General features: G+C 41.3%; 2 protein-coding genes across 2 annotated transcripts in view; one reads left to right on the top strand and one right to left on the bottom strand.

Annotated features, from left to right (window-relative positions):
* Nucleotides 1-14,241, top strand: part of GAS6 (growth arrest specific 6) — a 42,331-nt gene extending 28,090 nt beyond the window's left edge. Inside the window, exons 11-15 of the mRNA XM_085320802.1 lie at nt 5,062-5,226; nt 6,740-6,908; nt 8,438-8,610; nt 9,435-9,663; nt 13,657-14,241. Coding sequence (XP_085176928.1) covers nt 5,062-5,226; nt 6,740-6,908; nt 8,438-8,610; nt 9,435-9,663; nt 13,657-13,808 — 888 coding nt within the window. The 3' untranslated portion in view covers nt 13,809-14,241. The remainder of the gene's footprint in view (nt 1-5,061; nt 5,227-6,739; nt 6,909-8,437; nt 8,611-9,434; nt 9,664-13,656) is intronic.
* Nucleotides 14,242-17,765: 3,524 nt separating this feature from the next.
* On the bottom strand, nt 17,766-98,708 carry TMEM255B (transmembrane protein 255B). The gene is made up of 9 exons (XM_085320801.1): nt 98,627-98,708; nt 87,677-87,819; nt 82,822-82,884; nt 62,053-62,142; nt 38,715-38,795; nt 34,673-34,758; nt 31,231-31,390; nt 23,589-23,732; nt 17,766-18,408 (listed from the first exon to the last, which is right to left on the bottom strand). The coding sequence occupies exons 1-9, from the start codon at nt 98,685-98,687 to the stop codon at nt 18,241-18,243; spliced, it is 996 nt and encodes a 331-aa protein (XP_085176927.1). The 5' UTR covers nt 98,688-98,708; the 3' UTR covers nt 17,766-18,240.
* Between the last annotated feature and the right edge of the window lie 6,138 nt (nt 98,709-104,846).

The raw sequence follows: 104,846 nt of genomic DNA, 5'->3' as shown, positions 1-104,846 counted from the left end.
TTTTGGGGGGGGGGTGGCTGTTGTTGGTTTTCTTGTTTTTTGTTTTGTTTTGTTTCATTTTTTCACAGGGCTCAGTTCTGGCCTGTGATCTCTTATGCTACAGTATCCTTTCTTAAACTGTGCAGGCTTATTTAAATACAAAATAGTCCCTGTAAAGTCCAGTGTAAAGACATGGTCTATTAGAAAATACATGGATCTCTACTTACTAAAAACATAATCCCAGCAATCTGACAGGAAGATGTGCTCCATTTTGGAGCTTGTATGGAATCATGTTCATGACACTCTCAGAATGTCTCCTGATGATTAGGGAGGTATCATATACTTGTTGTTACCATTACTAAAACCTCCCTGCAATATGATCTGTAATAGGTTAAGATTTTGTAGATGCATCTTCTCACGTGTGCCTTTCCCCTCCACACTTCCATTTTTCCATACTTAATTTTTRCTATCAGATCTTCTCACTATTAATTAAGTTGATGCATTTTGGGAATTAAATGGGAAGTTCTGAGTTAACTTCCATATGAGAACACAGATATTGATAACTGTGGAATTATTTTATTTTTAAAAGTTTTTTCTAGTATAAAAAAAACAGAATTGTATGTTTACAAAAAAAGCAAGGTGGAAAATTATTTTTCCTAGTGAACAGTTAGATTAAGTCCTTGAGTGCATGTGTTGTCAACTGCTGACATTTGGTAATATTTCCAGTACATGAAGTGATACTTAATTCAATTCCTTACTGTCACTGAAACAAATAATTTTAGATTCCAAATGGAGAGTGTTGGAGGTGCAGTGAAGCCACAGGTGAAATATATAAATTGCCATATCTTTACAGGTAGGAATAGCCTCAAGCCAGGTCTTACTAAATTAAAGGTTTGCTCTGGTAATCTGAAATACAGTGATCTATAATTGCCTGCAAGGGGGGGGATGGTATGACCTAGTCTTTAGAGTTGTGAAGGAAGAAGTAGGAAGTGGAATTGATGCCACTGAACTGATTTGCCAGTCACATAAAACAGTTATTGTCYAGTTAAACCATTTAACATAGGAGCGTAACATAATTTTTAAGTGCCAGACCTCTCTGTGAAGTAATTACAAACTTTCCCATATCAGTTTTGGRGGAGATGTCTGGAATTCATTTTCTTTCTTTAAGTAATACACAGAGGCTTAAATGCGTGGGAGTTACAGGGCAAACAGTGCAAAGGCTGTATTTGCTTTCTGCAGGCAGGGAAGGCAGTATGATAAAAGTAAATATCATCTTTAGGTGATAAGCACAAATGCCAGTCTCCTGCCATTCAGCTGTGACAGAGGTCTTATTCCCATGTACCACTGTCAAAGAAATTGCCTGCTTGAGATCAGACTGCTTGCTGCAGCAGGTACTCTCTGTGCTTTTTTTTTTTTTTTAGACATTGTATAAGTCCACTGGAAACTCTTCTCAAGACTCCACACAGCTTCTGGGGACAGTGCAGACTGAGCTGCAGATGCCRTGACAGCAGCCCCTGCCCTAGGTGGTGTTAGAAGAGAGCAGCCACACTGAAGTGAGGCATAGGTGCCATGTTGCTGCCACTGCCATCAGCAGTCCTGCCATCAGCGTTGTCTGGGCAGGGCCTTGCAGCTGCCAAAAGATGTAGTATGGCATGAGCAGAAGAGAGAGAATCATGCAGTGCTGGCACAGAAGTGCTTGCTTGGCACTGAAGTCATAGAATCATAGAATCAGTAGGGTTGGAAGGGACCTGTGGAGATCATCTAGTCCAACCCGCCTACTCAAGCACAGTCACCTAGAGATGTTAGACAGGGTTGCATCCACGCAGGCCTTGAAGATCTCCAGAGGAGGAGACTCTCTGGGCAGCCTGTTCCAGTGCTCCGTCACTCTCACAGGGAAGAAATTCCCCCTCACGGTCAGGCGGAACTTCCTGTGCTTCAATTTCTGCCCATTGCCTCTTGTCSTGTCACACGGGGCAACTGAAAAGAGTTTGTCCCTGTCCCCTTGACACCCTCCCTTCAGGTACTTATACACATTGATAAGATCCCCCCTCAGTCTTGGCTCAATGGCTGTAGTTCTGGTGGTGCAGCTGTCTCCCAAAGTTAAGTTATTAATGTTGTGCTTGATGATTTAACTACAGAGGAAAAGCAGTAATAAGAAGGAACCTTTAGTCTCTTGACTTTATGGTTCACTCACCTCTGAGATTTGGGGTGCTGCTTGTTGCACTGGGGTCCTGTTAGTTGTTGGTTTCTCCTTTCCCTGCTCCATTTTTTTTACCCCTTACCTCCACCTTGCATGTGTTTTCTCCTCTACTGCTTAGCAGTCAGTGTCGTCCCTATCTCTAAATACCCTTTAATCTGTATGGATGAGCCATGCAACTAAAAACTATAAACAGGATCCTCTCATTCTTCCCTCCCTTGATTTCTCCTCTTTCCTCTGTATGGCATGGTTTTTAACTTTGATAATCCTTTCAAGGAAGAGTTATGCATTTTTACCTGGCTCCTTTTTTGAATCATGTAGCCACACAGTTATTTCAAGCATGGACTTCTGTGTACTTTTCAACCTCATATTCTATGAAGCACAACACAAACAACCTTCAGAGGTCATAACACAGGCTCTTTAAATGCAGTTGCAGGGCTTTATTCTGGACTTCAGTGTGCATAGAATCAAGCTCTTACTTTTGGTAAGGCCTGGAACAGTGGATTTTACATCCTGGTGGGAACTTTATAGGGGTTGTGAGAAAATAATAATTTTACTATTTCATTTTCAGCAGATGAAAAGACAGTTGCTATTTAAAARTAAAACATATCAAAAAGTCACCAACATCATATGTCTTTTGGTCTCTTGAACAAAAGTTGCACAATTTTATGGAAATACTAAGATATCGTCAAAACTTAAGACCAACATTCCTACCTAGGTGTATTCTCTGATGTTGATGTCTTCTAATCTATTTTTAGCTGATTGTTCCCAACATTGAAAACACAAACAATCAAGCCTCAGAAAAAATTGTTTATGCAGTTATTTATGTGTAATGCAGCTGAGCGAAGTGGCATGTGTGAATTGATGACGGTACATTTGCCTTCTTTTTGTGTTGCATTTCCAGAAAAAACAATCAGCATTTTTTGTTATTTTCGACGTTTAGTTTAGTGCTGATATGAGGACGGTAGAGTTAGCAAAAACAACCAACTACCTACATTGTTAAATGTCAGAGCTGAAAGTTAAGCAATCATAATTAAGGTCTATATGTTAATACTTTWTATATCATTTAATAATTTTTAGGAGTACTTGTCACCCCAGAAGCTGAATGTTTTCTTCATAGAGGAAACACAGTGGAGGCATTGCTCCAGCCAGTTTTTCCACATCGTCCACTCCTGTTTGTTCCATGGCTGCCTGTGGTCTCTGCTAGGAGCAGGGAGACAGTCTGTGCCAGCAGCTTGTGGCACTCTGTACYCTTGTGCTCTGGGATAGCAGTTACCACAGCACAAGGTAGAGGCACCCAAATGAAGTTTTAGCAAGACGGCTACCGTACTTAAACCAGTTTGGCTGTGGCTGCCAGGACCTGATCATGTGCTAATGTTCCCGGCTTATCAAGTGGACTTCACAGCCTGCCAATACCCCAAAAAGACTATTTGAAACTGGCTCATATGTGTGCATTGAACACAGTGAGGAAGTGTAGATGCTATCTTAAATAGAAATACTTAAGACAAGTAAATTCATGTCCTCCAAGATACAGCATGGAGCAGCCTTCAGGTGTAAACAGTGTTTTAACCATATAAACCAGGCTGTACTGGAATGAGAAGGAAAGGGTTTGATATTCTGTTAATAATCTTTTCAACTATCAAATCCCCTTAATCTTCATTACTAAAGATAACAATCCAAGGGGAGTGTCCAAGTATAAACATGTTCAACCTTGTTGTTCTTTATGTTACATCCACATCCGCGCAGCTTGGCTAATGGTAACAGTCTTTAGACAGATATTCTCAAAATGCAGAGAGAAAGATACTCATGACCTGGGCTACTTAGCGGGGTGAGGGAAGAACAAGTCTAAACAGCTGCTAAACTTGTTGATGGGATATTCTTTCTATGCAGTGATTGACTGACAAAGGGTTTTAAATTAGATATGTGGGTGTCCCAGGGAATAGACCTTTACAGATGAAGAGTGAGCATCTGTCATGTAGTGGGACGGAGGAGCGCTGGGTGAAGATTGTGAAATAGCTACTACTTTCTTCTTTTCTGCAAGAARAAAGAGGTTGCCTTCCTCTGTGGCCCCAGAATGTCCTATGTGTGGCAGAATCCATGTCACTGTTAAGCAGGGTGTTACAGATCAGGTTTGTGCCTGACTTCCTCCTCTACCTCCCCAGAGGGGGCTGCTTTATAGTGTTTCTCTGTCCAACCTAGGCTTTTATTTTGAAATGAGGCACCTTGTGGYGGTTCTTTGTGCCAATGAAATACCMTAAGTATAGCAGTTCAATAAAAGTTATAACAAATCTTTGAAATTTTGATGGTGAGAGACTTTTCCTAAAAGTAGCTCTTTGGAGGAATGGAGGTAAAACTTACAGACTTTTGAAACAAAAATTATTACCTATTACAGATTTCTATTACCCTCTCAAATATGCTGTAAACTGTTCTTTCTTTCAGTGGTCATATTTAAAGATTAGACTTACTGTGGCTGGAAAGCTTATGTGCTATCCTTCACTGGTCCTACAACAGACATTCTCTTATCTGTCTTTCCAGCTTTTCCTTTCACATGCAGCTGCAATAGGAAGTTACTCATTAATAACATGTTATTGCATATAAACTTTGCATAGACTTATTTAGCGACTTAAAAAKGTCAAGTAATTAATCCACTTATATATTTTCATCTAGCTGTTCTGAAGTAGCTAGGCTCTCTGCCTAGGCAACTCCAGGAGTAAAGATTTACATACCAAGGTGGAATTTAACTTAACAGTAAATAAAGAGGCTCAGGAACAGAAAATATTTCTCCATTTTGGTGATTTCACTAGTGGTATCTGTCTTTAGTTGAGACTGCAGATATTAAATTCTTTTTATACTGAATTTTTCTATTTACATTTTCACTTCTTCAGATCTCAGTTGAAGAACTTGAGAGAAGTTTGGTTATAAAGATCAACAGGGATGCAGTTATGAAAATAGCTGTCTCAGGGGACCTGTTTACTCTAGACAAAGGACTGTATCAGCTGAATTTGACAGTAGGAGGCATTCCTTTCAAAACAAAGGACCTTATTCTACCTGTAAGTATAGCAAGATCATTTGGGTTGTATTGCATGCGTGAAGGGCTTCATTTCATCTTCTTTTGGGGTAAAGTAGGTCCTTCCTGAGAGCAGTTCAGCCTGCCCTGAAATGGTTGGAGTTATCATCTTCTGCATATGCATTTCCATTGACTAGAGAGGGAGCTAACCGGTAGTAAAGGTGAGACTTCTGATTTTTCATGAATAAGCTTGGGTGAATAAGCTATTCCACCCTTGGCCTACAGAATTAGGACACAGCAAAACTTGGGGCATGTGGTAAAGCCCTGAGAACTAATAGTGATCATACTGGCTCTGCAGTGGCCCAGGTGTGTCAGTGGGTGCGTTACAGCTGTGTGAGTTGATTGTGCCCACTGGGTCTTGGAGCTGTTGGGGGCACTTTTTGTGTTGGGATTGAAATTTGTGCTTCATGTATATCCTACCATGCTTTTGCCACTGCTTGCTTTTACTGTCTCTGTTTAGTAAGACCCAAGGAAAAACAGGACCCTCTTCTCTTTATTTCCCCTCAGTTCAAGTAGGTAGAGTGTAGAAACAGAAGACACTCTTTGGGTGAGATTGGATGATTGCTATATTTCTCAAATAGCTACTGCTCAATCTGTTTTGAATGTCTACCACACACATAGCTGGCATCTTGAAGCCAAGATTGGCATCTCTTTATTTTTAAATGAGGTGACAAGCTTGAGGCTCCATGACTGGGAATGCAGCAGCTGAGGGAGGCTTCTGTTCCTCACAAGAAGTCATTCAGGGCCACTGCTTGTTTGAAATATTAAACTAGAGGTGTGGTCTGAACATAGGACCAAGAGCCAGAAAATCCTGAGGTTTTTATCCTGGCTTAGACACTTACTCTCTCCCTGCCTCAGTTAATTGGGGATAGTATTGCTGATTTAGAGGCTTTGCAGGGAGCCTTCTCCTTACATACTGTCTCACTGTTAGTGCTAGCATTTGGATACAGAATAAKGTAACTAGAAGCTGGAGCAAACAAGTGGTGTACAAAGTACTGTGCACATCTTGTGGCTCAGGCACCCCTCCCTTAAGCCAGAATATGGCAATTTATACCATGGCCAGGCCCAACATGCTATGTGTCATGAAGACTGTTTGCAGTGGCACAAAGTATGATTTTTTTACCTCAAGTTAGCATTCAGTACTTGCAATGCAGAATTACGGGCATTAAAAAGCTTTGGCTTCAAAGCTTTAGAAGTAAATGCCATAATGTGTAGCATGTAGAAATGGCTAACAGAATCAATACAACCAAAACTGGGGCCTGTGTTAATGTCCTGTGGAGGCAAGTTGATCTTGGGAGGTCCCTACTGCTTATTTGCTTGGGGCTGCAGGATTGGGGTTGCAGCCAGTTTGGTTACATACTAGTAACACGTTGAAATGATTTTTTCTACATTTGATATCATAATATAACTCAGTCTTATATGATTCCTCTGCACCTGGAATCACTTCCTCACTGCATAGCAATTTTAAGGTGCAAGATACTGCTTTATCTTTGTAGATAAACCCTCGGTTGGATGGTTGTATGCGGGCATGGAACTGGCTGAATGGGGAGGATACCACTATCCAAGAGACCATAAAGATGAATGACAGGATGCAGTGCTTTTCTGTAGCAGGACGAGGGTCCTTCTATCCTGGCCGAGGTTTTGCTGTATTTAATCTTGGTTATAGTAAGTACCTTTTTTTTTTTAAAAAAAATTTCTAAGCTGTTGTCCTGTCATATGAGACATACTTGGTAGAGCAAAAATAAACAATTTAAAACTTGCATGTATGCCAGCCTCAGTGCTTGGTGCTGAAAAGACTGGCAGCTATGGATGGGAAAAAGAATAGTTGAACTTGTGGTTCACGATAAAAGGAAGGCATGAATATAGCCAGCATTGATTAGGTTATCTCTGTGTGGCTTCGGCAATTTGACATCTGGGCTGGCATATATTCCAGCTCATCTGCGTTGTTAGTGGCTTCACAGGCCCTTTGTCAACTCTGTAGCTGGTTCCAGCCCTTTCCATTGTTTTCTCCTAAATAAGGAGAGCTGYAAGCTGTAATGCTGCATCTTAGGTTTATGATGGACAGAAAATCAATATTGTCTATAGCAAAATACCCAAGATCAAATTTACTTTTAATCATTGGATGATACTTGTTATGCTTGGGACAAACACACTMAGCTTGACCATAGGTTACCTCAAACCAAGTTTGACCTTCTGAGATGACCTCATAAGGACACCTGTTCTTTGTTCTAGATTATTCTGTTTGTTTATGTGTGATAMACTGTCAGTACTTTTAAACCATTACAAGTGCCAACCATCTATTTTAGTTCTGTGTACAAGTCCTCCTCTCCAGAAGCCTTCTGTGCAGCATTATGTGGATTTCTCTGCTGTGCCACTGTAAATTAGGGAGTATCAGGTGTCTGTCATCTTGTTTACCACATAGATTCAAAAGCTGCAAAGTTAAAACTATACAAAGTCTGAAGTGCAGTTGAGAACGTTCAGCAGAAATGTGTCCTCAGCACCTGCATATTTATATGTATTTTTTTCTACAAACAATAAAGGTCTTTTGGGTGGGTTCAGTAACCGTAAGCTTTATAAGCTTTATTTGTCACAAAAACAATATTGAAATCTTTCTTTGTTGCTGGTATCACTTTTTAAATTGCAAGGATGCTGGCTCAGTAAGAAAGATTCCAACAAGTTTTTAATTCAGARTTGAGCRAGTGAGATAAAACATCCCAAGCATYTGATAATTGATGATTAGGTGGTGACAAGGTGATCAATATGGTTTGCTTACATCCTTTTTTAGTTTAGTACAGGCTTTTGTAGAAGTGTTTCTTCTGTGTCAGATTTGGACTGTGATCCCTCAATCATCTTTTGACAGTCAGGAAAGATGTAAAAATTGGGTGTCCTATCTTGCAGCACTTCTTTGAATATGATGGATTGGTAGTCATGGGAATATGAATCTCTTTGTGATTAAAAAGCTTAACCTTGTCATTTTTGACTTGAAAGGCAGCAGAATGTGGAAGGTAACAAGACAAAGCTGATGCCATTTTCTTTTCCAATTATATGTTCATATGCCGTGGCTTTTTTTGAATAAAATAAATGTAGCAATCTGTCCATATGCATCTATCCTCTTCTCCAAGCAGAAATTACATTGCCTACCATTTGACCTGTTAGTCCTATGTTTGTCTTGCCGTGCATTTCTTTTCCTGTAGTGCAACCTTCTTCTGGAAATGAAAACAAGACAAACTGGAAAATAGAAGTAAATGCTGTAATTCAACCAGCAACAGATACTGGTGTGCTCTTTGCTCTGGTTACAGAAGAAGCATCTGTTCCTTTATCACTGTCTTTGATTGACTATCACTCCACGAAGAAACTTAAGCAACAGGTACAGAATTAAGTGTTTTTTCCAAAGAAGACACATTGCTGTTTCCCAGGAACTCGGACTTACTTTCAAAAAAACAGTCATCAGGTTTGCTGCCTGCCACTCTGTGTGCTTATTTGCACGAACCAATTCAGAACATGAGTTGAGACTGAGATGCTTGCCTAACACTGAAGTTCTGCTTAGATACATACTCAGGGCTACTAGGGAGCTCTTTGCAGATGTGGTCTGGGTAAAAGATGTAACTGGTCTGTTGAATCCAAACATATTTTCTTATATTTTTTCTGGCATATAAGCTATTAATGCTATAAGTAAAGAATTTGCAGTCTCTGGAACCTATCAGTACTAGTTGCAAGGTAGTCAAGGAACAGTCTTAGATGTTACTTCACACACTGTAAAAGGCCGGTTGTAACAGAGTACAAGCTACTTATTTACTAACATTCATGAAACAGGGCTAGATTCTGCCATTACATGAGTGTAAATCAGGAGTAATTCTACTAAATTCAATGAGCCAACTTTCACTTACACGAAAACAGCTCAGACTCACTCTGTTTAGTTCCAGTGCAATATAACAAGCTCTTTTAAGACCCACTAAGAACTCTCTTTGAGAGGAAAGTGGTCTTGCTGTAAGAATCAGGCCCACTGATTCGGTGGTTTTGCCTCTGCGCAAATGAGCTCAGCGCATGATCAGCAATAATAATAAGGCCAGTTCTCTGGTGGCTCTGCAAAATCTTTGTAAACAAGGCCACAGTGGCTCATCATGGCCCTGGGTAGCTGTGACTAAGTATGTTTCAGTTCATTCCYTTTTTGTTCTTTCTCCTGTTGTTCAGTTTATCATCTTGGCTTTGGAGAACATGGTTGTGTCCAGAATGGCAATAAATCTCTGTGATGAAAGGGAACACTCCGTGGACATCCTCCTAAAGAAGAATCAGTTATCCTTGAGCGTAGATGGGAAAGCTGGAGAGAGTGAATTAAGTACCTCTGAGCTAGAGGACAGCCTGTCCATCTTGGAGAACTCTTTGCACTCAATGGTGAAGACATATGTGGGAGGATTGCCAGGTGAGCATCCAGGTTTGCAGCATAGAATACAGACTCCAACTCACCTTGGTGAGCTGGCAGTCAGGAAATATACTCTGTGTTTATTAAACCAAGGAGCCTCTTTCTCTGTTTTTGCTTAACCAGACTGACCCTTGACAATTTTTTTTGAATRGCTGTGTCCTTCTGAGAGCAGTTGGAGGCAAAAATAGAAAGAGGAGGTTTTGTTTGGTCAGCAATAGGGAATGATTTTTCTGAAGAGTAGCTATAAGTAGGGTCATTGTCTTAAACCTGGAAAATCCATAGAAGCTGTGCCATAAGCTTCTGCAGGGATACATAAATGTTCATTACATGAAAATGCATGGGTATTATGTTCTTAGCTTAAGTGTTCCTCCTGGGGTAATSTCAGTTCTTATCTATACTCGATTGAAGTCTTTGTATATGCCATCAGTTTTGATAGGAATTCTCAGAGTTGGCCCAGGAAGCTGTTTTGAGTGCTTGATGTTTCATGCCATAGTACACAGCACCTCCCCAGGCTCTTAAATACGCAGATAAGGTTTTCTGCCATTTTGTCTCTAAAATCTTACAGTCTGACTCCTAGATCTACATGATCTCCTAATGTATAGGTTCTTCAATAAAATGACCAGTTCCAGTGGCTTTATGCAGTTTTGGCTGAAGCTTGGGAAATCCTGTATGGTGATTCTCCCTGACTGAAGTTCTCTTTGAACTGAACACACCAGTCCACAATTAATAACATATTTCCTCCCAACAAGGGTACTTAGTGCACAGGGAAGGGACTACCACAATTTTTAGGTTTTCACAGAATCACAGAATGGTTGAGGTTGGAAGGGACCTTTAAAGATCATCTAGTCCATGACCGCTGCTCAAGCAGGGTCACCTAAAGCACATTGCCCAGGGTTGTGCCCATACAGCTTTTGAATATCTCCAGGGAAGGAGACTTCTCAACCTACATGAGCAGCCTGTGCCAATGCTCTGTCACCCTCACAGTAAAAYTGTTTTTTATGTTCAGATGGAAATTCCTGTGTTCCACTTGTGCTCGTTGCCCCTCATCCTTTCCCAGGGCACCACTGAGAAGARTCTGGCTCCATCCTCTTGACATTCTCCTGTCAGATACTTATACCCATCGATAAGATCCCCCTCAGCCTTCTCATGGCCATGCTGAACAGGCCCAGCTCTCTCCGCCTTTCCTCACAGGAGAGATGCGCTAGTCCCTTAATCATCTTCATAGCCCTATGCTGGGCTCGCTCTGGTAGTTCCATGTGTCTCTCGTATTCAGGAGCCCAGAACTGGACACAGTACTCCAGGTACTGAGGTGTGAYCTCACCAGGGCTTAGCAGAGGGGGAGCATCACCTCCTTCGACCTGTTGGCAATGTTCTTCCTAATGCAGCGGAGGATACCATTGGCCTTCTTGGCCACAGGGGCACATTCCTGGCTTATGGTTATCTTGTCCACCAGGACTCCCAGGTYCTTCTCTACAGAGCTGCTTTCTAGCAGGTCAGCCCCCAGCCTGTACTGGTGCAGGGGGTTATTCCCCCCCTCCCCAGATGCAGGACCCTGTGCTTGCCTTTGTTGAACTTCATGAGGTTCCTCTCTGCCCATCTCTCCAGCATGTTGAGGTCCCTTTGAATGGCAGCACAGCCCTCTAGTGTATCCATCACTTCTCCCAGTTTGGTATCATCAGCAATTTACATCGTCTGAACAGGCCATTGTACAAGCAACAGATGTAAACTGCTTTCTTTTAAATAGCTCTTAGATGCACAACAGAGACCTTCACAAAAACAGCCCCATTCTGTATCTCTGAGTTCTCCATGGCTGCCTTTGACAGTAGCTATAACTAAGTGTGAGCTATTGTAGTTATGGCCATTTAGACCAGGTTGGTTTCTCTAGATTTAGCTCCTTTCGCTCTTTGATCTGATCCACTCACCAACAGAAATTTCTACCTGTGGTCTGCATTTGCCATTGAGAGGAACCCACTGCTTGCCTTGAGAAATTTGCCAAGTGAATAAAGATTGTAGTTTTATCAAAAAGTCAGATTGAATTGAGCTGGGGGATGGATCCTTGTTGGCTCATTCAGATTTTGATACCATTAGGTTGTTTTCGTTTTTTTCCTTGCTTTCTTACCCTTTGGAAAGAGCAAAGTCACACTTAATCTGTTATTTCCATTTGCCATGAATAAAGAAAGAATCCAGGGTTGAAATATGCAGTATGTCCCATGTTAAGTACAGATAATATTGCAGACATGGAAGAAGTATTCAGTGTTCTAAGAGATAAAAGAGAACATATATGCATTTGCTACCTTTCCTATGATATTTTCAGTCCTGGCTAATCTTAAATTATTTAATTTTACATGGTGCATAAGTATTTCTCCAGGCAGTGTGTGTACCAACCAGGTGAATGAGACTTTAAACAAGACTTTTGAGTCTTTACAGAACCACATTTCTGAGACAAATTCATTCCTAGTCATAATAGAAGAAATAAATACTTGACCTGATTTGCAATTATAATACAAAGAAAAATCTTTTTTTTGATAGTATCTTACAAATCCATCTTAAAGCCCACACTAACAACAATTTGCATGATCCCTTAGATGAGTGTTCAAGCCATTAAGCCAACACTGCCAGTTTATGAGGTCAAAGTTTATTTTACATTCATGTACTATAATATTGATACCTTCTTCTTCAGTATGAGTCCAGTTCTCTTAAGCAGGTAAAATTTGGTAAACAGAGGAAGGAATATGAAAGAGATTAAATCATTTGTTTCAGCAAGTACCAAGCCATTCCTGTATGATGTTAAGGAAGCTGAAGAATTTGTAGTTTGTTATTGTGGCTTACAAATAAACCCCTCACAAACACTCTTTCTCTGTCTGCAGTCCCAGAGTTTGTCTGTCCTCAGTGTGAGCTGGTTTTGTCTACGTTAGCTTTGAATTTGGTCCAGCACATCTCCACACAGGACCCTTTAAATTACATACATATAATCTCAGACTAACAGGAGAACCTATTGTTCAGTTTGTCCTTGCTTCGGTGCAGAGATAAGGGCTTTATTTAGCTACCTGAATACTCTGAGATTAAATATTCTCTGAGACATTCATTGCTTCCCACTGCACAACCAGCTTGACTGGATTGACTTTGGGCTGTAAATAAACTAATAGCTTTTGGGGAAGGTTAAAGAACAAGCAGCTCGTTTAAATGTTCATGTTTTACTACATGCATTTTTGTTTCTTTATTTAAGGTCAGTGTGTATTTGATGTTACAGAAGTTAGTAATAAGACTGATTAACTATCTTATCTGATTAACTTCTACTTTTCTCATTGCTATTTGTTCTCTGCCCCTGAAATTGGTTAGAAGGATATTACCTCTGGATTTCTCTAGAAAAAATTATTTTCATTGGTCTTATCAACTCAATTGATGTCTTCCAGCACCTTTCTGATCAATGCCAGGAACCTCCTTGTGCTGATATATAGCATAACTGCAGAACAGTAAAGATGACTGTAGCAAATGGTAGAGTCTGTGTATGGAGAGGGTCTTCCTGTCATTAAGTTCTTCCTATAATCTTTCAGCAAATATTTTGAAACAATAGAATTTAGAGGAAGGTTTAGCAGCTCCATTAAAGACAAAATAGAGGATTCAGAGATGGAGTGGGAGAAAATAGTGGGATGGAAAAGCAGTGTGAACACAATGTTCATAGTGTGACAGGTGTGAAGCTGTGCTGTTCTGCAGTGGCGCAGTTTCATCAGTATTGGAGGCCCTGCACAGATGCAGAGCAGCCAAGGGTTCAGCCTGGGAGAATGGGTTGTTGCATGGGAAAGCAGGCAGCGTTCTTCCTATGTCTGGAAGTGCGCCCTTGCATTCCTATGAGACGGGTCGGAGGAAGGAAGAAATCCTAGAGTGGAAAAGAGGAGAATTTGAATTTGTCAAAGTGGTGATCCTCTGAGTATGATGGGGCAGGTGTTTATTCAAAATGGGCCCTCAAAAATGTTTGTCTCCCCTTTTGCTTAGATGTTCCTGTCACTTCAACTCCGGTCACTGCRTTCTACCACGGCTGCATGACTGTGAAGCTGAGTAACAAGGCACTGGACTTAGATGAGGCTCTTTACAAGCACAGTGACATCACATCACATTCTTGTCCTCCAGTTGAGGCAAGTCAGTAGGTACCACTGCAAAGCGAAAGTTTTATATTCGGAAACTTTCAATGCTTTTTTTTTTTTAAAAAAAATATAAATTATTCAGACCTACTGCACTGCGTGTATAGTTTCTCTTAAACACTGAAGTTATGTAGGAGCTACTGATCCTTATGTCAATTGATTATTGAGATACTCCTTTGCTTTGAGGTTTAAAGGTTGTAATATATTTGTAAATAGTTCAGAAGACTAATATTAAATAAGCCAAAATTACAGAATATGCCTAAAGTGAATGTTATGTTCAGAGTGTAAGAGACAGTTTTATCTGTAATGTGGAAAACCTGGTAATATATGAATGTGGACTGGAAGAAAAATAATAATGCTGTATTATTTTTTATTACCAAACACTGCTTTCTGATTTACAAAATATGAGAGAATAAAATATTTACATACAACTTTTTAATTTACTTGTGCTGAGATTATTCTTTATTCTGAAATTGGGGGATAATGAGTCAGGCTGTGCCTGAGGTGGAGATAATACTGATGGGAGTTATTTTCCCTGTTTTCTTTTTGTTTGGAGATTATTTTTGTATACATATGGCAGTATTGTATATCCTCAGGCTAAAGAGCAAATGGTTGCTGCTATTATTATTACTATTACAGTTTCGTTTTTTGGTACCACAGATAGATTCAGATATGACCTTTAGAAAAGCTCTTGGTCAACAGAAAATGGAAAACGAAGTTGGATCAGCAGGAAACAATTAGAAGAAAAGACTCAATAAGTTGAAAGCCATATGGGTCTTGTGTCAATAACCACTGAAGCAAATGATGAGGTGTCAAGAATTGGGGGATATTATGCGGTGATGACATTTTTTTGCTGCTTAATTTTTGTATTGGCTTGCTCACTGTGAGCCTAATGGGAGCACTGAAGTTTGAGATTGTGCAAGTTAGCCAGCCTGAATTGCAGTGTGGTGAGAATATGCACACGGATTTGCTCAGGAGAGGTTGTAGAGCCGGAAAGTGCATTTAACTTTTGAGCTAATAGCGTGAGTTTCCTTGTGATGCTGGGCTGCACTTTGCTTATCCTGCTTAGAGGYACTTAAAATCTTGCTTTATTTGGTCCTTATCTTGCATCAAAATAGAGCAATGAACTGAGAGGCATATATATTCTTGTGGTATATCCTTGTGGTGGAAATCCCGATACTGAGTGGCTAGGGATATCCTGTGMTTCAGATGATTAGTATGGAAAAGGTCTAATTCTACAGATTGTTTTATAGTTTTTTCCTAGTCATTCTATGTAATATTTTGCCTAGTCAAATACAGAAATGACAATTTAATAATGCACATATAAGCCAACACCGGTGACCAAGCTGTGGAGATGAAACTTTCCCAGAGGAAAGGACGRAAGATGGGGAAGAACACTGCAAATGTCTTTCCTGGTAAAAATCACTGCTTTTTTCAGCAAAGAAAAAAGGCAGCTACTGTCTCAGCCAGTAGACAGCATGACATCGTGGCTCCTTATCATGACCAAACCAGTCAGCAGTAACACTGCAGGACAGAAGRGCCAGAGCGCTCTGTCACTTTCAGCCACTCCACTCCTTACACTTGCAGAAGGACCCCTCAGAAGACTCTTCACGCTCAGGTATGACCACCTGTAACGTTTGAAGGGATATCTGCTAACTAGACAGTAATATAAAGGAATAGGCTTACTGGTGGTGTGTGCACCCAGGAGAAACCCAGGAGTAAGGGGTTTTGCTTTCTAGGTTTTTCTTTTACTTTTTTTTTAGCAAGGGAAATCAAGTTGTCGCTGAGAGTGTTTTCTGTTATAGTTAATGGCTTTGGATCAACTTGTGATATGATGGAGAATCTAGAAAATGTCAGTTTAGTATTTTCAGTGAGAGCAGAAATAGAAGGTATTGTGGTTAACAGTACTTCTCCACTGTGGTGCTTTGTTTTCAGTTTGTTTTTCCTTGTTATTGTAATTCTTTTCTAAAATACATCTCCCATCTTTTCATCTTGGAGTAGGTCTAATGAAAAGAGCACAAGCTTGGAAGACACCTCGTATTTTTAAAACCAAATAGATGAAACAGACCCTATGTTAGACTTTGTTCTTTGCAGAGGAGGCATGCTAGCAAAATAGTCTTATGCCTGGCATTTTTGTATAATTTCTGTGGTAGTTCCCCCAAAAATACTATGTGGCATAAATGAATCAGAAATATGTCTGACCTCTGTGTTAATGTACATGGTAATATTTATGAGGCCAGAATTATTTTGGATACTGGAAATACAAATCTTGTACAGTGTATTAAGTCTGAAACTCCGCAGTTTCAGACTTAATATTATGCAAATTAAATTGTTTTTAAAAATGGAATTTTAGTTCTTTCAGCACAAAAATTGCCCTAGGACTGTGCACATGTGTGCATGTATATATGAATACATTGTACAGACCACAAAGAACCCTAACCCAAAATGTAATTTAGAAGAGAAGTCCAGAATCTGTAAATCTGGAGAATTACAGAAAAGGGGACTTGTTTTGCATCAAGCTTGATTACTCTTAATACACTACAGCAGTGGCCCACTGGAGGCAGCTGCTTCTGTATATCATTTTGAGAAGGAAAAAGGTGATAAATGTAGCCCCTCCATTCCTCTTCAATCACAATGCTTCAGCCCAAGGGAAATGTTGATTTTATTTTTGTTTTGGAAGCAGCCTAGGTGCTCAACCCAAAGGGAGCAAGTCTGTTCCAGGATCTGAGTCACCAAAGTGAATGCAGGTGGTTCCCCTAGTAGGGAAATTACTTACTATGAATAATACTATGAATAATTACTTACTATGAATAATAGTAAGCAAAAAGAAATGTGTGTTTTTGCATTAAGTGCATGACTAGGGTGATGTAAACTGTTTACAGCATATGTTTGCACATTACTAAGCATTTTGAATTGGTTAAATTAATATTTAAATCAAAAATATGATGAGTCCTCTCTGACTTTTGTTTCTCTTATCAGGTCCATGTAAGTCTCCTTGTTGATAACAGTGGCCTAAAACTTAGCATCCCAGAAAAATGTTCTTAATTGAACAAAGAGAGATTTTTATAATCTATATAAACTAACCTCATTTTTATGTGTATTAGTGAATCTGCTTTTTATAAATAGAGGTACAGCAGATGAATTAACAGAAATTTCTTGAAARGTGGAAAGTATTACATAAATGGACAATCATTCCAATCGTTGCTCTATTTTCAGCTGGTTTGATGGTGTCACTTCCTTTCAAAGGAAACTGTTAAGTAGGTTGCTTTTGTTTATATGTATTTTTTTATTTCATAATATGAAGCAGCTGTTTAAAAAGTTAATGACAAATATGTTCCTTTCCCTGTTTTGCTCTTTGGCCTTTGAAGAAATTTCTATAGCTCTATTGCTGTCTAGACTGTGAGATATATAGGACAAGCAGCTCCTCCTTCCTCCTGCCACAAAATATGGCAGCCCCATGCTAAGAGGGAAGCCTGCTAGTGTGATGCACAATGAGGCAACATTCCTGTAGKTGGTAATTTTGAAGGTGTTTGTGCTTAGCCTTGTCAAAGTATTTTTAACCCTCAATAATAGCAAAAAAAAAAAAAATTTTAAGTGAAAAAGAATTCCAAACACTCATCAGTTCTGTTTCAGTGGTCATAAAATTACTGGACCAGGTCCTGATCAGCTTAAATAAATAACTGGGGTCAGCATGCAGTGCTTTTGACTGGACAGGAATAAATTCCAACGCTAAAAAGTATAGATTAAATATCTGTTTGGAAATTGCAACTTTAGAACACTGATGTGACTCAGTAAAATTAACCTTGGTGTTTGGAACTTGAAAGAGGGAACTACTCAGTAGGCTACTTTTTCTCTGTTCTTCATTTTTCCTGTCTTTACACAGCCTTAGGTACAATACAAATCCACACAATAAATTTTATTGTAAAAGAGTTGCCACACTTTTTTATTATTATTATTGGTACAACACTTCCACTGAAAAATAAATAAATGCTACAAGGAAACAAACATCTGGTCTCTTCCTGTTCAGAGTAATTGACTCAGAGCTCCAAACTACCTACRCAGACAACACAGACTAAAACCCCTCTATATTGGCTTATGGAAAGAGAACGCATATGCAGAGTGTTTTCTTCCCTCTTCTCGTGAAGACAAGTCGCTCTGCAGTATATGGAGAAGGAAAAAACTCACTCATGTTAGCCAGAAAGCAATACTGCAGTTCACTGCAGGCAAACTGCGTGGTGACTGGTAACCCCCGCGGTGATGTGCCTGCCCTTACGCTTCCAGGATTCTGCTCAGCTCACGGCGAGGTACAGGTCAGAGCAGAGCGGCCTAACACACTCTGCGGTGGGATCCGTGGTCAGTCTAGTGCCTGCAGTGCACAGAGCTTCCAAAACTTAAAACCRAAAGGATCCTACCAACTACTTAAAATAAATCCTTTGTTCTATGGTGCATACGGTGGAGGCTTTTCTCCAGGCAAGAAGTAAGTTGGTGCATAGAGGGGTGGAGCATTGGGGGGAAGACCATAGCTGGAGCTGGACTGAGATGGAGGCTGAGTTTCTTCCGATAAAGAAATGTCAGTAGATGATGTTCCTGGAAAATTGCTGGCAGGCTGGATATAGACAAAGAAAAATAACTTCTTCAATAAAGAATTACCACCCCATTTGCAGCTCTGAGTTAAGTGTCTACCATGTACCTATTATATAATAAGCTTGATGATAGTTAAATTTCTCATGCGTTGCAGCACAGCACTCACTGGACTATTAAAGCATGTGCTTAAGTATAGCAGTTACAGTGTGTAGTGAAACAAGACAGATTACATCTGTAACCAAGTAATTTTTTAATAGGCATTGTGCATACAGCTAGGCAACAGAACAAAAGAGGAGTTGCTGTAGCAAAGGATGCTTTGACTTCCTCACTGACTCACTGTACCTGCCTGGCTGATTAGGTTACGTAGCTAGTTTCCAGCATCACTGTGAAGCTTAAATTATCTCAGAGTCACAGTACTTGCATAAATGCAAGGTCTCATTGCTGTGCCAAATGCAGACTCCACTTCAGAGAACGTTATATGTAGGCATATGTCCCCCTGCAAGTAAGTCTTTCACTTTGGCTGTCTCAGTTACAATGGGTTTGGCTGAAAGAGGCTGTCTTGGGTACTTACCATACCAAAAAAAAAAAAAAGAGCCCTCACCTAGAGTACCAGTACCAAGGCAGATACTTAGCCCTCTGGTTTCAGTTGCCTTGCTGCAGTGCTGGCTTCTCCATGGGGCTCTGAGTGAGTGGGGAGCAGCCTCGCAAGCCCCCCCCCCCCACACACACACACAGAAGAGACCGCTGGAGTCTGCACCGCAGGCTGGCTGACTGCAGGGCTGCTGCGTGGGAGTGGGGACATTGTGCCAGGAAGGGTGTTCATGCCCTTTAGCTCTCCTGGAGGCGTGCAGGTATGCTTACGGACCTGCTACACGGATCAGCTCTAAGAGCAGGGGCTGGAGCTTGGGGATTTTTCTTCTTTCAGCTGTTACTCCTCTACCCGCCCCACCTCTAACTGCAGCCACTATTTCCCTGGCATTGCTTCTGTAACGTGTTCTTCTTTGGCAGGAAGGACTGGCACCACTTTGACTGCTGGCATCACCAGCAGCTCCTGCACAGCTATTCATTTACCTGACTAGGTAACACTTCTGGGGACCACACAGACCTACGTGACTCAGCACTGCCAAGGCACAGGTGGCTCTTGGCCTACCTAGAAGCAAAAACATTACGCTTTTGAGATGTCCAAGGGTGCCCTGCCGGACCTCCATGAACAGGGACATGTGGCAGTCTGGTATAGACCTTGGGCCTTGTGTGGATGGCTTGGAAACATGAGGCCATCTCAGATACTCTGTCTTTAGGCAACTGAATTGCATTCCAGGATAGGGTTCAGCTTCAGATTTTGATGTCACAGGATCACAGAATCAGTAAGGTTGGAAGGGACCTCCGGAGATCATCTAGTCCAACCTCCAATAATACACATATGTAGGACAAAAAAAATACCCCCAAAGTGGTGGTTGTCAGCTCACCTTAAGTTTGGGCCAAAGGATGCTAACAGAGCAAAAAACRTATTTCTTAGAATATCTTAACAACCTGATACTTGAGTATTATGCAACATCAGCCAAGGTCCCAAACATCCGTATGTACACTAGGAAATGCCACTYCAAATTTTGAAAGGAGAACAGAYCACAAAGTTYGCAGAAAGAGTTGARSGGGTCCTSTGCAAGGGCTCAGCAGCACASGCATTTAAACTCACAGCACAGTGACATGTAGGAACTGAATCCCACCTGAAGTCAGTGGAAAGGCCTTGTGGGGTGCATATGTGTTGCTCACTACATAGCTCTTCTTTAGGCTGAGACTATCCATGTGTGAGAACTGCCTAGCTCTCTCTGCGGGCTTGAAGCGTAGAGCAGCTCTGGTGGAGACACCTACACTGCTGACACCTACAGCTCCATYCAGGTGCCTGTGTTTAAGTCCATTTAGGATGCTATCAGGTATCCTAGGCATCCACACAGATGTGACAAGGGCTGCAGGACCAGGGCCCACCCAGGGCAGCAGCAGGGTCCAGGTGTGACCCGATGTCATGTCACACAGCCCTAGATACCTAAATGTCAGCAGCATTTACAGTTAGCCAGCCTTTACGTCTAGACAGGAGAATGCCCGGCTGTAAAGTCTGCAGTTGCCTTAAGGATCAGGAACAGCTCAGCAGGGGTTGGTGAAGGCCTAAACTCTGCAGCTGTGCACTGCTTGGGGCAACTAGGTGGGTTATGACAGCCTCCAGCCCTGTGGATTCAGTCCACAGCTCTCAAGTGACAGAAGTGGATGTCATTTAAGGATCTGGCTGGTCCAAATCAGGCATGTTTCTTAGCTAAAACTACAAAAGGGTAAATCATGAAGGTTTTTTTCTACTTACATAACTATTCCATTATACTGATACAGTAATTATTTCTCTCCAAAATACAACATAATTAGCTCATGCAGGAAGGCTGGGCTTTGTTTGTTTGTGTGTTTTGGGTTTTTTTTGTTTTGTTTTGTTTTGTTTCCAGGAAAGTATTAAGAGCTTTCCCTTTTGGAACCCAGTGGTTCTTGCTAACCTCTCCTGGCTTAGAGACATCTGGTGATGTCTTCCTGACTGCTCTGAAGGGGAGGGAAGACAAATGAACACACTTCTTAGAAAAAGTAAAAAAATCTAGAAAAAGAACAGAGTTTACTTTGGAATGAAAAAGAATTTTAAGAAGAAAAGAATGTTGAATGTTAAGAATTTGAGGTGAAAATAATGATGTATTTCTCAGTGGATGCAGGACTAAATGGTTGCAATTGATCCTTACAATTATGATTACTTACATGTATCTCTTCAGCTTCATTCTTTATTTCCTCTGGTTTTATCCCCTTTTCTCTAYACTCTTGGCTATATACTAACTGAACTCTGCAGAACAGCACAGCTTTTCAGCTAAAAGTAAAGAAAAAAAGATCCCTGAGCAAGCCTTTTTCTCCTCTCAACCAGTGRTCTTCAAAAGTGCCTAGCCTGATTTATATTAATAAATAAGATGCACCAARGGCTGTTCTCTGGCCGTGAGGCCAGCTGGCGCAGCACATACCAGTTCCCTATGGGTGAACTCTTGCCACCAAGCCAGTGTGACTGTAGGTAAATGATCTACTGGGAGTGGTCCATCATCCCTGCCATCTTCTGACCTGGCTGCTGCTAGAAGACTGTTAGATGGTCTAGGCCAAACACATATCAGGCATGTGCTAACAGTCTCACAGTGTGGATGATCATGTCCCACTGCTTGAGCTCATCAGTTATTTACCCAGAATGGATATAATCCAGATTCAGATGTGGGTAGGTGGTCCACAGCTATTCCATGTTAAATGTGCAGTGTTTTCAATTAAAAAGCGTTACAAAATATGCAGTACCTGTTGGTCTAGCACTACACAGTCAAAGAGAAACAAGCCATTAGCTTTAATTAAATACTCTGCTTTAAAAAAATAGGAGAACTCCAATGATTGCTCTAGGGTTCCAGTGTATTTAGTTATTACAGCTCATCCCTAYGTTCTTCACTTCAATCTGTCTGCTTTTTGCTGCACCAGCCAAACAGAGTCATGGAGGTGACAGATGTCAKATGTGCCAGGCACAGCGCCTTGGCACGGCACAGGGACACTGTTGGCCTTCTAGCTGGGTGAGGGCGGGAAGAGAGTTCACTCAGGCCTGCAGAACATATGCATGCCAGCCCCTGGTGCAGAATCTAGACTGATTAGGTGCAGACACCTAAATATTGTGCAGGGAGAGAGCTGGGTGAACAAGGTTTCAGGGGACAGAGCAGGGCTTACTCTATGGTATGAGTTGGGGGTGGCAGTGGTGCTGGCCCTGCAGGTTAGAGCACTTGTCTGTGTTTGTGCTCTCGCTCAGTCCAAAGGGTTACAAACCCACCTGCCAGGAGACTGCCCTGCTGTCTGGCCAGGCTGGATGCAGGCGTGGCAAACTCTCTTTCTCTTGCCTGTTGCAGTGCATCACGGTGCAGAAACAAATGCAAAATGGCCAGGAAGATAAACCATATGAATAACCCTGATCTTGTAGATGAAGAGGTAGAGAACTTGAACACCGTCTTCCTCCTACATAGGCAAGCTCCTGCTCCTGGGGCTGCCCCTGTATTTTCTGTAATTAAAACTGAAAACATTCCTGGTTCACTCCCCTCCCAGAAAAGTACCCTGGCATAGATTGCAAAGTCTTAATATTTGGTGTGACCACCGTAACATAACTCCAATGAGACCGGTGGTGGGAATAGTGCTTTCTCCACTAGAGCTATTCCAGACCCTGTTGCGATAGGAACAGGAGACGAAGGTTTGACCCTCTCTGGCAAAGGAGGGTCGAGAGCCTTCTTGTCACCTACGTTCCCTCACCACCATGCTACTGGGGCGAAGAAAGCAAACACCATTCTCAGCACAACTCATGGCCCCTTCCAGTCCAGCTGGAGTCAGTGCAAGCTCAGAGTACAGCTTGCACTTTATCCTTCTGAAGGAAGCAAAGCAGAGTTGACTCAACTCATGCTCCATCCCTTCCTGCAAGGGAAGCGAAATGTAAATCTGGCAACTTTCCATCCTGCCTTTAGACCAGCCTCAACTGTAAGACTAATCAGACTCCGTCAACCACAGCAGATCAGGCCAAGGTCTAGCCAGCTCTGTACCTGTGTCTCAGCAGTAGTCAGTAATAGATGCCTGGGGGAAAACTAAAAGAAGGACTCTAGCTTCTGTCAAGCCCCTGTTGGTACTTGCAGTAGGCAGCCATTTGCAGCCAGACTGCAGGTAACACCTGAAGCACTGTTTTAAACAGCAACTGATGGACTAAGTCCCCAACCCCTCAATTATATTCTTCCACAACATCTTGTGGCATTTGAGTCTTCTTTGGTGTGTAAAAGCCCAACCTATTTCTGGCTTATCTTGCCATCTTGTAGCTTTAGTGGGGCTACCAAAATTTTATGCAATGAGAAATCTTTGGTGATATTCAGCCACAATCCCTTCCATATCACTCATGACTTCACAGACCTCTTATTTCCTCCTCTTTCTTGTCTTTCTTCTACCTGAAGAGTTCTGATCTGTTTACATCTCTCCATATAAAGACTAAGATGTGTAAACTTTTCTGCCAAGTTGTGAATGACCCTGCCTCTTTCCAAACTGCACAGGAGCGAAGATTTACCACTACAGGCTTCGTACTGAAGAGCAGCTCATAGTTTTCTGATGGAGGAAGAAGGGTGCCATTTTGTACTATACCTGAAGAGGTAATGGGTAGGATGGGTATGTAGAAATAGTTGCTGCAGAAGGACAAAATCCAGCGTACGTCAGGATCTGCTGGGCAGGATTGTACAGGATCTGAGGAGGAGGTGCAGTACTGAAAGCAATTTGGGACAGTGGTACCTGTTGAGCACAAAAGACAACAATATATCAGCACAGTGTAGAGGGAGCTGGAACAGAAACTGGTTCTAATACAAGTGACTTGACAGTTCAGTAACTCTCTATTTTCCAGCRTAATACCAATACTACAAAAATCAAGTAGCAGAAGGAATGAGAGAAGAGCATACCTGGACTGAACTTTTTGACAGAATTATAGAGCTATTTTAATATTCCCTTGGAAAATGTCTGCTGGTGTTTGCCTAGCATCAGTTACAGCAGCACTGGCAGGACTCCAGAACAGTGAGAGCCTGAAGAGCAGGGCATACAACTTTGACCTCCTTCCACTTGAACATCAAACACTCCAGTCCTTCACATTTTGTTGCAGTCTCTTTCCATTAGCAACTAGCTGATGCCCTTGTGTCTTTTCCTTTGCTTTCCTAGGCAGATCTACAAAGACCTTCTCCACATCCAGAGCACTTTCACATGCTCCCTCTCACATRTGAAGTTGATTTTCCTGCTGGCCCTCCATACGCTTATTTTATTCCTAYTGCATGAAATCAAGGAGGGATTCTCCTTTCCACCAAAATTTAATTGACTCCTTGATCATATCCTGTGGCTCTACTGGTATTTCCCTTAGCTGCAACATGAGGTGAAGTYTGCAGGAAGAAGTAACGGCTCCTATTAAAGCAAATGATAGGACTGGGGAAAAAGATAAACAGAATAAAAACTTGGATGTAGCAGGGGACTTGTGTTCCTAAAAGCCTGTGCTGTGTAACCATTTGCGAAGGACAGTGAAGCTGTGTGAAAGATTTTTCAGGGCCCTCTGCTTTGCAAATTGAGTGAATCACAGTGGTTTCTTTTCTCTCTTTTATTTTTATTAGCARAGTCCTGTATATGAGAGCATGGGATTTGCTTTTTCCTGAAATAATAAAACATGGTGGTTGTAAGAGAAATACTGAGAAGTGGCCAGGGCTTTTTTGACATTTCCCTTCCAATTTTTCAGGGGGACACATGAAYCACTGCACCCTTCAGAGATAGGATAAAAGCTGTGGTTGAGTAAGGGTGTATTAATTGTGTCCATACACAGAAAACGTATTCTAGGACACTGRTATGCCACATGAGGGTATCTGACAATCTAGGCCTGAGCTCTGCAGAGAAAACTGGCACCCCAGGAACTGGCACAGAGAAAGACCCTGAAAATAGAAACCTATTTCATGGTAGAAGGCAAGTCTCTCATCTTCAAGGTACCCTCCTCAAAACACTTCCAGTCTCCCTGCCCTGCTGAGTGGATACAACGGGGAGGAACAGAGAAAAACTTCCCTGTAGAGAGCAGTAGCAAGAAGCAGCTAATGCGATTGCCTCAGGTCCAGCAGCTATGCAGGCCAAACCRTGGCTCACCCTGATGAGGGTTGGATCAGCGTCCAGCACATGCCCCTCCTCAGAGAAGGCTCTGTCGCTATCAGATCYATCTGAGTACAGACATAAGCAAAGCAAGGAGCACTTTTTGCACAACGTGAAAGAGATGTCTGTTCGGAACCTGTCGTCACTGTTCTGCTGTGGCTCATCATAGCTGTCTGTGTCCCAACCCCAAGAATTTCTCTAAATTCTGTTAAATCCTCTGCACCACCAGCAGCCACATTCTCCAGCTGTTAAGGACAAACAGTGCAACAGCCCTGGCAGACAGGTTTGGGGAGTCACCCATCCGAAATCCACTGATCAAAGCACTTCATTATCAGGCCATCTGGTCTCACCAGGAGCTAGTAATGATTCGCAAGTATGATTTTAGGGTATTTAAGCTAGTTAGATGCTAATACCAAGTATTCTGTTAATGACCGCTATATTAAATTAGTCACATAAAACACAAGGGTAGGTAGAGACATTTTAAACAGGAGCAGGCACCCAAGTCAGAGTAGCAAGGAGCTATTAACTGGCCAGTCGAACAGTGGCAGCGCTATTTGGGCATCTGAAAGGACAAGTGATGGTGCTCRTTTCCAGAGCAGCCGCACATGACAGCGAGCAGGAAAAGCAGGGCAGTGCGTGTGGCCTCCCTTGCACCCAGCCACACGCCGCTGCTCCCTATGGGCTGCAGCTGTGCAGTGGCAGAACGAGACAGCTCAGCTTGCTGATCTCTCAGAGAACTGCCAAAACATGTATTTTTGTGCTAGGGTTATTTATAACATCAAGCTGCACCTTTAGTTACAGAAATGCCAAGACATAAATATGTGGAAAGTAGCTAAGTAGCTCGAGGTCTGTTTTGCTGGGGGTTTTCTGAGCAGGGCGAGGGAAGAAGGGGAGAGAAAAGGGAATGATATTTAATCTGTCTAGATTCCTTTCAGAAGTCCAGGACGGTGTCTGGAAAAAAAGCTGGCATACGTCACCGGGATCAGAGGTCTTTGAGATTAATGCAACCCCAAACACAGGTCAGGCAGATTCCTTGGCAAGGTGTGTCAGAAAAATATCAACAACTCAACACATAAATACTGGGGGCATGGAAGAGGCCTTCTGCATTCACTCTTAGTACTAGCAAGTTCTTCATTCATTCCTTAACTTTGTCTTGCAAAAGAAATGACCACAGTGTGTCACCATTTTGGATGCTGTAAATACACACTTCTGTTTGCATTATATATTGACCTGCTGTTTGCTAAAGATGTTTTTAAGGTAACTATCTCACCAGGGTTCTGTAGCCCAGCACATGATAGATCTGAAAACAAGGTCCTGCCATACCCTAAGAACAGCTCTAGCTCCCCTTGCGCCCAGCAGATGGGTGCAAGCCCCACAGATGACACAGGGGACACTGACAYCTCAGGGCGAGGACAGGACAAGGTGATTCCCACTGAGCCAGCAAGCAGGGCTCCGTGGCACGCAGCAAAACCGGGGGGAGCAGGCCAGGGACCGGAGGGGATTTGTCACAAGAAAGAAAACCCACAGGCACCAAAACAACACTATTATTTTTTTTCTGGCCAGGAAATGTGATGGGTTTAGAGGCAACTGCACTGTATTTTGCAAATGTTTTCCTCTGTAACATGTTTTGGCAGCCAGAATTCCCCAGAGAGAAACATGATGTTTTTTCTTTGACTAGTCAGCCTAGCCCTGTCTTTTCTGGAAGGCAACCTTAGAGCAATGCCCTGAGACATTTCAGTGGGCTTTACAGCTCTCCRTGGAAAATACCAACAGGCATTTCTGTGGGTAGATAACATCCTGAAAGAGAGAAAATTGTTCTCTCACACATTTCTAATGCTTTTCTTATCTCAGTCCCATGCCACTTTCTCCCTCTCTTCTCTTCGATATTTTCTTGGCCTCCCGCTTCTCCCAAGAGTTACGCCTTTTGTAATGAAGGAAAACAGCAGATCAGTAAGCCAGTTATGACAGGTAATGCAAAAGGACCCTGAAAAAGCACAGGCCAGAGCAAGAAACAGTCTTTTCATTTTGGATTGCTTCTTTAGTAGCACTCTCACAAACAGAGCACAGTTCCTGCGCTGAGGTAATTGACACAAACTCATCTTTCCTCTTAAGCTARTGAGGGCTTTTTTTCCACTCCTGTCACAGAGGAGACCTTAAACAGCTTATTCAGATTGGGTTTTTAGTTGGAGCCTCCACAGACTTGCTCCAGAACAGCACCTGGGGAGAAGCCTTTTCCCTGCGTGGCTTTTTGCTGCCTGGTTGCAGGGCTCAGAGCTCAAACCAGGGACTGCCTTCTGGCGCGGGGAACGTGCCAGGTCATGGAAACGCCAGGTCTCCCAGGAACGTCTCTGCAGCTTGGCGCCTGCCACAGGCAGCGCAACGATATCCCCCAGCAGCGCCGAGATTTGCTCAAGTTGGAGCTCACCCTGCATCAGCCCAAATCCCAGTTAAGCCGCGGTTTATTTGAGACATTACGTGGATTTCAAGTTGGCTCTCTGCTTGGACCCCACCAGTCCACATCTCAGGGAGGCGCTGGCAACTCCTGTAGCAGCCCTTAGCAGAAGCAGCCGCAGCCCAGGTACCCCTGCAAGGCGTGGGGGGAGCACTGAGAAAGCTTCTTCGGACCTGCCTTAGAGGCTGAAGGTGATAGTGCCAAGGCAGGACACTGCTTTAAATTAAACCTTTGCTTTCCTTTTTTCTTATCTAATTAAAGCTTGGCCCCTATTCTAGGGGACCCACACCTCAGGGACACAGAATAAACAACATTTTGATCACCTTAAAGCTGGAGAAGAACAAATAAAGGCAGAAGGGAGGGAAAAAAACATATCAGCACCAGAAAGCTTCACAGTCTGGTTAAAGACTTGTGGATGACAGCTGTCCTCCCCTCCTCTTGTTGCTGCTCTTCCCTGCTTTTCCCATTGTAGCTGTTTCTGTTCCCCTTCTGCTATTAGTCATCTCAGAGGGAGGTTATGAATTAAGCTGGGAAAGCTGCTTCCAATCCCTCCTGTCAAACAGCMACAGCTGTTCATTACTAGCTGACTGCAGCTTGCTATCCACTCCTTGCATCAGGTCTCTTGCAGTTAGGCATAAAGGATCAGTTAGCTGCACATTTTTTTACAGGTGGGGACTAAGTGCGGTTGTTCGCCTTGTGCTGGAGAAAGGCAAGTTTCCAGCAGATGCTTTGCAACTCTTAACAAAGGTAAATTTCAGATAATTTACATGGCTGTGATCTAACATGTCATTTTTAAGAGCCCTGACACATGCTGTAGATAGCCTGGACTCATTTGCTACAGCAAACACACATGATTGATTGCATATAAGAAAGGGAATATGTATTACATAGGAAGGCATGAGGTTCAACAAGGGCAAGTGCAGAGTCCTGCACCTAGGGAAAAATAACCCTAGGCACCAGTACAAGCTGGGGGCTGACCTGCCGGAGAGCAGCTCCGCAGAGAAGGACCTGRGASTGYTGGTRGATGACAACTTGACTATGAGCCAGGAATGTGCCCCTTTGGCCAGGAAGGCCAATGGTCTCCTGGGGTGCATTAGGAGGAGTGTTGCCAGCAGGTCGAGGGAGGTGATCTTGCCCTTCTACCCCAGCCCTGGGGAGGCCTCATCTCGAGTGCTGTGTCCAGGTCTGGGCTCCCCAGAACAAGAGGGACGTGGAGCTACTGGAGAGAGTCCAGCGTAGGGCTACGAAGATGATCAGAGGGCTGGAGCACCTGCCCTGTGAGGAACGGCTGCGAGAGCTGGGCCTCTTCAGCCTGGGGAAGAGAAGACCGAGGGGGGATCTTATCAACGTGTACAAGTTCCTTTAAGGGAGGGTGTCAAGGGGACAGGGACAAACTCTTTTCAGTTGTCCCGTGTGACAGGACAAGAGGCAATGGGCACAAACTGAAGCACAGGAAGTTCCGCCAGAGCGTGAGGGGGAATTTCTTCCCCGTGAGAGTGACGGAGCACTGGCACAGGTTGCCCAGAGAGGTTGTGGAGTCTCCTTCTCTGGAGATCTTCAAGGCCCGCCTGGATGCAACCGTGTCTAACATGCTCTAGGTGACCCTGCTGAGCAGGGAGGTTGGACTAGATGATCTCCACAGGTCCCTTCCAACCTTACTGATTCTATGATTCTAAGGCCAATGTCCCTTCCCAGCACACTTCCAGGCCTTTTGCTGTCAGCTGCTGCACACTCCTTTCTTTTTCAGTAAGCCTCTGTAAGCTCCCAGGTAAGCTGTCATCCAAAGGACACTGGGTGAAGCGCTCCCAGATCCCACCACTGATCAGACCAATCATTTGTATCCACAGAACTGAGGAGGTTTTTTAAATATCTGGCACCATGCAAAATCATAACAAAAGCCACCAAGCCAAGGCGACCAGATGAGCACTGTGCTCTTGCCTTGTTAGCTGCAGGTTTGTGGGTTAGCTATTCCTGGCCCCAAGGCCAGGCAGCTGGGCTGCCACAGAGGCTTTGCTGCAGCCAGTGCCCAGGCAGGCTGTCCTCTGCCAGATCYTCTGCCAGAAGCACAACAGAACCCACAACCACCTGAGGAAGCTTCCTGAGGTTTGCCATCTGGGAGCAAGGCTGCAGGTAGCCTGCAACATTACCCTGTCCTATCCCTTTCCTCTTAATCTTCGYCAGCATCCATGTATCAAAGAAGGGAAGGAGTTGGCCTACAGATGGGGAAGCACAGCTATTAACTAGTGCAAAGCGATGAAAGGGGAGCAAACACAATGCSCAGCCCAAGGAGATTCAATTGCTACTGCTCCTGAGCTCCTAGTTGACTCATACTGTATATGATATAGCTGCAGAACATCCCAGATAGATGTTCTTCCTGTGCCTTGGTCAGCTCTTGGGGTGTAATTTTTCCAGGGCTGCCTCAATTTCTCCTGACACCTGAGGACTGATAGAGGGGCCAATACCAGGAATTAATGCAACAGCACAGATCAGTAACTTGCTGCTGCTACAGGAAGATATTTCCCCCTTGAGCATTAAGCCTTTCTGTCACTTTTGGCAGGTGATGCTCCAGAAATGTAGGAAAGGTGTGAAATGGACACTACTCTCTGCTTGGAGGAGAAGGAGCCAACAGTATAGTCAGAGAAGGACCTGGATGCCCTCCAGTTCTGACAGAGTCCTTGGCTTACTGACTCCAGCTCTGAGTAGCACCATGGTATGTTCTCCCCAGTGCAAATTACACCTGAGGCTCTTCCTTTMTATTCCTTACTTCATCCCGCTCCTTTTCCTGTCACTTTTCTTTGTACTTAGTTTTATCTCCTCTTGAATATTCACCAAAACAGTCTTGGCACTAATGAGGCATTTCTCCCTTCTGCTCAGGCATTTCACCCCTGTCCCCACACCTCTGCCCATTTAGGTTGGAAGTTCTTCAGGTCATCTGAAGAAGGCACATCTGCTGTGTGCCCAGTAAAATGAGAGCYGCTTGGTTGATCTGTAGGCATTGCTGTAGTAAGCATGACTAATGACAGCAATAATCCAGGAACAGGTACTTCACCCTTTTTACATGTCAGAAAATCTAGGCATATTTACAAAATCACACAAGTCCCTGCCTACAGTCTCCTCTGAATGCAGCAGTGCCTGTCAGCACAAAATAATGGCATGGCATAGGAAGCAGTGAAGACTGGTGTTTCTTAGTGAAACAACAGAGAAGATTAATGAGATCTGAATGCAGTTGTTTAAACAAAAACTTAACTGGTACATCAGAGTTAATCCCCATTCCTGGGGAAAGAACTATATAAGCTTCAATCATCACAGTTAGGACTTGAGTGTTACATGTTATCTCTATACTACTATCTATATACTCCACCTCTGTGCTAGCCCACATGTTCACTGCTGAATTAAAAAAAAAAAGATACTACGAAGTAAATCACTAGCATGAGTTCATATGGACATCTGTTTTTTCCCATCCATTCATGTGTTGACCAGACCTGACCTACTTAGCTGTGAGCAGCTGGCAGTGGATCAGCCTAAAGCTGTGACTCCAGACTCGCAGATCATGCAAGAAATACGTTTAAAGAGCTTCCTTTGCACACTTATGCTCCCTTTGCTTTTGACCCATTTGATAAAAACAGTAAGCACAGATGTCATCAGAAAAGGCAAAACTGTGAGCCTTACCATGTCTTTAAACGCCCCTAGAATGGCTGCTGTAATAATCCCCAGAAACAACCCAATAATGTTCAGGACTGTGGAGGACCACAGCAGCCTGTACAGGTGAACCACGTCTTGACAGCTGCTCACTCCGAGAAATTCATAGTAGCTGGAGGACTGTTCTGAACTGAAAGGGAATGAAAACATCATTACTGTGGGAATGATTTTGCATATAATATAGAGCACCAGAGGACCTGAATGCCTCCTGCTTACTGCAAAGAATATGACCCATACTCCCACTCACAGGTGCAAATAYTGCTCAAATGAAGCAGAGAAAGTCACTGTAGACAAAAACTGGCTCAGCCAACACCAGTGTTACTCCCAGCAATAGGGCCAACAGTTTGGCTGATCAGTGTTGGCGCCAGCGGGGATTCTYGTCTTTTGCTAAGGCTCTCCAAACACAGACATAGTCCTAATAAATGGACGCTGCCCTTGCTGTTGTATGCACTAGAGAGCAGCTACCAGCAGAAACATGCTTAACACAGCTTTGTTCATGGCTCACCTGGAAATCTCCTGCCATCTCTAATGATGGGGAAGGCAAGCAGCTTAAGCATTAATGCTACCAAAGGAAAGGAGATTTTGCCAGCTGGCTATGTTTGTTTACGGTGTCTGYCTGTGGTTTGAAATTAACAGATGCCACCGAGTACAGTATTAATAGACAGCATAATGATGTGCCTTTAAACTATGGATTGTSCTATCCAGAAATCTTTGTTTATCTTTCTGCACTGGTTATTGTAAATAATGCAATGGATATGGTAAATCAGGCATGCTGTGAAGTCTCACTGAAACTAAGAAACACCCTACTACAGAATTTGAAAACACTCCTTCCTGCACTTCTTCCCAGTATCTTCATTAATGCTGGTCCATTACTGAGCTCCTTTAAGCAGTTATTTAAGACAGAAAGATTTTTTTACACACCAACTCTGTTTCAGTAATTGTTAGGAAATTGCCATCAGATTACGTTGGAAGGCAGAGTGAATATTTTGTGAAATGTTCTTCTGTTCCCCTCTCCCTAGCACATGGGACAGTAGCGGAGATGGTGGGTAGGGAAAGCTSTTCAGGGAAAGGCAGCATGGAGAAACTCACAATGCTTCTGAGAAGAACCAAGCCAAAACCAATAATTTCTGGAAATGTCAATTCATTTGCTTTGGGACATGGTCCTGGCACTGTGGTTTAGCTACTGCTGGATTCACTTGGGCTGTATCATATGAGCTCAGATGTTGCTTGACTAAATAAACTCGTAGCTTCAGCTGCCATCAGGTTGATGAATTCTGACTTCTAAAGARGATCCTGACTGCACACGAGTCTGTTGTATGGCTGAGTCACTTCACATGACTGTGCCCCCTCCTCCTTCTCTTTGGCCACCCTAAGTACTGAAATTGCCAAGTCTGTAGGACAGAAAGACTGCTTCTTTACTTTGAATTTGTCCATGCCAATCCCAGGCTCTTCACTGTGGATTCCTGACACTGGTAGAATGCACATATTTAATTATATCACTAAATACTGTCACAGCAATGATCAATCCCAGACATTTCAGACGAAATGCCTGTCTTAGGAAGCTAGCACTGGGTCATGGARAGGGATTTTCTTCCTAATCTCGTTACTACCATATGCTTTAAGCAATGRAGTTTCATTCACTTTTTTTGATAACTCTGGATACTTTCTTACTTTTAAGAATCTTAYAATTTTCTCTATTGAGCTGAGCTGTTCAATTCACTGTTAACTTCCAGCTGTTAATTGTGTACTGTGGGAGAAAGCATTCTCAAAGTAAGTGTACTGCCTTGCAATTAAGACGCCCTCTCATTTGTCTGTCATAGAAAAGGTACCAATGTGTGGGTGTTTACCATTCCCATGCCATTTATTTTGTATACCTCCATCATGTCCAGATGTAACACATCTTACACAAGCAAAAGACTAACATTCATAAGGGATTTTAATCCATTTCATATATCTGCACTGACTTTGTGTCTGTGTGCATGAGAAATACATGTGCATGGATGTCTTCCCTCTAGTCCCGAAGTTCACTTTATTTCTCTAGTATAAAGAGGATCTAGGCAAGATCTACTCTTTTACRCAGAAGCCACATGTATTTACCTCACTGTGCCAGCCTCATTCTCCTAAACCTAAACCATTATGTCTGGCAGCACACTATCCAAAGCTTACAAAGGTCTAGATCATTCAAGGATGGTGACATGACAGAAGAAGGAGAAAACAAAACAAAAACACCCAGAAGAGGTAGGAAGGAAAAAAAGAAGGGAAAAGAGGGAAAGAAGAGGGAGTGTGAGTGAACTGTAGAGAGTTATGGAGGTTGCATGGCAAGACGAAAGTTAGGTGTGCAGAGAGCAAGCTGGGCAGAAGCTCTGCTCTGGGAAATTCTCCTCAGCTTCTTATATGTGCCAAGACATGATGCTGCTTGCAGTTGAATTCTGTATGTGCCAGCTGTGCAGTGTCAGATCTGTGAGTTTGTTTTATCTGTATTCCACATTATAAACCCTTGAGCTTGGCTGTGATGTGCTTTTCCTAATGACCCTTTTATTCCTGTTAAATTGCTGCATGGCAATCCTGTGTTAACCTTTCAGCTGACCTTCAAAAGCATATCCAGACAATTCCTCCCTTCTTATCCTCCCTCATCCCATGCTTTGTAATGATGAAGTCAAGTGGAAAGCTTCAGGAGACATTCACAAGGCCCTCTGTATCTATCATATGGCAATTTAGTAAAATTCTTTGCAGACAGAAGCTGACACTAACAGGAGTTCTGCATTTGTCTACAACGTAATCTCTACTCATGGTCACCTGTGTTCCTATTTATTTTGTTTCCCACTGTTTGGTAGAAAAAAAWTGGATTAATTAAATCTCACGGGAAAATTGCATTGCATAAACAACAGCAAATCTTGATCGGGCTAAGACTGAGTGATTGATTTTAGTCACATAGCAAAGAGCTTATGGGCATGTTTTTTTTAAAAAAAGAAACTGAAATAATGACAATGCTAACACGTAACCTCTGAGCTCTTCTCCATTATCTCAGGACTCCATCCACAGTGGAACTGGTTTGCTCAGCAACCTTAGAGGAGAAATGAGCAGGGTCTGGGGAAGGCATCCACATGCTATGCAGAACTGAGATATAACAACCTATTGTGTAGCTGAGTGCAGGAATAAATGGTGCCAGGACCTACTGCCTTCCCGGACCAGCACTGGTGGCAAGTCAGCAAGCAAATCAGCTGGCTTTGCAATGGTCATATAGTCAGTGGCTGAAAGGCTCCTTGCTCTCCCACGAAGCACCCACCAGTGCATGGGCAAGTAGCCTGTTGTGTGGTACTTCTGGCCTAAAGGCAAAAAGCTCCATCATTTAGAAGGAGGGACAAACAACCAAGAATTTCTCAGAGAACATTAACTGCACACAGGTACTTACTTCTCACAGTTATATAGGTCACAGCAGTAGCAAGTGTTACTCTTTACTTTCAGCTGGCACTTACTGTTTAAGGTATAACACGTCACCTGCCAAAAAAGAAGAGACTGACAATTATACTCAGTGTTTCAGTGCAATTTCCAAGTCACTCTACTCATCCAAACTAAGCAGCTGCTACAGTGGCAGGTTTTATTTACTGTCGTGCAGAAAGGATCCTGAGAGTCTAAAAACCACAACTGCTGGGCGTAAGGACCTTGCTGGCATTTCCAGGAATTTCATCTGGGGCAGCAGCCCTGGAGATTTGAGGCACCTGGCTATGAACCCTGCAGCCACAAGAGCTTAGCTGCAGCCAGAGCTGTCAGGGTTTTCAAACCCTTTGCTGCTTTGCTCGGTACTACTCTGCTAAGATTCAGAGCCTGTAGTTGTATGATGGGGATCCTGATGGCTGTGATGCAGGCAACTTGAGTCTTATGAGATACACCATGGCAAGCCACCAAAGTGGATAACCACACCACTCCATAACAGAGGGGAAATGGGCAAGAATGCCGGCTTCTCTGAACCGCTTCCCAGCACAAGGGAGCTCTTTCCTTTTGGAAACACTCTCCTGTAGAAGCAAATAATCAACAACAACAACAATCCCCAAGCCCACAAACAAAACTATTCAGAAAAGATCCAAGTACTCCAATAAATAAGTACCTTTTATAACAGGCTCTCAAATATAAAACTGAAAAGGTTATTTGTGTGAGCAGAATCCCAGGGCTTGGACAGATGTTAGAACAATAAATGTAGGCAYATGCAAGCCACTCTCTATCCAGACAAGAAATCATTTTAATGACYCTTAAAGTGTGGTGAGCATATATTTTTTCTATCTATTACAGCAGGCTAACTGAAATACTTTGTATGAAAGTCTTTCTTCTGAGATCTTTAGCTTACTGAGTTTGAAATCCTCCAGAACTGTCAGGTTTTCAAAGCTAGCAGGACAGGAAACACATTCTTTGTGTACTTTTTTATTCTGATAGGAAAAAAATGCTGTAACCACTGAGAAATATTCTGTTTGCAAAATGAAAATAAAATGCTTTGTTGAATAGAAAATTCCTCATAGTGAAAGAGTAGACACAGCATGCCTACTTTTGAAAACCTTCCATCAAATAGTCTTTCTCATTGCTGCTTAGCCACGAATGTTCTAGTCTGTGAGACAGACTCCACAGAAGATGCTAAAGTATGTTTCTCAGCTCATGATTTCTGGGTCTGTGCATCCTTCTGTCTGAAAACTGCCACTTGTCAATGATTCTGTACTCCTCATGTGTTTGTTCCGAATGGAAAGGAGAGCCTTATACACACACACTCAACACCAGACAATGTTCATCTCACTGCTGATCTCACACTTGCCATACTTGTTGCTTTAGTGGGATTTGCTTGAGCAGTGGAAGTTAAAAGGGTGTTAGAAGTTAAAATGTTGGCTCTGGATTGCTTTATTGCCCAGAAAGGCTGTAGACTAGTTTCTAATACAAATCAGCTATTCGACTCCAAAATGGAAATTAAGTTGTAAAAGGAGGGACTCATTCTAAGTTGCAATCCAGAAACGAAGTTCTCAGTTTGATACAGACGCGTCCCACCTGTCACAAGAATATCTYGTCCTGAGATACAATATCATTTTGTTAACCTTGTTCTGTTGTGTTTGAACTCACTGGGATTTCACACAGAAGGGCTTTCTGACCTGAAATCAGCTGTGATCTTCCTCAGCCTGAGCTGCAATTTACTGTAGAAGCACGTAACTGTCAGTGAAAGCATCAGCTTAATCAAGGTCTAGCTTGGAAGTGACTGAAACCTCACAGGTGGCTACTTCTCAAAGCAAATTGAAAACTGACCCTGGAGCCAATTCGTCTATTATCAAGAGCATTTTGTTGGAAAGCCCTAGGACTTTTGTACAGAGTAGATCTTAAGACTGTGGTTTTACTCCCCTGCATGTGATCAGCCTGGCCTGGGATTCACATATCTCAGAGACCCCTCTCTTCTTCTGCTACACGTGCATGGCTGGGATCAGGCTGCTTCGTAAGATGGAGCGGACTGCTAAAAGGGCAGTTCTTCATGATACACCGGCTTYGGGGCACGCTTCTGATTTGAAACAAAAATAGTTTTCTGCCTTCCAACTGGCAATAAGGCCAGTTTGTTTGACTCTTTTTACTATAGAAAGCAAAAAAGAAGAGGGAGATCAGCAAGATCTGAAATATATTTTTAACAGATTCTAGGCTACAAAGCWGTAAAATATTGGCCAAGAGAGTTAGTGTATTTGTTTATTTTTATCACTATATTATTAAAGCATGCAAACAGGAAGACATCAAGACACTCCTTTTTAGAAGATGAGTGAATAAATCAAAATAAACAAATATCTGTCTGGTGTGACTAAGGGTGATGGAAATAGGCCATCTGTGGGTATTCTGCATATCACATCCTATTTTTATATTTCAGTGACCAGATATTTAGCTTTTTCATGTTCTGGTTSTTTGTGCCTTTCTATCCCCTTAGCACCAATTGTTTTGATATTCTCACCTCATAGTAATTGCAAGAAAATCAAAATCCTTTTGCTTTGAGCAAGGGAAGAACTGAAGCCAGCAAACTCCAYGAGGTGGAGACCACTCACAAGCTAGCGATGGCAATCGAAAGGAAACGCACACTTAGTAAACAGCCTGCCTTCCTGGTTACGTGTTCACCTGGAGTGCAGAGCACGTCTGCTGGTCACTACCTGGCTAACTTCTAAAAGAGAGAGCCAAGCTCAAATGTCATGGATCATTAACTCTGAATTAGCSTATGCTGACTCTAGATCCAGAAAAATATGGACAAGCGGACAAGAATGTTATTACAAAGTAAATACTTTAAAAGGATACACTTTTCTTTTTTTTTTTTTTTTTTTTTTTTTTTTTTTTTTTCCTTTTTTTTTTTTTTTTTCCAGACTAGAGTGAAGAGTTAAGGCTGGCCCAACTTTAAACATTCCCAGAGCTAGGGAAAACCTGTGTGGCCAGAATCACGTGGCTGGGGCTTACCTGCAGGGAGGTGTAGTCAGTGTGACCTCAGCAAAGAGATAGTGCTACATACTAGAAATCAGAAGCATTTCTTAGACCATATCTGTGTCTGAGTGTGCATGCACACTTCAGAAAAGGATGGAATAAAGCTTACAGGAAAGGGTGTTTTTACAGGTCACAGGTTTGTTTGGATAGGTCTTTAAGCGAGGAGGTCAATGAAATATTTTTGTCATGCTTTTTTGTGGAATCAACAACAGGGTACCCTAACAGCAAGATTTAAGCAGTATTAGCTGTTTAAGCTGATGAAATACTTAGCTAAGCTGTCTAAAATTATTAACAGCAACATTCCCCATACACTTTTTCACAGCTATGGGAGGAATAGTGGTGAAGGACATCTGGCTTCTTTTAAGTTATACCACTGCTTGTCTGTTTTCAATCCTTCTCTGCTTGATTTCCTTCTCACTTCCACCAATTTACCATAATAAAGAAATGAAAAATAGGAAAAGAAACTAAATATGGACTTCTCAGGAGGCTAGCCATTTGGGCATGGATACTTTTCCGACCATGTTAATGTCATCGAGATAATAAAAAAGCTGAATACAGACCACTGACATTCTTGGCATATGCTCAGTAAATACAGAGGAGATTTGAATTCTTCTGGGGAATGCAGATGGATTCATTTAGATCTTTTCTATACCACTTGAAGTCAAGAAAAACCTTCTTAGATAAAGATGCTAACGTGACAAATACATTCCAGATAGCTACTATACAATCCAGGTAGGATAGGAATCATTCAGTCCCAGTGTAAATCCCCTGCATATAAACAGTGAAGCTGACTCAAAACTTCATTGGGTTTAATGTTTTGCAGTGATGGGAGGCTTGAGCACAGGAGGAATCACTTGTGGAAGAAAAAACATTTGGTTTCTATCAGTGCCCTACACACACAGATGTCCTCTCAAACACTTGTCCCTCTGCCCCTGCTCCCCAAATCACAGCAGAAATGMACATGTGATGATGTTACTTACTTCTGTCTGGTAGGCATCATACAGGAATCCTATTCCACTTGAATAAAACTGGCATCTTTTGTTATACAAAGGTCTGGGTTCCTACAAAGAGAAAAAATAGTCAAAAAACGCTCAGTCTGTAAGAAGTGTGAAGTCGTCATGTCCCATGTCCCCATGCTTACACCTCTGTGGAGCTGGAGCCRAAGTAGATGGTTGGATAAGCAGTTCACAAACTCGCATGCTGACTTTTTCAAGAATGGATCTCCTCAGAATTACATTTACCTCTCTCATTTTGCCAACAATCCATGTGAGTATATTAATTTTTCTTTGCCCTAGTTATCTCATTTGAGAGGACACTACCTGTACCCTTTTAATAACTTCCTTCCCCAGTGCTGAATAGTGCTGCTTTATGAGAAYGGTCCAGTCACTCTCTTTCCTGGTACAGTTCCTTATCTAACGCAAAGAATTGCTTTGCTATTCACCTTGAAGATATAGGAGTTCTTTTTTAAAGGATTTCAGCAGTGTCCACAGTGAAAACAGACAAGTTAAAATAGCTGATGTATTAAGCATTCTGCTTACTACATATACTTCAAAAGCCTAAAGCAAGACACAGAATAATTGATAAATGAACGCATTAAGGAGAAGCAATTCACAGTAAATTTGCTTTTGCCTTCTTTTCTGTTTATGCTTATTGCAAAAGAGGCATTCACTATCYTTAATTCATATTTTGCTTGTGACATCGCCCATCAGATAATATAAAAGAAGAACACAATAAAATATCCTTGACCAGAAGGAAGACATGTGTTTCTAAACTTGGCAAATGGCCATTTGAAGGCTATTGGATGCACACCTCAGCCAATCTCAGGACTAAACTATATTTGCCTAGGGCAGATTTGATGACTAAAGAGTTGTCTGTGACCAAGCATATATCCCAAAGCAAAAGGGGGAGAGAACAAGTTTTGTTGGCAACAGTGTCTTTTCTTAATATTTTGGCACTTTTAAATCTAATCCTAAACCACAATCTGTACCAGCAAAAAAACTCAAGTGCCCTCCAACACGTCAAACCTCTTCCTGGAAAGAAAGTGGAAACCCACTAGCTGTCAGTCCCTCTTTCCATGCTAATTTACAAGCAAAGGCATTCTGAATTGTTAGCAGAAATCTGTGTCAATTAATTTTCACTGTGACACCATGGGTTTCAAAACACTACAGGCCATCTAGGAAAAACCCCATAACTGCAGGAAGAGCTGCACTGCCTAAGWTCATTTCTCAGTATTCTGTATTTGTTGGCTAATGAAGTGTGAACTGTATAAATCTGCTGAGCCAAACTAGATAATCATTAAAAATGCAGAGCTAGGCAGGAATGCAGACAGGTCAATGAATAAAGCTCATGCATCAACTTGCTTGACTTTCTGATCACCCTGGCAAACGCAAGTGTTTGGACATCAGCTCCTAAGGGTTGGGGAAAGGTTAACTTTTTGCATCTAAAATATTTACTTGTAACACAGAAGCAGAAGAAAAAAGTGCTGAGTAATTCTTCTTCTCTAGAGGGAAAGCAAATACCACACAAACTGCATGCCATGTCTTGAACTAGGATAGAGTTCTTCTGTAGGTCTGGGGATGTGTTAGTCTTTAGTCATGACTTCCAGGGACAGAACTGGTGGGAGGACTAACAAGCTGTATTTTCTCTGCTAGCAGAGCAAGAGTAGGATTAGTCAAAGGCTTGGCTGCCCTTCTTTCAGACACTAGCATTCTCTAGCCCTGAATTCATCTGTTGCACGAGAGTTAAATGGGAAAGAAGGAGAGTGAGGACAGCAGAAAGGGCATGTCACAACAGCAGAAATGGCTTTTTATACCACGAGGAGCAAATCCATAAAAAACTGCTGTCCATCATATGCACAGCAGTAACAAACTTCACTCTGATCCTTAAAAATCCTGGAAGGGGGCAATGGTTAAGAGCATAGGGACTCAGGTGGTGTTCTCCTCAATCCTGCTGGTGAGGAGAAATGGCTTAAGGAGGAACAGATGGATCCTGTGACTCTACAAGTGGTTGCATAGCTAATGTCAGCAACAAGGATTTGGCTTTCACACTCATGGTACCCTATCTGAAGATCAAGAACTGCTTGGAAGAGACGTGATCCACTTAAGTGGAGTAAAAATATTTTTGCCAATAGGATGGCCCACCTGGTGAGGATAGTTTTAAACTAGGAAAAACAGGAGAGGGAGATGAGCATCTACAACCAAGTGAGGAAGTAGTGGACTGATCTAGCAAGTGACATGAGCAGGATGATTTGAATAGGACTGACCTCATGATCAGCGTAACAGAACTAACTGGAGCCTGCTTCAAGAGTATGCACATAAATAAGGAAGCATCTACAGGACAGTACAGAAACAGCTCTCATACCTTTTCTGGGAAATCAGCACGATCGAGTGCCCCTCTGATGTGCCTGTACACTAACACGTTCACCATGGAGAACAAAAAGGAAGTGTTAAAATTCTGCATGCAGTTGCAGGGCTGTGATTTCATTGGAATCATGGTGGCTCACACAATTGGAAGGCTCTCATGGACAGATACAGGATGTTTAGGAAGAACAAGGCTGGGCAGGAAGAAGGGCAACAAGAAGAATTTCTACAGGTATATCAGCAGCAAAAGGAAGACAAGGGAAAATGTAAACCTGCTGCTGAATGGGGCAGAGAAACTGGTGACAAAGGACATGGAAAAGGCTGAGGTACTCAATAATGCCTTCTTTGCCTCAGTTTTTAATGGAAGGACTGGCCTTCAGGAGTCCTAGGTCCCTGTGACCARTGGGAAAGTCAGGAACAAAGACAACATTCTTAGTGCAGAAGGACCAGGTTAGAAAACATTAAACAGACTGGTCTTACACAAGTCCAATGGATCTGATGGGAYGCACCCATGAATACTGAGGAAGCTGGCTGATGTCACTGCAAAGCCATACTCAGTTACCTTTGAAAGGTTATGGTGATCAGAAGAGGTTCCTGAGGACTAGAAGAAAGCAAATGTCATCCCATTCTTCAAGAACCACAAGAAAGACGATCTGAGGAACTACAGACTGGTCAGGCTTACCTCTATCCCTGAGAAGGAGATGGAGCAAATAATCCTGAAAGCCACTTCCAAACATATGAAGGACAAGAAGTTGATTGGGAGTAGTCAGCATGGATTTACAAAGGAGAAATCACGTCTGACCAACTTGAGAGCCTTCTACAATGAGAAGACCATCTTGTTGGATGAGAGAAGAGCAGTGCACGTTATTTTTCTTGACTTTAGTAAGGCTTTTGACACTGTATCCCATAATATACTCATAGACAAGTTGACAAAGTATGGGGTAGATAAATGGACAGTGATGTGGACTGAAGACTGACTGAACTGCTGGGCTTATAGGGCTAGAGTAGGTAACATGAAGTCCAGATGAAGGCCAGTCACCAATAGTGTACTTAGGGGTCTATACCAGGGCTAGTGTAATTTAACATCAAAACAGTGATGAGGTTTTGATTAGATTTTGTTTGTGACTGGAAGCAGCACTGTTCCCAGGGGAGGAGGTGAATGATTAAGCCATACCAGCTATTATTGCTTTATACTGCTTGCAGGAAAAGGGTGAGAGCTGTGACACTGAAGCAACCACTGTGAAGGCAGTAAATTCATTTGCATGCATGATCACGGTAAATGTGTATATTCCTTCATGCAACTAGTTTTGAAAATAGTATGTGTGGTCAATCCGGTGAACTCAAATCAAACAAATGCACGGTGATCTAGAGGATAAAGATAACAAAGATTAACTAATGAAGATAACAAAGATTAGCTAATGACTTCATTCGGGCACCCACAGAATTCAACACTTCAAGCATACAGGTTTTAAGTACATGTACCCTGGGGATGCTGAAAGGTCGAACGGGTAAAAGCTTCAGTTCAGATTTGATTTACATGCTACAGAGATGTTGTGGTTTGCCTGACTAAGGCATTTACATGAATAAGGCACCATGCAAACATTAAGAAGTGTTTAGTAATTCTCCAGTAACATGTCACACTGAATTAGCACCCATTGTACGTTATTTGCCTCCCTGATAGCAAGGAAAATGACACATATTTCAAAGCTATGAAAATACTCCTGCTGGACTGCTCATAAAATACTCCATATTTTTATACTGTTTGCTACAGACTGTGTCTGAATATAGGCTAYCCTGCAGTCCTTGAATCTACTGCTTATAGCAATACTGGTAGAGGCAGAACTACTTTTATATACTAGATATATGTGTTTTTCCAGCTATTAGCAGTGGCTTTAATATATATATCTACAATATTCTGTTACATCCTCTCTTACTACTGCATATAAATAAATAAGGTTATATTAAACAACATTTTCTGAAGTTAGACTTATGGCAGTTTGACTATATCTGCACATTATACACACACTCATACATAAAGTAAAATATCATAATATAATAAAAAGACCTGAATATGCACACACACAGCAGGAAAGAGGACTACTGCTCCTAAGCTCTGTGTAACATGGATACCAAATAACCACAACAAAGGCAAGCACAATTAGCTAAGAACTCATCTTTTCCAGATCTCAGAAGGACTGAACAAACCCCAACCACTTCTCCTTTACATCAGTAAACAAACCTAAGTACACAACCACGTTTCTATACAGGATTCTTCATCATTTTGTCAGCCTACTAGTGTTTGTCCTGCACATTTATCAGCACAGCTGTAGCTAGAAAATCTTTCCCACCTGCCCATCTCCAGTTAAAGGCAGTTACTCAAAGAAGCAGAAGAGGAATACATTATTTATTAGATATTACTATATTAATATTACATATTAATGGGAGGTATTACATAGTTCTGCTCCAACAACAGGGGTTGAGGAAGTTCCTGCTAATATCTGGTCCTGTAATGGGCTATGTTGGGAGATACTTTTGAACTTGTGGCACTCCAGGAAAGCTTGATGCACTGAAGCCAAAGGAAGGCTTGCTGCTGAATTCAGCCAAAACAGGACTTCGCCTCAGCACCTTCTAAGATCAGGCTACTGAAGAACATTTGTGAGCCTCTGGGATTTGACTAGCATTGCTCCCACAGGGCTTATTATTAGYCACAGCAAAATTTGGGTTAAAATTTTCAGAGGTGTCAGAAAAAGTCTGGACACCCAGATTCCTTTAACTTCACACAAATCACAATCRGTCAGCCTTGAAACCTGCAGAGCAAGCTGTAGTTTTCCATAATCTTATTCCATGTTTTTTATTTCAGTATTTTATTTGCATGTGTATTAGAACCTAGGAATGATAAACAGACAGGTAAGAGGGAAGGCTTTATGCCACGAAAGAGAAGAATTTGGTCCAAATATAGAGGATTTTGGTCTCACTGGTTGCTTTCTTTTAAGAGCACACAGCAAAAAAACCCAAAAAACAAAAAACAAAAACAAAAAAACAAAAGAAAGAAAGAAAGAAAAAAGCTCTAAGGGTGGCAGCACTTCAATGCATTATTTTTGTAAGAAAAGTATTCTTTGAACAGTATCTTCTGTGGATTTGGTATAACATCTTTGGGGGAGGGAGTTGTATGGCTTTTAACTGAGGTATGGAAAGCAGATTTTTCTATTCCAGCTCTTGTTCCCTTGGAGAATGCATATATTTTGGATAACATAGGGAAAATTCCATTTCYCTTATGTTTAAGTCCACTTTCTGAAAAGTGAGGTATAGCATAAACTGTATTAACTGAAATTTATCTCATACTTTACAGTCGCAGAATATTACTAATAATTTATTAAAATAATTATAGACTGAGAGGTTTTTTTCCAAGGATGATAGTATTTATTTAGTTTTAGCTTCCATGGCTGCATTGATAGAAGCAGATTCATTGGTGCCAGGGAATGTTCCCAGGCCTGAAACTCGATCATCTATTCCATTAAGTTGTTAAAACAGTGCGTGTGATAGCTTTGGCCTGAGTGAACTATCACTCTTCCAAAATAACTCCTGGGCATGATTTGGGAATTAGCCTGGGCCAAGGACCATTCTCAACGAGCAATGTGGACACTGCCATGCTGTTTGTGACTCTAAGAGACTCAAACAGTAAGGACGTGGGCCATCCCATGCCAGCTGGCCTGGGGACCACAGAACAGTCTTAAGCACATGTAAAAGACTAACAYAGATAAAACTGAAAAGTCCAAAACCAGACTTACGGTTATGGCGGCTCATTAACTTGAAATAGTTCATTTTCTGCTTGTTTCTTACTACTACATTTTTCTAGGTCTTTTTCATCTAWAGCATAGCTAGCAGTGAGTAGGAAAGGGAGGTGCCAAGATTTTTCAAGTTTAATTCTAAAAGCAAGCTGAAACATCATTCTTCAATGCCAGCTCAGCCACATGCCAGCAACAGGGTGCTCCTGGAGATTATTGCTCCCTTCAAGACCAGACTGACWGGTAACTTTTTGAACACAGACATGTAAATATGAACAAACAGACRTTATAGCAACTTGCTTTTAGGCTTTTCTTGAGAGCTAGATGAAGCACAGGTATCTGTCTACTTAACACTTACTGTCCTTGTAGCTGGAGGCATGAAAGTGCCTGTATCTGCACAACAGGCACAGGGGAGCACCCAGCCCGGAGAGACTTCAGACCAAAGAGAGAAGATTCTCATGAAAGAAGGTACCAGCATCGGAGGAGTTTGCGAAAGCAGACAGATTGGGTCACTGTGAGGGGCCCTGAGCTCAAGCCAATTGTATCCCACCCCATACAAATGAGCAGAAGTGTTCCAGATTTTTGGTTATTCTACATCTCCCTGTGCAAGAACCATCTCACAATCTTTTTCAACAACATTCCCAATGAGACAGATGAATGTCTCCTAAGGAACGCCACTGCTAAGAGCTCCTAGGGAATCTTAAAGAGTGATCAGTATAAGCACTTTTGTGCTTTCACACATAAACAAGAATAATTTTGTGTATTTTTTAAAATGTTACAAACAACTTCTATGTTGGCTGTGACAAGAAATGCACTAATTAATATTTGGGTAAAAAGTACATATGCTCAATACTGCAGCAAGGAGCTACCAGCTGTAAGAAACAAAACACCTCATATTTCTGTATGCCCCTGTACCTTGCAACTCCTACATAAAGCATAAGATTATACCTTCTGGAATCAGAAGCAAGGGGGTTTTTGTGATAACAGTTTTCAGCTTTTCTCCTTCACAGCTGAATATGCAATTTGGTTTTCATTGTCCAATTTCAAGACCAGAAGAGGCTTTCAGAACAAAATTATTTTGCATAAATTCACTATTTTACAAAAAGAGTGGAAACAATAACCTCCTGATTTCCAAATACTGACTCACATAAGCTGATGGAAAACAAATAAACTAATCACAATAATCATTTTTAACTGGCCAGATTCTTACAAACTCGTATCTTCTCTTGTGCTTGATAAAGAACCTTTGATCTCCTGGTAGACCAACAGAATGCCTTACTAATAGTTCATGCAAAGTTAAATTTTTGCATAYGTAGTTTGTACATACACAGATAACTGTTAAAATACTACTCCTCACATGCCTCATTTAATRTTATGTGTGTAAGTAATGGTATTATTTTAAAAACCTCTGCATTTCACAGAGCAGTTAAGAGAAAAGAGGTCACAGCCCAACCGTAGGAACTTCTGGGCCACGCATGTCTGCTCCCAGGGGAAGGTGCCTCCCTGTGCAGGCCAGCAGCCACCTCCATGGGTTTCTCTTCTTGCCCATCAACATCAGGGACCGCTCTTATAGGAGCGCCACACAGCAGCTCTGCGCCTTTGCTGTACTGTGTTGAGCAGATATGCTCCTTCAGTCAGGGCTACAGATGTTAAAAGCACAGAGACTTGAACCAGCTGCTGCACCTCCATCTCTCTTGCATTTACTTAAACATCCAAATGCTTAACAAATTGCTGATTATGTGACTGATAATCTGGAATACTGTGGTTGCTGCAAAACCCCATGTTTTAAAAAAAGCAACATTCTGATAAGTAGTCCAGACAGCTACTAGAAAATAAAGCCCTGAATTCTGTGATTCTGTGGAGAGAAATCTGCAARACAGCAATTCTAAAAAAAAGAAAAAAAAAGAAAAAATGTGTGTTATTTGAAATGAAATTGGGAAGTTGGGAAAGAACAATCAATTATGGAAAAAAAATAACTGTACTGATAATTCTTATTTGCTTTGTGTTTTGTCTATCTACCAAGAGAGTCTTTTCTAGATTATTAACAGCTGCTATTTCATTGTCCCTAATGCTCAGCTCATCAGCAGCTTTTGAACTCAAATGTCCGTCTTGTTTTCATTCATTAAGTGGGCCTCCAAGTCTACTCATTTTTGCATTTCACAATTTTCCTCCCAGTGATACCATTACTCTTTTGGTGCTTGTTCCCTAATTTTTGCTCTGTAGTTTGTCTCCTTATGCACATGATCTTAACTCATAACACAGAAAGTCATGGACACAGTCAGGGAGACTACAGTGCCTGGTGCATGSGGTCTGGAAGGGTCACTGCAGAAAAAAAGGAGCAAGCCATTTTTGGACTCCCACAGTCCTACTTTAGTGCATCAGGTTGGCCCTGAGGTTATGCTACTGCCAAGGGGCTGCAAGGTTTAGCTCAGTTGGTTAGAGCATRGTGCAAGGTTGTGGGTTTGATCCCCATATGGGCCACTGGCTTGAGAGTTGGACTAGATGATCTACAGAGGTCCTTTCCAACCTTACCAATTCTATGAACCAAAGTTTTCAAAATTTTTAGCATTTTTTCAAAATTCAGCATTCACCAGGGAAAGAGGCCTATAATTAACAAAGTATTGAGTCTCTAAGCCTTATAAATAGATTTTTACATGCTCTTTTGACGTAAGCTGTGCACTTGATTATTGTGTGTTGATTCAATGTCTACATGTATTGTCCCTGCCTTGCAAGTCAGGGTTCTCAAACTTATGGTGGGGCAAACCTTTCAACAGCCAAGCTATCCTACTCCTACTGCAACTAAGAGACATTAATGATCCCCTGGTACAAATAATTTGCTTCCAGCTTTGTTTAGATACTTAGGATGTAGTCAGGACAGTATTTATTTAAAATTCTTTGGGTGATGTCATGCCATGAGGGCAACGATGTGAGAATCACTGTAGAGTGCAGTCACTGCTTATCTTTTCTTGTGTTTCCCTGTACACCCTGCATAAATATAAGCTAGAAGGTAATCTTCTTCCAGTTTACGGACCTTGTCTGTCTTGTCTGCTATTAGGAAATAATCTAAATCCAGTGCTGAAAATAGGAAAAGCAGCTGGTATGGCTTAAACACTTCTTTTCTCTCACAGACCAGATCTATTTTATGCTATGCTTTCCATGAGCTCTTTTTAGAATTTCTATTTAATTTGAAAGACCAAGTCCTACAGTATTTTCTTCTCTGAACGCTTAGAAGCAGTAGACAATAGTTTCAGGTCTTCCTAGGCACCAAACACTCAAAAAGCAGCTGCACACTGTCACAGCTGAAAGGCCACATACCCGGATTTGTCCCACTTCATATTTCCTAACAGGTTTTTCTTCCATTTAAAATGTTTCATTTTGTAGTGGTAGCCTCAGACTCAGCCTTCTTTATTTGGGGAAGATTTCTGGGCTTGTAGTACCACTGCAGCCAAATGAAAAGCCTTCAGATGCTGGAGAGGATCCACTGCTAGCTGATGCRTACAGAGAGGTCTGTGTTTGGATGGATATAGTTCTATTAGGAAAAAGATTAAATCCTATTCAAATATTTTTTCAGTTGCTTTTGGCTACCTTTTGTCTGGCCTGAAGATAACAAAAGAGTCCCATCAGCCTTCACCAGCGTGTGTAGTGCAGCAGGATGAGTAAAGAAAGCAAAACCTACCTCCCTTGCACTTACTCATGCAGGTGCCAGCAGCCCGAGCACCTCTAATCAACACAGGTGTAGGTGGGGGCAGGAAGAAGAGCGGTGTGTGCACAGCTGTGGAGTGACATCCCCATCAGCTTGGGGGTCTGCATGTTCTGCTGTGCTGCAAACCAGTTTGGCATTAGAGGTAGTCGTTCTGGCTGCACTGGAGATTTGGGGGCCACAAAAACCTCCAGGGGGGACAACTACTCCCTTAACACACCAGACCTTCTGTAAATCCAAGCCTGGCACTGGGAAGAGGAGTACTTTTCTTTCGCCAAGTTTTGGTATCTAATGTCTCTCATGGTCAAGCAGYAGACCTCCCAATTATACCTGTAATAGCTTTTGTGTAGTTAAAATCTTAGGCTTCCCATTGGCTTTTAGGTTTCTCATGACACGGTTAGCTGATATTATTCAAAGCTGTAATTTTAGTTATTGTTTGATGCAATTACATATTTAATTGCTTATTACAGTTGATTACTTACACTTATTACATTACCTTGATTATAGGGTTTGTTATATGAACTGATTGCTCTGTCTTGATTATAATGATGATGTGTCATGTGAGTAATTATCTTTTTCACAAGAATGCAAGAACTGTTTATTCTGTTTCTGTTAATGTAACTATGTAATGTAATATAATATGAAGTACAGCCCTCCTCCTCCCCTTTTGCYTTAATACTATTAGAATAGATAAGAATATATGGGTCTCTAAGTGTACTACTGCAGGMACTGCCACTTTGTAAGAAACTAACCTTTACACAGCTGAAGTACTAAATATCTTGCTGACTCAAACATAGGGTTTTTTTACATTTATGATATTCTTGGGTTTTAATTTACATTAAGGAGAAGGAAAAGAGGCTACATCAAATGTGTCTAATGGAACAACATGTATTCAAWCAAAATACTTGAATCTTAATACTGCAGTGAGAAACACTGTTGCTTTTAATTTTCAGGGCATAGCAAAACACTGACAGGGGTTTTTAAATGTCCCCCATTWTAATCTAGGCAATATAATAACATCCTGGTGTACTGAAGTTTTATGCCAGACATTGCRCAGAAAACACATAAAGTAGGTGTTTATGCCCAGGAATTTGCCATCAAAGCTGTCTGTCATGCCTGTAGAGGGATGTCCCCCACTGACAGACATCACTGCACACTAGATGCCATGGTGAAAGGGTCTGCCCAAGTGAAAGGAAGTGCAGGACTAGACCCCTAAATATGAACAGTAGAGAGTAAAGGGTTCACTGTAGAAGCCCTGGGAGAAATGGGGGAGACATAAGTTATAAGATTAAGACAGTCTAAACAATTATTCATGTTCATGCATATGTTGGTTGTTCAGGTACCATGAGCTTTTCCCCATCTCCACTGGCTCATCATTTTGAAGCCTAAGTGCATTTCAGATCATATACATGGTGTTCTATGCTCCAAAGATGAAAAACACTGCATCTTCTGGTATGTGGGAGCATGGAGAGAACTGCACTGAGGCATATGCCCAGGGAAATTCTGGGCAGGATCTGTAGAAATTMTTTTATATGTATGAAATCTTATAGACACACTTTTTAAAACTTGGAATTTCTCACCACAGACTAACTAAATAAATTGCAAGCATAGATTTCCATAATTTAACTATTTTGGTACAATACATCTTTTCATATGMTCTAAAGAGTTGTAAATGATCCTCAGTAAAAATTTGTTGAATACCTGAGAACATACTGAACACTATTTGTAGCCATACAGTCAGCCAACCACAGACACCAATTTCTGCTACATTATATTATTACTCCTACCTATCATGGTTTCTTCTTAAAGATCAGACAAATAAAACCTCTAGTCTCTTTAAACCTTTTGCTCGGGCAAACTGCAGCACACACTTAAAAGTGTCCTAAATTTTTACTCTAATAGAATTTAAGGATTTTTTTTGTGCTTTGCTGGTTTAGATCAATGTGAATAAATGGCACCTTTTCCTCTGTTCACCTCACTAATTTCTGTCCAGGGCAATTSAAAGCACTGGTTTTCACTTAAATGATGGAAAAGAATGTGAAGTATTACTGCCATTAATTCTTAATTCTGCAACTACTACTACTTTCCCCCTCTATCTTTTTGAAGCTCTGATTTTTTTCTGACAGAGTATCTATTGTATCTACCTGTTTATAGTCCCTGGAAACGCTTCTGAGAACAGGAAACAATGAAGGAAATTCTTTTCTGCTGGCAGCCCATAAAAGGGAAGTAGATTATACTTTTCAGAGCAGACTGCAAGATCTTTGCCTCAGTCACCACCTTTTKCATGATTAAATTGTTATTAACCTACTTTGTATGTTTTGCATAGATTTCATGATGGCTAGTGCTTTGCAAAGTAAGGACAAACATGGAAATAATTCATTTTGATCCCAGCTCTTAATTCAATAAAGGTCTTAATTCAACAAAGCTAAACCAATTCCCACCATCCAAACTGATTTTTGGGTGTAGAGGAGTCATGTAGTGCAYTGAACAGATGCAGAAGATTACAACCTATGGAAACTAGAGTATCTGTGCCACTTTAAACATGAAGCAAATCCTGCTCACTTTCTCTCTGTGGAATTATGTGAGTAAAATGTGCAGAACTTCCCTCTGTTTCTCTATGGCTAATTTACAAAATAATCAATGGAGTCTGCATCTAACTAATTGCAATGAAAGCAAAGCTAAAAGAAAATGATTTAAGTTTAAAAGCCAAAGAAATAGGAAGTGCCAGATTTCCTATTACCCTCATTTACTAGAAGTTCTGCTCTGCTGTGCATTGACCTTGTGCTTTCTGTGAGACAAGGTCAAGTAATTTAATGGCAGTGATATTTAACCATTAACTTTCATATACTTACATACGCATGTCATTCCTGTAATATTTCCTTAGAGTGCAAATCATCAATTTATTTTAAAGTAAAATAAAAGAGAAGTCTTACTCCCTCTTTATTGCATGCAAATGTAGTAGGATGTCCTTTATTGCATCTTCAAGGAAGTTTTACCTCAAAGCTTCACTACTGCAGCTTGACCTACCAAACCAATGACATTAAAGGGGAATCTCAATATGAGGTGCTAAATTTCAGCAAGGGAAAGCCAATGAAGTTTGTTTATTTGTGCCATGGTGCTAGGGAAAGCTAGATGAGTCCTTGCTTCCCCAACAGTGAAGGCTTCTGTCATTTACAGTGGCCTATATGAAGAGCCAGGAGGGCCTGAGACAGTCTTCTCTCTATTGCCTTGTCCTGAGGGTTGCAGTATGGAATGAGGAGACCATGTGGCAGGTGATATAGAGAGATGCAGCTGGGAAAGAAACCAGATATCTTTTTTTTTTTCTTCCCATTGACAAGAGAATTGYTCTTTCCAAACACAATGTGTGTGCTGTTTAATGTTTTAGACATTTATATTTGGTTGTCAGAGTGCAAGCTCTTTTCCCTCAGCAAAACAAGTCACAGCAGGGAAGAAAAAGGGATTTTTAAGAATTTTCAACTCGACTAAACCTGAAAGGAATTTCACRGAAGAAAGAAAAAAGGGGCTGTACAACTAGAGGGCTTTCTCCCTGCCAATATGAGACATGCTGCAAATGGGAGGGGAAGATCTTAGGAGGTTCTCCAAAAAAGGGTTGCAGTTACTTTCATTGCTGGAAAATGTCTGGCAACTAAATTAAACTACCTTACCAGCTTCTCTGTAATATCAATATACTCAGGCTGTATGTGCAGTACTTGGCCAAAAGCAGAGGAACATCAGACCACAGACTCTTCAGAAAAATACTCTGAAGTTTTCTCCTGCCCCTCATACAGTGCTTGTGCTCTATGTTTTAGCCTAGAAAACACTAGCAAGCTGACAGTTTTTCTGACAATAGCAAGCTGACAGTTTTTCTGACAAGCCCTTCAATGCATCCAGAAGAGTCTTTATTGGGCTTTCTTGGGTATTATCTGATACCTAAGGAACACTGTTTTTTAGTAGAGATACTATTTCAATTATGCTCATGTTAAATATTATGTTTCCTTTGCAGATTTGAAGTCCAGAAAATGTGGATCAGAAATCTTTATCAATGGTTTTCAACCAAACYGTAAACTCCTAAATATTTTCTAGCAGCAAACAGGTCTTGGCATAGCACAGGGAAACCTGCTGACAAGAGACAACATGAGTTTTTACCTGACCATAGAAATAGTCCTTCTTTTGAGACGCTGCTCTAGAATGACCTGCTGAATAATACAGACTAAATAGTTTTACCTCACAATATCGGCATCTAGTTCATAACATCTGCCTAAGCTTCATGAAATCACATAGAAAGGCACCTTGGATTTAAAGATTTCAGTGATGGAGAACCCTCCATATCCTTGACAAAGCTGTTCCCGTATTTCAGGACTACTACCATCAAAACTGTGTCTATTCTATGGTTTGAATCTTTCTAGCATTGACTTCCATTTACTGCACATTATTTCCACTTAAAAGCTTTTGTGTAACAGACTAMAGAGCCCTCTCTGAGCCTTTGATTATGTAGATACATTACAATGGCCAAGATCAATTCACTTCTCAACAGTTTCTTTTATAAATAAAATAAATGAAACTTCTGAGCTCTGTTGCTAGAAGGTGCTGCTCTAAACTTCGAACATTTTTTGTCTAAATTCCTTCCAAGTTGACAACATCCTTTGTGAAGCACAGAGAAACACCAGAGCTGGAGTCAGTAATCTAGCAATAGTCTCACAGACTATTTCTGTATTGCCAAATAAAGAGAGGCAGGGACTGATCTCCAAGTCTGAGACCAAGTGGACTCATCCACATAGCTTCGTTAAACCATGTAGTGCAGGTTTCTTTTGAAGAGAGTTTACGGGGGTGGTCTAAAACAGAGCTGAAATGGGAGCTAACAATTCAGCAGGGGTCTGATACTTGAGTTTATTGCATAGCAGCATAGTAGATGTGGCTACTAATACTTATAAAATGCCTGTCATTATAGATAACCCAACTTCCTCATCCTAGTGGGCATTACAGCCCACTAATTCAGGGGTCATCTTAGCTCACTTAGYTACATCACCCTGGGACATCATGCTTTTATGTTCAGACTTTTTACCACATTGATGCTTAATCCCTCTTCAGATCTGCTGCCCTCCAGAACCCAGCAGCTCCATCCTACAGCTATGTTCTTTTTGTCCACTCTTGTCTGTGCCTGTCACCTATAAGTACTAGCATGGCAAAAAGGCATCCTGAGAGCCCTCCTTTGGCCAAGGAAGATTCTTCTGGGAAAAACATACTAACCTACAAGAGCACTGATGTAATCACAGTTACTGTGGAGGGGACCTTCACTTAAAAGGAGATGATTTTGCTTGTTGAGTGTGCACCAGAGCAGTCAGCATGGTGGAGTTTCCATCTGCAGATGTCTATAACTTGTTCCAGAGCTCTCCAAATTAGGATGCAGACCTATCCAGCATGAGGAGTTCTTTCTCTGTCTGGACTATGAGGATCAAGGAAGAGCAGTTATGTTTTGATTTAAAGTACATCCAGCTGCATCTGGATGCATGAGCATAATTGTTACGTGAACGTAGTCATCTTGTAGTTGAAAAGAGAAATCTTGGAAGAATGACTTAAGCTGGCTGCAAGTGTCCTCCTTCCTCCATCTCTTAAAACAAAAAAGAATAAATTCCCTTTTGTAATTGATTGGTACTGTAGGAAGGTGTTTTGTGCTTCCTATTTCACTGTTAGATGCAAGATCTAATACTAGTACTTAATACTCCGAGATGATAGACCATTGCCTTAAAAATGCACTGTATGCTAACTAAAGCACTTTGTATTTAAGAAGCTCATCAATAAAACATTCTTCACCTTGGTGGACCTTCAGTGATAATGAAGAAAAGTGTCTGAGAGCTCTGCACTAAAGGTAAAACAACGCATGCCTTTTGAAATTGAACATCTTCAGTATAAACAYCACTGTTGAGCTAGTGCTAGCTTTCAGTTAGACATGATTAGTGCTCACTCTTGCTAAAAAACCCAAACTCTTTATGGTATATGCTGTGCCATGCTATTATATTAATGAATCATGYAGGATAGAAATGAAATTAAAAGTAATTAGCTGTAATTTTGTCTCATGTAGCAGCATGGAGAAAGTAAAATGCATTTAGGATTTTCCTCCAGAGAAGAGTAAGAATAACTTAATTGAGATGAGAAATTACTTATTGTTGGAGTTGAGTCTTCTACTGCCAGTTGTCAAGGTAACAACTTCGTTAGAAATGAAATACAGCTATTTGTTTTTCTATTAAATAAGAGGCCAACAGACTCATTTAGAACATTTTCAAATGGCTTCTTAAAAGATCTGCAAGGCCTGGCCTGAAGTGTGCATGGCTTTGAGGCATAAAGGTAGGGCTTGAGACAAGCCATGGCTTTATGAAGTCCCATCGTAGTGCATAAATGCAGTCTTTATCAGCAAAGCTGCCAGGGAACCCCTGCTGCAATTTTTGGCTGCCTTTCTGTAATCTGCACAAGAAACTTCAAAGAAAAGGTTTGACATTCCTGGCCATTACAYGTACAACCACCAGATGGTGCCACAAAACACACCAACTCTTGAACACGTATGTCCAGCATTTGCCTACTTGGAAGCAACAAAGAGTGTGCAGCTTGCTAGTGCACAGGCATCCCTGCTTGGACACTTGTGCTTATAGCAATATCTTACCTCTCGCCTTGTGCTGGCAGACACCTCTGTGTCTGCCTGATAAACTAGATGAGCAACCAATTCAGCAGGGGGAAAAACACATATGACATGTTTTTTCCCTTCAGTCTGACCCCAGGCAGTCTCATGAGCCTTAGTACTGATATACAAGAGAGGAGGCAGAAACATGAAGCCAGGGGAAGGAGGGTGCCACTTTTTGATAGCCACCCTATCTCAGTTGGCTCACAGAGATTTTTTTTGTTCTCAGACAGCTGACCTGAGCCACAGTACTCTGTAACCCATAAAACACTAAAAAATCTGATGTTTGCTGAGGCTGATAAAACTCAGACTGCTCATGTAGCTTCGCTGCGCTCCTCAGGAGCCTTATGCAGCTCCTTGTGAAGGAAGCTAGAGCACCAAGCAGCTCAGTGTCCTATCAAATCCATCCACTTGGACTTTCGCCTTGGGAATTTCCAGTCTAACATTTGATACTTCTTCTGCACTCTCAAGCCCTATGTTTCTCCCAGCTCCACCAGTGCTCACTGTAACTCAGCAGGGATAGACTTCATCAGCAATGCACTATTTAATCAGCTCTGAAACATACTGATTGGGCTTTCTGATCAATGCCCTGAGAATCTGGTTCCTGATGCTTTCCTGAATGCTCTCCCTAGATGGTAACCTGGACAAGGCAGTTTTGTTGAGCCTGTTCTCCACTGCTGAGGCAACAGTGTCTCAACTCTCCCAACTCAGGGCATTCCCCTTTCTGACTTTATAGGAGGGTTGCGCTTGTGCCCACAACAGTCCCAGCCACTAAAAGACAGCAGAAAAGAGCAGAGGCTTGAGAATAAACAGTCTATCTTCTTAGCAACTGAATGGAGAGAGAACAACTCATTTAGTTTCACTGCTGCTCGTTGATCCTGTGTGCACAGCCACTGGCCGTATGATTTTGCAGCTTCTCAGACTAAAGGCATAAAATACCACATAACTAGTAACATATTTTTCCACATGTTTTCTGTGAGAAAAAGGCAACATTCACCTTCCTGAACAGGTCTGTAGCTGTAGCAGAGGCCAGAGAGAATATGATGTTCGCAGCAATGTGTACATGTTTAGGGCCCACAGTAGTTCAATCTGGAGCTCCACAGTTCCAGGCAGGTCATGTGCTGAACTGCACGAGTGTACAGACACATCAGCACTGTCACACTGTGACTGCAAATAAATTCAAAGCAGAAGGATCAAGATCCAAAACTATAGGCAGCTTCCCATGGGAGGAAGGGTTGTATTTGCAGTATTTCTGCCAGAACTGGGAGTCACAAGGCAAAATAGTCCYGGTCTAAATTCTTTAAGAAAAATTGAAAGAACTAAAACTCACATCCACTCAAATGTTAGTTTTTCCTGGGACTGACTGGAACTGCAGTTTTATAATGTAACTATTTGTTCACTGGATAGGGCTACCATATTTCCATCACATAGTATGGCAACTTTTGAGCTCTACTAACCAGAGGTGAATTCCCATCAGCAACCTCCAGAGTAAGACTCACCTTCCCATCAAGTCTCTGCTCTTCCCAGAAAGTGARTTTACATAATTCCACTCTTACTAAACAGTATACTGATTTAACATGCATGAAGAGAAGACAAATACTTCAAGTTTAGTTTCTAAACTTACAAAGCTATATGTAATTACCCAGCTGATAATGCTTCAGCCATTCACAGCCCCCACAATCAAGTGGAAGAAAACAGAACAGCTGAACAACTTGGAAGAACTTTTAAGATACTTTAGCCACACACCTCTTGGCCAAACTTTTTACTAGACCTTACAGTTCTCTGTAGCAGAGGAACAAGACTCCAATAACAAGGGGATAGCAGAGTACATACRCACAGCAATTCCTATATGTTGATTTATGCTGTCCCTTCACTGCAGCACATAAAACCAGACTCTCTTAAAAATCACTTTCTTTTAAAGCAAGTTCATGCCTGGCCATAAACTGCARTAAAATAGAATTTCAGCTAAGCGGATGTACCAGTCATTAACAACAAGGTACACAGGGGTCATTATCAAAGACTTAAGTGCTATAAACACAGAAAATTCAGCTCAAATCATGTTTAAAAGAAAGCCAAAATGTTAATGAAATGGCAATTAATACAGCATTCAAACCTCTTTACTCTTTTCTGTCAGTGATACAAGTTTAGGAGAGAAATTTCATGCCTCTTTAAAAATGGCTGAACCTGAATCTAAATCCCTTGACTGTATTCTTTTAGTTTTAGTACAATGTCAATGCAAAATCCTGCATCTAGGATGGAAAAACTTCACACAACAATTCAAGCTGGCTAGGTAGCAGCTCTGCAAAAAAAAGAACTGAGGTGCCTGTGGACAAGCTGAACATAAATTAGCAAGGGGGTCTTGCAGCAGTGATGACCAGTTGCCTAGTAGGCAGTTTGACTGGGATGCATTAGCAAGAACATACCCTGTAGACTAGCAGAAATGATTATTCCCCTCTGATGAACCCTCATAAGGCCACATCTGAGTATAGTGTCCTATTTTAGTCCCTCTCCAATACAAGAAAGATATGAACAAACTGCAGCAAGACCAGTAGAAGGCCACTAAGATGACCAGAAATCTAGAGAACATGATGTACCAGGACAAACTGAAGAAACAGGGCTTGTTGAATGTGCAGAAGGGAAGGTTTAGGATGAAATCTTTTTGCTGCCTTGAACTAGCTGAAGAATCATTATAGAGAAGACAGAACCAAAGAGGTGCCCAGAGAAAGGATAAGGGCAACAGTCACAAGTTGCAGCTTCACTTACACATCTTTTGGTGTTCTCATTCTCGATATCCCAAGCTCTTCAGCTCTGATCCACCTTTTAGTTGTCTATTCTTATAAATTTGCCCTGATGTTGTCTGTAAATTCCACTCTATGCACAAGACCAAAGAACCGTTCTCATAGTCAGAGGAAACTTCCCCTGAGCCCTGGGTTTCTCCCAGAGCTTTCAGGCATGTCAGAGTTTCTTTTTATCCCATACTACAGGAAAATGTGACTAGCCCACATGTCAGTATTAATGTTTTCTGATTCCCAGTTAAGTATGTAAAAAGATGATACACAGGAATCATCTCCACAGCTTAAAATGTTTGTCCATGCTCTAGCTACCTGTCATCTTCCTGACCTCCTCAAAATGCTCTTGTAGAGTAATTTCCTTACCTCCTGAGTGGATTTCTTGTTGCTGGCTATTTTAGGTTCTGCCTGATGGATAACCATGAAGCTAAAAATCATCACATCACTGAACATTAATTCTTGGTTTGATTTGTTGCATTTGATTCTGGCTTTTTTTTCCTTGAAGGTGAAGTGTGCAGCTGAAGGGGCCAATGGCAAAATTAACTTAACACAGTAAATTACATCTGTACTATTTTTCAGATAAGCTAGTGCTACTTTAAATCAAACTACTTTTCTTCCAGTGTTTTAATTTTATAAGTGCTGTGCTCCAGAGCTTTCCGTTAAACAAAAGGTTTTTAAACAAGTCTTAAATAATTTAAATATCTCTTTTTTGAAATACACCCCCTCCCAGGAGTAATTTTTGTCAATTTTATGCCTTCTTGAAAAGAAAACAGAATAGAGAAAGTATTTTATAATTCCATCTGCAGTTTTATAAGAGCAGGAGAAAATGTGCAACAGTAATAGTCTCCATTCAAAAGCAGGTACACACTCAGAAAAATCTATACTGTTGTGATTTGTCTTCTCAGCATCTCTCCCAACTCAAATGAAGTTAAAAATAAAATTAAAAACAGGAGACACTTCTTATTCTGAATTGATATTAAGGACGATGTTGTATTTGTTGGCTTCAGCTAGCAGTTCTCCTCCAGGAAGGAAGGGGCCTGTGGTCTTGGTATCATGACCCAGATACTGCAGAGGTGAAAAAGAATACAGCCCAGCTTCTCCTTATTAAAGCATTAAGGCTTTAATGCAGACCTAAGCACCTACTCTGACATTCCAGGAGTTTGGCTTTTCTTTGAGGATAATTTAGTYTCATTCTCCAGCAGTTATCCCCTAAAGGCAGTGGCCAAAGTACTAAGAGCACAACACAAATCTGAAAACAGTTGGTAAAAGCCTCTGGGGGAATGGACGTACTGCATTGTTACTGCTTCTTCTGAAGGAAATTAGCTAAGTAAAGCAGAGGAGAGGTAATAAATTACTAATGTAGCAGCAATGACAGCATAGTCTTAATGATCCACCTTCTTTAGAAAAAGTCCCAGCTTTATTATAAGACAAATTGAGAGTGTCCTTACACTACCCTCCTACAGATTTCCCCAAGTATGTCAGTCAGAAAATTAGGTGATGTACATCTTTATTTCACTTGATTTTATTAAGTTCCTTGTTAGACAGAGGAATAGAATGAGATGATGTCCATAAGCACACATTAAGGGCATGGCACAACAGCAAGAAAAGTCATGCAGCTATTTATGCTCTGATAAAGAGGAGGTAAATACAAACCTAAGTATCATAAATGAGACCCTGTTTCTTCAGAGGCAAAAGTATGATAATGTTCAAATACGATATTGCTGTTAGATTTAGGTAGGAAGCAATATAGTTTTCCAGACTAGCTAAACAAGGTATGTGAAAGGAACTTAAAGTCAAAAGAGTAAAAACTGATGAAGCAAACACCTAGAAATATGAAAGGGCTGAAGTTTATCTCTGTGTTTGAGATTCAGCATACACAGTGTCCTCTGACACAGTAGCTTGCATTACAGAAGTCAAAACTGTGTCTAACTTCAGTAGTGGGAGTTGTAGCTGCATAATTGTATCACAGTCATAAAGTCAATGCAGCTGTTGCTGCATCCATCCTCCAACCATTCSAAGTGTGGACTGTATGCTGTACACAAAGGATGACTACAGATCACACTATATTTATATWCAGAATGGCACTGATCTTCTGAAGACTCTGCAAAGCAATCAGGGAAGACTAAGAAGCTGTCATACCATAAAGCATAGTGGAAACACATGGAAAATCAAGCAAGTCACAATGAACAGCAAAGTGATGCTGAACTGGAGCTACTCCCATTGTGGTAAAGGCTTTGAACAGATAAACTATAATATTACAAGCCAATAGCATGTGGGAGAGTGATCTGTGCATTCAGTAAGCATGAAATGCAATTATTCTTTTTAAAAAGAACCCAAGTTGTTAACATTTTTCTTCTTATACAAGTGCAATTTGAACATTTCCTAATGATCAGATCAAAGCAGGCCAAAAATAAGTCTGATTCCCAYGAAATTACGAATCAGGCCCAAAGCCTGAGTAAATGGCAATAGTTTTCTGGGGCACAACCACTGTGAATTTTCAGGAGCARGTAAGGTGAGCAGGAATCTGCTTGTCCCCTCCTTTAAGTGCCTCTAATGGAAAAGCTCCCTARGCTTACACTCCCATCTTAATCAAAAATAAAGTCATACCAGTTTTCATGCAGCATAAAAGCAGTGCCAACCAGCATAAAAGYAAGCTGCTTCAGTTTCTGGTAGGCTCTGTTTAGCACAAAACATGATTTTAATGCAGAGTGTGTATTCATATTCACATTGCACAACTCTGTTGTTTATACCAATAGATGTCTCCTTCCTTGTGACATGCACACAAGGTTTTGAAACCCACACTTGGTATAAAGAGTGAAAAAAAAAACCCACTGTTTTACAGCTTTATGATTCACATGATCCAGAGCCTAATTCTTCTGATGCATTCAGTAACAAAAAAAACAGACACAAACACAAACACAAACAGAAAGATGCTCAGGCCCATGGTATTTTGTACCAGTGTGGGGCCATCATTACTTGCTGTATTATTCAGCACAGTACATCTGAGTCTCAGCAACTGTTATAACATTTAACTTATTATGTCCTGATACTTTTTCAAGATTAATTAAGAAGTTGTCTTTTGATTGATTTTTAGGTATTTAACCATAAAAGACAGAGCAGCCCACAATACGTATCTGATATATGAAACTGATCTGTGCAAATCACCCTATGCTCCAATTTGTCTGTCTTTTCCCTTGATGGATCCTTCTTGCCTAATACTTTAATTCAAACTTTGCGAGTCAAAAAAATCACTGTCTGTTTTAAGTCTGTGTAGTGCCTACCTTGAAAAGGTGTTAGGGCATGAGGAGGATGCCTAGACACTGATGGGTGGTCATGAACTACTGGTAATGCTACTGCTCCTGTAGTACTATAAATGTCTTTTTGAAGCAAAGATGGTAACAGGTTTTACTGGAGGAAAGGGGATTGGGTTTGGAAGACACACTGGAAATATTAGTCACTTTGGTTACTTGATCATGCCTTTGATCAGGTATATGGTCAGGCCTGGGTTGTTCTCTCTCAGTAGACGTCCTTTCACGCAACCTCTAACCAAAGCCTTCCACTCTCTCTGCTCTCTTTGCTCCACGAAAATGATCCCTTCTGTGCTGGCACAATCCACTTCCCTGCTAAAGAGAGCAATGGCATTTTTGGTGATCTTCACTGTTTGGTGCATTCCAATTCCTGACTATGCTCACAAAGCCTATCTGCAAAATGAAATAAAKGCTGGTGGCAGCTGAAGTGTCCTTCCTTTCCTAAGCAGGTATTAATTTATACATGCCTGTCATTACATCATTTTATATAACCTCAGTATTTGGAATTCTCTGAGAGTTGAGTAAGTGGCTGGCAAAATCTCTGGGTATTGGCATGATGGGCTTTCCTGACAATTTTTGCCAAAAGACATATCTCTAAGAAGAATTATCAAAAAGATTAATATGCTGCTAAACCAGAACAAAATGCTTTCCTGCTAGAAATTACATAAGTAACAAAAAATGAAAGATGACAAAATTACTGTACTTACTATATGTCGTGCTGCAAACACTCCATCAACTATTGCACAACAGAACGCTGCTACCACACCAAAGCTGATAAACACGATGGATGCTACTAACTGAGAAGAGAAAAACAGATTGAGTAATGTTTTCAATATAWTTCTTTAAGTAAAACAGTTATACTAATTACTATAGTATTCTTGAATGATGTTTTCCCCTGGTGTCTTCATATTGTATCAGCATGGCAGGAKACCAGTCATGCAGAGGAAAAAGAAAAGGCAGAAATTCTTGATGCTGAGTAGACATACAGTCCAATCTACTAGAAAAGCTTAAGTTTCCTAGTAAAAATTAAGTCAGATGTAAGAGTTACTAAATTCAGTGATGATTTCTCCTAAATTAACTTATTTAATAAAACAGCAATGATGTCTATAGGAAGCACAGCAAAAAACCATATTCCTGTTGGCTCACATCARTCTCTAGAACTTTGCTGTAGTGGCAGTAATTCACAAGTAAAGACATTGCAATGAATTAATAATTAGTTTGTCAATCCTCAGAAAACTTTTCTTACCCCAAATTGTTTTTGATGCTGTACGCCATTACAAAATCACAGAATCACAGAATAGTTGAGGTTGGAAGGGATCTCTCAAGATTACCTAGTACAACTCCTCTAYTTGAAGCASAGTCAACTAGAACAGGTTGCCCAGGATTGTGTCCAGATGGCTTTAGAGTATCTCCAAGGATGGAGACTCCACAACCTCACTGGGCAACATGTTCCAAGGTCCACAGGATCATAGAACAGTTGAGGTTGGAATGGACTTTTAGTACAACATCCCTGCTCAAACAAGGTCACTTAAAGCAGACTGCCCAGGACCATGTCCAGACAGGTTTTGAATAGCTCCAAGGATGGAGATTCCACAACCTCCATGGGAAACCTGTGCCTGTGCTCAGTCACAATAAAGAAGTTTTTCCTCRTGTTCAGATGGAACTTCCTGTGTTTGTATGTGCCTGCTGCCTCTCACCCTATTGCTGGGAACTACAGAGAAAAGTCTGTCCCCACCCTCTTGACACCTTCCCTTCAGATATTTAAATGCATTTGTAAGATCCCCCTCAGCTCTCTCTTCTCCATGCTGTATAGACTCAGCTCTCTCAGCATCTCCTCAGCTCCACTCCTTTAATCACCTTAGTGGACCTTTGCTGGACTCGAACTGGTAGCTCCATGTCTCGTACTGAGGAGCCCAGAACTGGGCACAGTATTCCAGGGGTGGTCTCACCTGGGCTGAGCAAAGGGGGAGCATCACCTCCTTCGACCTGCTGGCAATGCTCCTCATAATGCACCTCAGGATACCATTGGCCTTCTTGGCCACAAGGGCACACTTCAGGCTCATGGTCAGCTTGTTGTCCCCCAGGACTCCCAGGTCCTTCTCCACAGAGTTGCTTTCCAGCAGGTCAGCCCCAGGCCTGTACTGGYGCAGTGGGTTATTTCTTCCCTCCCCAGGTGCAGGACCCTGCACTTGCCTTTGTTGAACTTCATGAGGTTCCTCTCTGCCCACCTCTCCAGWGTGCTGAGGTCCCTTTGAAYGGCAGCACAGCCCTCTGGTGTATCAGCCACTCCTCCCAGTTTAGTATTGTTAGGAAACTTGCTGAGGGTGCACTCTGTCCCTTCATGCGGGCCATTGATGAATAAATTGAACAGGATCAATACTACTGACCCTGGGGGGACRCTGCTAGCTACAGGCCTCCAACTAGACTCTGCACYGCTGATCACAACTTTCTGAGCTCTGCCACTCAGCMYGTTCTCAATCCACCTCACTGTCTGCTCATCTAGCCTCCACTTCCTGAGCTTGTCTATGAGGATGTTATGAGAGACACTGTTAGCCACTCTCACAGTAAAAAAGCTTTTTTCCTATGTTTGAATGGAACTTCCTGTATTTCAATTTGTGTCATTGCTTCTTGTTCTTTCACTGGGTGCCACAGAAAACAGTCTGGCTCCATCTTCTTTACTCCATCCCAATGGGTATCARTCTCAAAACTGATACTATATTTCAGAATGACTTCTCTGGACTGCAGTCTAAGCAGCCTGCAGTCCAATCCAATCATGTCTCCTGTTTCATTTTGCTTTTAAACAGAACCTTTTTTTCAAGCAACACTGTTCTTCTGAATTCCTTCAAGGATCCCAAGCTTGAAGTGCACAAAAAATGATTTAGCACAACTTTTGCGTATGGACACTCTATTGTCATATTCCACAGCTGCAATAGCAGAAATGCCTTTGAGTGTAGCAGATAAGAAAGCAAGCATGCTTGGTAGAATCTGCTAGAATATCACAGCTTAAGAAAGAAGAGATTCATTCATGAACTGGATAAACCAAACAAAAAACAATTTCCTAAACCAACCTTACTTTCTGCAGAGGAGGCSTATGTTCTTTTATAAATCATACTGTACAATGTTTTTGTGGGAAACCATTGCTTAGGTTGTTCCCCATTCTCCRTGCTTTCACACTACTCACTAATGATTTCAGGATACCATTTCTGCTGTCTCAGGATCTCCCTTCTCTTTCCTCTCCCCTGCAATCTTTTGGAGATTTTGACAGTCACACTTAGCATTCACTGAGAAACATAAGCCACACTTTTTTGACCTCATGTTTGCATCYTAACTCCTGCAACTTCAAAAAGCAAAAACAAAGAGAAAAACTTATGCACACGTATCACCTCCAAACATCAGCTTTTTCAGTCATCTAATCTTTATATTGAGCATTTTATTCCTAAGAAGTAATGAAACAAATGAATAAAGCTCATTAAAATGCTGTCTTTGTGGACACCTGTAACTTAGTAATCAGCTTTTAGAACACTTTTACTGCAGATACCCTATAGAGAGGGCAGCAAGTTTCATCTCAGAGCCACTTATTATAGATATCCTATCAAACTGAGACCGTAATGCTGACAGTATAAAGTCCATATAGCATCAATAGGGGACACAGCATTAGTATTTTCCCTCAGAAAAATGCATACTGGGCAAGTAAGAAACTATGGCCTTAGAACCCTATAGCATTGGGAAGACAGCTCAAAGCTGTATCAAACAGTTGGAAATAAGAGCTCTCAGCRAATCAGCAAAAAGTATAGCTTAAAAGTAGATAAAAGAATCACAGCTTTCAAATGCTTTTTGATACAGTCTTTTAATCCTTTGTTAGCTTGTAGAGCAGAGAAAATGGGAAACCTATGTCTTTAGGTCATATCTCGTAATCACAAGCAAGCCAGCACTGCCACAGAAGTTGCTGTATAATCTGAATACTAGGCAGAAGTAGCTGAACCTCATGTTACTGGCTGATCTTGTGAACCTGTACACCCATCACAGCCAGCTCCATCCTGCAGTGAAGAAATGGAAACCCTAAGAAAACACTGCCAGCTGCATCACTCTTTGAAGCTTTCTATCTTTTGGCTCTCCAGCGTGGTGGGTCGTGTCTTGCGAATCCGGCTATCTAAAGATCTTGGCATGCAACTCATAGGATCAAGAAGCTGTGTGTTCCTTGCAGAGCACTACCATCACTGCAGAACAGTTTGGCTGTGCTGCCCTGTTGCAGGTACATTTGCTACACTGGTCTCCTTATTTGAAAAAGTAGCAGTGTTTGAAAGTTCAGATTAAATCATTATTGTTTGACAGCCCTATCTTGTTTCTGAAGTCATAGCAGTCAATCAAATAATTAGTGGGCTTAGCCAGGTGCTTCTAGATTGCCTGAGCTCAGGATGAATTTACTGGAAGCTGACCTCAGGATGGCTTTCCATTTCACACATGAGCAATTTACTGATGATTTACAATTCCCAAACCAAAATTTTCCACTCTTGGAGATTGTTTAAACACCTAATAAGAGTCTATTGGCCTTTCAGGTTCACCGTRTAACTACAAGAGACTACACACAAAGATGTACTGCAAACTGACTCCTTAGGCAAGTTGGTGACCATCTACCCATCGAGCGGTTGTGTGGAAGTCAAAGGTTATCAGCCAAATTGTGCTGTTCTTATTCATGCTTACTAGCAACTACTTCACTGAGTGAGCCCTTTGAAATTAAGAGGACAATTTCTTGACTAAAGTAATATTTATTACAACGCAGAAGTTGCAGAATGCGATGCTACATCATATGGGGTTCTTCTGACTTACTTAAATGGACTTATGTATGTTTCAGAAAGACAAAGGCATTAACATAATAATGAGAACACAAATAATTCMTTAAAATAAAATTACAGATTAATATTATCTCTCAAACCTTCCTTTGCTCAGTGAGAATGTGGAAATACATAAACAAACTATGAAATGAACTATTTTTAAAATAGCAGCCAAGACAGCCTAATGAAGAGATGTTGTAAATTCAAAAGCTAATTTTCCTGAGTGGTGCATTATTGCTCGACTTGTGAGGTTATTGAGCCTAGCAGTGTCAAAAAGGAAAAGTAGTACAGTCATAAATGAATACGGAGTTTTTTTTTTCTTTTAGTATCAGCTAGTGTAAAATAGAAGTTGATAAGTAAAAGAAATAGAACATTTTAAAAATAAAAACTGAACCATCACATCATCTCATCTCCATTTTTAATAGCAGTATGTTTTGTCAGCAAAATCCTTCATTATTCGTAACAATATATGTTAACAGTTACTCACGAAAGAGCTTTGCTCTCAGTGTTAGACTGCTTGCTATGCAACCAGGCTTCTCTAAAACTCTTATTATTGGAACGTATTTACTATCAGTCCTGGTAGAGAATATAGTAATTTTCTTATTTCCAAGGGAAGTACGAAGTTCATTAACTAAACAGTGAAAACTGTACAMTGTGGGCCTACCAGTTAAAACTAGAAGTTAGCTGTTTAACACAGATGTTTTAGTAAATGTGGGAGTAAAACAGTAGTTAGAATGAAGGACTTATGCACACACCATTAAGTGAAGAACTATTATATTCAGTCATGTGACAGAAATACAAAAGCATTCAAAAATGAAAAACTAAAGGTTGTACAGCTAAATACCTGTATGTTGCCTTCTTTAAGAAGACACACATTTACTGCTAAGAATTCAAGTCTATTAGATAAGCTTATGCAGATACACAGCGCTACCAGCTGCATATGGCTCAAGTCACTGGTATTTGCCYTCCTGTGCAAGTGAGCCTAGAAAAGAGAACCATGCCAGGGGACATCCCTCAGTCCTGGAGGTCAGCCACATACTCTGGTTGGTTGTCAGAACTGTATCAAGCACAGGTACATAGTCTCCCAATACAAATCCCAAGCCTGGTTTTGGAGTTAGAGTGGGCCACAGACCATGCCCAATAGGGAGCTGACAAGTGCCACATAGGCAAGCGTGGGACTCCAGATGATGCAGCCCATAGAAGAGGGGTTTGCTCAGGGATGCTCCCCAAGAATTAGTGAACCCCAGGTACCCCACAGCTGGAGTCACACTGTGGGGTTGCTGTCACTTAAAGACACACCCTCTAACGACCCCACAATTGACATGACCAAAAGAGAAGTGATACTGCAGACCCACACCATAAACATCTAGGTGCTGCAGAGCYTGTTAACAGGCACGTTGTTACCAGCTGAGCAGTGCTGTGGGCTGAGCACTAGGTCACCTGTTGACGTGCACACTGTTACTGACTTCAGACATACAGCTTTTGGCAGCTTTTGTATAGCTGTGGGCTGGCATTGTTTTCACTGGCTATAAAAGAGAATAAGATACATATGTTTGGTGTGTGCTCAGATCCACTGTCAGCTGGTCTGCACACCTGAGAATCCACCCATCAGCGAGGAAGACCCTGATGTCCACAATGTGGTGAGGAGAAACCAGGGAAAACTCTACTGGAAGGGTGGCCCATAAAGGGTGAAAGCAGTTGCTGTCCCATGAACCTGTGTTTAACTATAGAGTTCTGATATGTATATATATTTTCAGTTCTGTTGTATGTCTAGCTTTGCTATACTTTTAACTTTGTTATAACCTCTTAGTTCTAACAAATTCTCATGCCTGACAAATGAGTTTGGTGCAGCTAATCCTGGAATCCAAAAGGATCCTGGATGCCCCTCTACTAGCAYGTCACAGGAGTATGATGCAGCCTTTCTCATACTTTACAAGTCCCCATGTACTGAATCATAGGTTGCCAGCATGGGGTTCTACAACATCAGGAGACACCATGCTAGACATGCAAACCAGCTTTTGTCCAGCAGACCCAGCACACAGAAAATTATATCACTCCCAAGCATAAGCACCTGCTTATTAGAGGCTAGTACCTCCCGGCTGTTTTCAGTATCACTGTCAAACATCCCCATGAAACTTGCAAGGTTCCAAGTCACAACTGTGACACAGATCTCATTTCTTCACAGCTCTCATTTAGCCTTTACCTCCCTTCAGTCAGACATGACTGTTCAGATTATACTGGTAATCGCTTCTGAGTGCTGGATACTTTGTGAGATACCTCATTCTCTTCAGACTAAGCAGACCTAAAACTTTGGAATCATAGAATCATAGAATTTGTAAGGTTGGAAGGGACCTGTGGAGATCATCTAGTCCAACCCGCCTACTCAAGCACAGTCACCTAGAGATGTTAGACAGGGTTGCATCCACGCAGGCCTTGAAGATCTCCAGAGAAGGAGACTCCACAACCTCTCTGGGCAACCTCTTCCAGTGCTCTGTCACTCTCACAGGGAAGAAATTCCCCCTCACGTTCAGGCAGAACTTCCTGTGGTTGCCTCTTGTCCTGTCACACGGGACAACTGAAAAGAGCTTGTCCCTGTCCCCTTGACACCCTCCCTTCAGRTACTTATACACATTGATAAGATCCCCCCTCAGTCTTCTCTTCCCCAGGCTGAAGAGGCCCAGCTCTCGCAGCCGTTCCTCATAGGGCAGGTGCTCCAGCCCTCTGATCAYCCTCGTAGTCCTACGCTGGACTCTCTCCAGTAGCTCTGTATCTCTCTTGGACTGGGGAGCCCAGAACTAGACACAGGACTCGAGATGAGGCCTCACAAGGGCTGAGTAGAGGGGCAGGATCACCTCCCTCCATCTGCTGGTAACACTCTTCCTAATGCAACCCAGGAGACCAGTGGCCTTCTTGGCCACAAGGGCACATTGCTGGCTCATAGTCAACCTGTCATCTACCAGCACTCCCAGGTCCTTCTCTGCAGAGCTGCTGTCCAGCAGCTCAGCCCCCAGCTTGKACTGGTGCCTAGGGTTATTYYTYCCTAGGTGCAGGACCCTGCACTTGCCCTTGTTGAACCTCAGGAGGTTCCTCTCTGCCCAACTCTCCAGCCTGTCCAGGTCTCTCTGAATGGCAGCACAGCCTTCAGTGTATCAGCCCCTCCTCCTAGCTTGGTATCATGAGCAAACTTGCTGAGGAGGCACTCTGTTCCTTCATCCAGGTCATTGATGAAGAAGTTGAACAGGATGGGACCCAGTACTGAGCCTTGGGGGACTCCACTTTTTGTTTTCTCCATCACTACCGCCTCAGATATAAGTGACATTATATCTCATTTTTTAAGCTCATTTTCTCATGCTAAATGGCTACTTTGGCACTGCACAGGCTTCAGTGTCTCCAAGCATCGTGCTCTTCATCAAGTCTCTGGGACTTTTTCCAGGCAAAGGAACAATCACGATTACTCTCACTGATGTAAACTGAGAAACTCTGTCATCTAATTCCTTTTGCTTTGAAAAGTAAAGGCATTGCAAAAGGCTGAGTAAATGTTATGCCACAGGTTTGTAAAGCCCTTTTTATCCCCACAGAAGCTGAAGTAGACATACTTGTTAAAGAAATACATGGAGCAGTTCACTGTAAGTTGTTCCTAACGTTAGATTTCCAGAGATAGAATTTTTTTCTGTGGAATTTTTTACTAGTTTGATTTGCCTATGTCTCCAAGCTGAGCTTGATGCAGGCTTAAATAAATTCACTGTGCTTTTTCAGTATGCTAAGGTCAAAGATGTAAGAACAGAAGTTTACAAAAGCCGTATCTCCATCCAAAACACGACAATTTTCAATACCTGGCACAATCTTAACGAGGAACGGTATCTGTTACTATGGCAACTGAAGAAGACTATAAATTAATAGTCTGTAAAGCTATGAAAACAAAACTCATTGCCTTCCACTCAAGATACTGCTATCCACAAAATGCTGCCTGTGTTATTAGGTAGGAGGGTAGAAGAGAAAAGCACCTTTGTCTGTGAGCTAATTTTCTCTGATTTGGCATCTCCTCTGTATGTCCCCTTCTCCTCCCACAAAGACCAATTTTGCCCCCTGCCCTTGGGCTAGAACTTTTGCTTCTGTGGTGAAAATTAAGCTCAAGCAAGGCTCCTCCATTAGTTCTCACAACTGGGCTAATTAGGTGGTTTCCCATTACACTAGCTAATGTGCTTCACAATTTATGGCCTGCCAACCTACTCTTTCCAAAGGCTGGTTCTTCAGTAATAGCACTGCTGTAATTGRGGCTCTACTGGAAGGCTGTCACCCCAACAGATGGGATTATGTCATGTTCATTATTCACTAATGCCAATTCCAGTTGTAGTATTGGTTACAATGACATGAATTCCTAATAATGAAAGAYTCTTATGATGCGCACCCAGTGCCCRCAGAACTATTTCCCAGACTGGCTTCCAAATGAAAGAAGAGAGAAAAAGAAAACACTGAATGTCAYTGTTTTAACAGCACAGTCCTGGGAGCAACTGAAAGAACTACACATAGAGGAAACAGCCCAAGAAGACAAGGGCTGGGGCTGGGTCCCATCCATAAACACAGAACTTCCTTCTGAATTTAGTACATCTAATAATGTAGCCAAYACATATAGCAGATACCTCTATTTCCAAGAAGGTGGGGCAGACATCTTTGAAGGACTCCAGACAAAGACTCTGTACATAGTCAGATGTGTCTTGTGTTTTGATCAACTGACCAAGTTAGAAATCTACTTTTCCCCAATATCATCACTGTTGAATTTGGCAAGTCTAGTAATATGTTGTTGAATACATTCATTGTCAGCAACTGATTCAGATTTTCTTCTCTCATACTGTCGTGATTAGCATCTTGGGGTACACAGCTGAACCTATGTAACTGCTCACTGTCATCTGAAATGGAGTCTTCCTCTCCTGTCCTTAGCTTTCGTCCCAGCTTCCAGCCCTCTCTCCTGTTCCCTCTTTCAAAGAAGTGCATTCCCTCATACTATCTCCAGTGCTTGTCTGAGTACACAACAAGCCAGTTAAATTCATTCACCATGCAGAAARCTATTGGTTCACACAAGTGAGTTAAATCAGGTTACCACAAGGGGAGACAAGCATTAGATCCAGTGCAAATGAGAGGGTGGCACCACAGGGCCAAGGTAGAAAGGAAGGAGGTAAAAGTGGTGGCAGCAACTATTAGGTTGTCTCACCAGCTCATGCAATTTGCACTCCTAGGGATTRTCAAAATAAGAGGTATGTTTTAACTATAATGAAAAAAAATGATACAGAGTGGGTTGTTTTTGCTCTTTGTGGTCTAAGAGACTTTTGTCTTCCTGCCTGTGAAGCAGTTCACTGTTTTCCAGTATCATGTCAGGGATAATTAAGAAAAACAGCAACATGAAAGGCCAGTTGGTATAACACAGCCAGGAGAAAGTTCCCATGAGAAATTTAAGCAATCTTACAAGTATAAAAAGGCAGAATTAATTAGATAAACAAATGTTGTGAAAGAATACAGAAACCACATGAGAAGTATCAATTATTTTGCCAACGAGAAAAAAAAAATTAGAATCCCCTTCAAGTTAAAGTCAGCATTTTCCTTCAGAAAAWTTCTCCTTTCTCTTGTCCCACATCCTGATGGGCAAAATGGTAAAAGGCAGAATTCATAAGATATTTTATTACTSCTTAGATATACACAGGTAATTCATATCATATACAAGCATAGTTAATGGATATTTGATTCTCTTTTTCTGCTGCAGAGGTGTTGATGCTCAGCTTTTGCAGGTAATTGCCTAACTGGGCCAGTTGCATTAGCAAGGGACTGTAAAACTGCCTGTTGTTAGGAAATGGGTAACAAGCTGACATACAGTGCCAGCTTTCCTGGATGGTTGGGTAACACACAAGAGTAAAGAGATAGCACAGAGCATCTGAGTCATCTATGCCTAGTAGTCCAGGAAAACAACTGGATCTTTAGGACRCAGATTGTTTCCTTCTTGGTCAGGTAAACAGGCCTCTTAGGCTACTGAGAACTTTACTTGTGACATTCACTATGCCAGTTACAGAGATGAGGGAATAAGCATCTGATCTAATTAACAATATGCCCAGGGTTGTGTGACGGATGTGCTTGACCATATGACAGGAGGTGGCTCAAAGAGCMAGCCTGCTGTGAGAGAATGTATATAATGGATGACGTATTCTTCTGGTTGTCACACAGGGCCGCTGTCTCTCCAAACTCTGGGAAACTTATCAGGCACAGCTGAACAACTCAGCACCAGGCAACATCCAACACCTGGGCCTCCGGGGAGGGGCCAGGCAGCAGTACCACACTGCACAGAGGGAAGTGTGAGATGGTGCGGCATGTTCACCTCAGGATATGAAGCCTGAGGGAGCTCTGCAAATTCCCAGGCATCCAGCCAGCCAGTGTTCTCTGCAAGTGTTTAATGTCCCAGGACTGTCTATGCACATTTACACACAGAAACAGTAATCACTTACCTGAGTCAATTAGACAGTCTACTCTGCTCTTCTCTCACTTCCTAATATTAGCAGTGGATTCTCTGCTGCAAATACCTCTATACATAGTCAATGACTTCTTCACAGTAAGTTTCCCTGCACACTGACTATCTAAATGTTTAACTGGCTTTGGCTCAGTTTCTTTCGGCTACATGTTTTCAAAACTATTTTTTTTTTCCTCTTGAGAAGCACAGGAACACACATCTTCACTTCTTCCTCCATCACGTTTGGCTTCCTTAAGGGTTTTCACAATCCAGCATGCTGGCATACCTGTTCCAGAGGTCTCCATCACATTATTCCTTCTGCATTCATCAGCATGTTCACTATTACCTCCCTGTCTCTATTAGTTTAAATTCTCATTCCTAGATCTGAATTTGCTACTATTTCAATTTTGCAGCCCTCCTCTATGGCCTTTTCACTTCATATCTTGTCAAAGAGGGACATGATGGAGTCAGCCATTCCCAAGCAGCCATCTTTGTTTATCATTTCTCCTTATTGCACAGAAGCCCTTAGTACAAAACTCCCCTTTACAGGATCAGTAAGGTTGGAAGGGACCTCTGGAGGTCATCTCGTCCAACCTCTCAAAGACTTTCTGGTGCTGGTTCTCCTGGGGCTTGAACCCAGGACCTTCAGCATGTAAAGCAGATGTGATAACCACTACRCTATCCCTCTGCCTAAGCATCCATGTTGTTAAGCTTCCTCACAAGGTTCCCCAGCCATCCACACGCACAGCATCTCTTCCATTCTCCTTCCCCCTCTTCCTGTTAGCTAGCAGAGGCCAAGTCACTCTCACAGTTTTTGAACATAATTCAAGTCATCTCAAATCTCTTGAAACAATCCTTAATTTATACCAATCCACTCTGCACTACTCTTGCTGCAATTTAACTTTTTTTTCTAATCTGCTAAAGCACTTAAGGATACAGTTTCTGTGAAAGATGCTGTATGAAATAAAGATGGATTTTCACGTATTTTTATCTTCAAGCAATGAAACAGTGGCAGGAATTCAATCAATAGCCATTATGAAACATGAAATAAAGTTATTGAGCAGGGTTATTTGATTAATATATTTTTCCTTCTCTCATAATCCAATTTCAGCTGCAAAACCAGATCTAAAATAGCCAGGAAATTATTTCAAAGAATTGTTTTATTAGCAAATCTATACTAGAACAATCCACCTACTGAATGAAATCAACCTGTATCAAGCAGTTTATGTGTCCTTAGATTTCAACACTGGAGCCACAGTTACATTGCAGTCAGAGAGTGAATTTAATATCTGTTGTGAATAATGAGCACACACATTAAATTCATGATCATTCATTCATTGGTGAGTAAACAGCAAYCTTGACTCAGTTAAAATTGGCACCTCTACTGGGACACCGTCGGTTTTCTTGAGAATATGGGAGAGTCTAAAGAGTTCCAGTTACTATCATCCAGTAGCTCTTACTAAAACAGAGTATGTTGGAAAAAAGATCAAAGTGTACTTGGTTCACATTTTCCAAGACAAAAAACAGAAGACACTCTAAAAAAGCCTCTTTTTTAATCTCCTGGGGCAGGCTAATTTTATTATCAATGTTGAAATAAATAGTATGTCGTGTGTCATAAATGTTTGTGCTTCTTGGTAAAAGATAGTGAAACTGATACAGATCAAGACTACTACAGGCAGTACCATTTTAGCAGTGGGAAGCTTTTTTACACCAAAGTTTGTTAGTGTCTTCACAAATCATCTTCCATGTTAAAATGACTGCATTTAGTTCTCAAGCCACACACATTCTTTATCAGAACTTAATCACAATTAAATTACAAGCTTTTATGTAGTGAAGTTCTACTTGTACAGTCTGGAAGATTGTATCTGGCCAACTGGGAGACTCGTCTATTTAATTTGATCTCATTCTTGAAAAAGAGGATCAGAAATCACCTTTTTCTTTGAGCACATTCCACCTCACTTTCTCATCCACTCACAGAGATGCTTACCCAGGCCTCCTTCCCAAGACTATTTTTATCCTCTGCCTCCTTCTTGTTAGGGAGAGTAATCAATGTCTTTATTGTTCTACAAACACATTTCATGGGTCATAAAGTTTATTTCTGTTTTCAGTTGTGTGACAGTAAATCCTTTCATTACATAAACAACACAAGAAAACAGATTGGCAAAAAAGAAATATCCTATTATGTACTTGATACTGCATGTTGTGTTCAAACACAGATTTTAAAGGAACCACATCCTGAAGGACTTCCACTTTAACAAGATAGGGGATTTAAACTGAGTTGGTGGCTTAGGTCTCTCCCTCCAAAGAACAGTGCCAATCTTTAAAAGCTGGACAGAGGAAAATAAGCTGTGCTGCTGTGTGCAGCACAGTATACATGCATACTTCTGTTTCTATAGAATTTTAACTTCCAAAAGCAAATTGAAGCTTTTTGAGCGGGCAATAAAGTCCTCCAAATAGAATTCAGAGTTTCTATTTCCTACTTTTTCCCCTTTGCACTGAATTTCCAGTTTATCTCCCAACTTCTGAACCATAGTCCTAACATGGTCTAGCCACAACATGGTAGCTGTACTGGAGTACTAGGTACTGCATCAGTGGAGTACAAGGTCCACCTGGCAGCCAGTTACAAGTAGCATTCCTCATGGGCTGATACTGGTGCCTGCGTAGTAACTTAGTTGAGGGGAGAGTGTGCACCTTCAGCACATTCAGTGAGGATGTGATGTTGTCAGGCAGCAGATGATACACTGGAGGGCAGGCAGGACATCAGCCAGCCCCAGAGAGGGGCTCACCAGAGCTTCATGCAGCTCAGCAAAGGCGAATGCAAAGTCTCGCACCCAGGACAGGATAACCTCATGTCACAGCATCGGGGATTGACTGGATGGACAGCAACTCTGTGGGAAGGGATTTAGAGGTCCTGGTGAACAACAGGTTGAACAGAAGCCAGAAGTGCATCTTTGTAGCATTGAAAGCTAACCACATTCTGAGCTACATTAACAAGAATACAGTCAGGAGGCTGAGGCAAGTGATTATTCCCCTTTATTCAGCACTCATCAGGCCCCACTCTGGAGCAACATGTCCAGTTTTCAGCTATCAAATATGCAAAAGACAGAAATAAACTGAAAGGCATCCAACCAACTAAGCTAGTTAGGGGATTGGAGCACACGATGCATGAGGACAGCCTGAGGGAACTATGTTTCACTGGAAGAAGAGAAGGCTTTAGAGGGATAAAATCGCGGTTTTAGTTACCTAATGAGAGGATATAGAGAAGGGGGAGCAGACTCTCCCGGAGGTAAACAGAGGCACAGAGGTATAGGYGGCAGTGGACAGTTTGCTACAAGGGAAATTCCAATTGGATATAAGGAAAACAGCAGTTCAGCACTGAAACAGAAGCCATCAAGGCTGTCAAATCTACATCATTAGAGATATTCAAAATTTGTCTGAGCATAAGCCTGTGCAACTCATATAACCTTGAAACTGTCCCTGCTTTGATTAGCTGTCGGATCAGAGGCCCTTCCAACTTAAGTTATTCTATCGTTCTGGGGAAAAAATAAAAATGGGGGAAAAAAGCAGAAATTAMCACTCCATACCCAATATTCAGAATGAATATGATACATTTTTAGGAATACTGAGTCATTCAACCTTACAGAAGACAACAGACGCATAAAATTTTGAACTTGCCATTAACTCTTTTTTAAGTTCATTTCCTTATTACTTGTACTAAACTTAGAAGTTTTATTTATATTACTTGGAAAGACTCACTTTAAATATTAAAAATGAAAGAATTGCATTAAAATATTCCAAAATATTTTACTAAGCTCTTTATTCATAGTACCATGAATGCACAGTACCATGTTTATAGCACTGAAAAGAGACTGGCAGTTTAGACATAGGCTGTCCTATCTAAACTCAGAATTGTGTAGACTTGTAGTATATCTTTTTCCACCCCCCTGGTATTACAGAAGAGAAATAGAACTGTCACTTAACATAAGATTCTTCCTACCACACTTTTGCCATCTAAAACTCAGGAGTCTTGCCTAAAATACTCTTTAATACTCTTAGGAGACAAAAGAGGGAGAATCCTCCAAAGGGCAACTCATCACAAGTGTCTAAAAGCTAGGTTTAAGAGACAAGGAAGATACTCTCAAAGAATAAGCTGCTTACAAGTTGTATTTCTTATCAGCTAGTAAGATGCTGCTATACTTTGAAAAGAATACACACTTAAAGAACAACAGACTCACAGAAGAGMTGAGGTTAGAAGGGACCTTTACAGATCACCTAGTCCAACCCCCTGCTCAAACAATTTCACCTAAAGCAGGCTGCCCAGGACMATGTCCAGACAAGTTTTGAATGGCTCCAAGGATGGAGGTTCCACAACCTCCATGGGAAACCTGTGCCTGTGCTCAGTCACCCTCACAGTAAAGATGTTTTTCTTCATGTTCAGACTGAGCAGTGTTGTGGGCTGAGCACTAGGTCACCTGTTGACATGCACACTGTTACTGACTTCAGACATACAGTTTTGTATAGCTTTTGTATAGCTGTGGGCTGGCATTGTTTTGACTGGCTATAAAAGAGAGTAAGACACATATGTTTGGTGTGTGCTCAGATCCACTGTCAGCTGGTCTGCAGACCTGAGAATCCACCCATCAGCGAGGAAGACCCTGATGTCCACAATGTGGTGAGGAGAAACCAGGGAAAACTATACTAGAAGGGTGGCCCATAAAGGGTGAAAGCAGTTGCTGTCCCATGAACCTGTTGTTTAACTATAGAGTTCTGATATGTATATATATTTTCAGTTCTGTTGTATGTCTAGCTTTGCTATACTTTTAACTTTGTTATAACCTCTTAGTTCTAATAAATTCTCACRCTTGACAAATGAGTTTGGTGCAGCTAATCCAAAAGGATCCTGGATGCCCCTCTACTGGCACGTCACAGGAGTCTGAACACTTCCTGTGTTCCAGTTTGTTGCCTCTTGTCCTGTCACTGGGCACTACCGAAAAGAGTCTGTCCCCGTCCTCTTGACACCTTCCCTTCTGACATTTATACACATTGATAAGATCCCCTCAGCCTTCTCTTCTCCACACTGAACAGGCCCAGCTCTCTCAGTCTCTCCTCAGAGAGATGTTCCACTCCCTCCATCACCTTAGTAGCCCTTCACTCCAGTAGCTCCATGTCTCTCTTGTATTGGGGAGCCCAGAACTGGGCASAGTACTCSAGGKGTGGCCTCACCAGGGCTGAGCAGAGGAGGAGCATCACCTCCTTTGACCTGCTGGCAATGCTCTTTGTAATGCAGCTCAGGATACCATTGGCCTTCTTGGCCACAGGGGCACACCCTTGGCTCATGGTCATCTTGTCCACCAGGACTCCCAGGTCCTTCTTTACAGAGTTGCTTTCCAGCAGGTCAGCCTTCAGCCTGTACAGGTGCAGGGGATTATTCCTCTCTATGTTCAGGACCCTGCACTTGCCTTTACTGATGTTCACAACGTTCTTCTCTACCCATTTCAARTCTGTGAAAAAGGTCTTTTTAAGAAGAGAAATGCTTGAGCTCAAACAAGTGTCAGTATCCCTGAACAGGCTGTCTTTATGTAAATCCCTGTCTGTTTCTGACACATGGTGTTAAATCACACCACAAAATCAACTCACAATTTACACTGGGAAAAAATGATAATGGGTCTTTCCACTTTTGTCAATTTTAAAGGTGCTAAACAAGAGAAGGATGATTGCCAATTTGTTCAATTCTTATCCTTTTCACATCAACATTAAGTTCTTTCTGTGAATTGCATGWAATGTGAGCACACAAAAAATAATCATCGAAACAAAGAAGTGCCATTGACTTTGTCAGAAGTTTGACTTTTTAATGACAATTATTACCTTCACATGATCTGCCTTTTACCTGTACTAGTACAGACTTCTTGCATTTAAGCAGACTTCTTGCATTTCAGGCACCTATACTTAGCATTCCCTGAGAAGTCTGAAGAAATAGCTTTGTCTTTTCTGTTTACGTGCAGAGCTTCATGTCTTAACCTCCCTCATGTTTTCAAATTCCATTTTTGTCACAAGCAATGCCCCCTCAGCTAAAATCACTACAATCATCTCTGCAAACAAGCCAAGGACCAGGATTAGTCAGCTGAGCATTAGATTTATATCTAGGTACGTCCTAGACTTGTCCCTGAGAAAATCATCTGCGTGTTAGTATGAAAAAAAACAAAACAAAACAGTAAGATTCAGCAATGGATAAATACAGGACTCGGACCTGCTGCAGACAACTGTCTTCATCACAAGTAATACTGAAGTCTGTTGTAACTTACATCTCCTTAGGGGCCATCCCTGCTTCTCTGACCCTTCCCCTCTTTCTGTAGCCTTTACAGTTCTATTCCGTACTTTCTCCCCTTTCTCCCCGTGCTCCATTTCCTCCTTTGCTGCTGCTTTGCTGTAGTTCTGCTGTTGTCGGAGTAACTCCCACTACCTACTGAAAGCTCTTGTAGGCAGTACTGCAACATTACAGGTGTTAGAAAACCTGACATTTATGGTGCCCTTGTATCCCCCAACCACACTTGTAGGCACCACAGTTTCAACATGTTTATTTTCAGCCTTGTGAACAGTATGGCTTCACAAGATTGGCACTGGAAAGATCTGAGTGTGCAAAGTGTGAGCCAGTGCTTGGTATAGCCACTGGGTTAGCTAAAACAACGTAAATGTTTTCTTACCAATATTGCACTTTTAGAGAGTCCTCGGTTTCTGGGTGTGGGGTCAAACCACCCCCCCACATTTATCTGAGAAGAAACCTGGGAAACTTTTTACAGCACTTTCAAATGTCCTTTGTGAAATAAACACCAGTGATTCTGTTGAAAGAGGCATCTACCTCCCCCTTCAGCACTGCTTAGTGCTTTCAGCTCAGCTCTGCTCTCGCTTCTCCTAGTTCATTCCAGCTTTTCCTACCTCTGTATGTAATTTCAGCATCTCATTTTCTAACTGGAAATACTTTGTATTGTAATGTGAGGAGACAGCAAGCAAGCAAGAACACTCCATGTCTTACAATCAAATCCATCTGATTTGGGCAGAATTGTATTTTCCACGCATCAGGCTTGACTAAATACGCCTTTGGAATGCAACAAATTACAGCTATATTTGCTCTTCAGTCCATGACCTTAGCTGTGTAAGCCTGCTTTGTGGGGGGAAAGAGAAACAAAAGGGGATATTATTCTTTTATTCCTGCTGTTTGCAAGTTATAAACATTCCAAATCACTGCAAAAGCATTTTATCCCTAGTCAAACGGAAGTTTCGTTCTGCTGGTGCCAAGTTCAACAGAGCAGAGGCAAGTGTGAATGTTAAGAGCTCAAGTGCAAGTCAATGAAGCAGAGCCTGATTCTGCAAGCAGCAGTCCCTTTGAATTAAGGGTTATATCTTTGCCAGCACACTGAACTCCCACTCTGGATGCTGGGATGCTGAGAACTACGTCAAAGACAAGCAACATTTTTAATTTTGTGTTTTAAGAACAAACTATTATCCACTCTACCAGACAGTACTTTTGTTCCTTCATATTCACACTTACTGAGTGCTGGATTTCTGCTGGAATAGCTCTGCTAATCGTTACATACTTCATATGGCACTTGGCAATTCATCAGCCATGAGCAAATTTGAAATCAGAGGGTAGGCCAAAAGTACATACAACTTCAAGACAAAAAGAGAAATACCTTTATGAAGAAAAGTCAGTTTAAAATAGATTATTTTTTCACTATTGTAATTGAATCTACATTAACTTTCAACTAAAAAAAATAAAAATGAAGAATCAAATGATTACAAAGGTCAGATAGTTATCAGAACTACACCATGTTCAATGCAACTCAAATCAGAGAGAAGTTCTACCTGCTCAAATGAAGTCCAGTTAAAATAGAAGCAACTCAGTAAATAAGTTTCTTCCCACTACCTTTGTCTTGATGGAATTCAGAACATTTTCAGTTATACGAATATGACATTTCAGTTACATTTCCATGTTTATGTGAGTCTTTACAATCTTACTGATGGCTACAACCTCGTTTAAGCTACCTAAGCCTTTTCAGTCGAATATACTCAGTTACACTCCTGGGAATAATTACTGCCCTCAATTTTATTGTGATGTAAACCCTTTCAAACTCATTTCCGTAACATTTAAAAACAAGAATTAGTAACGGCAGTGTTAAAGGCTTAGCCCACTGTAGATGATACTCAAGGCAAGAAGCCTAATTAAACTTCCTAGTTATTTTATCTGTTCCCCAGAAACATAATCATTCAGTTGTCAGATCATAGCACTGACTGCTATTAGTGAAAAGTAGTTTTCCTTGTTTCATGCTGCGAAATGCAAACAGGCACTAATATCAAGTACATCGGATGCTTGTTTCTCTGCAATCTTTGTGTAAATGATATAACACACTGGGCATTACATGATTTAGCAGCATCTCACTCACTTTACTTCTTTTGGCCAGCCATTTTATTTTATGCTAAGGACAAAAGAGACAGAAAACAGAGGCATTTTAGAGGAAAACTGAAAGGTAAAACAATCCCAAAAGATAATGGCCATTAGTAAAGTAGCATGAATTCTGTGCAAAACAATCTATTTTCATGCACACATGACTGAGTCTGTAGCTTGGAATCACCTAGTCATTCTGTCTCTGATGTAGAAATCAGGGATAATAGTTCTTAAAAATGATTCAGCGGTTTTGTTAGTAGCAAAATTAACGAGACCTGGCCTGCTGTAGGTTTGTGTCTCACAGGTCATGTCCATTTGGATTCTCTAATATTAATAAGAGGTGAGCTGACCTTGCAGCCTTCACCATCGTGTGGGAACTAATTTACATGTCTCTCTTATATTGACCTGCAAATTTTTATGAAACTTGAAGCAGCTTCATGCCTTTGAAATCTCAATATTCCTGTTAAATTTGCCTGAAACTGGTCAACAGGTTCAAAAAATGGAATGGGAAACATGCAAACATCATGGCTGTATAGATCTCATTTCTTTGGGAAACCTACATAGCAACACAAGTTAAAAATAGGATAATACTTGAAAATATATCACTGAAACTTTCAGGCAATGCAAAAAAAAAGTTACAGAAGATATTTGCTTACAAATAATGGGATCAAGACTGCATTTACTCAGAAAAAAATAGCAAATAACAAATAGCCTATTTGTAAATCGTTAGTAAAAAGCAAGGTCAATAAATTGGTTTCTCCTCTGAGCTTAGTACCATCCTCCTGATTTATACCAGTGAATGCTCTGCACTATGAAATTTATTGTATTTCATGATGCTTAGCTATAATCAGTCTAGTGTAAAGTGCACACTGGACATGCTGCTACTCAACCAAGACACTATTATTTTTTGCTGAGAGCAAGGAAACTTTAAGACTTTCAACAAATCCAGCCCCATAAACCTTCTTTTATCCAGATGGTCCCAAGGACTTTATGTGATTTCCTCGCATAAATAAAAGCAAGGGTTTGCAAAGCCAAGCTAAATCTAAAAACAAACTGTACAGCATGGTTAGATCCTKCCTGACCTAGATGGAGAATCTGGTGGTAAGAGCTCTGTAGTTTTGTTTTGTTTTTTTTAACATGTATTTTCAGGAAAATACTGACTTGCTGACTTAAACATCTTATTCAGGTTGAGATCACATATTATAGCGGAGCTGACCATGTGGCCTCTTGCTGCCCAAACTTGGAAATCCCACGAATTTGCCTCTATCCCCATCCTGTTCCCAACTACATGGTCTTGCCCAAACTCCAGCACTCATCTGACACTGCACAAGCTCAATTCACTAACTAGCAGGAAATGAATCCAGCAAAAGAAGTCATGTTGTTTTCTGCTGGGTACTAAAGGAATTGATTTACTCAGGACTCAGCGGACTACAGAATCAACACAGATAGAGGAGGGGGTCTATACAACTGGAAGGGAGGTTTCTCCTTTCAGAAGTGATGAACCTCAAAGCCCCTCCGACCACAGCATGTAGCCTTGCCCTGTGCAGATGAAGTCACTGACCACTTCATACTTCTCAGAATCTTCCCAGGAAAGGTGAAACAAAYAACTAATATTTTGGTGAAGAAGTAGCAGGTTTAAGTCAATGGGAAATCCTTTATTTTCATGTTTTTAAAATATTCTGATACAAAAAAGGAAAACAGAGTTGTTGCTTACCATTTGTCTTCTGTTCTCTACCAGGTAGATGCCAACAATTCCTAGGAAAGATCCAAAGCCAAGCTAAGGCAGAGAACAAAAACAATATAAACACATGAGATCAGCTTATCTGGTCAACATACCAAAGCATCACAGTGACAGCCATGCTGATAGCTCATACAGATGGACTAACTGGGTTGGGTCAGAGGAAAGAGTGAAATAACCTGTCTAAAGTTATTGCTGATCATAAATCATATAATGCAACAGGGAATGCTCAGAACTGCAACTATTAAGTATTTCCAAGCAAATTTTGTATTGCAGTTAAGGGAAGCTACCCTTCTATGGCCTGGGTCAGAGACAYCCTTCTATAGCCTGGGTCTCGATACTATAGTCACATTTTTTTAACACACTGTAAAGCAAAAATTAAATGAAGCAGAACACTTACATTTAGCCTATGCATGATTATGCTGGAAAATGGCACGGCTTTAGGCAACTGTAAACAGTTTTCCTCAAAAAAAATGGATGAGATGCTGCCATGCAAGTGACCAAAGTTTAAATCCTTACAGTTGGGTTTTTTTTTAATTTGAATGACAAAACACTACCACTATCCAAGGAAAAGTCCCTGCTAAAATGGTAAAAAGACCAGAACAGTTGGTATCACCAAGGGACAGTTGCAAAACTTGGAGTTTCCTCAGGAAAGAGAGCAGGAAAGGAAGCTGGAAGAATCTGGCCTTACCTCAGCGTGAGGTTAGCAGGAAAAAAAACCCTCTTTATGGGGGACCAGTGAGGGTCTGAAGAGGCAAAAACTCCAGGGATTCTTGGCTTACATCAGGTACATTGGCAACAGACAGGACCTCCCTTTCATCAGACCTCCCTGGATTCAAGATCCCCACTGGGCTAATGTAGGCTTGCAGAAAAGGGGGTAGAAAAGAGGGACTCCTAAGCAGCACAGATCTAAAGCTTATCTGGCTACAAATTCACAAACAGCCACAGCAGAGGTGCCAGTGCCACCAGGATTTTCCGTAGAATTCATTCCTTACTCTGATGGTCCATTTGCTTCTACACAGTTACCTCAGTCTTAATGCTCCTTTCACTTTTGCCTCCCTTTCTCCCTTCTTCACTATTTGTCTGACATCCCCCTCTCTGCTTSGTGAATTCCCCAGTCACCACTCACAAGCTCCTATCCCCCCCATCCCACGGAGGGAGCATGGCTGACCTTTTCCTGCTAAGGGAACTAGGTCCCTTTCTGGAACTGGGTTTCTGAACCTGTTTCAGAGCACAACTGTGCTCTTCCAAGCATAAATGCATTTTTAAGGGCTAAGTTTCCCAGCCAAGGGCTTAACCAGGACCTATGAACTCCTTACTGTTATGCACAACTGCCCACAGCAGAAAGCAAATCTGTAAGCACTTTAATCGCTCAATATCACAACAGGAATCTCTTGTCCCTCCCTCCTCAAGAAAGCAAATGCAAGGAAGGGGGAATTTGCTGTTGAGTGCTTTGGGGAAGATTTATGTGAAAAGCAGACAAACACGAGAGAAACAGAGAGAGAATGCAGCATCCAAGTACTTAATACAGCCTGGAAGAGTACTAAAAGCAGGAACATAGAAAAAGAGTGGTCAAGAGCATCTGTGCTGACTGCTGAATAGAACAGGGACTTGGAACCATGAGCAAGGACACTGTGTTCAGGAGACTGCGACTCTGTAAATTAACATAACCACATCAAAATGACACCTGGTCCCAACCCCAATTTTTCATCTCAAATGGTACAAACCACTAAGCTCCATTTATGGCTGACTCAGAGGGCATAGAGGGGAGCAATATTACCCATGTAAAGAGAAAATGAGAAAATGCAGAAGAAAAAAAACTAAATCAGAAGGAGCAAAACCACAGACAGAGATGGTGTTTTAAGCTACCACATTGATTGCACATTATATGCACTGTTTTCTTGTCTGTTTAGACAAACTCTTTCTGCCAGGAGCTCCAGAAATGCAGGTCAGTATGGTGACCAGGACAATTGGACTCTGTAGCCTCTTTGTTGAAAGATACTACCATTATAAAAATAACAAACAAATATAAAACAAACAATATTTATAGGCAAGTGACAAAAAATAAATATAAGCAATATTTGTATGGAACTTGAGCTTAAAGAAGCTTAAACTTTGGCTTTGCAACCTGTCCCACAAAGACAGAGCCCTAAACCAAAATGGACAATCAAGCTGCAATGTACTAAAAGCATACCTTCCAAAGAGCAACATTATACTATTCTATCTAAACATAGAAATATTTTAAGTTAAGTTATTCTGGGTCTACATAAACGTACTTCTATCAAGATGCATACAGAAAACTAAATTAAAGTGCCTAACTCTTCTAGAAGCCAAYGGGAGCTAAGCAGATGTCCAAATGATTTTGTGGTTCTGACCCTTAAACTCTGTTCTGCAGATGTTTATTCATGCAAGTAAATCTATGTAAGTTAATAGTCTCATTTATGGTGGCAAGGTAAAGCCTAATTTTGCACGCTTTTTAAAACCAAAATCCTTTACCCAAGGTCAGTGGAGATTCAGAGCTTATCTACTTGCTCTGAAGTTAATGTTTTACTACTGATCCTATGAGACCTWACTTTTAACTGCAGTTTCAATTTTTTGTCCCCAGTATTTTATTTTTCCTTTGAGCTGGACAGTTAAACATGTAATGTGGAATTCATTCACCTAGTTTTAGCTATCTGAAAGTTCAGGATCAATGCTAAATCAGTTTTCTAAGCTCCCTCTACTGACAATGGAGAAGATAAGCACCTTCTGTAATTGCTCAGCTCATGTTAAAATAGGTGGCTGACTTTGCAGAGTCAGATGAAAGGCCCTCCCATAGTCTATTTGTTAATGCTGCACTTGACTCAATACATCCAGCAACAAGGTAGGATCACATCATTTGTCATATTCACCTAAACAGGCTTTTGGCAATACTTCTTGCAGGGTTTATGGAGCACCTTTAACTTTTGCTAAATATTTGGAATCTTTAATGTATTCACCAATAAAGGATACAYTGACTATTAACCATTACTCTTTTTCAGTTACTTCAATAATGTTATCTATTGTACACAAAAAAAMCTAGAAACTTATTAAAATTATTTAGCTCTAGCAATCTCTGAGAAGGAAAAGTATTAAYAAAAGGTTTTGTTTTCAAAGTCTGATAAATTCTAGCTATTCTGTCAGATTATTAATAACTCTAAGATTTCAAAAAATATTTTAGTAGATTGTACTTTTCTGCTCAGTAAACAGACATTGATTACTTCCTAAAAAAAACTAAATGCTGAAATTAACTGGTTTGTGCAAAAGGGTTTATTATTTATTACCCTTATTAAAGATAACTGTTTAAAAATGAAACTTCTTTCAAAGGAATTAATACAGATAATGTGGTCTTCTAAAATGTTTTAATTCAAAATACAGAAAATTATTTAAGGAGACTTTTATCAGTATAAATCTATCTATTTTAGTTTAATGAAAGGAAAACTCATTCTTTTAAGGTTTTATTCTTGGAACTACTTTCTGTTCTATTTTTAAAACACCATTCCTTCCAGATCATTATCCCCAAATTATCTTTCTGAAAGACCTGTTCTCAGCATGACACTAAAATGTAAGAGGACTTGCTTAGGARGAACAGTTCTAACTCACAACTTATTAATGGTAATGCAAAACGTATGCATGGTATTAAAAGATATATATTCTTCTTCTCTGGGTATTTGATTTCATTGAGAACAAGAATTAATGGTATCTTGCAAGACATTTTGGTATTGGTGGAGCCATGTACTTAAGCAGATTTCTAATCCTAAGTATGGGAGTTTCTTTCTTAGCCTTGCACCCATTGCCTCATCTCAGCTGGCTATGAAAGACTACATAAGGCAGAGAGTCCTTTCTCTATTTGCCTTCCTTACCCCTCTTTTTTAAAATTCAGCCCAGACATCTCAAAAAACTTTTTGATTCCAGTGGTTTCCACCCTACTTGATACAAGTAATCACTTTTTCAGGGATCAGAAAACAGTCATAGGAGCTGAACTGGCAATGGTCTTGCGGGGTTACACTTCCCTGGAGGTCACAGGGACACATCAGGACTAAACAGATAGGATTTGGGCATTCTCTACTGAGAACGATAAGACAGCTGTGCTTGTGCCCAGTGTAGGAACACGTTTAAGGAGTCTGTTCCCAAGACAAAATAAGACTAAGGGTTTTGGAAAAGGACCTTGTATGATTGGAACAGAAGAGGCCATACGGCTCCATGGATTCCATGCAGTTCATATGTTTATGCCTGATTCAACCTCTACACCAGGGCTGTACAGGAGGATGTAGAGGTTAGGCAAGCTTTAGGCCTCCATAGCTCTATCTGGAACATTTTCCACGTACTTGACCCAGCTGAATTCCTGACACATGGGCACAAGAGCAGAGTGACTCTTCCTACCATCAAGACAGTAAAACTCTAAAAAAAAGGTCATTTAACTCTATCCCATGTCTGTTGTTCAGTCACCTACACATCCACATCTAATAAAGATTAGTTGGAAGTCAAACACAGGCTCCAACATACGCCCACAAGTTCAGTATACTGCTATGCAGTGCAAACTTAGCCCCATGTGATCAGACCTTTGTGCCCCCTAGAAGCCTTCTCTTGGGGGCACACCAGACAAACAAGAAGTTCACTCCCCTAAATAAATTGCAGAATTGTAGTCTATGGCAGCATCRCAAACACACTAGAAATAGATCCAAACAACTGAGAATCTCCCTCTTGTGAAATGCAACAAAAACGAATTTTCTTTTTTTTTTAATCACTATATCCAGCTGATAATAATGCATCTAGTTGCACGCAATAATCTAAATTGTGTTTTTTTACTCACAATGATTCCTGGGTAGTAGCCTCCCACGGTAACATTTTCTGTTCTTGTGGTAGCTGCCAGACCTATGGTCAGTATGAAAACAGACACTACCAGCAGAGAGACTGTGAACCATAGTGAAGTCTTCTTTCTTTTTGCAAACTGTCCTGTAGAGAGTTGGGGGAGGGGGAGAGGGAGGAAAGAAGATAGCTTTTCATTGCAATCATGGCAGAACAAATACCAAATAATAGAACATTTTCTGTTGTTAACCCCTTCTCCCAGTTATTTATTAAAGTAAATAACTGGCAGGCAATAGAGGTATTTAAAAAACACAGAGTTAGCTAGAGTTTTACATAGTTTAATACACACAGATTGGGAACACATACAGGATGCGCTTTTATTATGCTGAACTGAATGCTAGTGGCAATGATAATTATGCCTTATCTGCAGTGGTGTTTATAATTAAGTCGTTGCTCGGATCCATAAGCCAAATCCTGCAGGCCTTAAACAACGCTTACCTAAGTGAAGTTTCAATTTGACTCTATCTGGACAAAATAAAAACTTGTGTTTGAAACAAGGTTAGAAGCAGCTCTGCATACTGTCATGAAAATGAATATGTTCTTCATATTAATTAAGGGAAGCCAACCAATTTATATCTTCTGAAGTAAAGCTGTAATGCAGCTGATTAGCTCATAATACATAAGACTACCTTTTTAAATAGCAGCAGCCCAATGAAATACATTAATTCTCCCTGGGATTTGGAATCAGATACCCAGATATGAAAAATGGCAGGCTCGTCTACTGCATTCAGCCTGCTTCAGGACATTGAACCTTGTTATTGCGGTAGTATRTCTAAGTTGCAACCACAGATTACCAAAATCAGAGACTCAGCCCATAGCACAAACGTATSTAAGACTTATTTAAGAACAGTAACTGATGTCACACTAACCAACAAAATGCAACGCAATGATTCAAACTGAGAGAGACCAYGGTCCCCCTTTCAGGTGCATTTTGCTTTCAAAGGCAAGGCAACATTGTGCAGACTCATCTCCGGAGCACCGAGCTGTGAAACACAGTGCTGTGCTAGGCAGCAACTTTGCCACAGACCTCTGGTGACGTCTGTCCACAGTACAGTACCTACTTCTTCCCCCTCTACAAAGCAGTGTGATGCACAGAGTCTCAGGATGGCTCAAGAGGCCGTAGTGTTGCATCAAATATTGGAGGTAACAACCCTGCGCAGGGAGGGGTGTGACAGAGGAGGCATTCTTACGATATTAGATTTCCTATGGGTAAGGCATGATGGTCCTGCTGTAAGCAAAAGCAGGAGAAATGAGGAAGTAAAGCCAGAAAGCAATTAGAAGCCATTTGTCAAGAGTAACTTGAGCTATGTGGTCACTTTAAGGTCATGTAACCCAGTTAAATGTTTACAATTCAAAAGTCAGAGAAGATTAGTTAAACTTGCAAAGTCCAATAATTTCAATGAATAAATATATTCATAATAAAAATCTACAATCTTTCTGCTGACATTTCTCCAGTAGAACAACTAGACAAAATGAATCCATTTTTTTCAGTTTGAAATGCAACCAGCTTTACTGAAGACAAATAATATCTACTGTGCTTATATGTGACTCTGCCATCTGCATATATAAAATATTCCTGCTAAAGATCAAGAATTAATTCAGATGACTCTCCAGCCATCTCCTCTCCAGTCTGTGCCCCAGCTGTCTGTCTCTGGCAATTCCCCTCTAAGCCACGGATAGTCACTGGGGATATGGAAGTGGAGAGGTGACAAATCATTCTTCACTAAGTGCATGGGRTTTAAGGCAGTTCTTTCAATTAAGCCAATTCACATAGCCAAAAGAAGAAAGCAGACCTTAGACTTTTAAATCCACAGGTCAGATACGCCTTCCAACAAAGTAAAACAATTGATTTGATAAATCTACTAGACTTTCAAAAATATTTGAAGTGGTTGTGCTTTTAYATGTCTTCTGGTCTTAGAGTTTGAATTTAAAAGTTCACATTTTTAAGTTTTTCTGAAACTGCTAAGATGACAAACTGCTCTCCCCCCCTCTCCCATCAAAGATGCCACTCAGAGATGAGGTTCCAGGAGTTAGGTGTTAAGAAATCATGGAAATGTGGCACACTGCTCAGCAAATGCAAGTACACCGACAACCCCTCAAGTCTCAGAAGTTCATTGCTTCAAGCAGCATACAATCAAGCCACTTAATTTCAGATTCCCAGGCAATAATCCAAAACAGTGCTCACACTTCTGTAGTRCTCGCCTGTCCAACCTGCTGCATAGCCTTGTAGCATAATGGCCCCATGGATTTAAAAAAGTTAGACGCTTGACTATGCTCACTACCTTTTAAAGAAACAAGGAAAGTCATTGGTGTCAAAAGGAGGAATAGTGGGATAGAAGAATCTTTATTCTGTAAAMAGGTGGAGGTTGCTGAGTCTGTGTGAAACTTTGTGCAAGCATGCACTGGTTTATATGATGGAATCGTATGTCCCCAGGAAGCTATCACTTTAGTGGCAGCAGTTATTTCATAAACCAGCCAAGCCTCCTATGCTGGGAGAATCTGAGTTGACCAGTCCATTTATGTTACAGAAATGGTTTTCAGTGGGAAATCAGAGGGGTTTCTAGATTTTTCTCTCTCAGCCTTTCCTAACTGAAAAGTTATGTCAGCCTTTGCCACGAACTTGTCTTATCTGCCTTCAGACATTCATTTTCCAAGCCACAGAAAGGTAAACATAGAAAAGAGGTTAGATTCTCAGCATCCATTCAATCCTCTTCAAATCTTCTCAGCAGTCAGTTGAGACACTCTCCAGCCGTGATGAATTCTCAGCTAGTGTGAGTGAGTCAGATCTTTCACTAATCTTCCTTCTCCCTAGAAAAAAGACTATGTTGTGAGACAGAGAGTGGTAGTGGTGGCTTTCTTCAGTGCAGCAGAGAAGAGCTCTATGCTCCTTTAGGAATTAATATCTGGAACACGATTTTTCCGACACCCTCACATATGGGCATATTCTTCCTTTGAACAATGCATTTTGGAACCAGATTGAACCTGGCCTCCCTACTTGACAAGCAGCAATTTTTATTCTCTTCCCCTTCAACCAAATACAGTAAACTCAAAGGAAAAAAAAATAAAAGAACAGAAAACTGAAAAGTCTGTACTTAAATACTTCCCTTTAAGACCATAAATAAACAGGCATCCTTTAAAAGGGAAGYTGGTAGGCAAAAAGGCAGTGGAATTAACCAGCTGTAATTGGTTACACATTTTTAGTAAAGAATGATTTCAATCACAGGGAAACTTGAAAAGGCAAGTCAATGTTATTACTGCATTGTCATGCATATAACCTTCCCCCTGTTACTCTACAGATAGTAGTGACTAGGACACTCTGAAAAGTATGTAAGCAACAGAAGAGAAGGCCTACCCCAGAACCTTCTCTAGTTGAGTGGCTCCTGGGCTGCAGTCCTCTGGAGCCTACTCTCCCACCACCACATCCTGACTGTCCTTGTTTCTGCCTCTGATTATGTGTGAGGAGGTTAGTGAAAAGTACACGTTAACGATGACATATATTCAGTATCAGTACTTTTAAAGACACRAGAATTATCTGAGATTTGGCTAATACACAAAATACAGTGATGTCTACAGACGTGTAATCTACTCTCCTGTGTAAATTAACTACAGTGATGATACTAGGATACTCTAAAAAAAAGTCATATATTAAAAGGGTGCTGCCTTTGTACTATTCTCTCTGGCAAAAAATTTCCAGTGAATGCTCCTATACAATAACAACAGTTCAAAGGGAAAAGGGAACAGCATGACTTTAATCCCGAGGGTAAGATCAGAGGTCCCCATTCACTGTTGGGAATTCTAATCCCAGTCCTCCACAGCCATGAAAACCAGCTCAGAAGAGACAGTGAAGTAACCAAGATGCCTTTTCAGAGTTAATGGACACTTTAAAGAGCTACTATAGAAATATGTTCAAAAWGGACCTTTGTGCACTCCCTACAGCCAATTTAGCTCACAGACCTTGTGTCACCTCAGAATCATGTAAGTATGTGCAAGTGGGCACAGGGCACAAGAGTCAACAAAAATATGTAAGATTTACTCTTAGTTTTGGCATAAGAAAACTATTTTTCTGTGGCTGCATTTTTAAGAACTGCATTCAGAAATGTAAGGCTCTGGCAAAGAAGTCCCCATTGCAAAATCATATTAAAACAAGTACCAGGTGTCTTAAAAGTCTCAGAGACTTCACAAATGCAATTTTGCTCAACACTTCAGAGAAGAACACCAGTTATTCTCCATATTTCCAATCCTCTAATGTCTCTGGCTATGAGATACTGGTTGCTGAGTTGTACGGCTTCAAAATGACACCATTTTATCAATGAAAGCTGGAGTATCCCCAGTGTGTTTATTCAGATACTACCAAGGCAATGGCTTTACAAGATGCTTGCCTCAGAATTTAAGTCAGTCTAAGAAGTGGCCATCTTTGGGGCCTTTGGACTCATCTGTCCCCTCTGCCTCCTAAGAGCCTAGTGATTTGGRAAGGGCTATTTTAAGCCCTGATGAAACTCCACTTTACAGCTCAGACCCATGAACACTGGCACAACTGGAAGGGGAATAAACTCCATCCTGTAAATGGAACATCGCTGTGACACAGAGGAACAAATAAACATTTGAAGGGCTAAGAGAAGATGGGAGAATTAGCTATGACCAAAATTACCAATATGAAGAGTAGGTGAAGGTTACTATCTACTGCAGCTTTAATCCATCTAGTCTGACTAGCAGTGAAAAGCCATGGGCTATAAAACACTCTCAGAAACCTTACTCAAGCGCTGAACCAYTCTATCACCCCAATTGTCATGTCTTTACAGAGACAGGGAAAGAAAAAAAAAATGTGGGCTTAGCATTGAATGAATGAATTAGTGATGGCAGTCATGGATAAGGCTAAGGCACTCATTGTTATTTGCTCATCTTCACCAACAAGGTCTCTCTTCCAGAGATAGGATTCAAGGAGAAGAGAAATTATCAGTGGTGGATAAGGACTGAATCTACTTGAAAGAGCTTCRCTCTCAAGTGAGAGCAAATGGGATGCCTATAGGGTGCCAAGAGAACTGGCTGATGTCCTTGTTGGTCTCTACCATCTTTGAAAAGTCACAGAGCTAGAGGGATCCTTGATGACTAGAGAAGGGCAAATGTTGCACCTATCCTCAAAAAAGGACAAAATGATGATACAGGAAATTTGGTTCCTTGGAAAATCATGAAGTAAGTCCCTTTGGAAGACATTTCTGGGCACAGGAAAGAGAAGAAGATGACTGGCAGCAGTCAGTAGATTTACCATGAATAAATCATGCCTAACCAGTCTGACTGCCTGCTATGACAAAATGACTACATATGAAGAACAGTAGATGTCATTTACCTCAACTTTAGCAATGCTTTGAACATTGTACCCCACAGTATTCTTCTAAGTTGGGATGTTATGGTCTGAATGGATGAACAACCAAACAAGTAGAATTGGCTGGATGGCTGGGTTCAGAGGGAGTGGTTAATATATGTACTACACCTGGAGGCCAGTAACAAGTGCTGCAGGGGTCTGTCTTAGGACCTGCCCTGTTTAACCTCTTTATCAACGACTTAGAGGAGGTGATGTTGTGCAGGCTCATCAGGCTAGCAGAGGACATCGAACTGAAGAACAAATAACTACTCTGTAGGGCAGGGATGCCATCCAGAGGGACCCAGAAAGGCTGGAAAATCAGCGAAGAAACCTTACAGAATTCAACAAAGGCAGATGTAAAGTCCTTCACAAGGGAAGGAATAATGCCTTGGAAGGATACAGGCTTAGGACGGCCAGGCTGGGGAGCAGCTCTGCTGGAGGGCTTGACCAAGAGAGAATTAGCAGAAAATGAGCCAGCAGTGTGGCCTGGCAKCAAAGAAGGCCAATTCCATCCCACTGGGCTGCATTAATAGAAGTATCACCAGTAAATTAGGGAGAGTGATTACTCCCCYGTTTGGCACTTGTTAGACTGCACCTAGGATACTGCATGAAGCTTTGGGTCTGCAGTACAGGGAGGACACCAATTAACAGGCCTGAGCTCAGCAGAGGGCCCTGAGGAAGGTCGGGGGCTGGAGTACTTGCCATAAAAGAAGAGGGGGAGGGAACAGGGCTTGTTCTGCCTGATGAAGAGGTGATTTTAGAAGCCAGCAGCCTTCCAATGCCTACAAAATGCTTATCAAGAGCACAGAATCGGGCTCTAAACACTACTGCAAAGCAGGACAAAAGACAGTAGATGTAGATTGGAGCACAAGAGGTTCAAACTGGATATAAGCAAACATGCTTTTCACCGTCAGGACAGTTAAGCACTGGAACAGCTTGCCCAGAGAAGTTGTGCCATACCTGGAGGTTTTCCAAAACCAACTCAGAAAAAGCCCTGGAAAAGCAACCTGGTCTGACCTCACAGCTGACCCTGCTTTGAGCAGGAGGTTSGACTAGAGACCTCCTGAGGTACYTTCCCACCTGAGTTATTTTATGGTATTTCCGACAGCTAGTTTAAAAGTGCGTGCTCACACCCACTCTTATAAAACTGAAGCTGCCATATAGACATATTCTAAGGGAACTCAGGAACAAAAACTCTTCTGAAAGTCAGTGGGAGAGATGCCTCTTAGCCAAGTGATTCTGAAACYCTTTCATGTCTGCTTTTATGGGAACTGCCTGAGAAGCCAAGTCACAACATTCTTCTCAAATTAACACCCGCAGAGGCTAAGATTAATCAGACTGCATGGAGATAAACTGAGGGTTCAACTTGCCTTCCAGAGTTTTGCTTACTGATAACGATGTGCAAGAAATAAAGGCACAAGTTTGCCCAGAAAATATGTTAAAAAATCATATTATTATTTATAATTGGAAGAAATCTGATGTGGATTTAGTAAGATAAATGAGAACAAGATGACAGTATTTAAAAGGTCATTTTTCAGACTGAATTACATTTTAACTTTGAAATTTACATCTATTAGAAAGCATAAGCAATTTATATCTGTGATACCCTTCAATCTTTCCCTTTTTTGATCTTTTACTAACTGCAACTCAAACTGTATGCGAATATCCAATCATATTTCTTCTTTTTGGTACTCTGTTTCGGAAGCTCTCACAATTGTAGGCAGCCACAAACTCCCTCCTAAGCAAAGACTTACAGAAGTACGGAACGGCTTCTTCTGGAGCAGGTATCAGCACATGTAAGCCCTTGTTCTGGAAGACTGTCATGTGCTAAGAGGAGAGGTATAGAAATTAGGTTCTAAATTGGTTTCTGATTTGACTGCTTGGGTTCCCTTAGTCAATAAAAATCTTTGTCACTCTTATCAAAATGTATATGCATTTAAGTTACTAGCATTTTGTGAGGAAAATTAATATTTATAAAACAGCATAGATGAAAATGTCTATAGCCACAAAAGRTTTCTACTATTAATTCTTATCTGCTATTTCAGTCATATTGGCTGCCAAGATTTTGTACATCTTTGTTTATAGCAGTTGCCACGCAGCTTTTTGGATCTTCTTTTACTGTACCTACCCATGGGTCTGTGCAGGCAACACATCAATGCCAGACTGTTCCATTAGGAACATGGCACAGAGAAAGGATCTGATTCAGTCCCTTCCCTTTCAGTGTCTGCGGCAGGGGCTGGACCAAAGGCTGACCATATACAGAACTGTTAAGAGCACAGGAAATGTCGGTGTATTTCTAGGCTGATTTTTCCCCCARTGCAGACATTCTTGTACTACAGGACACTGTTAATAAAGGTTATTGACTTTCCAAGTTGTTAATACTGAAATTATCCCCAAAATAATTTTGACATTGATCTTTTCTAACCCCTTAAACAATGATTCAGTAAGAATATATAATAGTTTGGACCTTACTCCAACTTACTTAGTGCTTCAAATTCATATCTCAGCATGTCAAAAATCAAGCATGTGTAAAAAAAATCTTATCATCATATCTTTATTAGCACTGGCTTGAGGTCAGGGTCAATACAGGGTGTAAAAATGTTATTACCTTCTATTGGCAATATTCTTCACCAGTTTTAGCCAGTGATGTACTAACTAAGTTTTGACTGCAGCAACGGACACTATAGTACAAGCTAGGAGACAGATCAGAGAGATAATGCTGCTTCCATGTTACTGACTTACACTCTGCCTGGCATAGTCTTAAATTGTGCAAGAAAAGCAAGAGCCCCATAAACACTCTCTGCTTTGCCTACTATTTGTCAGGCAAAGCATCTGTTTGAAACTGTAAGCCCTGTCACCCCAATAAAAGGGGCAAGAACATCATCAGTAACAGAGACACTGCTGCTATCTCCCTGGGATACAGAAAGGCCCATGAGGAAAGAAACTGAGATCACCCTCCTGAGAATAAAAAGAAAAAGTACCTGCTGAAGATCAAGCTCTTGCAGCGACACAACAGTGAGAGACAAAGTAGAATCCTTCGCCTGTTCATCAGGTGCAGAAAAGAAAATTGTATTTATAATGTTCTGTTCACACTAGCTAGGGAAATAAATTCAAATTTGGGAAGACACATGGCTTTGTGGGGAGTATATAGATCAGATTTTTGTCAAGAGTGCACAGTGGTAGATCTGTAGATGTAGAGTAGGGTCTGGGTTTGAATAAAGGTTGAGATTGAAAATAGAAGTTAACTTACAACGAAATTTGTCCATTGTAGTAGGTCAAAGGAAAGAAAGAATAGAGTGAAACAGCATCTCTCAACTCTGGAACATTTGCGTATGATCTGTAATTTAACACAGAAAAGTCTAAATCTAGACCAAGGCAATTATACTTTGCTAACTTTACTACTACTTTTAAAATCCAGCTCCAGAAATCATAAAGTCTATAAAACCGTGGGGAATAATTTTTTGCAAGGAAAGAATTGCTACAGGATGTACACAGAGTAAATTACATTTTGAGGATACTAAYAGCACACCATTTTACACATTTCTCTTTGATCTAGTTAAGGTGATGTTAAATGCAGGCACTTATTTCTCCACATTCCAGTCAAACACATATTAACATCCTACTAAGAGAAAAGATAAGATAGGAGAGTTTTGTAGCAGAAAAAAAGAGGTATATTTTCATTATGCAATGCTGCAAATAATCATGGTATTGTGCTTCATATGGAAAGGCATTAACTGTGCATAAAAAGATAATTTTAAGTAAAAAGTCACAATAGACAGAAGAGCATAGCGTCAAAAGAATGATGCAAATTCTGTATCTGGTCCTTTGCTGCTATCAAGCTAATGTTAAAAGGGAGATCTTGGAGCTAAATTAGTAATTCTTAATTACTGCAGTGTTCACGTCAGTGCTATACCTCTCTTGGCTATGGTCTTCATTGTATATTTGTAAATGGCTTATGCCAGTGAAATTGAATTAATCCTTCATTGCCTCCAAAAAGTAAATGTGATGGACTGAGATGTTTAAAAGATATTCACACCTGCTTTTGGTGATTACTTTTTCTTTCCTGATTAAATGCTYGACTTGTCTAGCATGCTGAAACTAATTAAACTAGATGCAATAGTATTCATTTCAAGCCACCAGATAGCAGCTTTTATCAGGCCTGTCTCTTATCTTTATTAAAAATTTGTGAGGAAGAATCCATAAGTGCTTTATATATTCAAGTACACAGAAAACGTTACTGTGTTCTCTTAGGCTCCCACATGGGGGGAAAAAAGAAAAAGCCCAAACCCTGCTTGATGCAGGGTGGTATAGCTATAGTGATATCCTGCAGTATCACTATGACTTCATTGCTTTGGCAGCAATTGTTTTACCAATAAATAATTTAATGACCAGCTAATTACTAGTTTAAAGATAGCATACAGATTTCTCTTTTTCCACTGTTCACCTGAAAACATACTTAAGTTACAGCGGCCACATCTTCCACTGCTACTTTTTTCAATACTAATATCACTTCTCTTCAAATTTAAGACAAAAATTAAGATCTAATACAATTTTTAACTGGCTCTTACAATTCTGGGTACATAACAAAGCCTCTATTCATTCTTTCAGACACTATACACAGTAATTTCTARTAATACCTTCTGTATTTCTTGACTTTAATGAATTTCACTGGAATAATTAAATAGTTGGCCATTCTTTTGCATATGTTTTTATTTTTCTGCAAATAAGCTGCAAACATAAGAATTATAGCATTTTAGCAATCAAACATTCAATTACTGGAAACAAGAGCTGTAAAACCTGCTGTTACAAACATTTGAGGCTAACTAACCAAGATTATGCCACTACCAACTGCTGTGTATTCCATCATGGCCATAAACCTCTCTGCAAGTTGAAAAGAGCCACAGCCAGCTCTGCGCCCGGCTGACATATCAACCTGCTCTAACAGAGCACCCGGCAATTCTCATGGAAGAGACATGGGTATTCCTTACACAAATTGCCTACTGCTACATAGACAGGCATTCATTTTATTGTGAAAATACCAGAGCAGGGACTTAATAAGTACAATGCAACGCTAAAAAGAAAAACTAAATTGGTATTTTTAAATACCTCCATGAATGAGCGCGAGAGACGCAGCACGGCTTTAATTCCACTGATGCGTACATTGAAATCCCCCAACTCTACGGGATGCAACCTGAACAGAACCCTTGCTTTTCTAGAACCTGTTAACCGAAACGATGACACTTCTCGAAGTGAGTTACCCACCCCCGCAGCTCCCCTGGAGGTGCTCCGAGGTGCGAGGCACCCTGCAGCCGGCTCTCAGCTTCGGCGGTCTCGTTTGAACCGCCCGAGAGGCGCCCAGAGCCGCGGCGCTCCGCCTGCGCGGGGAAGCGTCTCCCTCGCTGCAACTGCCGCTCCTCGAGCAGAGCCCCGCGACCCCGCGACCCCGCGCCGGCGGAAAACTTACCTAAGGCACCGGGAACAACGCGGCCCCTCAGCCCGGCGGGGCGCCCGTCCGGGGCAGGCGCCGGGACTCACCTGTGGGATCCAGCACGGCTAACGGACCCGCCACCGCAGCAGCGGCCGGCGGCGACATCATCCTCCGCGGGCGCCCGCGCGTCGCGCCGCGGGCCGGCCGGAGCTGGCCGCGGGGTGCCGGCGGCCCCTGCGGGCCGGCGCCGCCCACCCCGCGGGGGAGCGCGGCGGCGGAGGGGGCGGGGCGAGCGGCTCCAACGGCCGCCGCGCGCGAGCCAACGGTCGCCGCGCGCCGGCGGGGGAGGAGCGGGGGTGGCCGAGGGTGGCCAGGAGCGTCCTGCGCAACGGAGATGGAAACGGAGCCGCTGCGGAGCTGGGCGGCAAGCCGGGCCGGGCACGGCACGGCCMCCGCTGTGCGCTGCCTCCACGAGGCACCCCGTACTTCTCACTGGCTTTCTGTCTCCCGGGGAGCGGTGGCAGTGGTGCCGCCAGGTCTCGCGTGAGAGACCTGGGTACGGCACTTTTTTGGCTCACGCTGAACGGTTGTTTTATGTTGAATGGGCATCAATCAAGGGCATCTACAAAAACTGAATAGCMCAGATTTGTACTTTTTAACCTAGGTCCAGGAAAGATTTGAACCCTATTTCGGCTCCCGTGTACAGGATGACAGTCTAAAAAGTTCTGAAATGCCTTAGGCAACTGAAAAACATGAGTGCCTACACTTTCACCGTGAGGCYTCTCAGTAGTCTTGCCATTGCCCCCTTGAAGTCCTGGCAGCCCAGCCCAGCCTTGGGCGCTGCCCCCTGGCCTGACTGGCATAGACCAGCAGTGTGCTTCCCTCAGGATCTTTCCTCAGTCTGGGTCCATACCCAGCCCTGGACTGGCAAATGAACTGGCCAGAAACTAAGACCCGGCACAGACTGCACTTCAGCTCCAAGAGCAGGTCTGTTTGCTTGCTGCCATCTATTTTCTCCTTCAAGAGAAAACAGCTCTTTTTGCATTTCAGTTGGGCACCTTTCTTCTGCGGACTGTCTATGCATCCCATGAACAGTTCATTTCGAGGTTGACTTAATATGTGTTTGCAGAGAGGGAGCATRAGTGCTGGATCTTTATTTGTGCAGCAGTCAATAACTTAATTCATTATATATTCTAACTGTGTCTCAGGCTTGGCTTCACATCTTGGTTTGATCTTGGCCTATAACATGGGTCTGGTAGAGATCAGAATTACACAGCTTTCCTTTCATCTTTCTTTTTCCCTCCTTTTTAGAATCAAACACAGGTAGACCATCATGGTAACTACAGATAATATATAAATATTATAAATATCAAAAACAGGAATCTCTGAGAAACAGGTTAGGGTGGGGAACCAGAAGAGTCAAGATTGAAGGGCTCTTCTTTTTTTATTTGCTATTTATCAGTTTCTAAGCCTCTGTGGTTCTCTCCTTCCAACTYGGTTCTTACTCTCACATCAGATCCTGCTGCTTGTCCTGCCACTAAACTGCAACTGCTACACTGGAGCTCTTAGTGTTATCCACTGCAGGGACGTGTGAGTGTTGTCAGAAACAGTCTGGGAGCAACTGTGAATATACAGTCAACAGACATCACCCTGTTGATGTGCTTTCTGTTCCATTTGTAGGACTTCCCCATATAGGAGAGTAAAAGAATGCTATTTTTTTTCCCATGGACAACATATTTGATAGGCTGACAAGCATTTTGCTTGCATTAATACRGTCATCTACTTGTAACGAAGGTGACTTCCACTATAAACTGTTCCTTACTTATCTTCTCAAATTTCTAAATGTGTRTATGTATATGTATTTAACTACTTCAGTCTTTGGTTCATTTCCCTGGAAAACAATTAGATGAAAGGAGATATCTATCTCAGAAAGTCCTGTAGGACCAGACCTATTTTTGATTCTCTTGAAATTTACACTAAAACCAGGACTCATTGGTCCTAGGTTATTTTTTATAATCATTTTATAAKGTTTTGTAAGATCTTAGCCTGCGAAGTCAACTGAGCTAGGAAATAAGGCCCATGATAAACTGTTTTCACTTCAAGTCAAGGCCAGTTCTTTGACTTCACATCCTCTGACCTGGAGGGATTGAARGTTTTAATCTGGTTAGAAAAGAGAAAAATGAAGGTAGTGTTAGTAATTAATATAATAATGGACTGTGAAGACATAAAGTGAAAGTGACCATGAATAAGAATGATAAAAAAAGCCCCAAGTCTGTTTTAGACCCTTAGGATCAGGAATGGCTRCAGATAGCGATTTCCATCAGCAGTAAATAACAGTGAGAATGATAGAATAGTTTAATTCCTCAGATAGAGTTCAGAAAACAAATAGGGGAATGCACTATATTTTCTTGGATACAGTAGGCARTAAGTTTTTTCTACTGACAGCCACTGAGCAGCCACAACAGCTGAAAGGGAAGCTGTTCTAGACTTTTTTTTCAATAAACAGCAAAGATCTTACAAAACCTTATAAAAATAAAATGATTATAAAAAATAACCTAGGACCAATGAGTCCTGGTTTTAGTGTAAATTTCAAGAGAATCAAAAATAGGTCTGGTCCTACAGTCTTGGATATCAGAAGACAAACATTAAGAAACTACAGAAAATTGATTTGTGAGGCTTCTTGGAGCTAGAAACTCAACTGTTTAAATGTGCAGGAAACATTGATTTACTTCAAATCCAAAGTATTTTTACTGTATGTGTCCTGTGTGGCATTTTCATCGTCCAAAAGAGGGTTAAACTCAGAGAACAACTATAGATTCAGTGGATAAATAAGTACCTGGAAGAGGATATTAAATAGTGAGAAAATCTGTGGGAAAGGAAATAGGAGGTTTTCAATTAATTAATTGAATGATTAATTAATTAATTAATTTCAATTTTAAARGGTTTTCAATTAATCAGTCAAGCTGGTGGCAAAGGACTGCTACTGGAGAAAGGAAAGCTCTGTTAAAAAAAGACGGGATGAGGGGAAGAGGAGAAGGCTCAGCAGCTCTACTCGGTTAATCTGATGAGGAAAAATCTTACATGTTAATGGAAAATGGGTTCAAATGCAAWGTGAGTCATCAAAGCTAGGTCACATCAGACTGACAGTATCTTTGCTAAGGTAACAGATTTCTGAGGCAATGTAGTGAACAAAATCTGTCTGGATTATGCTAAGCGTTTAATACAGACCCTCACAAAAGACAACACTGAGCATCTGCTCAGTAGGTACAGATCACCAGCAGGTATGGAGGTTACTAAAGCGGGGACTAGATACTGGAAGAGGTCACTGCCTGAGGTATAGCTCAGGGACCAATCTTGAGGCAAGATCTTCAGTATTGCTGAGCATAAGGAGTATATCTGTGGTTATGAAATGTGCTGCCAACACAAAGTTGGGAGACAATCTATTACTGATGACTATAGGAATTTTATACTAGCATACTGAAATGGGCTGAGGTTCAGGTCACAGATTTAGAAACTAACAGTGAGAGCTTTTACTATAACCACGCAGTCTCCCTAGTTCAGTGAAACTGAGGAGGGATCTGTGTATGTATGACTGGCAATGGTTACAAGAACCCACTGCAAAGACTGCAAAAAAAAACGTGTTCCATGATGTGTTATTTAATACCTGTTAATTATTTCAATGCATTATGCATGGTAGAACTTCATTTATATTTATGCTGCTGATTGTCTCTAAAGCCAAAGGCTTTTTTTCACTATCTTGATGTGTAACTTGGACCTGGAWTTTCTTAATTAGTATTTTTAAGGTCTCTCTCAGATACCTAGCTCATGTGCCTCGCTCACATGTGAAAATTRAATCATTTTCTGGATTTGTGCCTAGATGGAACACCCATACAAACTCCAAGGCCAGGCTGCCAAGGCCGTTMRGAGGTTTTTTGATGTGTGTAGCATRGTACATGCTCCATTTATTAGGGTGATCTTGGCCTTTTTACCTAAAAAATATCCTGTCAGCATAGGGCCYGCAGGCCTCCATGATGCCCTTGATCTCTCCTGCGCCTTTCCTGTGCCACACTGCAGCTTCGAAGGTTTTGGTCTTTTGTTCTACAGATCATAAGCATACCAATAATTGGTTGGAGCAGAGGATAGTGACATGTGAAGTTTGCATCCCTGGGTCCCTGAAGTCTTCTCTTCTTTGTTCTAAACAAATCCAGGCTGTTTGGTCTTTCCTCACAGCTCATATTTTCTAGGTCAGTGGACGATCCCACTGCTTTCTTCTAGTCCCTGTGTCATCACGCTCTGTGTRGGCCACATCTGTCTTACGATGCCCAAAGACTGGGCAAGATTCAAGAACATTTTGAATTCTAAGCCCGTCTGCAAGCCTACTTCCTCCAACATACTCAGTAGTTCTCCCAATTTTATGTCCTCAGTTGTCCACAAATTCAATATACTCTGTATTCCATCATCAAGGTCGTCACTGAAAATATTGAATTGTACCAGACATTTGAAGCACCTCAGCACTTTCCATCTTCCAGACCATTAATGGGCATGACTCTCCAGCTTCTTTTTTTTATTCCTTCTATAATATTGTCATTTACACTATCTCCCCATGGAAGGCTCCAGTCTTATGCTAAGTCCTATTATATCAGCTTTGTTCTCTCACAAGGGTTACTTTGTGAGTAATTCTTTTTGGAAATCTGTGATGGACTTCTTTGTTGGTGTTTTTGAGAGAGGGGTGTTCATTTGTTTTTAATACARTTCAAAGAATGCAAACAGTCCCCGCCTCCTACATGACTCCTGCTCTCAGCAGGAGTTTTTTTTCCTTGTACTCAGAGGTCGAGTCATAGATACTGCAAATGAGAAGCAGCTCACACAACCCTGATACTCCTAAATGTTCCCCATGATACTCACCCTGCTGTCATATTCCTAAAGAAGTTTGAGGCCTGTCTCCTSCTCCCATGATATGAACCTCTAACTAAAAGGTAAACCAGTCATTGGTGAGATTAAACTCAGGACTCTCTTAGTAAGGAAGCTCACCCAATGCCAGAGGATTATGACAGTGAGGTAGGTAGAATTGCTCGTTCACAATTTATAAGTAGTATTTATTGGCGTGGTTGCTGGGACAGTCCCTCTAGGAATACATTGCTTTAGTTCAGCTGGGCAGTATAAAGAAATCATGCAGGAAGTGGAAAAAGTTCAAGGTAAGTCACCCTAAGGCAAACTGTTAATGGCTATAAAAAGGCAATTGCTGGGCAATTTACTTTAAAAATTCTGCTTCCTGGCGCCAGCTAGCTTACAAAGCTATATATGTTTTTCTTTTTAACTAGCAGAAGATTCAAAGAACTGTACTAACTTGATGAGACTCAACTCAATAATATATGGCTATACATAGTCTTTAATAGTCCTCAATAGACTTTCCAGCTGTTAATTTATCCAGTCAGTTTTTGAACTCTAGTAACTTCTAACATTCACAACATCTGGTGACAAGGAATTCCATGGATTATCTGTGTGTTGTTTGACAAACCACCTTCTGTTTGTTTTGAGCCTTCCATCTACTAGTTTCATCTGATCCCCCTCAGTTCAATCATACAGCTAAATTGTTCCCTATACACCTTCTCTCTGCTGCTCATGATTTTATAGACCTCTATCATATCCCTTCAGCCATCTCTTTTAGGTAATACAGGCAAGAAGAAACCTGGTCTGCTTAATAATCCCTTTTATAGAAGTTGTGCCATATCATTAAAGAATGTAGTCATCCTTCTATGAACCTCTTCAAATGTTCTGAGATCCTTTCTAAAAGAAAGTGGCCAAACCTGCAAAAGATATTCTGGATGTGGATGCCTCGGTGATTTATACAGTAGCAATAAGCTGTCCTCTGTCCTCTATTCTTTTCCTCACCATTTCTCATTTTCTGTTTGATTTTTGGATGCGTCTGAGTGTTCAGTTGACATTTTAATAAAAGTATCTCCAGGTGTACAAAGATGGACACCCAAGGGTAGACACTCAGAGAGATTGATCAGGAAAGAGGCAAAGGTTTGACYGTTTCATGAGAACAATCATGCAAAACTTGCACTATACAGTTTTTCAAAGTTTTCATTTCTGATTTTTTTTTCTCATKGGTGATTCATGTAAAATGCTATTTTAAATATATGTAAAGTTGTTTAATTTTGAGTTACCCATTTCAAATAGATGAATTTGTTCTTCAGATGTGGGGTATTCCAATGGGAGCAAGAGGAAAACTGAAAAGAGCTAGAAAAAGTCAACTCAAATGTAAGGTATATATAGAGCCATAGGAAAATGTCCCTGGGGAAAGATACATTACTCTTAAAAAAA

Source organism: Rhea americana, unplaced genomic scaffold, assembly GCF_003343005.1.
Source record: "Rhea americana isolate MKP2758 unplaced genomic scaffold, rheAme1 scaffold_66, whole genome shotgun sequence".
Taxonomy (NCBI): Eukaryota; Metazoa; Chordata; class Aves; order Rheiformes; family Rheidae; genus Rhea; species Rhea americana.
Note: the sequence above shows the minus strand (reverse complement) of the source record. Positions and strands in the feature narration are given on the sequence as shown.

Bases quoted from the DNA above. Each gene is read 5' to 3' on its own strand.
- TMEM255B (XM_085320801.1), bottom strand. From the start codon at position 98,687: ATGATGTCGCCGCCGGCCGCTGCTGCGGTGGCGGGTCCGTTAGCCGTG. The intron at 38,796-62,052 runs GTAAGTACAGTA...TTCTCTTTGTAG, and splicing joins TGTTTGCAGCACGACATATA to GAACCCAGACCTTTGTATAA. The intron at 23,733-31,230 runs GTAAGGCTCACA...TGTGCTCAACAG, and splicing joins TAGGGGCGTTTAAAGACATG to GTACCACTGTCCCAAATTGC.